The sequence below is a fragment of the Giraffa tippelskirchi genome, chromosome 2 (genome assembly GCF_054371585.1).
Source record: "Giraffa tippelskirchi isolate mGirTip1 chromosome 2, T2T-mGirTip1v1.2.pri, whole genome shotgun sequence".
Taxonomy (NCBI): domain Eukaryota; kingdom Metazoa; phylum Chordata; class Mammalia; order Artiodactyla; family Giraffidae; genus Giraffa; species Giraffa tippelskirchi.
This window is the reverse complement of record NC_137276.1, coordinates 108,410,467-108,534,568: the sequence shown is the minus strand read 5'-3', so window position 1 is coordinate 108,534,568 and position 124,102 is coordinate 108,410,467. Positions and strand designations below refer to the sequence as shown.

Here is a 124,102-nt window from a genome sequence, read left to right as displayed (position 1 = left end):
AGAGATTTGTTCTCTCATAGTCTGGGGGCTGGATGTCCAGGTTCAAGGTGAGGGCAGGGCTGGTTCCTTCCGAGGACTCAGGGAGAATTTGCTCCAGGCTTCTGGTGTAGTGCTGGCAATATTCAGGAGTTCTTTGGCTTCTAGAAGCATCACTTTGATCGCTGCCTTAATTTTTATGTGCTGTCGCCCCATGTGCCTTGTCTGGGCTCAAATGTCCCCTCTTTATAAGGACATAGCCATGATGGAGTAGGGGCCATTCTAACGACTTCATCTTACCTTGATTGTTGGCAAAGACCTTGTTTCCACATCAGGTCACATACATGGGTGCTGGGGTCAGGAATTCAGCCTCATTTTGGGGACACAATTCAATGTTTAACATAGGGTTAATAATACAGGGGATGAAACGGAAGATCTGAGTGCCGGACACAGGCCCAGGTTAACTCCACGGGCTCTCTGGGCTCACAGATGTCTTCTGAGCTGCATCTATCTGAACAGTTCACAGGATGCTCAGCTGGGAGGTGCCCAGATGCATTCCCATGTGGTCCTGGGATTCTGAACTGGCCGGGAAGAGCGGGAAGGCTTTCTAGCCAAGGGATCCCCATGAACCAGGTGGGTACAGAGCAGAGCATGTTTGAGGAACAGAAGGGAACTGTGTGGTTAGAATAGGGTAGGTGGGGCTGTGAGGGAAGGTGGGGAGGTCAACAGCTCTGAAGACAAAGAAGGGGAGTCTGTCCAGCACCTTGGGAAAAACTCGGGCACAACACCCGAGTCCTGTCGGGTCTCACCCCCAATCTCTGCCATGATTTTATTAGCAGATTTCAGCACGTCTTTACTTACCCATCATTTAAGCTACAGCTGCCAGCTCTACTGTGTTAAAAATAAACTGCATCTCCAGAATTGCTCCAGTGTCTCCTCTCATGAACAGGAAGTCAATTACTGGAGTAAGTCTGAGCTAGAATCTACTGCCTTTTCAACATCACGGTCAGGGTGAGCCCCGATGCAGGACTTGGGTGCTGTACCACCACCAGTGGCGCAGAAGGAAGGTGCCAGTAAAACAGGCCTGCAGTCCAGGAGCTGCCGTTTCAACATTTCTTCTTAAAACTGAGGTCAGGAAGTACTGATAGGAATTCAAGATGGATGGTCTGAAGCCTTAGTCAGCAGGCTGTGACTAAAGCCAGGACCAATTGCAGAGGCCACGAGTCCTGGGAACGAACGGCTGTTCCGGCGTCTGACAAACACGAGGCTGAACTGAGTCATAACGCAGGCCCCTGTTTCACTCACATCCACGGGCTGAGCTCGGGCCTCAGCGAGAGCTGCTTCCTGAAAGGGACAAGGTAGTCAGAACCGCAGAGGGGGAATGGCTGAATCACCTAGAGTCCACCCCCACCACGGTCCCCCACCCGGAGCAAGCCCCTCCTCCACTTCCCTGCAAGGCCCTGGTCCCCACCAGCCCCCATGCAGCCAGGCCAATCCGAGTGGGCAGTGTGGGGATATCCCTCTCTGGGTGGCTGTTCCCAGAGGGGGTCAGAGGGCACCATGGTGCATAAACTTGTGTTCCTGAAGGGGATCCCACTCTGGAGGCCCCTTGCCTGTCACTTCTCCTCTAGCCTGTCAACGAAAAATCAATCAGCTGATCTGAGAAAGAAATGGGAAATTTTATTCGAGCCAGGTGTGAGGGTTGTAACCTGGGAAGAGCATCTCAGTGTCAACTACAAATTGCACTTGCCATCTACAAGGATTAAACCACGTGGTGCTGCAGCTGCCGACTCTCAATATCACCTGAGAGGAGTTCAGGGTGGGGAGTAGAAGTGAGGCCCTCTGTGCTCTGGCAGGACAGGTCTCAGATAGATATTTTTAGGAGCCAATTTTATAAGCCCAATTCTTTTATCTCCTCATATCTAGGAGAGCACTAAAATCCTTCATGGTGATGACTCTTTCTCGTGACTAGCAGAAACCTTCTGGAAAAATGTGTGCTAGGTTGCATGTATTCCCTCTTCACCAGAATCACATATATACTGACCTCCCCCAGCCCCCAGCCGCCGCCCCCCCCCCCCCCCGCCTCTTTGGAGCAGTCTCTCAGAGTTATCTGAGGCGCTGTCTCCCAGGCTGCAGTCCTTCTTCTGTCCCAAATAAAACTGAACTCACAACTCTCACATTGTGCATCTTTTTAAGTCAACATCAGAAATCTCCAAGGACCACTGCATCAGCCAGAAGTCAAGGCATAGTTAGATACGGTTTTTGAGACAGAGGCTGCACATCAAGTGATGTATCATTGACAGATTAAAAATCCAGGTCTGAGCGGCATCGCAGTGGGTCCTATGACCCCTGACCAGACCCAGAAGGGATGTGATCTTTAAGGACTGTTCTGTGGATGCCGGGAGAATGTTGCTCTTCCTGGCTGAGCAGGTGTTCCTGCCGATGAGGAGATTAGGTCGATGCCTAAAACCGGATGCACAGTGTGGGGGAGAGAGGAGGCCAGAGGGCAGAGAAGAACTTTTATGTTTAAATTTTTCTTGTCTTGCCATAAAATATGGATTTTTATCCCACAAAAGCTCCCAGGGTGATCTTGGGTCGGCTCCTCGGCCAGACTGGGAGCCAATGGTGCCCGGTTCAAAGGCCAATCCATATTGTAAGTCATGTGAGGACAGGACTGCCTGCCACCTGGCTCCCAGTCCTCTGGGAAGGAAGGGAAAGGTGGTCCCAGTGGAGACAGAGGGTCCACCCCCTTTGCCATCTTCTGCGGGTCCCTTTCTTCAGTGAAAGAGCACTGGTTGGGGGAGTGGTGGCCTTCTCTCACCTGCCTGACCCCCTAGCAGGGTCACTACAGAAGGCTCTTACCACGGTGTGGAGACCAAGCTCTGAAGGTCCAGAAAACACAGCTAAGTCTCATCACTTCTCTGCATTCGTATTGTGTTTCTGTCTCTTTTTTTCTCTTTTTTGGCCATGCTGTGTGGCTTATAGGATCTTAGTTCCCTGACCAGGGATTGAACCAGGACCCTCAGCAGTGAAAGCGTGGAGTCCTAACCACTAGACAAATGGAATTCCCCCACTGTGTCTTTAAACAAAAATTTGACTTGGCTTATGTTTCATTTACAGAAAAGTGATATTGTCGGCGTGTTGGTAAAATAATCAAGTTTATTCCAGGATTCTGTCGACTCCTTACACAACTGTCGACTCCCAGCCATGGCCAGGACTGTTGCCGTCTGTGCTAAACCAGAATTCATGGACCTCTGAGGTCCTAGGTATATCCACAGCTTAGAGATGGAATTCAGATGATAATTTGCGTGTGAGAGGGCATGACCTCTTGTGGAGATAACGCCCTGTTGATGTCTGCCATGCCCCCTGGGTGCCTGCTCAGCACCTGGCCAGGTGAGAATCAGACTCCTTGGGTTATTTCCCCAGACATGCAGGACTGGGCCAGACTGTGTGCCTGTACTGGGCTGCCCTGGGGCCCAGCTCTCAGGGAAAATAAGTCCATGCTCTGGGCACAGGTCTAATGCTGGGCCAGGGGGACTCACTCTTTCCTGGAGTTGAAAATAAGGCACCTCTCTGTATCAGCTGGCTTCCCAGGTGACCCAGTAGTAGAGAACCAGCCTGCCAATGCAGGAGACGTAAGAGACATGGGTTCAATCCCTGGGTCGGGAAGCTCCCCTGGAGGAGGGCATGGCAACCCACTTCAGTATTCTTGCCTGGAGAATCCCATGGACAGAGGAGCCTAGTGGGCTGCAGTCCACAGTGTCACAGAGTTGGACACAACTGAGTGACTTAGCACTGTATCAGCTGGAAGACAACGATGGAGGTCATAGCAGCTAGCCCATCGATTCGAGGCTTCATCTGGCCAGTGATGCCAGGGGTGTCAGACTGCTGATCTTCCCACCTTGGGGTCCTGAGACCTAGCAGAAAGGTCACAACCCCTGCAGGCCATCCCCAGTGTAATCACAGTCACCCCAGGGCTGCAGATCAAGGTTAGGCACTCTTCCCAAATGCAATGTCATGAGAAAAAAGGGAGGAGATGCTTCAGTGTAAGAACCTTTATGACAAAAAAGAAAAGGCCATGTGTGGTCATTGATTTCCTGGTTAGAAACAGCATGTGTGGGGGGCAATTAGAGGGAGTCTGATCCTGGATTTGTGTGAGAGAATGCTGGAGATCTCCTTCAGTCTGGGGACCGCAGCGATGTACTTGCAGACAGTGTCAGTTTCTGGCAGAGAAGGCTGGAGTGATTGGCTAAAATGTCACGTTGTCCATCACTTGAGAGGGTTCTGTCCAAAGGAACATAAACCTGCAGCCAATGTCATTGTCAGTTCAGTCCAGACAGTGGCTCTCGGGATGTCTGTAGGGCTGTTCATTCTGCTCTAGTATAACTCCCAGGTGGCACTAGTGGTAAAGAGCCCACCTGCCAATGCAGGAGACGTAAGAGATGTGGCTTCCATCCCTGGGTCAGGAAGATCCTCGTGAGGAGGGCATGGGAACCTCCTCCAGTACTTTTGCCTGGAGAATTCCATGGACAGAGGAGCCTGGTAGGCTGCAGCTCATGGTTTTACAAAGAGTTGGACACAACTAAAGTTACTTAGTGCTTCAGTGCCTGACTTAGGCAGGCAAAGTCAAAGGACTTTTATCTCATGTAGCTCAGAAACTTAAAGGCTGAAAGAAAGGCCGAGGGCGCTGGTGGGATTTCTCCAGCCTGGGCCTGGTGGACGCAGAGCTGAGGAAAACTGCTTTGCTTTTGTGGGTGTGCAGCCAGGGTTGACTCAGGTCAGTGTGTGTATTGATTTTCTGCTTTGAGGGCCTGGGGCTGATGCTGCTCTTTGCACCGGTGCCTCCCCACTGTGAGCTCGAACCCACTGGTGCTAACTCAGTGGGGCTGGGGTCCATGCTGTGGGGGCTCGGCAGCGTGGGGGACTGGATGGAACCACGGCTCTGCAGATGCGTGAACTGGGAGGAGACCCCTGCTCTGCACGTGCGTCTCCAGGTCCCGCTTCCTTGTCTCTGACAGGGACTCATCATGGTGGAGCTGCCAGGAAGCTGAGGACCAGAGCCTGGTAGGAGAGAGAGCCTCCAGGGAGTAGCTCCTACACCTCCTGGCGCTGGAAGGAGACCAAGGCTTTTACACCAAGTGGCAGAGCCCCTTCTGTCTGAGTTTTAGAAGGTGTGACCTCCCAGAGCACCTATACCAGCCTTGGGCCTCCCCCTGCTCCTGGAGCTGTTGAAGCAGGAAGGTTAACGTTACTGCAGAGTCTAGGAGGAAAAGCTCCTCCACTCCCAGCCAGCGGGGTGTGTGTGCTCAGTTGTGTCCAACTCTTTGCGACCCCATTGACTGCAACCCGCCAGGCTCCTCTGTCCATGGGATTACCCAGGCAAGAATATTGGACTGGGTTGTTATTTCCTTCTCCAGGGGATCTTCTTGATCTAGGGATCAAATCTGTGTCTCCTGCATCTCCTGCATTAGCAGGCAGATTATTTACCTGTAAGCCACATGGGCTACAACTGGGACATGCATGGCGACTGCTCACCTAATGAAGCCAGCCCTCGAGGCATGGGTGGGACCCCAGCTCTAACACTGTGGCCTCTGTGTATGTATCATCGAACAAACACTTCTCAGTTGGTCCGGAGCCCTTTGCTCAATATCCAGGGACTCTGCATAGCTCTTGGCTGATTGTGACCAGCTTATCAGGTCTGTCCTGAGAGTGGCTTTCCTGAGCTCCTAGCTCTTTGAATTCAGAGTCTGGCCAACTTTGGAAGATTGCTCTCTGAATTCACAAATGTGTTACCATTTGGGCTTCCCTGGTAGTTTAGATGGTAAAGTAAAGACTGTCTGCAATACAGGAAACCTGGGTTCGATCCCTGGGTTGTGAAGATCCCCTGCAGGAGGGGGGATTCAGAGCTCTCTCTGAATTCAGAAAGCTAGGAGCTCAGGGAAACTGGGGCTTTTGTACCTGCTGTTCCTTCTGTTGGTCACACTTTCTTCACCAACCATGGTTTCACATGCTCATCTCTTTTGTCCCTGTTCAAATGTTATCTTCTTGCTAGCACAGTCAGGTAAATGAAGAAAAACATTAAAAATTAAAACTCGATTTCAACTTAACCTTCACAACAGGTAATAAAATTATCAACTGCTTGTAGATTGTCTTTTCATTTCTTTGCGTTTCAAGTTCAGTAGACACTTAAAAGGTCTACTTTTTGAGGCCTTTTGAGAATTTGGAGAGCAATCTTCTAAAGTTGCTCAGTCGTGTCGGACTCTTTGTGACCCCATGGGCTGTAGCCCACCAGGCTCCTCTGTCCACAGAGATTCTCCAGGCAAGAATAATGGAGTAGATTGCTATGCCCTCCTCCAGGGATCTTCCCAATCCATGCACTCCTGGCTTTCTTTTTCCCATGTGGAGCTCTTGTGCTCAGCTCACAGGCATGCATCTTACCTGTCTGTTCACTCCCTGCTGCTGCAGCAGAGCAGGGCCTGGCCTGGAGCGGGTACTTGGCATCTGCTGAACCAGTGATTGCTATGGAGAACACAGTCAGTATTGGAGGGAAAAATACCCATTTCGCAGTCTTGGTTGTTTTTTTTTTTGCTGCACCATATGGCAGCTTGCAGGATCTTGGTTCCCCGACCAGCTATGGAATCCTACCACTGGGCCACCAGGGAACTCCTGGTCTGTCTTCTAAGGAGGGTGGTCCCTGCAGGCCTGTTGTCTGCCACACAGGAGAGGGGACAGGGGGTGCTGAGCACCCAGTGGACTGGAAGGAGCTAAACAGATAAATCTTTGAGTGGGGGTACTGGCATGGGCTGGCAGCTCCAAGCTCAGAGCTATAGGCGAAGACATGCTAAGAACCTCAGAAATCCCGCTCTGAGAACTGCTGTTTTAAGCATGACTTTAGGCTGTGGTGGCCAAGTGACAGAACCCTGCACCTTCAGAAACGGGTCTGCTCCCTGAAGCCTGCAGCCTCTTGGGGGTGTGTGGGCCAAGGCCAGGCCCTGTGCCCCACACTTGGGTGAAGGGATGGGAACAAAATGTGGGCACAGGTGGCAGCCGGGCGCGGGTGTCCTGAGGACACAGACCTTGCATTCACCTCGGGAGTGGAGGGTAGGAGCCCCGACTGTATCATCAAGTGTAGCCTGGAAACCTCAGCCGATGTCTGAGCTCCACTACAACAGCAAGAGCCTGACTCCAAACCCCGGTCGCTGGAGGAATGAACAGACACAGGCATCTTGTGACAGAGCTCCATGAGGTCCGGCTGCTGAGACAGGTCAGGAGCATGCGTGAGGGGCAGGGGGCCTCACTGCTGTTTCAGGTGTTATTTTACGGGTTGAGTGACCCTCTGTGGACATGTCTGGGCTACAAACCACAAGCGAGAAGTCTGTTCGGGGAAACTGTGTTCTGCCTGACCAGGGCGGGCCATGCTGATCCCCAGCAGAAGAGGGCCCTCGTGGGGAAAACAGACAGTGGCAGGCACTCCTCTGGGTGGAGCTGGGTGGGGGTACCCCAGCCATCCTCATGGGTCGGGCCTGAGGAGCAGACGCTTCAGGCCTGGCACCAAGGGCATCTGTGAGCAGCTGCAGGGTGAGAGGACTCGCCATGCACCCCCCCTCACTGGCCCTGGGCAGTGGGTGCACAAAAGGAAGGAAGGACAGGTGCCCGAAGACACTTGTTTTCAAAGGCCTACCCCTCACCCCATCAGCTAACCCCGGTCGCGTTATAATAGTCCCCAAAGAGGTGTATTTGTACATAGGCTGACAGTCAAGATCAAGTATAAATTTGAGGGCAAAGACCACAGTTTTTTTCTTTTTATTGGATTTGGCTTTGATGAGTACTGACAAACCCTGCAGATACGAATACAAAATGATTGTAAACAAACAGGCCTTGCCAGCGGAGTCAGGAAAAGTCCGAGAAAACACACACAAGCTGAGAGACAGTCAGGTTCATGTTCTTTCCCACACTAGTGATGGCTTTCCGATTTTCTTATGCTTTTCTTTGTGCTTTCACTTTAGTAAAAGTTAGAAAGGATAACACATTTGCAAAGTGAGATACCAAACTGTACAAAATTGATCAATCTGTGGGGTTCAAGGGAAGATGATCATTTTACAAAATACTGAAAGATCACCAGCACTGATTTAAGTAATTTCCTTTTCTGGATGTTCAAGTCTCCCTGGCAATTTACCTAGGAAAATAACATGCACCCAATAGAAAACTGGCATTCAGAAGACATTTTCATTATGGATACATTCTTGTTAAATGTATGGAATGAAAACTTCTAAAAACTGTAGCCCAAAGTTATGCATTAAATATAAGCTGCAGTAAACCTACTGAGTTTACCCACAAAATGGAGTAAGTCAGAACAGGTTCAGAGAAAGACAGATGGAACCCGAGACACACTGTCACTCCTGGGCCCCGTCCCCAGGACACTCTGCGGGGCCTCAGGACAGACAGCTGACACACCGCAATGAAGAAGAAAAGTTCTTGCCCTCGACTGGAGGACAAACCAGCCATTTTCGCCACTGGATGCCTCGTTAAGACAAGAGTCTTAACATCGCAGGATCAGATGGCCCATTTGGCTACGTGACCCATCTTTAACGCTGAAATAAGAACTGTTAGAAAAATAATTTGACCAAGGATAATGAGACATTTTTTTAAAATAAAAAGTTAAAAATATCTGAGTGTTCAAATCTAACCTTTTCATACTATCAGTTTTGGTTTCGATAGATTATATCAAAGGCAGCACACTAAAAACCATGCAACCACAAGGTGACCTGGTGTGTGAGACCTGGCATTACAGCAACTATTTAACAGCACAGCAGTAATGATTTCTTCCTCATGGCCTGACGTGACACAGCTCTATTAGACAGCAGGCTGAGCACAAAGTCCACATGTCCTTCTCCTCACCAGGGCCCCCTGACCAGATCGGAGTCTTGGCAGAGGCCCCATACTGATCGCGTGATCAAGGAGACTGAAGTCACACCAGCCCTGCAGCCCCAGTGGGTCCCTGTCACCCCACGTCGCGGCTGGGACCACTGAGGTTCTCTGCTGGGGAGGCCTGAGATGCCCCGAGCTGAGACCTGAAACCACGTCTTCCCCAGATTCTGCCCCCTCCTCTAAGAGCTGTCGGCTCATGACGGGACAGGGAAGGGGGTGCCCAGGGGTTTTCTGAAGGTTTCAGATCAGCGTCCCATCCATCGCCCAGGCTCAAGGGGCAGACGCCATTTCCCAGGGCTTGAGCAACCACCTGGCCAGCACTGCTCTAAGCTGTGTTTCTGTTTTCCAACTGAATTCTGAGTGTCTTCCACCCAGACTGCTATAATTAACTAAAATTAGAACTTTATAAAAATCTGTAAGTGCAAGCTTCAACACCTGAAAAAAGGTAACTACAAATAAATAAGCACAGACAATTCTTAAAGGCTGCTTTTTTGGCCTTCCGGCAGGAAGCCACACTTCAGCCACGGCGGCTGCACCTCTGAAGGAAGGAGCCGGGACTCAGGACGGGGATGCTGCTGAGGGCTGCCATCCGTGGGAATCAAGGATGGGACTGCTGCCGGGGGCTGCCAGCCATGGGGGGTCAAGGCGCACAGGTGGCACAAGGACCTGGACGCGGGTGGGTGTGCGGTGCTGGGGAGGACCCCCTAGGCTGGCTTAGAGGTAGGAAACCAGGGAGGTGACCAGGCCAAGGCAGAGGCAGGGAGGAAACGGCTGACCCCGAGGGCAGAGGCTCTCCTCTCCCGCCCCCATGCCCTACTCGCAGGGCCACCCCGCTGAGTGCGTGGAGGGGAAGCACAGTGCTGCTGATGCAGCTGTGTCCTCTGCCCAGCACAGCACGCGGGACCCGTGCTTCGAAAAACAACAGACTCTTAAGACCACAAACCGTCAGAAAACCAGCCTCGCTCGCAGCTGCACACACAGGGGCAGGGGGCAACCTGAGCCCCGGATGCCACTGGGCACAGCAGCAGTGCTGGGCGCTGGCAGCGAGCTCCCAGCCGCAAGGCCTCGGGCCCGCAGCCGGGACGGTGGAGACTGCACGGCTCATGTGTGAACACTGCCCACAGCCCTGCTGACAGGGCTGGGGAGCAGAGCCCCAGACGCACAATTCATGGGAATTTATAAAAACAATACAAAGGCCCCTGCCTTTTAAATGGTATAATTTATAGAATATTCTGTACAAAAGCAGTCTTTAAAAGGACTCTGACTCTCCTAGAAGAAGTCCATGGCCGTTGGCCTTCTCCTTGGCGTGGCAGTCAGCAGCTTCTGGGGGCCCAGAGGGGTGCTGGCTGGTGAGATGGTGGGAGTCTTCAGCACCCCATGGAGGGGCCTCTGCTCAGGGTTGAAGGCCACTCGGGAGGGGCCCGTGGGGCTGACCAAGATGCTCTTGTCTGTCTTCTTGAACTCTGCCTCGGATGAAAGCCAGGCCACAGTTAACAGGGCACAACTCCTCCTGTCTGCCCACTGGCCCCACTGGTGCTGCCCCACCCTCCTGCAGGCTCCCACAGGCCCTCAGCCCGGGAGGAGAGGCTGCCAGCGAGGCACCTGCCCTCAGACGCCTCTCCTCCTCCATGGAAAATGCCCCGAGGCCACCTGGACGGGGCACTGGTGGGCCAAGGGGTAGTTATGGAACACGGATGCTTGGTGAACCCCAAGTTCGGTCTGGAATGAACCCCAGGTTTAAAGAGTCTCAGGAGGAGCCTTTCCTTCCTGGCAGATTTATTCCTCCTGTTTTGTCTAGCTCTAACAACCAGAGTTTCTCAGGTCCTTTCCAGATAGTCCCTCCCCTCTGCGCACACATACCCTTACTTGTGGTCCCTAAACACAGAAAGGACCACACATACATACACGTTTACTGGGGTTCCTAAACATAGCCAGGACCTAATACACATGCACACACGCTTACTTGTGGTCCCTAACACAGCCTTATTGTGGTTCCTAAACAAAGCCAGGACTTAATTCAGAGACACACACACACGTACACGTGTGTGTGCGCATGCGCTTACTTGTGGTCCCTAACACAGCCAGGACCTAAACTCATTATGTACTCCTAAAAAGCTTGGTTTCCTTCTTTGAAGAAACAAAACTAATCACACCTGTACTAAAAGCAGTCAAACAATCCCCCCCAACCCTGGACTGGGCGCCTGGACCAAGGCAGGCACAGCGACAGACAGACCTAACCCTAACCCATGCTCACCTGCTGTCATGTTCCTGTTCAACCCAAAGGTCACCTTCTTGGAGCTGGACGGGGTTCTGTGTGGCTACAGGAAAAGACAGCAGGGCAAGGAGTAAAGATGGTGGCTAAGCCGTCCCTAGAACCCATGGTGCCTCTGCAGGAACCGCCCGTCACTGGGTCCCGGGGAGGAGAGAGAGCAGGGTGAGGCTAGTTGAGACCTCCGGGGAACACCTTGGTTCAGGCCCCACAGTTCACCTCGTGAGTGGAGCACTGGGTGCCCTGTAAGAGAACTTAGCTTCTGTGGGCAACAGACATGCGCGTCCCAACGTCCTGTGACAAGGACTCCGGAAGTGGACCCATTCTGCACTCTGAAGCATCCTGACAGGCTCCTTCTTATAACTCCATAGTTCTATCTATCATTTTTGCTTTAACATCACCAACATTGTAGGACAGAAACTTGGCTTGCACAAGTCTTGAGTCACTAAACAAACATCCCCAAAACACCTTAAAAGAACATACAAATATTAACACAGACAGCAGTCATTCTGCTGGTTCAAGTGGGTGCTTGCTATCTTAATTTTTTGGCTGTACCGTGGGGCATGCAGGATCTTAGTTCCCTCTCCAGGGATCAACCCTGTGCCCCATGCATTGAGAGAGAGACTCTTAACCACCGGGTCACCAGGGAAGTCTCTGAGTGGGTGCCATTTAAATGTCCACTTGCTGTGGGTGCCCTGGCAGGGCCAGCCAAGCACGCACACCCCCCTCAACAGCTCCACCAGGACCCGTGTCTTCTGGAGGCAGACTGGACGCAGCCCAGCAGCCTGGCCTGGACTTGCTCACTCCGAGGAGCACTCGGCAGAGCTGGCCCTGCTTTCCTGACCCGAGAACAGCCCTACCCCCTCCCACCACTGGGACCCCTCCCAACCTCCTCTCATGTCCTGGGCAGACCTACAGACCCAGGCTCTGCAGTTTCTACCCTCCCCCCTCACTGTCTGTTCCCGTGAATTCGAGGGTGACCCCATGTCCTGCTGATGTACAACAGCGTCACTGACCGCACCCCAAGTTCCCTGGCTGAGCCCCGGTCTGCCTCAGGCCAGCCCGACTCCCTCAATGGGGGCCTGCACGCCGTGGACAGCAGCAGAGGCTAGAGGTGGTATGCAGGTGGGTGTTGTCAGGGTGCAGCAGGAGTCTGGGCTGAGACTGTGTGGGGGATAGCAGTGTGGGGCAAGTACCTGCAGGGTGGGGCCTGGTGAGGCAGCAGTGCTGCCCTTGGCCTTCCTGAAGAACAGGGACTTCGGGGAGGACGCAGTGTCAAACTTCACAAAGTCCTTCTCTGTCCTCAGCTTCTTCTTCAAAGGGCCATGCACCCCACCACTGCCCTGTGTGAGCAGGATGAGATGCGGTCATTCCCACTCATGCACGTGGGAAGGCAGCAGACAAAACAGAGGACCCACCTATAGGCTCACCCCAGGCCCCTGACCCGATCCCTGTTGATGGTCTGTCAACAGCTCACTTCTGGAGCAGACGTTGCAGAAACCCTGCCTCCCTGCACTGGCTCTGTGTCCAGAACCAGGGCTCTCCTGTCTTCTCGGCCACAAGAACCCACTTTCATCCATGTCTGAGGGCTTCTGACTTTCAGAGACCATGTACTAAGTTGTAGCTCACTGTCTCACTTCTGACCAGACCCCACCGGCCACAGAGAGTCTGCACGCAGGGTGGGTGTGAAGCTGTCAGGTTCTATGGGCCTGGAACGGGCAGGCACAGAACCTTCCCTGGGACTTTACACTGACACCCACCCACAGCAGAGCTTGCTCCTGTTTCAGGGCCTCAGGGGTCAGGGAAACCCAAGGTGGCCCCCGCCACACAGTGGTTTGGTGTTCCTGGCTCAGAAGTTTGCCACTCTCCCCTGCAGGGAACCTGGAGTTGCAGACCTGGGCCAGAACGCTGCCCCTTGTGGAGGAAGACACCCCCAGACCCTCCAATCGTTTCTGAGAGGGGCTGCCAGGGAAAGAAGAAAACTTCTCAGACATTCTCAATTAAGGAGAACGAGCAGCAATGACCAGTGGGTGATGGGCAGAGACTGCAGAGCCCCAGGGAGGTGACACAGGTGTTCCAGTGTCAGGGAAGGTCTGAGGTGAGAGCAGATGTCCTGGATTCCAGCTGAATGCCTGGTTTCCTGCCCTCAGACCTCCCACTGACCCCTCAGGGGTCCTGCACCATGAGGCCTGGCACAAGCTGTGCCCACATCCTTGAAGGCTCCCTAAACAAGGCCCTGGGGTCAGAAGTGCTGTAAAGCAGAAACCGTGGGCACACACACTAGGCAGGGCAGCGAGCTGGCGCTGGGAGGCCAAGGGGGTCACGCATCCAGCCCCGCAGGCCGTGAGGACCGCCTTATGCCCTCCACGGGCATGGCACACCCAGAGCCTGGTCCCTGCTTCTATCTGATCTAGAGATCCAAGGGGAGAAAAACTTCTAGAAAAAAAACAGGGGTTAGAGTCTGGGGCTCCTTCTCCTGCCAGTGGGCCAGGAGCTGGAGGAGGAACATGAGCTCTGCACGTGATGGGGGCACCCTGCCTGTTCACCCCGTGGAGGTGGAGTGCCCTCTGGGCCGATCCCCCAGCCTGACACTGGCCCCCTCACACCTCTGATCACTGAGGGGGGCGGGGTGTGTGTGTGTGTGGAGGCACTGGAAGCCTCCACACACACAGGGCACTGTTTACTCCTTGGTAGAGGGTGTTGGAAGCCATGACGGCTCCTGGTCCAGGGTCTGACTGCCCCCTGCCCTGGGGCCGAGGAGGCAGGGCCCTGACACTCCTGCCTGGGAGCCCCCCTCTGCCTTACCAGGGCTGGGATGAGCTTCACCCCTCTGGGCTCCACCGAGTTTGACATCTCCTTCATTTTCTTTCTCTTTTTCAAAATGGCAGCTTTCTGAGCACACGAGTCATAGAGGTCAAGGCTGCTGGGCTCCCCACTCTTTTTCTTCAGTTTCCTGCCCAGGGGCAGGGTGGCTGGGCAGTTCCCTCTGTCTGCTGGGCTGGCTGGGGGGCCTTCCCTTGGGGGTGGGGGCCAGGCCAGCACAGGTGAGCCACTGCCGTTGACCAGCAGGGCTCCCAGCTCCCGCCTCCTCTTCAGTACCGGGGCACCACTGGCCAGGGCTGCTCGAGGGGCCACTCCCTCCAGAGGTGACACTGTTGACTCCAGGCCCTCCACCTGGATCTTTGGGCTCCTCTTCCTGGGCCGCTTCCTCCTGCTGTGCAAGGAGGGGTGCTCCGAGCTGCTCTGCTCCTGGGGGCCGAGCATGGCCACAACTCCCAGCTCAGCCCCACTCGCCTCTGGGGCTCTTTTGGGACTGGCCTCCAGCTCCTGGCTCCCATTCTGTTCTGGGCTCGTGGCTTCCCCACTCGGCCCTGTGCATTCAGCCTGGAGTTGGTTCTTCTTCTTCTTTTTCCTCTTTTTCTTTGGAATGCCACCTTCGCTCTCCTCTTCCTTGGCAGGGGAGAACTTGGTTCCTACAGACACAAGTTAGTCAAGAAGTGCCCGGTGCCCAGGGGACCTGCCAGGGTTGGGGGTACCCACAACATGTCGCCAGTCCCCACCAGGTCCTTCTCTGTGCCCTCGAGCCCCACAAGCTTTCTCACTTGCCCATCTCTTCCCCTCCCCAACCATGCCTGGAAACCTTCCTGAGGCCTACTTTGATGTAAATGGATCTGAAACAGTATTCAGATTCCTACTAATTTTCAGGCCCGTATCTAGTAATAAAACAAGTGCCCAGAAGGGCAACGTCCACCTAGGACATCCACATCCCCACCCTCTTCCTGCATCAGGAGTCTACTATGCTTCCAGTTCAGCAAGGCTGGAGCACGGTCCCCTCGAAAACAGCACAACACCCGGAGAGATGCTCCCTATACGTCTCGGCCCTTCAGAGTGATGGCTTTCACTCTGCGATGACCCGTGTGAACGTCAAAGGTGCTCCCTGGGCCACTGGGAGTGTGTGCTGACCGTGTGCTGACCGAGAGCTCTGCAGCTCACCTTTCCCTCCTGCCATGTCTGTCTTCTCCAAAAGTTTATTCCCTTTCTTCTTATGTGTTCCTTGACGGAGGGTCTGGTCATCTTCGTCAGCAGTGGTATCCTCAGCAAAACTGAGGTGAGAGAGACTGCCTGCTGGACGCCAAAGACACATCTGGTCAGCTTTCTGAGACAAGCACGGCCCTGCCCCCATGCGGGTAATTTTAACCCTGATTCCTGCCGAGTCCCTTGTTGCTTCTCCAACCCCAACCTGAAAAGTTGCTGATGCAGGAATTATAGACTACGCTTTGTGGGTTTCTCAGTTGAGGCGAGGTCAGGGACTATAGACCCAGGGTGACAGCCTCTAGAGTTCACCCCCAGGGGTTTGGCTGTGCCGCCTCCACATCTCAACAAGGTCTGTGGGGCCCCCCAATTCGAAGCACCCCAAGCGCACAAGAGGCAGGAGCAGCAGACACACCCACCTGCTCAAATGTAACCCAGCTCCCAAGCAGCAGTTACCGTCCCCGACCCCAGGGAGACTGGAGGCCGACTGATCCCAGTGAGAGGGACTCTGAGATCGAACTTTCTTCTTCAGGAAGGCTCAAGCTCGAATCCTCCTGTTAATCCCCCCCACCCCCACCCCCACCCTGACAGGAAGAATGGTGCCCGGCTTGAGGGTGCCCATGTTCATTGAGAACATCACCAATTACAATCTTCTGATTTTCCTCACCTTCAGAGAGATCTTGGAATCTGAAAAAGAAAACAACAAAGGTTCCTAAACAAACCGTGTCTTCCTGCCTCCCATAAACACATGCGCTAACCTTTTACGATATAAACATATCTGTTTTTCCTTAAAATCTTTATTGAAATAAATAATTCACACACCAAACAATTCACCCATTTAAAGTGTACAACTGAATGCTCTATTATCAATATATACGTTTTTTCTTTTCCAATTTTCAATATATTTTTTATTGAAGTATAGGTGATTTATAATGCTAATTTCTGTTGTATGGCCAAGTGATTCAATTATACACATATAAGTTATTTCTCAGATTCTCCTCCATTATGGTGTATGGCAGGATATTGAACACAGTCCTCTGGGCTACATGTAAGTAACATCTGGAGTCTGTGAAGTCACTTTCCTTCTCCTCCAGAAAGTGCAGTGGAGAAGGAAGGAGATGTGAAGCAAAGGCCAGAAACCAAGGACAAAACTGCCCGCAAGTATCACACCCATGACATGAAGATCTAAGGCTTTGTCCTGGCACATCCCAGTGAGACCGGAGGTGGAAAAGCTTCCACCTCTACTTACATGCCAGTCCCTCTTTGTTACCAAGTGGAGACAGCCAGCAGTGTTTTGTTCTACATGACTGTGCTGAGTTAGAACAAAAGGAAGCGTGGAGGTGTGTGCAGGGTGCGGGCAGTGCCGGGGAGCAGAAAGGCCAAGTCCAGCACCAGGTCCTGCAGCTGCAACCCCAGGTGATGGGTTGCCTCCTTGTAACCCCACTACCTCATCTGTCAAATGGGGCAATCCCAGAAGCTGCCTTGTTGGCTCTCCTGAATGTGAAATAATCTGTGTAAGTGCTCGGGACAGGGAGGCTCACAGAGCACACTTGGGCTCAGCTGTTACCTGTCATCAGTTGCAAAGAGCCGCGGGGCTTTGTGGTCACACAGGTGACAGAACCACACTTCCGGCACACTCACGGGGAGGGGGGGGAGGAGGTGGCTGAGCTGCTCTTGACCCTTGCTGCCATGTCTTGACCTATAGACCTCCTCCTCCATCTCTACCACATAGCTAGGGGGTGAGTGCAGCTGCATGGGCAGAGTGGAACTGGAGAGGCGAAAGCAGCTGTCTCCATGGAACCTTCCAGTGAACGTGTATGCAAGGTGAAGGGCAGAAACATTCAAGGTGAGTGGTTGATAGCTCCTGCCCGGAGTGAAACAGAAGGGCGGGGCTTGAACTTGGAGGACAGTCAGGTGAAAGCTTCCTCCCCAGTCACTTACTTCTTGATGAGCTTGGAGAGACATTTCCTGTTGAAGGGAGGGACGTTTTTCCTGTTGGTCATTTCCAGGAGTCGGTCAGCAACCGCCTTGTAGTCAAACTAGGTGAGAAGAGACACTACAGGTCTGCAGGAAGTGCAGCCCCGCCTGACCTGGAATCAGGCCAACTGGAGACAGCCCAGAGCACTCCCGGAAGGACGTCCACACAGTGTGCCTAAGGCTTGCCCACCAGAGCCTAACAGCCACTGCCTTCGAAAACTTTCTTCTACTTATTCTTGGGGGAAGTTATTCTTTGTTTTGTTTCTTCTTCATGAAAATTTAGGGGGCTGTGTTGTTCTCTAAATTTAATCTAGATGTTCAATTTGTACTTGGTAACATAGTAAACTCCCTTTATTGAAAAAGTACCATTGGGCCAGCTTAATTGTATAGAATACAACAAATCTGTTATTCAAGCCAAAACAAAGACTGGTATCTTTCAAAATGCCGTCATATTTAAACCTGTCTCGAATAAGCTCATTATAAGAAAAGTGACACCAGTGACCCAGAGATTAAAAAGAACCTTATGCATTAGGCCTGTGGTTTAATTATCTCTGACCCTAATTCCCCTTTAGCTAGGCAGCTCTCTACAAAAAGAAACAACTGCTACCAACCTGGAGAAGTGGCCCGGCGTCCTCCACACTCTCGCCGCCATCCTGTCCTCCTTCCTGGCTGATCTCCTCTTTTCCGGAGTGACATTTGCCCAGTGCTATCAAGAGGCACATCCACAGACACAATTCAGATACATGGCCACGGATGCCCCCAAAGGAGCCACTGTCTAATTAGGTGTCTTTTGGTATTTCAACCTCCAGACACTAAAAAAAAAAACAAAAAACAAAAAACACCTCATACATTTTGCCTTTTAATTACCTCACAGACAAAACTCCCACCATGAACTGCAGTGGAGGTAGACAGCAAACTTGCGGGCCAGGGGCTTGAACCAGTGGGAGGAGTGATAGAGTCTGTCTCGTTTCAGGAAAGCTGGGGCAGTGGGGAACGCTCCACAGTAGGACACTGACCCCCAGGGGCCACCTCAGGAAACACAATGACCTAATGCTAGCACGACTTTTTAAAACTTTTTATTTTATATTGGAATATAGCCAATTGACAATGTTGTGATGGTTTCAGGGGGACAGCAAAGGGACTCAGCCATACATACACATATATCCACGCTTCCCCAAACTCCCCTCCCATCCAGGTGGCCACGGAACATTGAGCAGAGTTCCTGGTGCTGTATAGTAAGTCCTTCCTTCCTTCTATTGTTCCTCCCTAAGTGTTCATCAAAGGAGGAATTGATAAAGAAGATGGTATACATACACAGTGGAATATTACTCAGCCATTAAAAAAAGAAACAATACCAATTGTAGCAACATGGACAGACTTAGAGATTGTCATACAGAGTGAAGTCAGTCAGACAGAGAAGGAGAAATATCATATAACATCCCTTCTATGTAGAATCTAAAAAGAAATGACACAAATAAACCTACAAATCAGAAACAGACTCACAGGCTTGGAGAACTCATGACTGCCAGGGAGAAGAACAGGGGGGAAGGGATAGTTAGGAGTTTGGGATCAACATGTACACACTGCTTCATTTAAAATGGATAGGGCTTCCCTGGCGGTTCAGTGGTAAAGAATCTGCCTGCCAATGCAGGAGACACAGGTTTGATCCCTGGCCCGGGAAGACTCCACATACCAGGGAGCAACTAAGCCTGTGCACTACAGCTACTGATACTGAGCCTGCGCTCTAAAGCCTGGAAGCCTCAACTAAGTCCACATGCCACAGCTGCTGAAGCCTGCATGCCCTAGAGCCTATGCTCCGCACCAAGAGAAGCCACAGCAACGAGAAGCCTGTCACCAGAACTAGAGAGAAGCCGCCAGTTGCCGCACCTACAGAAAAGCCTGAGCAGCAGTGAAGACCCAGCACAGCCAAAAAATAAATTATTAAAAAACAAAACAAAACAAAATGGATAACCAAGGATAACCAGCAAGTACCGCTAACGTGACTTTTGACATGTACTAACACAGAGCATCACAGCCATGGAGGAGCAGACGCATGTTGCTACTGAGATCTCACAAGCCTTCACAGGTGTCCTGTCTCTGGCACACTCTCAGCTCGTGAGTGGTGTGGCCTCAGGCAAAAGATTGCGCAGGTCCCCCAAGCATCTGACGGAGAACCTGGGAGGAAATCTTGGAAGGCGCTCAGGGAAGGGGGCATTTTGGTTCAAACCGAAACGTGGCAGCAGTAGAGGTTCAGAGACAACACAAAACATGCTTGAGGCTGTTCAGTTAATGCTGTTGCCCATGGTGAATTTAAAATGACAATATCTTTTCTTTCTTAAAGACTTCTTTCTTGACTAAAAAATAAAATAACATCATTGTAGAGGACTTAGAAAAACAGACAAAAGCACAAAGGAAAATAAGAGATCATGCACAATTTTGCCGTGCAGGCTAGCTCCTACCAACTTACCTACTCTTCCAGATACATACATACGTGTTTATATACGTCTGTGTCTAAACATAAAAACCAGGCACTTCCCACAGAGGGTTCTTGTTATTGTTCAATCACTAAGCTGTGTCCAACTCTTGGCGACCCTGTGGACTGCAGCCCTCCAGGCCTCCCTATCCTTCACTATCTCCGGGGGTTTGCTCAAATTCATGTCCATTGAGTCGGTGATGCCACCCAATCATCTCATCTGCTGCTGCTCTCTGCTTCTCCTCGTACATTCAATCATTCCCAGCATCAGGGTCTTTTCCAATGAGGCAGCTCTTTCTATTAGGTGGCCAAAGTATTGGTTATTCAACATCAGTCCTTCCAATGAATATTCAGGGTTGATTTCCTTTAGGATTGACTGGTTTGATCTCCTTGCCAGTACAAGGGACTTTTAAGAGTCTTCTCCAGCACAACTTGAAAGCAACAATTCTTCGGTGCTTAGCCTTCTTTATGGTTCTACTCTCACATCCGTACATGGCTACTGGAAAAACCGTAGCTTTGACTATACGGACTTCTGTAAGCAAAGTGATACCTCTGCTTTTTAAAAATGTTGCCTAGGTTTTTATGTCTTGCTATAAAAAAATTTTCTCTGGCCGTTAATTTTTGAAAACTTTCCTTTTTAACAACTCCAGGACATTTCAAAAGGCATGGGTACACCCTGAACTAGCCCTTCGCCTACCGCCAAGCAACTGAGATGCTATAAACCACAGGAAATTCTGATGAAGCTGCAATTTAAATGCTCCATGTGAGTCCCATGGACATTAAACAGTGCTGAGAGAGAGGTGCGTCCATGGCGGGTGTTTACAGACCCTAAGGAAAAGAACCCTGGAGTAAGGCGGAGACAGAGAGGAGAGCTATGGACAGAAGATTGCATTCCCAACACATCTGTAAACCAGGTCTTCGACCAGGGACCCTTCAACAGGCATGAGGCCACATTAGGATTTTTTTTTTTTAAAGCTGCAACATCAAAAAACACACAGAACCCAAAACAACAGCAATGGAAATGATGAAACCCTGGAAGAAAGCTCGTGGCCTGGGAGACGCAGAAAAGTGTGTATGTGTATGCCCAGGGTGACCAGGCTCTGGGCCGCGCAAGCGTCTTCACATAGCCCTGCTTCCCTCCGTGGGTGGTGCTCAAGGCAGAGGCCCCTCTGATGAACTCCAGGTGGTAGTCAGTGAGCTGCCAACAAATGCACTGAAAACTGTTCCTTAGATGTGAATTTTACCTAAGAAAGACCCTTCAAATTAATTTTCTCACCTGCTTTCTTTTTCCTGACTGCTTTTCTCCACGTCATCTCGTTTTCAGACGTCTCTTCCTCGGAGAGGTCATTGCCACCCACTTGTGTTTTCTGTTCCTCGACTGTCTCTTCAGGTACAAAAGGAGACTGATCTACAATGACTTCAAAAACACCCCTAGCTATAGTCTGTACCAAAGTCTGGCTGAGGGCGGAAGCACAGCAGAGAGAGTGTGGTTAATGGATGGCCTGGACTCTGTTCCCTCAAGGAGTGCAGCGGGGAGAGAGGCAGAGAGCGCCACTGCTCGCCCAGTCCAGCCCACCAGGGACCCGTGGACTAGCACTGCATTTCTAGCCACACCCTGTGCTAGACCCACTGCAGCCACGATGGGACATTAATGCTAAGCGTTGTGTGATGGAGTGGTGGGAGCCGGGACAGAAGGAACCCGGGTGCAGGAGGCGTGCGGGGAGGGGGAGATTCGTGGAGCCCTGGGGAATGCAGCTGGGAGCGCCCAGCTGGACTCAGAGCTGACGGGAGTTAGAACTTGGTGCTTCTGAGCGCTGGTTGACCCATGCATCATATTCCACCTACAATTTTACCACCAGCTCCCATAAAGAAGTACCAACTTAAGTGGTAAAAGAAACACATGAATCACTTACTCCCTAGTCTTGGCAGCGATCTTGCAGAATGGATCAATAAACTTGAGATTTTGATCTGCCAAAAGCTGTAACAAAGGAAAAAATATGAGAGGGAAAAAAAAGAGCCTTTCAGGTGTGTCCTTGAAAAAGGAACCACTGGTGTTTTTCAGACAGGTTGAATCAGACCAACACATCTCTCAGTGCCCAAAACGCACTCTGCTAAAGGTCATGGCCGCTGTCCAGTCATCCAAGCATGTCAGCACAGTGGCCAGAGAGGAATGCCCACACCAACCGGCACTGTTCCGTCCTACATTCCCAACAGAGACTCCCTCCTCCACGGAGACAGGACACTCCCAGACATCGAGGGGAAGGAATTAAAAAACAACAACATACACTTTCTTTTAATTATGAAACAAACAAAAAACAAACACATTTTCACTGCAGACACTTGTGAAAGAAAAAAGTAAATCACTGCTCCTCATCCCCAATCCAGATAATGACTGGCTTGCTAAAAATTGTATTTCCTTTCTAGCCTTGTGTCTTAAACAAGCCATACCATTTGTGCAGCTTTGTCTACCTCCTTTTTCCCCTACTTTTTTTTTGGATGTGCCACATGGCATGCGGGATCTTAGTCCCCTGAGCAGGGATTAAACCCATGTTCCCTGAGGTGGAAGCAAGGAGTCCTAACCACTGGACAGTCCTCCATACTGCTATCTATCTATCCATCCATCCCACACAATGCAGCTTTTGGGAATTTAGTTATCCAACCAGGAAGTGAACTAGTGCCCACTGCAGTGGAACTTCTAACCACTGGACCGCCAGGAAAGTCCCTTGACCTTTTAAAAACTCAACCTCATGAATATCTTCTCGTGTTACAGAATTCTTCAATGGACTGTATAAGTTGTTTTTGATTCTAGGTATCAGACTTCCATGCACACTGTTAGTGCACAAATCTTTGTCCACATGACCCACTACTTGCTTAGGACACATTTCTAGATGAGGAAGAACTATGTCAAAGGACAGGCTGACTCATCCATGCTGCTCTGGCCGATGTAACCCTGGGCTCTGCCAACAGCATTTCACCTCCAGTCCACAGAGCACTCAGAGCAGGGCCCAGGCCCTGCCAGTTCAGGGGCGCCTTGGCCCCGTGCACTGTGGCAGGGTGCCTGCCCTTCTTACCTCCTTCCCGCCCACCTTGGACAGCTCGTCCAGGTAAATGTCGATGAAGTGGAACTTCACTCCATTTGGAGACCGACTCTCAGGATGCAGGACCTCCTTCATCAAGACGTCGAGGAAAAGCTTGATGCGGCTAAAGGAAAAACACACACAGCTCTACAACCCCCGCTGCCAACATCCTCTCCGTCCCCAGAGAGAACGTGACATTCTTGTGCCCAACTGCTAAACGAGCAACGCACGATGGAGAAAGTTCAACAATCACTGAAATGAGTATAAAGTGCTGTTGTGTGTGCTCAGCTCTACGGGATTTGAAGTTCTTCATGCATGAGGATGCCTGGCTCTTGGTACTCGGAGCGGAAGGCATGGATCAGGTGACTCAGACTTGTTAATTGAAACACTTAGAAAACCATGCCATGGCCTGAAAAGTTTTAAGGCCCCCAAATGCTAACCCAGTGGGTCCACCAACCTTTCTTCCCAGCCGTTTCGCTTCAGAACTTCGAAGGACTGCCTCAGGACCAGACGGATCAGCTAGAGACAGATAACTTTTGTTACAAAAGGGAAAGTGACAAACACCCATCAGCTTAGCAGAAGACAGCTATAGCCTGGATCCTCAAGTGGAAAATTCCCATGATAACAGTTAGCTTCTAGATCAAACGCTGTTAACTAAGGAGCCCCAGACTCACTCTGACAGCTGGAAGAGACAAAACCGATGCCTCTGCACACCTCCTCTAGTGCCCCCTACCAGTCACCATACCGCGCACCGTACAGCAACCCCCCCCCCCAGCTCCAGGGAAGGGGCTGTGGCCCCACCCTCACCATGTGGTATTTGTCCAGATGGAGCCCATCGATGCCCGGCCACTCGCGATTCACGGTCTGCCAGAAGGTTTGGATGAACAGGTGCTCTGCAGGGAACGAGAGGCTCTGAGCGCTCCATTTGCAGGGTGCCGTGTCACCACAGAGCAAGAAAGTTCACAGAGGGAAACAGACTGGGATTTCTCAAGGATTCTTGGGCATCTAGAAAACCTGGGTGGTAACTAAGTATGCTTGATAATTTTTCATATTTAAATAAAAGCTTATTTTAACAAGAAGTCCGGTACTATCTTAATGTTTGACTAGAAAGCTCTCCAGAGCGTGTTTCGTTATCCATTGTAAAGCCGTGATTCTGTTAAAAATCAAAATACATCCTGAGCCACAGATACTGGCCCTTCTTGCCCAAATACACTTAGCAATCAGTCCTAAGCCATCCATCTGATGAACACCTGGGGGACCCATGCAGAGAGTCAGCCTTTCTGTTTTCATGTTCAGTGTCAGCTAAGTGAACTTTAACAAAACACTATTTTTCTCTTCTGAGCCATGAAACCAGCACTTTTTATCCCAAAATAGTTTGTTTTTTGCTTTACTTCCTTTTGCACAATTCTCTCTTGACATATGAAAAGCTACAGTATATTCCATGTACAGAATTTTGATCCTTATGAGTCAGCTGGGAGCCTGCTAAAATCCAGAGAATCACTGGGAATTAACAAGGCCATTGGATGGTTCTGTTCTGAGGAGGGCTGGGCAAAAGCAGCGAATTCTGCCTTCTCTGCTTCTGTAAGTAATCAAAGCTGAATGTCTCAGAAATATTAATAATTAATTTCTCCCTTTGTTTATTCGTTTTGGTCAAGAGGGGTTACTTTACAGTTTGTTACCAGTGATGACCTGAAATGGCTCTTGTCCCAAGGAGGACAAAGAGCATCCAGAGGTAACTTCGGTCACCAGCACAGTCACATGCACCTTCTGAGAGTATTAAAGTAACTCAGAATGTGGAAGCTCTGGAGGACTGCTATTTTTTAAAAGACTCTTCTGAAACCTCTGAGATGCTGAATGTGATGTCCCCCAGGACACCGCCTTCGTTCACCCTCTCACTGTGTCAGTATCTAAGCCTGATACAGGTTCCCCACGGGACGGTTTGTCACCTGACATTTACACTCCAGCTGCCCAGGCTCATGTGACGCTAGCCCCCCGGAAAACTTTGAAGGAAGGAGAGGAAACGACATTGAGTAGCTTTCTTAGGCAAGTTACCAAATCTGATGAGCAAGTTTTGAAAGTCACGAAAATATCAGGACTTACGAGCCTCTGAGTTGTTAACAACATGGATGAGTTGGGAAATAGTGTTCGCTAGCTCCTCCTGCAAAGTGGGGTTGGGGAAAAACAGTGGGGTTATTAGGTGGAACCATGAGAGGACAGCATCACGGCCTGTGGGAGGGGGTCATCCCCTCCATTCTCACTGTCACCTCCACTAAGAAGAGTGTATCTGAACACTTGGACTGCATCACACGTCAAATTCCCAGTTTCAGTGGACTATTGTGCCAACTCAACATGCCTTCAGAACTAGGCTGTGTGCTCACACACATTGTCCCTAGGGTGAGTTCAACTGACCCACACAAGAAACACTGGCTCTCAACTCCTGGCTTTCAACATATAACTTGGGTTGAGATTCCATCCGAATCCCCCCAAATAATGGAAACACAGATGCCAACTGTGACGAGGGGGCGTCGCTGGCAGTGATACCAGGACTGTCACTCCATGTGGCTCCTGTTGGCTTGCTGGCAGACAGGCTGCAGGGGCAAGGCGGCAGAAAGCAAAGGAGCCATCCTGCTGAGGTGCACGAGCTTGTCTGGGGGAGAACTGGGGCTCTGGGTCTACGAAGAAACCTGCCTCCGGGAGTGTCCACAGAAGAATAATAATCCTCACTGCTATCATGGGGCCTTCACCTGGACTCAAGTCTTTCTCACCCATGTTAAATGAACCCCGGACTTGAAAGTGATGTTCCCATTCATCTGTTTCCTTCCTCCACTAAAGCTGTTGGTTGTCACTTTGAATGTAACTTAAAAATATTTTGCTCTGCTGTCCTACTCAAAACATGTTGAGCGGAGTAAAGGCAGGAAATCAAGTGAGTCACTACAGGGCTCAGGGGAAGCGGCATAGCTGCAGGTAAAAGCCAGACAAGTAAAAACCTACCCTGGCATTTTGTACATCAGGGGGCTTCAAACAGTGCCCCCAAAGCTGACCCTTTCCTGCTACAAAGACAGGCCTGTTTTCACATGCCAGAAAAAAGCTCTTCAAGAGCCTAAACCACTTTCTTTGATGGTTCTGGCGGCAGGGTTTGGTGTGCTCAGCAGACAGGGGTCCAGGTGAGTGCACACACCTGAGCAGGTCTCCACTGCCTTTGTGACGAGACCATCAGCTCCAGGACCACTGCTCATTCTGCAAAGACTCTGCCCCCAGAACCCACTTAACTGTGGCAGACCTGGGCCCAGAGTCGGGTAGCTCACAGGATCTTAGACTAGCATCATGCTATTTTTGACCACAAATAATAAAGGATGAAACAGAAACTTTATAATGTAAAACCTACCATGGAACCTATGAAACTGTGACAGAGAAATACTAAATCTAATTTATGTGTCTTCGTTCATCTTTGAAAAGATTTCACCTCAATGCTTGTATCCCTTTCTCTATGGACAACTGGTGGGAAAGTGAACACTTGAAGCAATGGTTTTCCCTCTGTTTCCGTACATCAGGGATGGATACAGCATAAAGCGGGCAGGTCTCTCATTCATTGGTGCCCTGAGTCCAGCAACATGACACAGGGGAACTGTAGGTTACCTGCAGAAGTGGTTCATCCTGCACCCACATGCAATAGAACAGCCCTTTCCAGATTTTTAGAAGTTCTTCTTGGCTGAAACCTCCTAGAAGGCAAAAGACCAGAAAAGTCTTATTTCAGAGTCTGCATGTTTCTTCCTTAAATTTAGAGCTGCCACAGAAGCAGTGAGAATAATACTGTGCACATTTTCACTCTTTTACTTGCTAATGTCTTTTTTATTTGAAGCGTACATTTTCTTGCTGTTACAAAACAAACACATAAATGTTTTAGTTTCGTCAGCTATGGGGCAGGGCGGCGGCAGTAGCGTGTTCTCATGATCTGAGTAGCATAGGAAAGCAAACGTCATCTAAACACAAAATTAACTAACTTAGTTCACGAGTCATTTAGGAGTTCCCCCAAATGGTCCTCTGCCCGAAATTAGCACCCCCCCTCCCCTTCTCACTGGTCTGGCCAAGTTAAACCAAAAATCCTGCAGATGGTCTGCCCAAGTCCCTACAACTGGCCCAGGGGAACAGGCCAGGCTTTGGGATCTTTCTGCAAAGATGACTTTTTTGGGATCTTGGTTGGGCTAGACCTTGACACCTTCTTTCCTGGTTACAGTTTTCACCTGCCAGGTATGTGCAGTTTTAAGTGGCATCATCCAGGTCAGCCTTGTTCTCATTATTCCAGCCCTCCTTTTTGCCTGAACCCCCTACGGCCAAGCCACAAGTTGTACACAGACTCCCTCCTCCTGGGTTGACCCTAGGTGTCACCAAACGACTGCGGAGTAACCTAAGGACTCAGGAGATCAGGCAAGTGCACATCCCTGCAGTCTCTAAGCCTGCGGAGGACAGACAGAACCCTCAAGCCTGATGCCTGTTACAGCGGTCTTTATAATCCTTCACTAGAAGAAGGTCCTGGGAAAAACCTTGTGGCGCAGCAAAGGACAGATGCGGTGAATGTAAACAAGTATGTATTCAGAATCAATGTGATCTCAGGACTCCACAGGATTAGTTCAGAGTGATGAAGAGATCCCTTCTGACAGAATGAGCTTTACTTATTTTATTCAGAGGAAGGTGAAGCGCTGTATAAGGTACTGATTTCCAAGTTACTAAAGACCTTTCCCACGCCAACAATTTCATCACGATGCATTTTGATTCTTTGTGATAGGCTCTCATTTGCCAGAAACTATAGTGAAATTGGCTTATTAAAGTGCCTTTCCTTTAGGGGTCAAGCAAACTGGTTTTCCTTCACCCTCCTGTTACAAATAAGACACACCTGGGGCTCTTCCCACTGAGGACACAGCTACATGTGAGTAGTGGGTTCCACCAGAGCACACTGACTTAGTCACGACTGCAGTACCTCTGGCATGGTCTCCTGTGTTTACACCCAACCATGTTCAGACTAATGAATCATGGATCTATCTGGGCAGGGTCATCAATGGCGTTGAAACAGCAGACGAAAGGCTAGTGACGGGCTTCACAGTGCATGCGTCAGACCAACACCACCAAGCCCATTGGATGCCCCTCGTGATGCAGCAGGAAGAACACAGAACTGCTTGGTAAGTATTCTCACAAAAACAACAAACCAAACCTACACTGCTTCAAATGTTAACTTTTAATACCAGTTTGCAAGAACTACAGGAGACAGAAAAACAAATTAAATGAGACCATGGGATGCAGTCAGCAAAACCCCAAATGTGGGGGTCTCCATAGGACAAATGACCCAGTTCTTCCAACAAATAAATGCAAGGAAAAGAAAAGCCAGATAAGAACCGTTAGAATTGAAGAGTCGCTGTAGACATGACAACCAAATGCTATGGGTGGGTCTCATGTGGATTCTGATTTGTCATAGTGTATGAAATGATGGGAATGCAAAAGATTGATATTTCATATGAAGGAAAAATTTCCTAAAGGTGTGACAATGTGGTTACATTACCAGGGTCCTTATCTCAGAGGTACACACTCAGGTATCAGGAGGTGCAACGAGACACCAGGTGTTTGCTTCCCAAGAATCTCGTGGGAAGGAGGAAGTGGGCCGATTAGATGATGGGGCCAGGTAATTAATAAATACTGAAGCAAAGTACTTGTATTTGAAATGATGTTTGAAATATTCCTTAAAGAAAAGAAGGGGAAAAAAGAACGGCATGGGAGTATCAAAATGAAAATGTTATCATGGGCTGTTTTCTTTCTTTTTTTTTTTTTACTGTTTAGAAAACTCAGCATAATGAAACTTGAAAGGCATGAACACTGATGAAATAGGACTTAAACGACACCAGTTCCTGCACGAAGCTTGGGACTGGGCATCCTTGTTTCCCCTCAGCAGCTTCACTGTCTCCCCCTCCAGAGCTGCCCCCTTTCAAGGTGGGGCCTGGGAGGAAGGCAGGAGTCCTGAGGGCAGGGTGCTGGTGTAAGAATGGACAGAAGATCCCCTCTCGCGGGTCTCAGGAAGCACTCTCTTCTCTCCCAGGAGACCTGAAGAGAAGACAAAGTTTGGAGCTGGCCACATGCCCAAGAGCCTGTCTAGGATGGGAGAACCTGGGGGCACAGAGCTGTCTGGGGAGGAGCAGGACTCTGGCGACTCCAGCGGAGCCCCAGTACGAAGCCGAGATTTGGTTTCTTCCCTGAAAACCAGTGGGGCCTGGACATTCTGTCAGGTTTCTACTGAAAAAGAATCCTAAGCAGTAAGAACACATTTCTGCTGCAAGAAAAATCAGACACTCTATATCAAAGCACATGCTGGAGAGTCCTTATTCACTGCCTCCTGAACCCAGTCCTCTCCCAGAGGGCCTGCCCCCGGTCTGGTGGCATCTTTCTCATGCACGGTTTTATAACACTCATGTGTGACGCAGAAACACACTGCTGTGTGCGCGAGGCTCAGAAGCCCTTTCACTTAGAAAGGGCACAGTGCGTGTTCCTCTCCGGGTGCTTTCTCCAGGAGAGCAGCATGTCAACCACTACTCAGAGATCATGGGGGCAGCTAGCACCTCCGGGTAACCCACCTGTGCTAGCGAGGAAGCGCTAGAGACCTTAGCAAGAGAAAACAAGAGATCTCCACAGAGTGACTGGGGAGAGCAGATCCTGGAGCGTGGGCAGGAAAGGGAGCTGGGAGTGAAAACAGGTTCTGACTTTCATCCTGCGTGAAGTGACCAAGGGCAGGGAGATAAAGCATTGGTCAGGCCCTGGGCCGCTCCTTACCGGGTGGGCCCTTCTGGAAAGGCCTGTGACACACGTGAGGCTCACACTCAGGGTCAAGACTGAGTGCACAAGTGAGAGGCACGTGGCAATCACACGCTGCTGTCCCACATTCTCCACCACAGCCTAGTAGGTGCAGCTCCCTTTAAACACACCTGTTCTCAGTACAGGTATAGAAATCCCTTGTCTTCACTCAGGAACTTGACTGGGAAAAACAAGGCACCCATCTTTGAGGTACTTAAAGCCAAACAGAATGCTCACCATCTGACGTGTCTCAGTGCTCTGCAGGTGAAGGACAACATACCCTTGTCACATGAGATGTGACGTTTGTACGTCACCCACACACAAACTGTCACAATGTTGATTTTAAAAGCAGACTCTGGAAGGGGAAAACATGTACACCCATGGTGGATTCATGTCAATGTATGGCAAAACAAATACAATATTGTAAAGTTAAAAAAATTTAAAAAAATAGAAAATAAACTAATTTAAAAAATAAAAAAATAAAATAAATAAATAAAAGCAGACTCATCCCACAGCTGCTTCTGGATTGGTCTCTTCTTCTTGGGGTTGAGCTTCTTAAACTTAATGCATCTATGTTTCTAACAACAATACAGGTTTAGTTACTTCAAAATGAAGGAGATGAACATCAAAGTGAGGCTTGGACACAGAAAATCCAACCACTCAGCCCAGGAGCCTGCTGAGCCCCTAACACTGACCCACATCTGTATGGGAACAGCCTCAGCTCCAGTCAATAATGCTCAACCCCACATCTGTGTGGAATAACCTCAGCTCCAGTCATTCTATTAAGTTCTGGGTCGAGAGACCCCAACCCTGCCAGTGTGAAGATGTACTCATTCCCTCATCAATGCCACTGACTCTAAGACACTAGGAACCACAAGATGCACTGTTATTTTACGTGCCACCAAAAGAGAGAGCAGGAATGCAACCAAACTATCACATGTTGACTTTAAAATGTATCCCACTCTTAAAGGTTAAATGCTGAGTGAAAGTGAAAGTTCTCAGTCGAGTCCGACTCTTTGTGACCCTGTGGACTATACAGTCCATGGAATTCTCCAGGCCAGAATATTGGAGTAAGTAGTCTTTCCCTTCTCCAGGGGATCTTTTCAACACAGGGATCGAACCCAGGTCTCCTGCATTGTAGGTGGATTCTTCACCAGCTGAGCCACAATGGAAGCGCTAAAGGCTGAGAGTTGCAGATAAAAAGAGGTAGAGGTATTTATTCTGTTCACAGCTGCATTCCCAGCGCCAAAAGCCGTGCCCAAAACAGCAACAACACACCTACAGTGGGCATCCCATGGGTGTGCGGAACACACGAGTGAGTGAACAGGGACAAGTGAGCCCTTGTGAACAAAACTGCAGTTATTCCATGGCTGTGAATGATCAATACTCAAAGCAGTACAGCAACACTTAGTTGCTTTAAGCTCTACAAAGATTTTCAATTTGTTTTCAAACTAAGTTGCTAATGGACAGTAGAGTGACATCTCAGACTTTCTTTTCTACGCCTGAGATGAGGCACAATTGACCAGATCAGTGAGGTTCCACCATCAGGCCATGTTATTTCCAAAAGTTTGCTTCTATTCCAACAGGCACAGCTGTGGCAGAGGCCATGTCCATTCTGTCCCAACACCCCTGTCTAGACGTGCACTTTACTGTCACTTTTCTGAAGGCCTGCTATACTCCCTGCACTGTGAGGACCACAGGACAAGTAACTCAGACCACACTCTGGGCACTGCATGCTCCCTGGGCATCCTGCCCTGGGACCAACCCAGCGTTTCAGACCCCCAGCCTGTTCACCAAAGGGGTTTGAACACCAGGCTCTGTCTGGTTGCCTCAGCCTGCAGGCGCTGCATCTGGTCCTTCTTCTGTTCTGTACACAGGCCGGCCCTCGCGTGTCTGGATGCGCACCCACTTCCAGCTAGGAAAACAGATGGAAGTTTACAGTGTTTTGGGGAGATAGTGACACAATGACTGATAATTAAGAAGCAGGGCAGCTAAGTGCCACAACAGAGACACACAGGGTATCCCGGGATCCTTGCGGGGCAGGGTGAGGTGAGACAGAAGGCATTTTGGAGTGAGTGATGCTGAACGGAGTGCTGGGAGTTGGAGAAGGGTGGGGATCTTTTCAGAGAATGGGAGAAGTAAAGGCAGAGGTGAGAACTGGTGTACTGAACACCAGGAACCAGTGTGGAGCAATCACATGGGGAAGAGGGGCTGAGGTGTGGAGAGAAAAGCAGGACAGACCGTGGTCCGCAGACCTGGGATTCTGACGTGTCCAGCTGTTTTAAGATGAGCCAGGCTGGTTCCAGAGCAGGGGTTCACCGGGGGCAACTGGAGTTTAGATGAGCAAGGAAGCAAGCAACCACAGAAATCTAAATGAGTCGGAGGGGCCTCCAGGCATGGGAGAGTAGTTCAGGAAGTAAGACAGCTAAGACCAGAGGACACTGGATGTAGGGTGGGGGAGAGGAGGCCAGCTAGAGACTGGGTGGGGAGGTGAACTAGCATCCAAAATGAAAGAGCAGGGGCAGGAGAAGAGGTTTGGTGGGGAGCAGGGGGAAGAAAAATGAATCACTTTTGGACATTCTGGTCTGAGGACACACAGGTGGACATGCCAGGTGAGTAGGGCATATCTGAGCTGAAAGCAGCAAAGGTCTAGGTTAGAAGACCAGGGTTAGAAACCTCCAGCATACATGGGATGAGTAAATTAAATCTGCTGGGGAGACCCCGAACAGAGTCCAAGTCAGGAAGTTTGGCTTCATTCCTCTTTCTAGCAGACTTCCCATGAAATGGTACTTTTTTTCCCGTGGGTAGTCTTTTGTGGTTTCTCATTAAAATAAAATATTAACTAAGGAGGTCAGCACAAGGAGAGATAACATCAATTCTTTGAAAGAGGCTCTATGTACCAGAACTAGCAATAAAGAAATCAGACTTATCTTGTGTGCTCAGTCGCTCAGTCATGTCTGAGACTTTGGGATTCCATGGGCTGTAGCCTGCCAGGCTCCTCTGTCCATGGGATTCTCCAGGCAAGAATACTTGAGTGGGTTGCAACACCCTTCTCCAAGAGGGTCTTCCCGACCCAGGGATCGAACCTAGGTCCCCCACATTGCAGGAGGATTCTTTACCGTCTGAGCCACCAGGGAAACCCAGACTTATCTTAGTGCCATAAAAACCTCCACTGCACATTGTAGCCCATCTTTCAGGAGTTTACAGGTCAGTTAATGAAATCTTTCAACGGCACCCACTGCTGTTTAAACCCAAATCACAAAGCCCGGTGTGACCTGGCCACTGCCTACTTGTTAAACTTCAGCTGGTGATACCATCACCCTCCCTCTCTCACTTACTAACCTTCCGGCACTGCTAGACCGCCTCTCCGACCTGCTGAAAGTCAACGGCCCATCTAGAGTATAGCTTTCTTTCCTTGGTTTTCGTTTCCTTTTCTTTGCTTAAAGGAACCCTGTTTCAGTTATAAATTCCTCCCTAGATTTCCCGGGACAACTCCCTCCAGGGTAGGGATTCTGTCTTCTCTTTTGCAATCCCAGCTCCTACACATGTTGGTCAAGTGAAGGCGTGACTCAAAGAAGAGCGCACCAGAATCTATTAGGTGAGCCCAATGATCCAGCGTCCAGGCTCGTGGTTGGATAGAACGGGTCTATCCTAAGCTTCACCACTCACTGTGACGTTCAGCAGACCACCCGACCTTGTCGGCCGCAGCCCCTCAACCTTACAACCGAACAAGACCCAGCAGAAAGCGGACACAAAAGCACACGCGGGAGTGCGAGTCAGTGCCACACGCTCTTACCGCTCCACCCGCGCGTCTCCCCGGGCTCGTCCCCCGTGACGCACCCCCTGACCGGGCCCCCTTCCCTCACCCCCCAGCCCGGCCCACCCCGGGCTCCCACGCCCGTCCGCCATGTGCGCGGCGGACCGCCGGCGCCCACCTGTCTCCCTCTGCGTCTTCACGCTGATGTACTGGCGCAGCTTCTTCACCGCCCGGTCCCGGATGCCCTTCTCGTGGGACGCCAGCCGCTGAGCGAACTGGATTTCGGCCGGCTGCATGGCGGGGGCCATCGCGTCCGTTGGAGCATCCCCCGCCGCCACCGAACGCCCGCCGCCTTGCCGCCCCGGCCGCGACTGCGCAGAAGGCTGTGGCGCGTGCAGAGGCGCGCGGGCTGATGGCATCACAAAGGCGCCGGCCGCCGCTCGCAGCGCGTTCTGGGAGCTAGCGCCGCTGGGGAGGCAGCCGGCTGAGCGGCGCATCCCTGGTCGGCGGCGCGCCTTTCCGCCTCTGCCGTCTCTCGGTAGCCAAAGCTCGTGGCCGTTGACGGCGAGGTTAGCCGGCGTTGCGTGTTGGCCGGAAAGAGTCCGATAGCCAGTTTTACGTGGTCTAGAATCTTTGCGCCCACTCCACTAAATCCCCGTCCGATCGGCAGCTGTTCCCCGGGAGACGCGGCACCGAGTCTTGAATCGCTTTGAACTCCTCGGCCGTCAGGGCGGGGTGGAGAGGCTGCCCTTGGGAATTTTGGTGGGATGTTATGGGCAGCCCCCTCGAGGGCCGCCCTGGTCTCAGCGACCGGCGACCCCCAGTGCCCGGGTCCCGGCCACGAGGATTGGGAGCGTGAGCTTGAGGTCCGCCCGCGGGCCTGGAGGGCACGCACGCTGGGCACTTGGCCGTGTCAGCTCGCGGCCGGCTTCAGACAGACAAAGTCCTAGTGGTACAGTAACTGGTACCTTTGAACGCACAGGCACTGTGCGAACTCAGTGGACGTGTAGGGGCAGCTGAATGGACTGGGCGATGTGTCCCAGCTTACGGTAACCGTCCCAGTTAAGTACCAGCGGACTGGACTAAGTCTCCCTATCGAGGGCAAGACCTCCCGAGCAGTCTGTTGTCAGAAAGCTTTGGCCTTTGCTCATGGAGCTGGGAGCTGAGTGCGGGAACCAGGCGGCCGGCTGCCGGTTCCTTTGAACCTGTCACCCCTTGGTCTGACATCCCTCACCAAACGGGAAAGGCTCTATTGGATTTATCTCACCGGACACTTACATGAGGGTCTCACTGTCCTTGTACTTTGCAGTTAACAAAGTTTACGTGTCTGGCTAAGCCAGAAGAACCAACGTGGGATCCCGCCGACCCACCCTGGGTGTTTCAGCCAAGAATGCTTCGAAAACTGCGGGGCCTGAGCCTCGGGGCTCTCCGTACCTGAATCTCGGCGTGGACGCATTCCCGCGCTTTCTGGCGTGAGGGTCAGAGGGCGCCCCGCCGCGCAGGCGCAGGAGCGGAGGCCGCGGCAGCCATGGGCGAGGCTGGTGGCGCTGAGGAGGCCTGTCGGGTTAGTGCGGGCGTCCAGGTCTCGGCCTGTGGGCCCTAGCTGTCGCCCTCCGCTCCCCCACACCGCTCCTTGCTGCCGTCCTGTGTGCTCGGGAGGGCTCTGGGCGTCGTCCGCAGACAGCATGCCCTGGGTAGGGGATGGGGAGCGGCAACCCCTGCCTTGGAAAATCGCCCAAATCCTCGGGGTTGCGGGTCCAGGGGGCCGCGCAGGGGGCGGTGGGCGTGCTCCTGTGACCCCTGGGCCGGGCCAGGCCTGGCCGCCCGCGAGGCTCTGGCCGTGGTGGACTTGTCAGCCTCAGGGGTGCCCGGCTGTCGCCTCCGCATCCAAGTTCAGATCCTGGTTGTGTCCCAGGTCCTGGGGTTCCTGAGAGTCACCTGGCTTCCCTGTTACCCAGCCGGACAGCCGTGAGGGTTGTGGTCGGTATGAAACAGGACGGCCCGCAGAGGGCCTGGCGCACCCAGTACACATCCACTCCGATGCCTTTTTCGCCTGATTAGCTTGATACCGGAGCGTTAAGAAAAAGTTGCCGGCGTTTTCTTTTGGCGTTCTGGAATAGGGCCTTGTTTGCACTTTAAAAAAACTGGCTCACAGTGTAAAGGCTGGGGCTTGAGCTCTCTGGATGTAATATACATAGAAAACAGCACATTAGGTAAAGACGTGCTTTGAAACTATTTTGAGCACACGAGGCCTTAAAGAAAAGGAAGCAAGCTGAGTTGGGCTGCTGGTTTTAGTCATCTGAGGAGAACTGTAATCTTGAGATCTGCTTGTTTTCTAGCATATGGGAACTAAAGAAGAATTTGTTAAAGTCAGAAAGAAGGACCTGGAACGACTGACAACTGAAGTGATGCAAATACGGGACTTCTTACCCAGAATACTAAATGGGGAAGTACTGGAAACCTTTCAGAAATTAAAGATTGTAGAAAAAAGTGAGTCATACTTCATCTTAAGCAGTCACTGATGGTGACAGCAGTGTGTTTCAGCAGGTTTACCTTATGTAAATAACTGGGAAGTGATTGTAAATAAACTTTAAGATACTGTTACAGTTTTTGTAATTACCTCTGGGAGAGTCAGATAAGACATAAGAAGAGGAGGGGCCCACGAATGAGTAACTTGGCCTTGTGTAAGTTCGTGTTGGAGGAAGGGTTGCCAACTTTCTGAGTATCTGTTCCCAGATCTTCACCTTTTATCTTTGGCAGAAGGGTTTTATACTTTTATTATTTAAAAGCTATGTTCTAAAAATTAAGTCCTTTCTTGTATAAATACATACAATCTTATGCAAGATCCTATTATGCAAAGGATCCTTTCTTGTAAAAGGATCTTGCCATTTAACAACCTTGCATGGATTCAGGTGTGTCTGTAGAGATAAGGTCTCAGTGGAGGAACTGCTCAGTTCTAGCACTGATTTAAGTTGCTAGAACTTGTCAGTTCAGGTTCTGAGATTTCAGCTCAGCCATTGTGTCAGGTATTGGTCTAGAAGCCTCTGTTGGAGTTCTTGGGGCTTTTGGATTGATTTGGTTGCTTGCCTGATGGAGGCTGAGTTACTGTTAAATCAGCCGTCAGTGGTTAAGGCTAACTTACTGTTACAATGACTGTTTGCCATCACTGCCTAGCCTCTAGAAGAAATGTGTCTAGGGGGCCAGGTCATATCGTTAGCTCTAGTCCAGGCAAGAAGCTGTCTGGACTCAGCAGTACATGTCTCTGGTTTGTGGAAGAACATCTGGTCAAAGAGCTGGCATCCAGTTAGAAGCGAGAGTGCTGTGTTCCCATGGCACCCTGCCTGTTTATTCTCCCTTAGGAGTCCTCAGATGCACCCTCCCTGACCTGTGGTGTGCTCTGCGAGGCGGGCTCCTGCAGATTGCGTGCCTCTTGCTTCCTTGCTGGTTGCCAGTGAGGACTCACCGAGGGAGGGAAGCCATGGGCAGGAGGAGTTGGGGGTGTTTCCTCTTGCTCCCTCCACAGCTGTGACTCGTGCCCAGGGGCATCCTCCACATTCCCAGCGCTCACTGGGCTGTAGGAACAGCCCCCTCTCCTCCTTTCAGCTGGAGGGCTGCTGCTAGTCCCAGGTGCCTTACCATCCTTGTCAGGTCTCTGGCCTCTGCTCTTCCCTTTGTAAGTAGTCCTTTCCATAAAGTCCACAGCAGGGCTTCTTTGTTTCCCCCTGGGACGTTGCCAGGTATGCCCCCCATCACTGGTTACCATAGCTCCAGGTCACTGTCGACCTCACGTGCATTTAGCAGCCTCAGGAGAGCGGTCAGTCATCTTGTGTGCCTGTGTTTTTAGGGAAGGAGAGTGCTGATGAGCAGCTGAGGATGTTAGCCTGCTGGGTAGGTATACTTCTCACTGCAGATTAACACACTGGCATTCTGAAAAACACATCAGGGACTTCTCATGAGCTGATTAGCACAAGTCAGTTTTTGGAGATTAATCCTCTGTCAGAATCAAACTTGTGGTTACAAAAGCGAGGTCCGTAACTGCATCCATGGTGACGTGATCACAGGCAGACTTTAGGAGATCTTGCCTCACAGCCCTTGGCCTTCCCAGCCATGTCATCACCTCCTTTCCCATCGACCTTCTCAGTCTGCTTTGCGGCTTCTTCCTTCTCTGCAGCAGCCATTCAGCTAGTGGAGGAGCTCAGGCTCTTCTGCCCTCACTCTGTGGCCTCTCTGAGGGCAGTCTGCACACTGGTAGTAGCTTCAGTTGCCATCTTGATGCCAGTGGCTTCTAGGCTTTCCTTTAGCCTCACCTCTTCTCCAGGGTTGGGATCCTGTTTCTAACTCTACTTGGCATTGCTTCTTACTTGTTTCACATTCACTTCAGATTCTAAGTGTTTATCTTGGTGTGATCGGCCTGCAGCCCTCAAGAAAGACCTGTGTTCTGACGAGGTCAGATTACTGGCTGGTTGCAGTGAGGGGAACCACGCAGCAGAGGAACCGTGGGCATCCTGCCACCAGAGGAAGAGACAAGTGTTGCTCTAGGATTTGGGACGGGGCAGAGTGTAGATGGCATGCGGGCAAGGCTGTGTTCTCATGAGCTCCATGTGGAGTAGGGCTGTGTGTGGAGGGGTCAGCACCAGGTCTCACCACAGTGGCCCCAGGTCCTGTTTCCTTGGAAACTACAAAATGTAGATAGAGGAACATGAGGTCCAGGAACCTTTTATTTGAAGCCCTGCGCCCAGCTGGCTGTTCAGGCTGGGCTCCCTGTCATGCAGCTGCCATCCCACAGGCGAGTGTGTGCTTCTTCCTCCTCACCAGTCTCAGTCCAAACAGCAGAAGCTCTGGTAGTCTGGGGTTTTACAGAATAAAACAAGCCAGCAGCCACTGAGGGAGGGGTCATCATGACAGTTTCCTCTTGCAGTGTGTCCTTGGTAGAAATATTGTTTCCTGTTAACTTGGCATCCAGCTTTGTGTGGCTGTTCTTCAAGCCCAGCAGATCGCAGGACAGATTGTCACTTTCTCAGAGTGAGCCAGTGTCATTTTCTCACATCTGACTCATGCTATTCCTCCCCCACCCCCCGGACACTGGACTTCCCCAGCCTCCCCAGGGCGCTGCCATTGAGACAGAGACCTAGGATCTTCCTTGTTGCCCTCTCTCTTCTCACTCTTCACTCCCCTTCTACCCCCTACCCGTCTCCCGGTGAATCTTGTACCTTTTTCCTCATGGATGCATCAAGAATGCCTCAGCTGTCTGCATTGTCACTGCCACCACCCATGGCCAGGCCCCTGTCATTTTGCCTGAATCCCTGCTTCCCGATAGCAGTCACTCATTGCCACTCGCCAGTCCATTCTGAATACTGTAGCCTGATTGGTTTTTAGCAATTCAGTTCAATTTTGTCATTCCCCTGCTGACATCAGTTATCAGTGGCTGCTCCTTGCTCTTTGGATAAAGACCAAAAAAATCAAAGCCCCACCCAAACTCCCTCCCACCTTAAACCTTAACACTGTACCACAGCTTGAAAGGCTTTGTGTTATTGGACTTAACCTCTTACCCAGACTCATTTCTTATCTAACCACCTGTTATCTGTCTTCCTGTTAGATGCTGTCATAATATCCTGTACTTTTCCTTCAGACAGTATGGTTTTAGCCCCCTCTTACAGTGTAAGTTGGTATATTCTCTGAGCCTGGCTGATTCCTTGAGGAATCACATGAGCTGGAGCTCTGAGAACAGGTCCCTCTGAGCCTGTCCAAGGATTGCAGGACAACAGCAGGAGCTGTGTAGCATGAGTTTACCCCCCCTCTCCTGGCCTGTGGTCCAGGGGAACTCCTGGCTTTGTGTGCCTCCCATCTTAACCAGTGACAAGGGCAATGTGAAGATAAGAGTGGGTGCCGGCGGGGAAGAAGGAGAAGGAAGCCACACACCTGACTTCAGGGCAGGTTTCTTCAGAGAACAGGTGTGGGTTTTGGATTCTTTGGATGGGATCAGGCTGCCCAGGCCAGCCAGGGAACTTAGGATGGCGTGATGGGTGTCAGGTCTGCCTTTCACAGAGGAACTTAGTTTCCTTTGGGAAACTGGGCAGGTAGGTGGTAGAGACTGGAATAATCCTGCAAGGGTATTGCCTGAGAATCTTTAGAGAACAGATGTGCATCGAGGGCAGAGGCAAGATTAGAAGGAAAGGGGAAGACTTTTTAGGCTAGGATGCGGCATGTATGAAAGTCACAAAGGGAGTGAGCAGGGTTGGCTTTGGGTTAAGCTCATTTTCCTACTTGACAGGTGGAATAGAGATTGCGGTAATGAAGATGTCAGAAAATGTGAGCAGTTTGCTACTGCTGCTAAGTCGCTTCAGTTGTGTCCGACTCTGCGCGACCCCATAGACGACAGCCCACTGGGCTCCCCGGTCCCTGGGATTCTCCAGGCAAGAACAGTGGAGTGGGTTGCCATTTCCTTCTCCAATGCATGAAAGTGAAAGTGAAGTCTCTCAGTTGTGTCCGACTCTTAGCGACCCCATGGACTGCAGCCTACCAGGCTCCGCCGTCCACTGGATTTTCCAGGCAAGAGTACTGGAGTGGGGTGTGAGCAGTTTATAGAAGACAAAATAATGATGTATTATTTTAAATTTCAAAGGAGAGGCAGTTGGAAATGAGCACATGGAAATAACATCTAAATAGTGATCAAAAGGACATTTTCAGAGGAATGATTTTGTATCTGAGTGTAGGACATGTTGAGGACTTGGTTGGCAGATGGAGAATTAATGTAGGGTGCTTGTCAAGGAAGGTCTCAACTTCACGTGAGGGTGTGGACTCTGCCTTGTGACAGGATGTGAGGGGAAGTGGTTGGTCCAAGAGTAACTGGGTCCAAGCGCAGCAGGAGGAATCCGAGGACGGAGCCATCTGCAAGCTGCTACTCATGAACGTCTACAACGAGGGTGGTGGCGCTCACCTCGCTGCAGGTGTCGGGTTTAAAATGCTGTCCTTTTTGGCACATGCTTGGCCTAGGTGTGACTGGGGTGCCCTCCCTCTGGTGGAGGGGCCCTGGCCATCCACACAGTAACTGCAGGGCTGCACAGTCCTCAGCCTGGGCGTTGCACTGGCTGCAGAGTTGCGCTGCGAGTGGGGAGGGGTCAGCCCTTCTGACTCCCGTGTTGTTCAGGATCACCTGTGCACAGTGGAACTGAGCTCACCCCTCCTCTCTCATCCCTCCTGGGCATATTCTTCCAGCAGTGAAGGAGTTACTACCACTTCAGTGTGTGTCAACAATTTGTTTTAAACTGGGAGAGTCCTGCCTTTTTTTATTTAAATAAAAGTTTATGTAGTATGTAGTTGTTCAACCTATGCATAATTATTTCAAAAATTCAGTTTTGTAACACTTACTTTTAACATCAGTGGGTAGAATGAAGGTGTTTTGATGAAAACAAAAGTGTACTATTAGAGATTTTGGAAGACAGTTGTAGTACCATCCTCAATATCCTATTTCTATTTTCATGCTACTATTGTTTGTTTTTTTTTTTTTTGATCACGTTGTGCAGCTTGTGGGATTGAGGTTCCTGGTGAGTGAAACCTCAGAGTCCTTGCCACTGGACTGCCAGGAAATTCTCTCCAGTTTCACTTTTAATTTTGGTGGTTAAGTAGCAAGAAAAAGACAAATCCCAGAGATGAGTTGCAAATGAGAAAGCTTTTAAACAGCTCACCTTGCAACATCAGGATGGTTTTCAGTTAAACTGATCTTGAAGCTTGAAATCAGTGGCGTCAGATATTATGTTTCTCAATTAAGTCGCCAAGTCTAATTTCTTGTCTTTCCTAGTTGACTGGTGTTCATTTTGGAGAGAGATGATAGAAAGGCCACTCAGCCTGTTTAAACTTTCATTGTCTTATAGAAAACACTCTCCAAATGCATTATGTTGCATTCGAGATACTAAATGATACACTCTGAGGACAACTTGCCACCTTAGTGGTGGTCTGTCAGAGTCATCCGAATTATTTAATTTTACATGTTGACACCAGACATAAACTGCAGTCTCACTGCTGACATTTTAAAATTTGCAGCATTAGTTTTAACTTTAAAAACTTCCTTGTTTAAATAAGTATGTTTAAATGTTAGCACTGTGAACCAACTTAATTTGTACATTGACTCAGCAGTGAATGCAAAGTAGTGCAGCCATGATATACTGAAAAGTTATTTGACTAGTTTTTTAGCAGTGGAAAAAATTATTTTATATAGTTTAAAATCTGTATAGCAGCACCTTGCCCCTCTGAGCACAGTACAGTAGGATTTGCTGTGATGGTGATGGTGTTATATAATCTATGCTGTGTATGCCTGTGTTACAAATAGCCACCAGCCATCTGTGCCAAACTGACCCAGTGCCGTTTATCGGAAAGACAGTTTTTCCCTCCTGTGCTAGTGTGTTTTGCCATAGTGGCTATTTATGTGTGGATCTGAGTCTCAGTTCTTTATTAGCTTTATGATTTATTTTAAAATTATTTTTAGATATTAGTATTTATTAGTTTTTGTATTGATTTTCTACTTGGTGATTTTTTACTCCAGCTCCCTGATGAAACTCTCTTGTTGCTTGTTTCTGGAACATACTGATCACAGTTTAATTCAGAGTTTGAGTCTGATAAATCTACTCTCTGGATCACCTGTTGATCTGCTTGTATTGTCTATTTTTCCCCTTGGTGGTCCTGGTAAATTTTTTTTGTTATTATTATTGGTTAATGTATTTTAAAAAATGGAGTGTGTCGAGGCTCTGGAAAGTGGTATTTTTCTCCAGCAAGGATTTTCCCCGCTAGCTTCTCTCAGGATGGAGTCTGAGTAGATTACTGTAACCCGGTTGGGTTGAGCTGGTTCACGGCTGGTTTCGGTCTTGGTTTGAGCTGGCCTGTTTCTAGTTCTTTCTCCCTCTTAGAGTTTTGGTTCTTCTAGGGGATCTAACTGAGAGCTTGAGTCGTTTCTCAGAGTCCTTCTGTCCAGGAGGCCCTGACCTTCAGTTCTGATCTCTCCAGTGCCGTGAGACTGCTGATAGCTCTGCGTGGCCTCCTGGGCTCTCTCCACCCCCCACCCCCCTCCTTGCATGCTTCTGAGGGCCTGTGGGGTCTCAGCTGTCTCGTAGCTCTGTGCTTGATTCCTTCTGCCCGGCGGGCTGCTCTTCCTGGCCTTGCTGCTCTTGAGTGTGCAGGTGCCTGGGGAAGAGCGGTGGAGGCTGGGCTTGCTCCTTCAGTGCACTCCCTCTCCTCTGGAGGGTCCTGGCTCTCAAGGCCAGTGTGGTGTGGTGACTCAGATACTTGAAAACAGCTTTTTGTGGTTTGTTCAGATTCTACTTCCTACTTGTTCTTGGAGGAAGATTCATTTGTTCAGTCACTGTGCTACCTGGAAATGGAAGTTCTTCCATGTATGTTGTTATGATTTTTAAATTGTTACAAATATATTGGGATGTCATACAGAAAATACAGGCTATGGAGACATTCTGAAGATTCATGACAATTAAATGCAATACCTGAAGCTAGACTCGATGCTATACCTTGAAGGAAAAAAATACTACAGAGGGCAATTTTAGGTCAAATGACAAAATTCTAATGTCCATGGTAGATTAGAGAAAGGGATTAATTTGTCTGAAGTTGACAACTGTGTATACTGGGTATCTAAGGCAGTGTCCCTATTCTTGGAAAATATTCCCTGAAGTATTCAGAAGTAAAGAATCGTGCTAATGCAACTTACCCTAAACTGGGGCCGAAAAATATAGTATGTATGTGCTTGTGTATGGTCCAAATGATGAGCAAATGTGGTGAAATGTTAACTATAGGTAAGTCTGTGTAATGAGTACATGGATATTCCTTGTATTATTTTAATCCATGTAACATTTTGTAAGTTTGAAATTATTTGCAAGTAAAACATTGAAAAAACATAAAATGGAAATACTAATTAAATGTTTACCTAACCATAAGCATCCCTGAGGTGCTTGAGTTCTTAGCAGTGGGTTTTGGAAAGCACTGCACTCCATGATTTCTAAAGCATTTGTGGGGTTGTTTTGAGATTAATTTCCCAGGAGTTTGATATTAATGAGAAGGGGGACCTCTGTTTCTGCTCAGAGTAGAATTATTCTGGCCCAAAAAAATATAAACCAGAGAGAGAATCATTAGTGTAGGATAATCATTAAAGAGTGAGTGTCAAGAAGAGATGTCTCTTTAAAGGCATGATGATTTATCACTATTTTCTATTTTGGCTGTGCTGGGTCTTCACTGTGGCACGTGGGCTTCTCCAATTGCAGTGCGCTGGCTTCTCTCGTTGTGTCCTGGGGGCTCCAGTGCAAGGCTTAGTAGTTCCCCACAGCATGTGGGATCCTCGTTCCCTGACCTGAGATCAAACCCAAGTCTGTTGCATAGGAAGGCAGATTCTTAACCACTGGACCACTAGGGCAATCCCCCCAAAAGCTGTTTAATTTGACCAGAAGTTTATTATTAGCTTCCCTGATGGCTCAGATGGTAAAGAATCTGCCTGCAATGTGGGAGTCCTGGGTTCAGACCTTGGGTTGGGAAGATCCCCTGGAGAAGGGAATGGCAACCCACTCCAGTATTCTTGCCTGGAGAACCACATAGACAGAGGAACATGGTGAGCTATAGTCCACGGGATCGTAAAGAGTCGGACACGACTGAATGACCAACGCTTTCCTTTATTGTGGTCCAGATGAAGTATTAGCAGAATGTATCAAGTCCAAGTCCTTGCAGCAAACAGAAGGCATAAACAGAGTATTGTGAGGACAAACCAAGGTGGCCAGGTTTGGGGCACCAGCAGTTGGGAAGCAAAGGCCCAGGACCTGCAGGAGTGGGGTGCTGTGGCCTCCCAGAGAGCGAGCAGGCTGGCAGGATGGTGGGTGCTCGGCACAGCCACAGCCTCAGCTGCTTGAACCTGGCAGGGGCCATGTGGTGGGGAAGCAGATGTCCCGACTTGCCTCCTGTTCTCGTTTCCTGGGGGAGGCCCACTTTCCAAATTCAACAGGAAGCCATAAGCAAGGGAGCCTGGTTGCTACAGACGTTGACTTCAAGCTTCTTACCTGTTGGGCCAGAGCAGGTTGGAGAGATCTGAAGGGCACATGGAGACTGTCCAGAATACATGGGATGGGAAAGGAGAAAATTGACTGGGGCTTACGGGCTGAGGAGCAGACAGCTAGCCAAGGTGGAGGCGGTAGAGATATGTTGTTGTTCAGTTGCGCAGTTGTGTCTGACTCTGCAACCCCATGGACGGCAGCATGCTAGGCTCCCTTGTCCCCCACTATCTCCCAGAGCTTGCTCAGATTCTTGTCCATTGAGTTGGTGATGCCATCCAACCATCTCATCCTTTGTTGCCCCCTTTCTCCTCCTGCCCTCAGTCTTTCCCAGCATCAGGATCTTTTCCAATGAGTCAGCTCTTCTCATCAGGTGGCCAAAGTATTGGAGCCTCTGCATCAGTCCTTCCCATGAATATGCAGGGTTGATTTCCTTTAGGGTTAACTAGTTTGATCTCCTTGCAGTCCAAGGGACTCTCAAGAGTCTTCTCCAGCACCACAATTTGAATGCATTAATTCTTCAGCGATCAGCCTTATTTATGGTCCAGCTGTCACATCTGTATGTGACTATTGGAGAAACCATACCTTTGGCTATACAGACCTTTGTTGGCAAAATGATATCTCTGCTTTTTAATATGCTGTCTAGGTTTGTCATATGTTTTCTTCCAAGGAGCAAGCATCTTTTAATTTCATGGCTGCAGTTACTGTCTGCAGTGATTTTGGAGCCCAAGAAAATAAAATCTGTCACTGTTTCAACTTTTCCCCCATCTATTTGCCATGAAGTGATGGGACTTGGTGCCATGGTCTTAGTTTTTTGAATGTTGAGTTTTAAGCTGGCTTTTTTTTACTCTCCTCTTTCACCTTCATCAAGAGGCTCTTTAGTTCCTCTCTGCTTTCAGATCACTCCTGACTACCCAGTTGTTAATGTACTTTATGCTAATAAATGAAAAGCAAAAGTCCCTAACTCTTTGCTTTGGGAAACACTTTATCAGAATTCATTTGAGTTCAACAAGATTGATCTTAGTTTTTTTGTGATAGAATTAAGTTGATATTCAATCAGGTAGGTATTCATTGTATGCTGGGTATTTGTTAAGCTCTGCTAGGTGACCTGGGGATATACACAGGATAAAGTCAGATCCTGTTCATTGGTAATTCACAGGTAGACTGAGGAGCTCCTATGTGGAGACGTGAAAAGATAGTGCCAAGTACAGTGGCGGCACCAGCCCAGGAGAGATTTGTATTAGTCACGTGTTCTTCCTCTTAGGAAACAGTACTCCAGTGGCCTTTATGTTAGAAAAAGCAGCAGATTTTTGGCAGTGCAGGAAGAAAAAAAATGCTACTTCCATATTCTTATTCCAGCTCTCCTCCCTTACTCCTTTTGGTTTGTTTAAAAAATTGGACAGCTAATTAAAGTGTTGTTTGGCTAGAAATGCATTTAAACTCTTTAACTGGGTTTTTTTTTTTTTAATTAATCCTAGAATATTCTCATTTTTTCACTTTTTCAACTTAAATATTTTGGCAGTCTGATTAGGTTAATATGAGGTCTTTAGAGTAAGTCCTAGTCCAGTGTGATGGTATCCTTATTAAAAGAGGAAAGCTGGATACTGAGGCCGGCATACACGGAGGGAAGGTGATGTGAAGAGACGAGGAGGCCAGGCAAAGGGGAGGCGGGTGGGATTCCGCTGCCACAACCCAGGGACACCTGGGCCACCAGCAGGTGGGAGAGGCGGGGAAGGATCCTATCTCCACAGGTTTCAGAGCAAGTGTGTCTCTGCTGACACCTCAATTCTGAGCTGCAGCCTCCAGAACAGCATGAGGATGAATTTCTGGTCTAAGCCACCCAGTCTATGGCTTTGTTAGGGCAGGTCTAGGGAACTAATACATCATCCAGATCTCGGCTCGTGGTAAGGATGGACTCTTACTATGAGACGAGGTGGTGTCTGACTCTTTGCGACCCCCATGCACTGTCACCTCTCTGTATCCTTCCTGTGAATAAGCTGATAGTCGTTCTCTTGTTATTAAAGCTATCAAAGAAGAATTCTGAGTTTCCGAAGATAAATAGATGTTGAAATGGCCTGTGAGTTAGATTGTTTCTGTATGTCAGTTGTCTTGGCCATCCTTTTACTCAGTTAAAGGTTAACAGATTTTTCTTCCTTCATTTTGAATGCTAAAGCTTAGCAATTGAAATCCAGTCTAAGCTGGGTGGCAGCCTCTTTCGTGTTCTAATACTGAGACTGGGTAAGGTAATGTCTTGACCATAATGTACTGTTTAGTCTCTAAGTCGTGTCCAACTCTTTGTGACCCCATGGACTGTAGCCTGCCAGGCTCCTCTGTCCATGGGGTTTCCCAGGCAAGAATACTGGAGCAGGTTTCCATTTCCTTCTCCAGTGGATCTTCCTGACCCGGGGTTTGAACCCTTGTCTCCTGCATTGGCAGGCAAATTCTTCACCACTGAGCCAGCAGGGAAGACCATGTAATGCACTGCATGTATTAGTGTATTATTTCTGTCTCTGATTTAAAAAAAAAAAAACAACTGTAGAAGAATCAGACATAAAATAGCCAAGCTTTTTCTCTATTCACGGATTAGCAGAAGACTATATAAAGAAGTGAAGTTCGTTTATGTGACAAATATTTATAAAGTGCCACTAGATGCCATATCCTAGGTATGTTGCACATGTTCTAAGTATGTGGGGTTATCAGCACACAGGAGGATGCCTGCCCGCATGCTTTAGGGGCCAAGCTGAGCAAGCCAGTTTTGTCAGGAGGTGGCGGCAGTGCTCCAGTCTGGCCACCAGGTGGCGGCCTCCTCCTGAGAGCTGGGAGTGGGTGGGTGGCAACCCTGCCACAGCCTTTGAATACTGTGGGGGTTGAGTGGGACAGTTTAACCTCATCCTTTTGTTGTGTTAACCTACAGTAAGGTCATTAGCAGTTATGTAGAGTAAGAGATTATGACATTACTGTAAAGAGTCTTCTGGGTGGTCTTAATTCCTCCCTTTTACACGCTAAGACTTGTAGGAGTGTGATTTCGTATCTTCTTTACCATGTTTGAGGAATATACATTTTAGTAATAGAAGAAAACATTAAAAGTTAACTGCAAAGAAAAAGTTTTATGCCATTAATAATTTTATCTTAGTTTTTTTTTTCATTTATTTTTGTCTGACCATTTGCAGTTCACATTTCATTCATAATTATCTATGTTTTCATTTAACATTGTTACAAAATGCAGATATGTAGTTTTCAAAGCATAGCACTTGATCAGTATAGTTGGTTTCTTGGGTGGCCGGGACTAGTGGGACAAAATAAAGATTTCCAGTGCAAGTCATATTGTGCATGATACATCCTAAAAGGGCAGAAAAGAGAACTGATGTGAAGGAGAAGAAGTGGTCTCATGCTGCTTCACCCGTTGCTAAGAAACTCATTTTAAGAGAAACTTTGCCACCGGCTTCACAGTCATTAGCTGAATATCTAGCTTTAGGTTTTAATCTCCTGCTCTGGCAAAGGATCTCTGGAAAATGTAATGAAAGTGTCAGTTGCTCAGCCGTGTCTGACTCTGTGACCCCATGACTCTGTGGCTGGAAATGGCAGTCAACTCCAGTATTCTTACCTGGAGAATTCCATGGACAGAGGAGCCTGGTGGGCTACAGTCCAAGGGGTCGCAAAAAGTCAGACACAACTGAGCGATTTCCACTTCCAGGGGATTCTGATGTGCTATAAAGTCTGAGAATCAATCCTGAAGTGTTTCACTTCAGTGAAGTTACACCAGTAGCTCTGAGCACACGTCCACTCAGGTCTTGGTATATGTTAGCTTTGAAACGTGTTATCTTAGTCTTTGGGATCAAGGCACTTAAAGCTTTTTTGTTTTTTAAATGGTAAACACTTTAATAATAGACTGTGTTTTTATAGGCAACCAATTAGCAGACTAATGAGCCATTTAAATTTCTTTACTTAAAACCATTATTCAAGAAAGGTGAACCCCAGAGGCAGCCTCGTACTGACTGCTGCGACTATGTACAGATGTCAGTGTGCGTGCCCTCAGCATGCTGTGTTGTGTGTCAGTGAAGCGAGACCCCCCCACCCTGAGCCCTGGGCCCCTGGCAAACAGAGATCAATGATTGTTCACCAGAGGCACTTGAAACTTTGAGTTACCTTTTTTCTCGTCTTTCTTAATGTCAGTATTTCTGTAGCATACTATTTTTTATTTAAAGTTGATTATATGGTTGACTTCAGATTCATGAACACGAATGTCTTTGGGGATTTTGTTGGCCATGTGACTCGTCTGGGCGAGCACGGTGGCTAGGAAGCGTGCCCTCCTCCCCGCCTCTCGCTGTGGCCTTTTCTTGTCTCTGTGGCTGTTGCCTCTCTGCTCCATTGACAACGGCGGCAGCTGTTGTGGAGCCAGTCTGCCAGCGGGTGAGACGAGCGTGTGAATCAGCCTGGCTGGCACCGTCTCCTTGCTGAACTGCCTTCTGCTTTTTCTGGAGCACATACAAGTGTGTGCCACGAGACAGTCGGGCTGCCCAACCCTGCCTGCACTCCTTTAAACAACACACTTTCCTAAAACCTTGAGTGCAAGTCTGGTGGTGAAATGAAGTCTTAAAAACATAAAACAGAAAACAAAGAAGGTGCTTTCTGCTATGGGCAAAAAGGTGACAAAAACTTAAAAAGCAGGACGTTAGAATGTTGGTTATCTCAGCACTGGTTATGTGAGTAATCCTACCTAAGAAATCGGGCTTTCCTAAGAGAAAATGAAGCAAAATGCATGGTCAGGAGAGATCAGTGACTTGCAATACTGAGTATTCTTGTGTCTCTTGTAGACCTGGAGAGGAAGGAGCAGGAGTTAGAGCAACTGAGGATGGACTGTGAGCACTTCAGAGCCCGCCTGGAGTCCGTGCAAGCGGACAGCGTGAGGGAGAAGAAGGTACGATGCTCACCAGGCCACGCGAAGTACCCGCGCCATGCTTGTGGCCACAGTCTAGCCCTTACGCCTCAAGACACTGTATTTTTAAATGTATTTATTCTGAATGGGTTGGAAAACAGTTGATCATTTGGATTTGACAACCATTTAACATGGAGGCTGTTTACTTGGTGCCTTTTAATAGTCACTTACTGTTAATTTCTGTGTTAAAAGACCAATCCATGTCATTAAAATTCATAATATAATAATCCTAAAAAAATCATGCATGTAATGATTTGTAATCAGAGTTAGATGTATAAATAGAATTATCTGTAATTAAGAGGTCACCTCTGATATTTTAGAAATAACCAATTGCATTTCATTTTAATATTTGAGGAGACTAATAATATTTCTTAAAAACTATACATTTTCTTTTCATGGGATAAATTATTTCCTCTTCTATAAAGCTAGAGTTGTTTGGCCACTTCTGCTGAAATTTGGAGCTTGATTGTATTTTTATTTTTGAACAGTACAATAGAAACTGGTGACAGCATTGAGGACGTGTTGTTACCTGTGTTACCTGTGTGCTGGGAGGTGTTCGCGACTGTCCGTGCTGCTCACTGGTTTCTGCAGCACAGCTGGGTCAGCAAGTGCTGTGAACCTGGAGAGTTGTTTGGAGCCTGGCTAGGTCCCACCGCCTGTGTGCTCAGCTCTGCCTCACACCTCCTCCTTGTGTGGACGAGTTCTGAGTGTTTGTGGCTAAAGTGGAGAGTTCCCCAAACTGGTGGATTTTGTATAGGCTTCATTTTTTTCCCACAGCGCTTAATTGTTTATTTATCAAGAATAACTGTTCCTTAGCCCAGATATTCATAATTTCATAGTTCAGGAATACAGGTAGGTAAGTGACAAACTTGCGTGGCACTCAACCGAGACATTCTTTACATTCCAGAATCACATTGCACTCTGAAAGATATCAGCCTTCCTTGTTGCTGCAAAGTCTTTTATGGAATGTCTGTAGAAATTTCTGCATATGCCTTCTCTGGTGGTTCAGCCAAAGCAAGCTTACAGAAAGCTGCAACTCCCAGGGGTACAGTGAGTGTTCCAACAATGTGAGATCACAGACGCTTGGCCAGAGGACCATGTGTCTGAAGTTTCATCAAAGAACTGGAAGCCCTGGTAGTTTTTCTCCTTGACTGCTCAATAATGACGTCCTTCCAGACTGATAGACTTTAATATCAAGTAAGTAGGGAAGATCAGGGAAAGAGTTTCAGTCTCAAAACTGTTAGGTTGTGTGTCACTTATCGAAAGCTGACATTGTAGCTCAGTCATACTCGATTATGTCATGATAGACTAAGGTGGATGCATAATTTGGACCTAAAAGTTTCATTGTCTAAAAGAAGGAGGCAAGAAGGAATTGGATAAATATGAACAATACAATCCACTGGTTCAGTGCTCCTTAAAATGCCGGGACATCTTTGCTAAGGCTGAAGCTTAAATTGGGAAGAATCTTAGATTCCTTATTTCTTAAATTGATAAGCATAGGAAAAAATGCATATTTTGCTGGCATCTTAGATGTTATGGTAAAAATAAGCCACCCTGGGAAAGTGCCAGAATAAAGGACAAGTGGCTGCAGTGAAGTAGTGTCAGATCACAGCATGGTACTGCCCAGACACTTTGACCTTAGTTAAAGTGTGGGCGTATTTTAGGTTAGGCTATTTCCAGTTGAGTTTCCTGTTTAATAGCCCCTCCTGTTTAACATGGGTGGGAGGCCCTGCGAGTGTGCTGTGACAGGGCTTGTCTCTTCCTGCTGTAGGGAGCTGGCCGCTGCCTTTTCTGCCCAGGGCTGAACAGATCGTGCGGCTAGACTCTGCAGGCTTATTTTAGAGTTGAGGAACCAGGAAAGAATGCAGGACAGGATCCTGAATTAGAGCATTGCTGGTAAGACTTCAGTCTGGGGAAAAGTCATGGGGAGAATGCAGATGTCACTCAAACCAGCATGTAAAGAAAGACCGAAGTCAGAGTGTGGACTCAGAATTCTAAAGATGTGCGCTGACCCCCAGAGCTTAGTCCCAGGGACCAACAAAGCTTGGCTTGTGCCCCCCGTTGAGATGTTTCCTTGGTGGGGTCAATGGAGAAGCCTTGATGGGCCTTGATGTGATCTAGGAGGCGGGCTGGGAGAGTTCTGGCAGTGGCAGCCTTTGAACTTGAGAAAAGAAAGAGCCAGTGAATTGTTGGGGGATATCTCTCTGAATGACTTTGGAAGGCTTGTGCTGTTGTTATAAAGCCAGCTGTGGCTTCCCACCACATCTCTGCTGGCTGAGATTTTCGTGCCTGACCCTGCTTCCCCGTGTGGACCGGTCACAGACAATGGGCAGAGTCCTCGTGTTCCCTCCATGGAGCTGCGTGTCTGGGGCTTACTTATGTCTTCATCCTTGGTGTGTTTTCTTAGGGTGGCATCTTTCATAGTAAACCAACTTAAATTCAGACTGCTAGTTTTGCTTTATTGTTGTTGTTCAGTAGCTCAGTCGTGTCTGACTCTTTGTGACCCCATGGACTGCAGCACGCCAGCCTTCCCTGTCTATCACCAACTCCCAGAGCCTACTCAAACTCGTGTTCATCGAGTTGGTGTTGACATCCAACCATCCCATCCTCTGTTGTCCCCTTCTCCTTCTGCCTTCAATCTTTCCCAGCATCAGGGTCTTTTCCATTGAGTCAGTTCTTTGCATCAGGTGGCCAAAGTATTAGAGTTTCAGCCTCAGCATTGGTCTTTCCAATGAATAATAAGGGCTGACTTCCTTTAGGATTGACTGGTTAGATCTCCTTGCAGTCCAAGGTACTCTCAAGAGTCTTCTCCAACACCACAGTTTGAAGGCATCAATTCTTTGATGCTCAGCCTTTTTTATTGTCCAACTCTCACACCCATACGTGACTGCTGGTAAAACCATAGCTTTGACTATATGGATCTTTGTAGACAAAGTAATATCTCTGCTTTGTAATATGCTATCTAGGCTTGTCATAGCTTTTCTTCTAAGGAGCAAGCGTCTTTCATGGCTGCAGTCATGAAATATAGTTTTGGTTATCTATATTTAGTTTTTAACCTGTTAGGAAAGAGTCACTACTTTTCTGATAATAAACGGGAAGTTGTTGCAAACATTGTATATTATTTCAGAAAAATTTTTAAATAAAAATTAACTGATAATATAGTTCTGTTAAAATCAGAAATGAACCTCACAAATATCACAGTTTAACTATTCTCCCATTTAAGGACATTTGGGTTATTTCCATTTTTTGTTTTTTGGCATTATGAATAAAGGTATTATGAACATCTATATGTAGGTTTTTGTGTGAATGTATGTTTCCATTTCTCTGGGCTCAATGCCCAAGGGTGCAATTACTGGGTTGCATGGTAGGTGCATGTTCAATTTTGTAAGAAATTACCCAGTTGTTTTTCAGAGTGGTCATACCATTTCATATCATCACCAGCAGTGCTGAGTGATTCATTTCCTCCACATCCTGATTAGCATTTGGTGTTCTCACTGTTTTTTATTCTAGCTGTTCTGATAGATGTGTTGTAGTTTTAATTTGCATTTCCCTGTTGGCTGATAATGCTGAACATCTTTTCATGTGCTTATTTGTTGTCTATATATTCTCTCCTATACAATATCTGTTTGTGTCTTTTGCCCATTTTCTAGTTGGATTTTTTTTAACTGTTAAATTTGAAGAGTTCTTGATATATACTAAGATCCTCTATGACCCACCTCCTAGAATAGTGGAAATAAAAACAGAAATAAACAAATGAGACCTAATTAAACTTTAAGCTTTTGCATGGCAAAGGAAACTATAAACAAGGTGAAAAGACAACCCTCAGAGTGGAAGAAAATAATAGCAAATGAAACAACTGACAAGATTAATCTCCAAAATATATAAGCAGCTCATGGCGCTCAATACCAGAAAAACAAACAACCCAATCAAAAATTGGGCAGAAGACCTAAAAAGATTTCTCCAAAGAAGATATCCAGATGGCTAATAAGCACATGAAAAGATGTGTTTTCATCTCAACATTGTTCATTATTAGAGAAATGCAAACCAAAACTACAATGAGATATCACCTCATGCTGATCAGAATGGCCATCATCAAAAAATGTACAAACAGTAAATGCTGGAGAGAGGGTATGGAGAAAAGGGAACCCTCTTGCATTGTTGGTGGGAATATAAACTGATACAGCCATTATGGAGAGCAGTATGGAGATTCCTTAAAAAAATAGGAATAAAACTACCATATGACCCAACAATTCCAGTACTGGGCATATATCCTGAAGAAACCATAACTGAAAAAAGCACAAGTACCCCAGTGTTCATTGCAGCACTATTTGCAGTAGTTAGGTCATGGAAGTGATCTAGATGTCCATCGACAGATGAACGGGTACAGAAATTATGGTGCGTATATACAGTGGAATATTACTCAGCTATAAAAAAGAACACATTTGAGTTAGTCCTAATGAGGTGGAGGAACGTAGAGCTTATTATACAGAGAAAAGTAATTCAGAAAGAGAAATATATTGTATATTAACACATATATATGGAATCTAGAAAGATGATACTGATGAGCCTATTTTCAGGGAAGCAGTGGAGATACAGACATAGAGAACAGACTTTCGGACACAGTTGGGGAAGGAGAGGGTGGGACAAATGGAGAGAGTAGGGTAGAAACATATACATCACTACATGTAAAATAGATAGCCAGTGGGAATTTACTGTATGACTCAGGAAGCTCAGCCTGGTGCTGTGTGACAACCTAGAGGTGTGGGATAGAGTGGGAGGTGGGAAGGAGGTTCAGGAGGAAGGGGACATATGTATACCTATGGCTAATTCATGTTGATGTATGGCAGAAACCAACACAATGTTGTAAAGCAACTATCCTTCAATTAAAAATAATTAAAAGATAAAGTGTTCTTGATATATTCTAGATGAAAGGTGAGTGTTATTGTGAATGGAATTATTTTGAGTTCTTCTTGATATCACTGTGCAGTTTGTACAGCCCTGTGTCAAGGCATATCTGCCTGCAACCGCCAGATGTGACCACAGAAGACAGTTCTGATGGTCATTCCCAACAGTTCTTGTTGATCTTACAGAAGAGCCAAGATAACCAGACTAATCACAGTGCATCCTGCTTCAGTTGTGAGAAAAGCTAGAATTCTGAAGGAAAGGCTATGAATCAGTGTTTGCATATGTCACCACAGCTTGAGTGGCTGAAGTGCACATTTAGGAACTAGGCTTCTGTCCTGATGAAGGCAGATATTAAAGACCCAGAGTTAATAAATCACATAAAGCAGTTTTAGCAAGTGTCCTAGGCTCAGGGACCGTTTTTTCTCAAGTAAATATGACTGTGTGGTGGCTCAGATGGTAAAGAATCTACCTGCAATATGGAAGACCTGGATTCGATCCCTGGGTTGGGAAGATCCCCTGGAAAGAGGGCATGGCAACCCACTCCAGCATTCTTGCTTGGAGAATCCTAGGACAGAGGAGCCTGGCGGGCTACAGTCCATGGGGTCTCAAAGAATTGGACACAACTGAAAGACTAACACTTGTTAAGTCAGGAAACCTCAGGAAACATGGAAGAGTGACATGGGCACTGATGGCTGGGGAGGGCGGGAAGGCCCGCACCAGCCCAGATTCACCTGAAGGTGAACCTTTAGGAATGCTTGTGTGGACAGAGGCGATGTCAGGGGGACGGCTGCCTTGGTAAGAACCCTGGCTGACTTGTTAGCTGTTCCTTTGGGGGCTGTGGGAGACTGAGAAATCTGGTCTCCATCTTCCTGTGACCCTGGGCTTAGCTTGCTGGGTCAGGGCACGCCCTGGAGGCCCTTCCTCCTCACTCCTCTCCTCTTCCTGCTCCCATCTTTCCTGCCTGGTCTTGACTGTGTCACCTGGCGTTTTTACATTAGAAATACTTCTCTAAAAAAAAAAAAAAAGAAATACTTCTCTATGAGAGAACTTCTGTGTTGGCTTGTTACTTTTTTCAGGTGTCCTGGTCGGTGCTATCCTGGGTATAGCCACTGGGACCTGAGATCCCAAGTTTCCCATCTGACTTAGAAGTTGAATTCATGTCTTTGGCAGTATTTATAAACTCTAATGCAGTGGCGTGTTCTTTGAGTGTTGTTTTTGCCCCTGCAATAAAAAAATATGGGTTATGCCTCACCCTGGGCTAGTTTTCATTCACCAGCTGTTTACTATATTCCGTGTTCATTTCATTTCTTTAAGAATGTCTTCAAAAGGGGAAACACAGTAGAGGTGCTTTGAGGCTGAATGCTGTCCATTTCTCTGATTTTATCCTGTTTTGGTTTCAGGAGAAACTGGCTCTTCGACAGCAGCTGAACGAGGCAAAGCAGCAGCTGCTGCAGCAGGCCGAGTACTGCACGGAGATGGGCGCCGCGGCCTGCACCATCCTGTGGGGTGTCTCCAGCAGCGAGGAGGTGGTCAAGGCCATCCTGGGAGGGGTGAGCACACCACGGGCCGGCTGGACACTTGATTCATGCCTGTGTAACGCAGAAGGCACGGTGCCTCTGTTGGGGCGCCTACAGGCTAGACCCATTTGTTTTGCTTGTCAGGTAGTTTTGGAATCTCAGCTGTGTAGGGCCTGTGGTAACCTGGACCCAGGGGTATGTCAGATGAAGAGAGTGAGCCCCATTCTGTCCCAGAGTCTGTATGGTGTTGTGGAGGTAGCTCTACTTCAGGATCGTTACTTGACATCTGTGTACATGTAACAGACTTTAAAGTGCTTTTACATACCTTGTTTCCGGGGGTAATATAATATTTCATTGCCTGAATGTTATATATTATTTTGTTGTTGTTGTTGTTTAGTTGCTGAGTGGTGTCCAACTCTTCTGCAATGCCATGGACTTTAGCCCACCAGGCTCCCCTGTCCATGGGATTTCCCAGGCAAGAATACTGGCGTGGGTTGTTATTTCCTTCTTTAGGGGATCTTCCTGACCCAGGGATCAAACCCGCGTCTCTTGCATTGGCAGGCGGATTCTTTACCATTGCACCACCTGGGAAGCCCATATGTTATTTATCATATATGTATATATAAAATGGATGTTAAGAGCATGTGCACACACATGTCAAGGAACTTCACAGAGGAAGAGAGATTTGAAATGAACCTTGATTCACTTGTACAGCAGCAGTAACAGGAAGTGAGGAGGGTGGCTCAGGAGGAGGGAAGGGTACTCAGGCCTGGAGTGAGATGCAGGGATGGTGCGTGAGTCTCCTGACACAGGGTAGGGGTTAGTGTGTTGATGGAGCAGTCCAGGACAGATTCCTTAAGGCCTCTGGGACAGGATTCCTTAAGGGGTTTTGAATGAAAAAGTGACAAGAGGAAAATCTGGGCAGCTTAACCTGACAGTGAACGAGGATGGAGGGAGGGTGAGGCTGTGGATGTGGAGACTGGCCCAGAAGACAACATCGGAGCTGCCCTGCCCCCTCCCCCCAAGTGATAGAATGAGGGATGGGAAGTGGGGAGCTGTGTGGTTGAAGCAGGACTGGTGACAGGATGGCCTCCCCAGGCAAGAGGATGACAGCCCAGGAAGACTGTGCTCTGACTCTGGGGGATCGTGTGGTCCTGAATGGAAATAAACACCCAGGGTGGATAGTTGGTGGGAGGGCCGGTATAGTACTTACTCGTCACTTGTAGAGATAGAAACAGGGGAGGGACTAAGTGTATTTTAAAGTTTATTGAGCATTCTTAAGGTATAACTTATGTATCATAAAATCCATTTATTGTAAGTGTACAACTTAATGTTCTTTAGCTAATTTTTGGAGGTGTGTAATATCTCCACAATCCAGTAAGGATATTTATATCACCTCTTGTAGTTCCCTTGTGCCATTGTACAGGCTCTGGTTTTCAGACCATTTCTTAGAACGCTGCCTCCTCCTCCTCATTCCCCTGATGAAGTGCTTTCAAGGCTCTGTGAACTTGGAAACTCTCTTTGCTGAGGAATGGAGACTTAAATGGGCTTCCATGCAGAAGACCTGGATTTGATCGCTGGGTCGGGAAGATCCCCTGGAAAGGGAGTGGCAACCAATTCCTGTCTTCTGACCTGGGAAATCCCATGGACAGAAGAGCTTGGTGGGCTACAGTCCATGGGGTCACAAAGAGTCTTAAATGCCAGATGAGCCTGTTTGCTGTCTTTTATGTGTTGCTGCTGCTAAGTTGCTTCAGTTTGTCTGGCTCCCCCGTCCCTGGGATTCTCCAGACAAGAGCACTGGAGTGGGTTGCCATTTCCTTCTCCAATGCATAAAAGTGAAAAGTGAAAGTGAAGTCGCTCAGTCGTGTCCGACTCTTAGCAACCCCATGGACTGCAGCCTACCAGGCTCCTCCGTCCATGGGATTTACCAGGCAAGAGTACTGGAGTGGGGTGCCATTGCCTTCTCCATTTATGTGTTGAGGTTTCATTTAAGATTTTATTTGAAAAATAATTTCTGCCAAAGATTTGAAAACCTCTGGTTTCATGCCTAGAATAGATAACCTATTTTTCTGGTATATTTCTAGTATATTTTTGGGTGAATTTGTCCAAGTACTTCTGTCAGTGTATAAATTTGAACTGTTTCCCATATGTATTTTTATTTTACTATGTCAGTCTTCAAGGTAATTTTTCTACATGCCCCAAACTTCTTTTTTTCTTGATCTTTTCAATAGGAAGTTTTAATGAGGGAACAGATTTTAAAATACTGCTTCTGTAATTAAAACTGTAATCTTTCTTCTGTGTCCTACACTTTGAAAGTGTTTTCCTGCTGGTAGCCATGAAAGGTTGTGACGTTCTTATTTCTAAACTTTCAGGATAAAGCTTTGAAGTTTTTCAACATCACTGGTCAAACAATGGAGAGTTTTGTGAAGTCACTGGATGGGGATGTTAAAGAGCTGGATTCTGATGAAAATCAATTTGTTTTTGCTTTGGCCGGAATCGTAACAAGTGAGTAATTCCCTGTGAACGTAGTGACTTTCCGGAATGTATTCCAGAGCAGTGATCACAGTCGGGGTGTGTGCGCATGAACACCTCTGGTTCAGATAGGCTCCTGCCCTGGAGACGCTGACTCAGTGCTCGGGGTAGGGACCAGGTGTGTGTTGTGGAGCATCACCCGGGTGATTCTCATAAGTAAGCATCAGTGAGTATGAGCAGCTCACCTTCGGAAACAGGATGGCGCTGCATGTTCTGTTCAGTTCTGTATATTGACAGAAGTCAAAACTGTATGTTTAGCTACTTGTTGTTTGGCGTCATCATCATTTTCTTATATCTAACTAAAAGCCTTAAGCAGAGCTTCAGTTAAGCTCTTGCTCTTGTTTTGATGTTGTAATTAAAGAAGTCCAAAAATCTAAATTGTCTCTTTAGTGAATTTTCCCCAAAGATTATAGTTATGATGAGATAAAATTCTGATGGCAAAACTGCTGTAAAGGATATAGCCACATGACTAAATAATTAATGCTAATATAGTGGAACATAGTATATACTAGTGAGTATTAAGGCTCTTTGTTCTGAAGTCAGTGAAATAGTTATAGTGCTATGACTTACTTTTTTACTTTGTTCTTTCATCTGCTGTATGCTATGCTCCTCTTAGGGTGAGTCTCTGCTTTTAAATAGAGGGGAAATGTTATTTTTCTTCATCTACTGAAATCCTAATGCAGTAGATCTCATGTAGACAATTTCTTCATAAGCCCTTAAGAGCTGGTGATGTTCTTCATGGGCAGATGTTGAGACCTGGGTGTTGTCCATTCCTGATTTGGCCTGGCACTTTGTCTGCTGGAGGACAGCCTCACGCACTTTCATCATAGCCTCTTCAGCTGGTTGAGGCTTGCACTGCTCCACCTTCTAAAATTGCTATAAGGTCTCTTTTCTTCTTTTCTTATTTAAATAAATACTTATGTATTTGGCTGCCCTGGGTCTTAGTTTATTTATTTGGCGGCACATGGGATCTTTAGTTGCAGTGTGCGGGATTTAGTTCCCTGACCATGAGTGGAACTCGGATCATCCGCATTGAGAGTGCAGAGTCTTAGCCATTGGACCACCAGGGAAGTCCCTGGGGTCTCTTTTTTTGCAGAATGTTTAATACTTGCAAATTTGATGATTATATTTTCCGCTATTTGCTAGTGACTCCAAAAGTCTGTGATGCATGTGACTTTCCATTCTACTGAGTTGTGATTTTGAATTGCTTCAATTGCCAGCTGGTGTGCAGTGGTGAGGTCATGGGCCAGTGGGCAAGGCCAGCCTGTTGCTCAGCAGACAAGCTCAACTTGGCTTTGTTTTTCCCTGCCTGGAGTGGCTTACTTAGGAGCACTCATGAAGAGTCAGAATTGGGTATGTGTGCATTCCACTTACAGGCTGATGAACATGATGAAATGTTTACGTACTTGTGTTGGTGTTTACTGCTGCTCTCCTGAGGCTTCGGGGCCTTCCGTGTCTCAGATACCAAGACTGTTGCATGGGGAGTAGGCAGTGCAGCAGATGCCTTGGTTAGCTGTCAGATAGATCCTCTGCCTTCTAAACTGACCTGCGGGAAACTTGCCCATTACAGCTTTTTTTTTTTTCACCTTGTTGCAGTCCTGCAAGTTTTGACAAATGCATGCAGTCATGTTACCACCACAGTGAAGATGTGGAAAAGTTCCATTGCCTCCCTCTTGTCTCCCCCCTCCCTCCCCCTTTCTTTGCAGCCAGCCCCTCCACCCACCATCAGCACCAGGCAGCTGCTCGTCTGGCAGTTTGCTGCACCTTTTAGCTGAATTTTCCTGGCTGGCCTGTCTGGTATCCAGTGTCCACCCTAGGGGAGCAGATGCTGGCCTCCCGTTTCTCCTTGAAGCCCCTGCCTTTTCCTATTTTTCCTGTCAGTTGGTTGATTCTGCAACCTCAACTCTGATGTGTTTAGGATAAGTTGTGATTTTTCAAATGATCTACCCGCCTCTTTTTAAAGAATGGAGGTGTCGCTCTTTTCAGTTTACTGTATCCTAAGTAAGAGCAAAAGATTGGTTTAAACTGTGAAATTAGTGAATTTTTCTTATCCACAGTCACTGTTATTAATAATAGATTAACAGTAATACAAAGTATGGATTTTTAGGCCCAGCTAGTCCGCTTCCTGGGATATCAATTCTCTGGACTTTATTTTCCTCATTATTTTTATAATGCCTGCTCAGTACCTTACACATTGTTATGCATGTTACTGAACTGTGGGTAGGTGGTAACATATTGTAACCCAGGGTCCTGTTTAACATAGAATGTGCAGTTGTTTTCTACAACTTTTATAAGTGGACAAATACAGAACTTAAAAGAAGATGGCAAATTGTTATCGCAGCACTGTGAAGGTTAACTTGCTTAGCTTACAAATGGAAAACTTATTTTTCTGACTACTTTCTTTGCTTTTTGACTATTTGAAAGTCATAATTGCACTGCTTGTCTCCAAATTCTGGGTTTATTCATTCAAACAGTGTTAGGTAATGATTGTTGTTGTTTAGTCTCAAAGTTGTGTTCAACTCTTTTGTGACCCTATGGACTATAGCCCACCAAGCTCCTCTGTCCATGGGGTTTCCCAGGCAAGAATACTAGAATGGGTTGCCAGTTTCTTTTCCAGGGGATCTTCCCTACCCAGGGATCGAAATCATGTCTCCTGTACTGGCAGGTGGATTCTTTACCACTGAGCCACTAGGGAAGCCCTTAGGTAATGATTAAAGAATCAAAATTTCTTTTTTTTTGCCATGCCTCACAGCTTGTGGTATCTTAGTTCCCCGACAAGGGAGGACCCAGGCCCAGCAGTGAGAATGCCGAATCCTAACTACTAGACTGCCAGAGAACTCCCCCAAATTACTTTTTTGACTGTTAATAATTTGTGGCAGGGCTGGATCCAGCTTATCTGTCATGGATGTAATAGTCGCACAGAGCTTACAGCAGCGCTCCCTTATGTCAGTGACCAGTGCTGCTCCTGGCCCCTCTGTGCTGCCTCTGGATCCCCGCCCTCACGCGCTTGTACTGACACAGGGGAGCAGAGTCCAGTTCCACTTCCACCACTGACCAGCCTTGTGCTCCTTACACTGTGACCCCCAGCTTTGTCTTCTGGAAAGAGAGGCTTAGGCTCCCAGATGAAGATTAAGGTCTGCCTCAGCCCTGGACTACAGGGGCTTTGAGAAAGGAGGCTGTGAGCCTTGCCTCTTGGATCAGGTGAGGGTCTCTGAGGGGCACTTGGCCTTCACTGTGTGCCATATCCTTGAGTAACTGTCCCTAGAGCAGTGTTTCTCAGCCTCAGCAGTGAATTCTCTGTTTGAGGGCGTTCTTTGCACTGTAGGGTTTAGGAATATCCCTGCACTCGGCCCTGAGAGTCCAGGAGCAGCCCCAGGGGTGACAGCCGAGGGTGTCTCCAGCGGTTGCCAGGTGTTTCTTGGCGCCAAAATTGTGCTCCCTTGCCACTTAGAGAACCACTGCCCTGTATCATGGCCTTAACCTGTCTTGAACACAGAAAGTTTATGATAATCTGGGATGTTAGAGGTAATTGCAGAGAGCTATTTTGAGATGCTGAAGACTATTTTGGTTTCTGTGTCCCCTGGGCGTGGTTCTGACATGTTTAATGTTGTCTGTCTATGTAGAGGTCTTGCTAATTCAGGAGAATTTGATACCTGTTATCTACAATATCCAGTTAATCACAGACATTGTCTTAGTCATCTTTCAGTGGTTTGTCTTGGATAATTGGGGATACTTTGTAATCTCTCCTTAGATAATGCCCTTCCTTCGGTTGACAGAGCGTGACCAAGATAAGGAGCTGTTGTTTTGTGGAATTGGGGTGTTTCCTTGAAACTTGTGTCCCTTTTGTAGCTGGCTCAGTTAAAAGAGAAGCACAGTCAGTTCAGTCACTAAGTCGTGTCCGACTCTTTGCGACCCCATGAACCGCAGCACGCCAGGCCCCCCTGTCCATCACCAACTGCCGGGGTCCACCCAAACCCATGTCCATTGAGTTGGTGATGCCATCCAACCATCTCATCCTCTGTCGTCCCCTTCTCCTCCTGCCCTCAATCTTTCCCAGCATCAGGGTCTTTTCAAATGAGTCAGCTCTTCGCATAAGGTGGCCAAAGTATTGGAGTCTCAGCTTCAACATCAGTCCTTCCAATGAATATTCAAGACTGATCTCCTTTAGAGTGGACTGGTTGCATCTCCTTGCAGTCCAAGGGACTCTCAAGAGTCTTCTCCAACACCACAGTTCAAAAGCACCCATTCTTCAGTGCTCAGCTTTCTTTATAGTCCAACTCTCATATCCATGCATGACTACTCATAGCCTTGACAAGACGGACCTTGGTTGGCAAAGTGTTGTCTCCGCTTTTTAATATACAACATATATTGTTGGTCATAACTTTCCTTCCAAGGAGTAAGCGTCTTTTAATTTCATGGCTGCAGTCACCATCTGCAGTGATTTCGGAGCCCAAAAAAATGAAGTCAGCCACTGTTTCCACTGTTTCCCCATCTATTTGCCATGAAGTGATGAGACCGAATGCCATGATCTTAGTTTTCTGAATGTGGAGCTTTAAGCCAGCTTTTTCACTCTCCTCTTTCACTTAAGCACAGTCAATCTTAGAATTTTCCAGATTTATGGAACGTAAGAGGAGGACTGTGAGATTGAGGACAGGAGGAGAAGGGGGCAACAGAGCATGAGATGGTTGGATGGCGGCATCAACTCAATGGACATGAGTTTGAGCAAACCCGAGAGATGGTAAAGGACGGGGAAGCCCAGCATGCTGCAAAGAGTTGGACATGACAGTAGAACCTTTCACTGATAGGGGTTCTGGGATTATAGTTAATTTTGTGGTTGTTTCTTGAATCATGCATAGTATGGGCAAATAATATTCAGATTGGTTGTAATTTGTGTGTAGGAGAGTTTTCTAGGACTCTAAAAATTATCCTTCTGTAGTGCCTTTTCTTTATCCATTTCATTTACAAAATAAATGCCTATCCGTTAAACTTTGAAGGAGCTGTGTCCCAGGGAGCGGGGCTGATGATGGTCTCAGAATGACAGTCAGAGATTGGGAGAAATGGAAGGCACTGGGAGTCTGTCTTTCCTGAGAGTGCCGTTGAGTGTTAAGGGAAGGAATCTGAACAGATTGAAAGAAAGGAATTACACTTGTAGATGGGCTGTTGGAAAGTTGGGGGTTCTGCTTGGAGCTCTTTAATTCATGGTGGGTCAACAGGTGATAGCACCTGGCTGGCAGTGGAGCTCTGCCAGCATAGGCCTGGCCCTTGATTTTTCTGTGACTGGGTGCCCTAACAGTCTGAACACACACTCTTCCATGGTGGAAATTTATCTAGCCCAGTGAAGTAGTTTGAGCATCTTTTCGTGTATTCATTGGCCATTTGTATCTCTTCTTTGGTGAAATGTCTATTTAAGTCCTCTGCACATTTCAAAATTAAGTCATTTGTCTTTTTATTGTTGAGTTGTTAGAGTTCTTTGTATATTCTAGATACCAGTCCCTTATCAGGTATATTATCTGCAAAACTTTTCTGTCATTCTGAGTTGTCTTTTCGCTTTCTTGGTAGTGTCCTTTGAAGCACAAAAGTGGTACTTTTTGATGATATCCAGTGTATTTTTTCCTTTAGTTACTTGCTTTTTTGTTGTCATATATAAGAAGTCATTGGCTTAATTCAAGAACATGAAGATTTACCCCTGTACTTTCTTGTAAGAGTTTTATAGCTTTGCTCATGCGTTCGGCTCTGACCCATTTGGGTTAACTGTTGTGTCTGGTGTAAGGCAGGGGCTCAGTCTTTTCTCTTTGCATGTGGCTATCCAGTTGTCCCAGCACTGTTTGTTGAAAAGATTATTCTTTTATCCTTTCTCCATTCATTTGTCTTGATCCTATTCTTGAAAATCAGTTGATCATGAATTTGTGTTTATTTCTGGACTCTCACTTCTACCATTGACCTGTGTTACTATTGTTATGTCAGTACCTTATTATGATTCCTATTGTAAAAAATAAGACAAAATAATTACAAGGTAAAGCAAAAGTATCAGACATAATACACCTCAACTTTTTATATTTTTTATCAGCATATGTAATTCATACTAGTTTCATTTCTTAAATTATATAATTACTATGGTAACTTCTAGAAATACCTATAAACTTTGAAGAAAAATGAACCTAGAGGAGAAAAAAATGTACAGTTTAACAGAAAATTAAACCAGCAATCCTTCACAGTCCTAGGGCTAACTCAAGTATCCCAGATAGACTGATAATTACCGGAGCTGTCAGTGTATGAATTTGTTGACATTTATTTTACTTCACAGTTGCTCTTTCATCGATGCTTAGTGAAAGAGAGGGTTGGCCTTCACCCTTACAATACTGGATATGTGGGAAGGGACCTCACTCACCAGTAAAGTTGCTGTGTCTTGTTGGGTGGTGTTGCTTGCTCTGGTACAATGTACATTTTGCTCTGTAACTTTTTTCTTCAGTAACATATTCATGATGTTTCTGTTATCTGATGCTGTGTAACAGACTGCCCCCAAGCCTTGTCATTAAACAACAGCAGTCATTTATTTCTCTTGCGAACTTGCAGTTTGCTCTGGACTTGGCAGGGAGGATCTGCTGCTGCTCTGCTCTGTCTGGGATCGCAGCTGAGCTGACTCACATTGCTGTGGGTAGAACAGCTGGGGGTGAGCAGGACTCCTCCTCTCCTTGTGGAGTCTTGGGCCTCTCCATGGTATACTTGAATATAGTTGCATCTCAGCAAGAGTTAGGTGTCTTTTCTAGTAACCAGGGCTCTTAGAGCAACTGGCAAGGGACAGAGGTGGAAGCTGCCAGGTTCTTTCTATCTTGCCTTGAAAGTCGTGCAGCAGGTGGGTTGCGTTCTGCTGCTCATACACAAGTCAGGAACAACACAAGGTTTGCAGACCAGAGGCATGGTTTGTTGGCAAGTCATCCCTGGAAACTACTAAAGTATGTAGCTATAATGTGTGCTTTCCTGTGAAGTTCCAGTATGTAGCCTTAATATGAAGAATGTCATCTCCAAAAACCTCCTTAATATGACTTTGAGTTTATGATGCCCAATGCTTCATTTCCCCCCAGGTATTTCTTTCGTAAAACTAGAGTGTTTCCTGTGACAGAAAATATAGTCATCAGGTTCAAATTCATTGAACAAATAAGATTACATTTGTATCAGTGAAGGGTCCTGTCTTCAGTAAAGTTATCGCTGTCATGAAATTATATCCCAAGTAAAATAGCATGAGGCAATTATGAGGCAAAAATTGCAGGAATACCAAGCAAAAATGGGAACAAATCTGTTAGGTTTAGGAGACTTTAATATTCCTGTTTGATCAGGAATGTTCAGTATCTGGTTCCATAGAGTTGGCCTGGTAGCATAGATGAAATTTATATTCTGCTATTAGATTACAGATTGGGAAAGACTAGAGATCTCTTCAAGAAAATTAGAGATACCAAAGGAACATTTCATGCAAAGATAGACTCGATAAAGGACAGAAATGGTATGGACCTAACAGAAGCAGAAGATATTAAGAAGAGGTGGCAAGAATACACAGAAGAACTGTACAAAAAAGATCTTCACGACCCAGATGATCACAATGGTGTGATCACTGACCTAGAGCCAGACATCCTGGAATGTGAAGTCAAGTGGGCCTTAGAAAGCATCACTACGAACAAAGCTAATGGAGGTGATGGAATTCCAGTTGAGCTATTTCAAATCCTCAAAGGTGATGCTGTGAAAGTGCTGCACTCGATATGCCAGCAAATATGGAAAACTCAGCAGTGGCCACAGGACTGGAAAAGGTCAGTTTTCATTCCAATCCCAAAGAAAGGCAATGCCAAAGAATGCTCAAACTACTGCACAATTGCACTCATCTCACATGCTAGTAAAGTAATGCTCAAAATTCTCCAAGCCAGGCTTCAGCAATACGTGAACCGTGACCTTCCAGATGTTCAAGCTGGTTTTAGAAAAGGCAGAAGAACCAGAGATCAAATTGCCAATATCCACTGGATCATCGAAAAAGCAAGAGAGTTCCAGAAAAACATCTATTTCTGCTTTATTGACTATGCCAAAGCCTTTGACTGTGTGGATCACAATAAACTGTGGAAAATTCTGAAAGAGATGGGAATACCAGACCATCTGACCTGTCTCTTGAGAAACCTGTATGCAGGTCAGGAAGCAACAGTTAGAACTGGACATGGAACAACAGACTGGTTCCAAATAGGAAAAGGAGTACGTCAAGGCTGTATATTGTCACCCTGCTTATTTAACTTATATGCAGAGTACATCATGAGAAACACTGGGCTGGAAGAAACACAAGCTGGAATCAAGATTGCCGGGAGAAATATCAATAACCTCAGATATGCAGATGACACCACCCTTATGGCAGAAAGTGAAGAAGAACTAAAGAGCCTCCTGATGAAGGTGAAAGAGGAGAGTGAAAAAGTCGGCTTAAAGCTCAACGTTCAGAAAACTAAGATCATGGCATCTGGTCCCATCACTTCATGGGAAATAGATGGGGAAACAGTGGAAACAGTGGCTGACTTTATTTTTTTGGGCTCCAGAATCACTGCTGATGGTGACTGCAGCCATGAAATTAAAAGACGCTTACTCCTTGGAAGGAAGGTTATGGCCAACCTAGATAGCATATTTAAAAGCAGAGACATTACTTTGCCAACAAAGGTCCGTCTGGTCAAGGCTATGGTTTTTCCAGTGGTCATGTATGGATGTGAGAGTTGGGCGGTGAAGACGGCTGAGCGCCGAAGAATTGATGCTTTTGAACTGTGGTGTTGGAGAAGACTCTTGATAGTCCCTTGGACTGCAAGGAGATCCAATCAATCCATCCTAGAAGAGATCAGTCCTGGGTGTTCATTGGAAGGTCTGATGTTGAAGCTGAAACTCCAATACTTTGGCCACCTCATGCGAAGGGTTGACTCATTGGAAAAGACCTTGATGCTGGGTAAGATTGGGGGCGGGAGGAGAAGGGGACGACAGAGGATGAGATGGTTGGATGGCGTCACCAACTCGATGGACATGGGTTTGGGTAGACTCCGGGAGTTGGTGATGGACAGAGAGGCCTGGCGTGCTGCAATTCATGGGGTCGCAAAGAGTCGGACACGACTGAGCGACTGAACTGAACTGATTAGATTACAGTTAATCAAAGACAGAGCAAGTCAGTGATGAAATTTATCCTCCATTCTTGATAGTTATTAGCAAACGAAAAATAGAAGAGCACTTCCTTAAACTTGTAGAGGGTCTTGCCAGAACCATCCAGTGAAGACCACACTTAACTGGAAGTGCATCTGGTGAGGTCAGAAGAAGCTTGGGGGTGCTGCTGCCCTGTGTCTTCTCCAGCCAGACTAGCTCATGTGGGTTAGGAATTTCAGTCACTCTGAATCATGCTTTATTGTTAGACCTGGCTAAGGAAAAACCATACCGGCACATACATAAGTATTCTGGATTACTGACGTGTCCTTGTAGGTATCTGGGAGTGTGACGGAGCCAGTGTTAGCTGCACAGTGTCCCTGGGGAGGCAGGGTGATGATTGGTCTGGTTTCCTTGTTGGTTCTGTGGGACCTCAAGCATGAAGAAAGATGACACTTGCTGACCCACAGTGGTGTGTACAATTTATAAAAAAAAATTTTCTCTGTAATCAGTTTTTGTCCTGGTCTCTTTTGACCTCTTGATTTCAGTTTGGTATTCTAGTTTAAAGTCATCAGAATTTCACTCCTAGGGTTGAAAGTGTATTTTAGTGTCCTTGGTCCCAGATAAAGTCATCAGCCCCTACCTTCTGTTTGGACCCTGACTGCTCATAGCTGGTTCTCCAGTATTCTGGAGCCTAGTGTCCCCTCGCTGTGCTGTGGCCAGACTGCACCTGTACTTAGACCCACCGCTCTGTTCCACTGCCCAGCCCTTCGCTAATCACAGTGAACATTGCTCCCCTTCTTAGTAACTGCCGTGCTTCTCCGTTACCCTATTCTGGCTGTTGGGTCTGTGGATAACTATTCTGTGTTCATTAGGTATGTTAGGAGAAAGACAGCAACACTCCTCTGTCTGGGACAGACTTCTCTGGGTTTTGAAGTAGCGGTGATTTTGACACTGTGTCTTCTTTCTGTTGCAGATGTAGCTGCCATAGCCAGTGGCCGTGAGTTCCTGGTTAACTCGAGTCGGGTGCTCCTGGACACCATACTGCAGCTTCTGGGGGACCTGAAGCCTGGACAGTGTACCAAACTCAAAGTGTATGGTGGCTAATATTGAAAAGTTCACGTTTATTTACATATGAATCAGAATTTGCTGATTGGGCCTCTTTTTCAAGCAAACGCAGTTAATTTAGCTATAGCTCTAAAAAATAGAAGAAACAAATTTCCTGGAGAATTAAGGGATGCACTCTCTATTTGATACTGTTTTAGAAAAATAATACAAGCAAAAGGAATCTTCCCACCTCAGGGCACTCAGTGAGTCCCAGATGCTGTCATGGGTGAACTTGAGACTAGGTGATGGCTGTGGCAGCACCCCACTTCCAGGGGCCAGAACCCGGACTCACTTTCCACTTGTGTGTAACAAGTTACTACGCACTTAGTGGTTGAAACAACACTTCCTTCAGGGTCTGTAGGTCAGAGGTTTGAGTGGGCTTGCGTGGTATCCCAACAGGGCCTCATGAGGCCCAAATCAAGGATGGTCCAGTTGAGTCTCTTTCCAGAGGTTCTGGGTGGGAGTCTGCTTCCACGTACATTCAGGTTGCTGGAGGAACCCAATTCCTTGTGTTCACAGGAGTCTGGTCCCTATCTTCTTGCTGGCTGTCAGGTGGGGCCGCGTTTAGCTTTCAGGGGTGATTGAATTCCTTATCACCTGACCCCCATCCCATCTTCAGATCACAGCAACTCACCAAATCTTTCTTACACTTTGGAACTTCTTCAATTTCTTCTTCTCCTACCAGCCAGAGAAAACACTGCTTTCAATGGGGTCATGGGTTTACATTTGGCATAACTGAATAAACTCCTTTTTGATTAACTCAGAGCCCTCTGATTAATGACCTCAATTGTATCTTCTGAGTCTCACTGCTTTGACCAGGTAACTTAACACATTGCTGTTGTGGTTTAGTTGCTAAGTCATGTCTGACTCGTTTGGAGTCTGCCAGGCTCCTCTGTCCATGGGATTTCCCAAGTAAGAATACTGGAGTGGGTTGCCATTTCTTTTCCCAGGGAATCTTCCCGACCCAGGGATTGAACCCACGTCTCCTGCATTGCAGGCAGGTTCTTTACTGTTGTGACACAGGGAAGCCCAACTTAACATGACCAGGGTGTTACGTGTTGGCCACAGGGATTAGGATAGGAAACCTTGATCCATTTTCGGATTCTGCTACTGCACCATTTATTTCGGGTGTTTGCTTTTACTTCTCTTGGAGCACTTTATTTAATAGCTTCTTTAAGTCTTTGTCAGATACTTCTCATATCTGTGTCATCTTGGCTTTGGTATGTTTTGATTCTCTTGTTCCACATGAGTTGGGATTTTTCCTGTTTCTTTATAGGCTGAATAATTTTTGGATTGTATCCTGGACATTTGAATATTATGTTTTGAGGTCCTGAGTCTTGCTTAAATCTTATGGGAAATGTTGATGTTTTGTTTCAGCAGGCACTCAGCCTGGTTGGGGTCAGGTCACAAGTTCTGACCAGCCTTCTCTGTTTATGGCTTCCATATCAGTTCCATTTTTTGTTGTTTTGGTTTTAGCCACATTATGTGGCTTGCAGGATCACAGTTCCCTGACCAGGGATTGAACCTGGGCCATGGTAGTGAAAGTTCTGAATCCTGACCACTAGACCACCAAATCCTCACCACTCCCATCAGTTTCACTTTTAAGAAGCCTTGGCAGTGCTGTTGGGTCTGCCCCTCGCATGTGTCCCTGTCCGAGACCTGGATGACTTGATATTTTAGTTCTCAGAGTCTAGGACGTGCTGCTTATGATCAGATCCACACACGCATAGCTGGGGTGAGGTCCAGAGTCTATAGGCAACCTCATGGGGTCACATTCCTGAGCTCCTAACTCTCCATGATGTCTTGGTGCTTGTTTGTTCCCAGGACCCCCTCTTTAGTCCTTCCCCCAAAGTCTGGTTCTCTGTGTCCTGAGGTGTCACGTTCCTGCACTGTGCCCATGCCCAGGGCAAGTGCCGGAGTGCAGAGGATCCCAGTTCCTTTGGGCGGTGAGGACGATTCCCTTCCCACAGAGTCTCCGTTATCCGAGGGCTCCCACCGCCAGCCTGGTCACTGCTCCCCCTCATCTCCTCGAGCCTGAGCCCTGGGCTTCTCCTGGCGTGCTCCATGTGGGTCAGGGCCACCTTGGGCTTGGGGGCTAAGTGGTGAACTGCTGGTTTGGTAGTTCTTACAGTTCTGGTCTTCTTCACAATCCACCTGCTTCTGTTTCCTTTTCCGAGGCCTAACCTAGCTGCTCTGTGTATTCTGTCCAGAGTTTATAGCTGCATCAGAGGGTGGGTGTGTTGACTCGGTCTTCTCTGGAGCAAAGCTCTCCAGTCCATCTAAGTGTGTGTATGTACATGAGCAGTACATGCACTACAGTGTGACATGTAACACCTAGTGGTGTGTGTATTTTTACAAGTTGTATGTGGATCTTACCCTTGTAAGTATTTTACATCAAAGAAAATGTAACATTTGAATTATGTTCTCACTATGGATGGACATTTACGTTATTTTCATGTTTTACTCTACAAATGTAATGTTGAAGTGAAAGTCTTTGGCAAACATGTCCTTGCTAATCTGTGTGAGAGTTCTTTGAAGAGTTTTCCCAGAAGTGCAGTGTTTGAGACGAAGGGCATGCACATTCAGTTTTATGAATCGCTGCACAATGGGTCACCAGAGTGCACACTTGCATGCATATTGCACCGAGCTCTGCCTTCCCAGTCCCTCATCAGTTCTTCATGGTTCTGTTCCCGTAAAGAACACTTGTGTTATCTCTGTTTCTGTCTTTAGGTTTAACTCACCAGTGAGGGTGAGACTCTCTTCACATGTTCAGAGCATGGGTTTTTTGCATGAATGCCTGTTGCCATTTTCTGTTGGGTTGTCTTTTTCTTAATGATTTGTTATCATTCTGTTGTCTCCTGCTTCTGTGTCTGTACACGGTTAGTGTTTGCAGGGCCAGCCAAGCCCCTCCTCCAGTTTCTGTGACGTAGTGTGGGGCCTGGGTCTCTTCTCCCCTCTCTGGCTCTGGTACACGGAGCCCTCTGCCTCTTCGTCCTGATGGGCTCCTGTCCACTGCAGTGGGAGGTGGGAGGACTGCCCACAGAGACGTTTGCTTGCTTACTTGACAGGCCTCCATCTGACTCCTGAGCACAGCTTGAGCAGCTATCAGCCTTGAGCCCTCTTGGGGTCACTGAAGCAGGTCCCCTGCTTGGCTCTCTCTGGCTGCCACCTGATACGCACGCTGTCACCCACGTCCTGCATCGCTGCTGAAGTCCAGCCCCGAGGGCTCTGAATTAGGACCTCTCGTTCCACGAGTGCTTCCTTTGCTTTTTGACCTCTCCTCGACTTGACTGCATCTTGCCTTTTTCTTGGGGATTTTACTTTGCTTGCCACCTTCATGATCAAAGGCTGCTCCTTTTCAGCAGCTTGGGTGCCTCAGAGCCAGAGATGGGGATTTAAAAAAAAATTATTTAGAGCAAGTTTTTAGTTTCACAACAGGATTGAGAGGAATATAGAAAACTTCCCCATAAACCTCTGCCCCTGCTGCCCATGCATGCCTCTGCCAATTATCAACATGACTCACCAGAATTTTTTTACCAAGGCTGAACCTGCTTTGACGCACTGTCATTGCCCAGAGACCTTAGCATACCTGTGTTCGCTCCAGCTCTGGTCCATGTGTGGATTTGGGCAGATATGTCATGACACACATTCATTATTATAACAGCGTGCAGAGGATCCTGGACTTTGCATTGTATGCATTGTCAGCCTCTGAGGTGGGAAGCTCTGTCTTGGTCCTCAGACACGTACTGCTGTCATGCTCAGCTCCTTCCTCCTGTTGCCTCCAAACCTTGCCGAGACTCCCGCTCCACACTGCTTCTCTCTCCTCCACTCATTCTGTTTGCCGCCCAGCTCACTTGGATCCGCTGGCGAGGCGCCTCAGGGTTTCCCGTCCTCTTTCTGTCAGCAGCCCCAGGCCCCTCCCCGCCATCTCCAGAGCGCTGACCTTGGACCAGCCGTCACCTGCTCCCTTCCTGGTTGCCGTAGTGCTGGAGGAGAAGGTTTCCAGATGCACAGTCATGCTGGTTCACCCTCCCCTGGTCCTGAGCCCCCTGCAACCCTCATCTGTCCTTTATTTCTCTGCAGCCTAGGTGTGGGGGTCCCAGCAGGTGATTTCCTGCCTGCTCCCCATGGAGAACTGAGGGGCGTGACCCACGCTTAACCCCCTCCCTGCCTCACTCTTTACACCCCTCACCAGCAGTTCTCTCATGTGGTCTTGTGGGCTTGGGGGGCTTTCACTAGCTGTGCTTTTGCTTAGCTGCCCTCTGGGACTTTGCTCAGTTAGTTGTCGTCTCTTGCTTTGGCATCTCCGAGTTCTCCCTCCCACCTTGCTCCTTTTCAGCCTGCGTTCTCCCAGCTGTGCTCTGACCACCGTCCACAGGACCCTGGGGTTTGTATTGGCCAGCTCTGCTAGGACCTGGGTGGCTTTGAATTTTCCACGACGTGGCGCATCTTCCTGGGATGAAGGGCTGGTTCATGGCACCATGTTCCTTTTGCTTCTCTTGAAGTTCCGATGGGCCCTGGGGGTCGGTGGCCATATAACAGACTTGACTTTCCCCAGGGGCCCCCTCTTTGGTTACAAATGGGACATTGTTGTGACTTGGCCTCCATGAGTTCTTTCAATGTTATGTCCTCTCTGGCTGTTTAATTTCTCACTAGCTGCAGTTTATCTGCCTTTTTTTTGGAAGACCCTTTTTCAGCTCTCCAAGTCTAGAAACTTCCAACGACATCTGGTGGTTGGACACCAGTGGGCCCTGGGGCTTCTCAAGGTGCTTGTGCTGATGGCAGGGTGGCGGGGTTGCTGTTGGCTGTATCATTTAAGCCTCGGCATCTGTACCTCCAAGGGGATGACCTTCTTGCTACATCATCCAGGACTGTGTTCTCTGTTGATAATTTTTACATTCTCATCAGCCTCTTTGGCGTCTGTACCATGTGGCCACTTGATAGGACTGTGGGCAGCCCCAGGCCAGCCCGAGGCCAGTCTCTGTCTGCCGAGGCTGGGGAAGTGAGTTCTGGCAGGTGGTGATGAGCCGCTGGGTCGGGGGTGAATCCTGCCCACCTCTTCCTCTTGCAGCCAGCCCTCAGGGTGTGAAATATCTGGAATTTCCCCATCCTCACCAGCATTAGCCCTTACCCTTCCACCTCCAGCCATGGGGCATCAGCCTGGCACACAGAGTGCCTGGCACAGGCAGAGTCTGGGCTATTGTGTTCAGGGTTGTGCCCTGACCTTGGGATTGCCGAGGGCCCCCAGGTGTCGTGCTGGCCCTGGGTCTGGCACGGTGGACCCTCAGAGACTCCTGGTTGTGTCTTGTTTTCCCACTGGAGTCACGTGACACTGGTGCTGCCATTCTCCTTGACACTCAGTAAGAGCTGGAAAAACTCGTTTTGTGTTTCACATTGGAGATCTGGATTTCAGGAATTAGGGTTACTTCCAGCCTTTTAAACTCTCCCTGGAGTCTTTTACACACAACTTTCTTATTGCCCAAACTTCATTATGATTTTACCAATCCTGTTGACAGAAGCCACAGGAAGCTTTTTGAGCTCTTGTTCTTGTTGCTTCTTAGGGTCAGTGTATCAGCCAGACCTGCTGAGAGTGTCATTGAATGGGTTGGGTAATGTCCCCGCTGGACAGAGGGGTCCACTGGGGGATGAGCAAGAAGATGGAGAGAGGGAAGCCCTGGGGGGTGAGCTGGAGGGCAGTCGCAGGGAGGGGTTCTCCATAATTCCTGAGCCACCGCTTAATTCTCCATAAGGTATGCAACACCACCCCCCAACCAGACTTGGGGTTCAGCTCCATGAAGTAGGTTTACTCTGTAGCAGCATTGGTCACTGACACAGCGTGCCTCACCATGCAGGGGCCCCTGAGAGTACAGCATGTGCAGTCAGGAAGGGCAGCAGTTCTGTAGAGTGGGCTTTAGAGAAATTCCTCTGGGGATGGGGTACTTGTTCCCCCTGCTTGCAGTTACTGTTGGTTTATACCCCCAGCTGTGGGCTATCCAGTTGTTACCAACAGTTTAGTGAGTGAGAAGCCCCGCTTAGGACGTCTGTCAGGTCCTGTGGTGCAGAACCAGCTTGGGAGTGCCGCAGGAAGACCTGTCCCTGCTGTATGACCAGACCAGTCCTACTGCATGTCGAGTAGGGGCAGCTCCAAGTGGCTGTGTCAGCCCCGCAGATCGGAGCCTCAGCGAGTGACGATTCACCATCAGGACCAATGAGCTGACTTTGCCTGTAGATGTCCAGCCTCCAAATGGGAGAGAACTGACCTGGGATAATCAGAATGCAGACTGTACTTCTTGGAAGGTGATTCTGGAGGCCTTTCTGTAAAAGAGTCTCAAAACAGTAGAGGTATTTTAGAACTAAGTTTAGGGCCACGGAGCTTAGAGAGGGAGCTCTGAGCACAAGCGTCAGGGTGTCTTCAGTGCTTTGTCATCTTCTTCAGTTCACTGTAAGTTTCTAGACATCACAGGCGGTGTCCTCAAGGCCTGGTACACAGAGGTGCTCAGTGAATGTTGCTGAATGAGCAGATGAGAGGCAAATACTCACTTTCTGGGTTATGGTCATACTTGTTTGTTGTTAGAAGTTATACGATGTGTTACTGTGCATTTGGCTGGCCTGACACCTCTTCACTTAAGGAGTGGCTTGATGCCAATTGAAAAGAAATCTTCAAACATCAGGTTTCTAAATGGTTTCCAATAAAAACGTTAGTAATATGGGATGGTGGAAAAGTTATCATTAAGGACATTATAAATAATTTATATGATGTTGGTTAACAGTTAAATGTTTTGAAGACGAAAGTACGTTTTGAAGACAAAACTTAAATATATTCGAACTCCTTAATTTGGAGTCATTAGCATTTCCAGATATTAACAAAGGTCAACCAACTTCTGAAATGTTTATCTCCAACATTTCGGGTCTGGAACTCATATATATTATTTTCTAGGCAGCAGAGCTTTCAGCCACAAAATGTTTACCATCTGTTGAGTACTTACTACATTAGAGCTTGGTAACCAATGCTGAGTATAACCTCAGTTCTTTTGAAAGGCATTTTTAGGGTTTTAGCCTATCAAGTTTGATCCTTCTGTGTATATTAAAGAAACAAGCAGGGCTTCCCTGGTGGCTCAGTGGTAAAGAATCTGCTTGCCAGTTCAGCAGACTTGGGTTTGATCCCTGATCCGGGAAGATCCTGCATGCCCCGGAGCAACTGAGCCTGTGAGTGCCCAGGAGCCACACCACTAAGCCCATGAGCTGCAGCCATTGAAGCCTGTGTGCCCGAGAGCCTGTGCCCCGCAACAGGAGAAGCCACCACAGTGAGAAACCTGCGCACTACAACCAGAGAATAGCCTCTAGTCATCGCAGCTAGAGAAAAGTCTGTGCAGTAATGAAGACCCATCAGAGCCAAAAATAAATAAAATAGATACTTACCAAAAAACAAGCCTGTATTTGGGCTTTCTCAGTAAGAAAAAGGTAAGTAACAGTGCACTTTGGGGTAGAGGAGGTGATCAGTCCCTCACAGAAGACATGCTGAACTTCACGAACGTGGAGCAGATCCTTGACCTCAGCCTCAGAGCAAATCATAACCATGATGAGATGCCATTTCATTCCATCTCAGTGAAAACAGTCTGAGTCTGGCAATTCTGGGCTTTGGGGAGGACATGAGTCCTGTCTGCTCTGCGGGTGGGAGGGAGAGGAAACAGCAGGGCTGAATCTGTTAGCTGTACGTGCATGTGCCCGGGACGGGTAATCCACTTCTGCATACGTACTCCAGGGAAAGTGCTGCCCATAAACCCCGTGACAGGTGTGCAGAAATGTCAGAGCACATAGTAGCAAAGTAATGAAACCTCTGTCAGCTGGAAAATAGATAAACAGATTGTGACAGTATACGGGGACACAGCAGTGAAAATGCATTTGAGCCCTACAGACCAACCCAGGCAAACCTCTCATGCTGGTGGGGACAGTGCAGATGCAGAGAGCAGGATTGGCGGGGTCCACACGTATGTTGTCAAGGTCTGTGGAGATGTACACCTCGCTCCCACATCAGGTGAGGATAGTGGTCCCACCTCTCGGAAGCCGGAGTTCAGATGGAGTTCGTTAAGGGGATTTGCTTTTTTAACCAAGGAGGTGGGTGTCCTTTTTGTGTGCCTTTTATGTTACATAGTAGATAAACATTAATCTGAGGTACTTGAGTAAGAATACCTAAAGGAAATCAACACTGAATATTCACTGGAAGGACTGATGCTGAAACTGAAGCTCCAATAGTTTGGCTGCCTGATGGGAGGAGCTGACTCATTGGAAGAGACCCTGATGTTGGGAAAGATTGAGGGCAGGAGGAGAAGGGGGCAACAGAGGAAGAGATGGTTGGATGGCATCATCAACTCAAAGGACATGAGTTTGAGCAAACTCTGGGAGATGGTGAAGGACAGGGAAGCCTAGCGTGCTGCAGTCCATGGGGTCACAGAGTCAGATATGACTGAGCTACTGAACAACAAGATTTTTAGGCTCTAACCTGATTGAAGCGGGGCAGCGTGTCACTAATCAGTCACTGTGTTCCTCTTTAAAAGCTGATGGGCCTCCAACTACGAGTTTCTGTTATTCAGTCTGAAATGTCTGATTGTATTCCTCTGCCAGTTACTTCTTTCTCACATAACATGTGCAGCATTTTCTAAGAAGTTTATTGCTCTTTGATCCTTAGAATTATTTGATGGTGCTAATTTGGCTACAACAGACTGGTTCCGAATAGGAAAAGGAGTACGTCAAGGCTGTATATTGTCACCCTGCTTATTTAACTTATATGCGGAGTACATCATGAGAAACACTGGGCTGGACTGGACTCAAGCTGGACTCAAGATTGCCGGGAGAAATATCAGTATCCTCAGATATGTGGATGACACCACCCTTATGGCAGAAAGTGAAGAAGAACTAAAGAGCCTCTTGATGAAAGTGAAAGAGGAGAGTGAAAAAGTTGGCTTAAAGCTAAAATGTTCAGAAAACTAAGATCATGGCATCTGGTCCCATCACTTCATGGCAAATAGATGGGGAAACAGTGGAAACAGTATCAGACTTTATTTTTTTGGGCTCCAAAATCACTGCTGATGGTGATTGCAGCCATGAAATCAAAAGATGCTTACTCCTTGGAAGGAAGGTTATGACCAACCTGGATAGCATATTTAAAAGCAGAGACATTACTTTGCCAACAAAGGTCTGTCTGGTCAAGGCTATGGTTTTTCCAGTGGTCATGTATGGATGTGAGAGTTGGACAGTGAAGAAAGCTGAGCGCCGAAGAATTGATGCTTTTGAACTGTGGTGTTGGAGAAGACTCTTGAGAGTTCCTTGGACTGCAAGGAGATCCAACCAGTCCATCCTAAAGGAGATCAGTCCTGGGTGTTCATTGGAAGGACTGATGTTGAAGCTGAAACTCCAATACTTTGGCCACCTCATGCGAAGAGTTGACTCATTGGAAAAGACCCTAATGCTGGGAAGGATTGGGGGCAGGAGGAGAAGGGGACGACGAAGGATGAGGTGGTTGGATGGCATCACCGACTTGATGGACATGGGTTTGGGTAAACTCCGGGAGTTGGTGATGGACAGGGAGGCCTGGCGTGCTGCGATTCATGGGGTCGCAAAGAGTCAGACACAACTGAGCGACTGAACTGAACTGAATTTGGCTACTTTAGATTTTGGTCAGTTTTGGATGACTGATGTGTCATGCCTTCTGGTTTGTTTTTATGGCTGGTTTGTTTGGAAATCCTGAGTGTGTTTGTTCTTTGTTGCTTCCAGGTTACAAGTTACCATTTCTTTTACAATGGAGAATAAGGTAGTTCAGTTGCATCACTTTGACTTCTGGTGACTCAGCCTTGGATGGCAGACTGTCTGGAGGGCTCTTGGGCCTCTTACCAGGAGAGCCTGTGTGGCTTACTGGTGCAGTCCTGCTGCTTCAGGTGGAGAGAGGGCCTTTTCATTGGAGAAGAGTTACTTTTGTAGCATGCAGGTTTACTTATCCTTTATCTTAGCCTTGCTTTCAGTCCTTTTGCTATCAATGGAGGATGTGTCTCAATCTCTTGAGACTGCGGGAGACAGGGAGATTTGTAACCTATCTTCTGCTTAGGTTCATGGGAGAAAACAGAATTTGCCTACTTTTTTTGTCATTGGAAGAAAAATGACTCCTAGTATGGCAGTACTTTGGGAAACTACATTTCCTTTTAATACTAAGGAACCAGAAGAGTAAGATCATGGCATCCGGTCCCATCTTTTCATGGCAAATAGATGGGGAAACAGTGGAAACAATGACAGACTTTATTTTCTTGGGCTCCAAAATCACTGTGGATGGCGACTGCAGCCATGAAATTAAAAGACACTTGCTCCTTGGAAGAAAAGCTATGATAAACCTAGACAGTGTATTAAAAAGCAGAGACATCACTTTGCTAACAAAGGTCTGTATAGTCAAAGCTATGGTTTTTCCAGTAGTCATGTATGGATGTGAGGGTTGGACTGTAAAGAATGCTGAGCACCGGAGAACTGATGCTTTTGAACTGTGGTGTTGGAGAAGACTCTTGAGAGTCCCTTGGACTGCAAGGAGATCAAACTAGTCCATCCTAAAGGAAATCAACCCTGAATATTCATTGGAAGGACTGAAGCTGAAGCTCCAATACTTTGGCCACCTGATGTGAAGAGCTGACTCATTGGAAAAGACCCTGATGCTGGGAAAGATTGAGGGCAGGAAGAGAAGTGGGTGACAGAGGACGAGATGGTTGGATGGTATCATTGACTCAGTGGACGTGAGTTTGAGCAAATTCCAGGAGGTAGTGAAGGACAGGGAGGCTTGGTGTCCATGGGGTTGCAAAGAGTCAGACACAACTGAGTGACTGAACAGCACCAACCAGAGGAGTGAATTGAACAGGAAGTCTCTTTTGACCTGATGGTTGGAAATTTGATACATTATTTACAGTACTTTTGGTTGAAGTAGAAATGTTGAAACAGAAAGCATTTACATGAGAACCAGTGAGTGGTTCAGGGTTTGTTGTTTACTAAGTGATGCTGTGACCTGGGAGCAGTCTCTGGTCTTCAGTGAGGTGGCCTGACAGTAGCAGGAGGTCAGATGGTACTGTGGCGGTTACGTTTGCTCCATTCTAGCTTCTTTGGGATGGAGCTGATGATGACCAAGTGTGAAATTTTAGAGATAGTTGTCAGTTTGTGTTTTTGTCACTTTAAAGTTAAACGCAGTCAGTGGAAGAATTTCAACTAGACATATTATCTGGGGTTTGCCCCACACTTCAGTCACTACCCAGATATTAACTTAGCCTTTTAAAATCTAGAGAAGAAAGACTGGCTTGTTTTCTTTTTAGGCACTAAAGCAGGGCTTGGCAAGCTTTCCTCAAAGGGCCAGATAGAAAAGTTTTAGGCCCTGTGGGCCATGCGATCTCCATTGCAGTGACTCAGCCTGCTGCTGTAGCTGGAAAGCAATGTAGGAAACACTTTGGAGTCAGGAATTCCAGCCATCTGTGCTGATGACCTGAACGTTTCTCTTCTTGAGATTCTGGATTAGAGAGCTCAGAAAATTCTAGATACTGTGTTGAATCTTCCTCATGAATACAGTATTTGAACATCCCTTAATAACTCATTAAATGAGTTACCAGTGTATAGATTTTGGATATGTGTAAAAGTTGTCAGGAAAACTTGCAAAGATTTGTAATTTTGGCTCATTGTGTGGCCTGCGAGGTGGCAGAAGATGGTAATTTGAGAACTGGGCGTTGCTACTCTGAAGGAGAAGAGGACAGACTGTCTTGCATGCTGCCCTGCTGAGGCTCTCGATCGCGCGGAGCTTGTTCAGTTTCCATATGGAACTTTCTGAGTGCTTGTCATGTCCCAGGAGCCGTACCAGCCTGTGTATCTATAAAGACCCATCAGCCATGAAGTTTGCTTTCGACAAGCCAAGTTGAGTGGGGAAGCCAGCTATTTTAACAGGAAACTGTAATACACATTTCCATGGCATGCATGTATGCATATGCCATAATTTATGTAATTAATCCCTTCTTAATGGGCCAGTGGCAATCCCTGATTGTCCTTTTGCCTCAGGCTCCATTAGGTCTTGGCACAGTACTGTCACTGATCTTATCTTGATTTTAAATTTGGATATATTGCTTATTATGGAATTTTTGCAATAGTTTTGACTTTAAAAAGTTGCATTACAATATATTTTAAAAACTTTGATTAGTAAGCTTTTTTGTCACCCCATAAATTTGCATCCAAAACACATGCCTCGCTTTCTTCGCCCGCTGGTCTGTGGGTTAAATGTTCAGTTGTACACACTCGAGACACTTCGGGAGGCAGGCTGTGGGCTCTGATGCCTTTTTCTGAGGAGAACTGATGGGGTGGTAGTTAACTACCTAGTTAACTCCACCTGACTTCTCAACTCCGGCTCCCCATAGGCAGTCAGCAGCCAGATCTGTGCCTCCATCTGTTTTCTTCTTATTCTCCACTGGGCTCCTTACCGTCTGCCTTGTGCAGTGGACGATTCAGAGCTGGCCACAGCCTGGGCAAAATCTGCACTTGAGCCTTAGTGCTCCCTTTGTCCTGGAACCTGCCTTTCTGGGCTTCTTCCTTCCAAGCTTCGTTCTGTTTGCTGTAATTTCTTTAGCTTTCTTTTCTGTTTAGTATTTCTCCTTTCCCAGACGTGACACCTTGAGTTTTACAGTTTGATTATTAAAGTTTTCTTTCTTCTGTGTTCTTGGTTCTCTTTTGAGCTGCCTTTGTTGTTTATAATACCCAGTAACTCCTTGATCTCGTTTTAAATTTCTTTTTGAATTATTTAAACCTATTAAACACAGCTATTTTCTATTTGGCAATTGATACTTGTAGTATCTGAGAATTTTTTTTTTTTTTTAATTCTGGCTGTCATTGGTTCTTTGTGCTGTTACTTTAAGGACTTATTGTTCACGTGTTTTGTGACTTTTATTAGGAACTTATAGTTGTTAGCACTGTGTTTGTGGGAATTCTTTGGCGACCCAGTTGAGGACCCTTTGCTTTAACAGGCTGGAACAGCTCCTGTCCCAGGTCTACTTTCTTATTAACTTGTGGATTTTCAGGCCATATAGAAAGTATGTATTCATGCCAAACTTGGCAGTTCACAATTCTTCTAGCTTCATGAAGGGGCCTATGCTCTGAAGTCCTGTCTCGTGTTGGTCAGAGGCTCTTCTTTCTGTCCCTCTGCACAAAGGCACTGACACTGACGCTCCATGTCTCTGGAATCCGCCATCTTTAGGTCTTACCTTCCTGAATTTGAGCTCTCACTCAGGTCCTGGTAAGAGATGCTTTCCCATCATTTCTTGCAAGCCCATTCATTTTCAAGAGTTTGCAAAATATTTGTATAGCCTTTTCTGTTACTTTGCCATATGAAGTTTTGAGGTTCTCTCTATTCTGCAATATTGTCAGAAGTCGATCCTATAGCTTTCCAGTTTTTATTTGACTCTGTATTACTAGTTGTGGTCAGTTCCCAAGACCACTTGTAAAACCCTGTTTAACTCCAGGTCAGTAGGATTGCCGGTTGTTAGCGATGGTTGAATTGTGGCTTTCTCCATCCCGGTATGGTGGATTAAATAGGGTGGAATGGCCTGACCCAGCCACCCAGGCTTCATGGGTAACATTCATTGAATGAAAGGTAGGATTAACTTTTAAACAGTGAATTGAACCTTTAGAGTACAGTATACTTATGAATTGAGGGTTGCCCGTATGTAAATGCAGGATTGGTAATAAAAGGTTACTCAGTAAATACGGCTTTGAGGTTTCCTGCGCCCTCATTTGTGTCTCTTGATTATGTAAGTTCATAAAAGGTGGGATTATGTGGCACTATTGTTTCCCACTTTCATGAAGCTTCACAGAGACAAGTATTATTTCGCATACCTTCTACTTATTATGCCTATCTTCCAGATTGTAGAATTGGATATCTCAAGTGTAAGGGCTCCCCTAAATGTGTTAGGGTCCTGTGAACCAGGAGATACATTTAAGGTGAAACTTCATGGAGGGGCCAGCATTTCAACACCATTCTCTTTTACATTTCAGGTTAATGCTGATGTCCCTGTACAACGTGAGCATCAATCTGAAGGGCTTGAAGTACATTAGTGAGAGCCCAGGATTCATCCCTTTGCTGTGGTGGCTTCTCAGTGGTAAGGAGGGGTCTACCTGTAGGTCCTTGGGCAGCTGGTGTACCTGTTCCTCTGTGGCTGGAGGGAGTGGTAAAGTATTAGAAGTGAGAGTGGATTATCCCAAGATGTTACCAGTTTTTTAAAAAACAGACTTTAGATTACAGAAAACTCCCTGGTGTGCTCAGTTATTTCTAGTTCTGTTTCTGAAGTATTGCTTTCAATTTAGTTGTGATTCTGTGACACAGAGAAAAATTACCTAATAAAACAGCTAGTAAGTGGCAGTAACCTGTTCCTTTCTCTGTGAATGATACAGCACCATGTGTGTTGTCTGTGGCTCTGAACACCAGGTATAGAGAAATCCCATCATTAAGCAGTGGTGGGGGGAAAAGAAGTCTGAGAGACTGCAGCGCTGGAGTTCCATGTATACACACACACACATATACATACCTCTGTATATACGTGTATGTATATACACATACATATCAATATATATATGTGTATATATACACACATACATATACATACATATCAATATATATGTATATATATATAATGTTTTTTATTTTCTTTGGAATAAAAATTTCTTTACTCTTTCTCCTCTTCTCCCTTACCTCCAATTTAACCTAAAATTTTGCCCCCATCCGTTCATCCTAATTTAATATGTTTTTAGTAGAAACATATTTCATTCAAGTGTGCAAAATAGTTAACTTCCCTTTTTTTTGTAATTCAGATCAGTCTCTATTTTTGAGCTTCAGTTGGTAGTAAATGCTTATTTTTTGGTAACATTTTTTGAGGTATAATTGACATGCAATAAACTATACACATTTAAGGCAAACAGTTGGTAAGTTTTGACTGGAGTGGGTTGCCATTTCCTTCTCCAGTGCATGAAAGGGAAAAGTGAAAGTGAAGTCGACTGAGCGACTGAGCGACTTCACTTTCACTTTTCCCTTTCATGCACTGGAGAAGGAAATGGCAACCCACTCCAGTATTCTTGCCTGGAGAATCCCAGGGACGGGGGAGCCTGGTGGGCTGCCGTCTATGGGGTTGCACAGAGTCGGACACGACTGATGCGACTTAGCAACATACATAGTGAAAGCATCATCACAGTCAAGATAACAAGCATCACTGTCACTCCTGAAAGGTACCCTTGCTCCTTGGAGCTCTCTTTCCCACCGCTGTGTTCCTCTTCCTAGAAAATCACTCACCTTCTCTCTGTTACAGGTTAGTTTTCATTTCTCCAGTTTTATATAAATGGAACCATGCATTTTGCATTCTTTTTTGCCTCTTTTTCACTCAGCATAATTATTTTGAGAAATCCATCTGTGTTTTGTATATTAGTAGTTGATTCCTTTTTATTGCTAAATAGTAAGTATTCTGTTATGTGGATAAACTGCAGTTGCTTTATTTATTCAACTGTGGGTTGTCTACAGGTTGAGCTTATTATAAGTAAAGCTGCTGTGAGCACTCTTATATGTCTTTGCATGGACATAGGCTTTCATTTCTCCCGGGTAAATACCTAGGAGTACAATGTCTAGCTTGTGTAGTAGGTGCAAGCTCATTTTGATGAAATTGCCAAGCTTTTACACACTGCACAGTGGTGGCGCTGTTCTGTACATGCTCCTCCCACCCCTCTCCCCTGCCCCAGCAGAGGGTTAGCGCTTGCTGTGTCTTTGTCAATGCTCCGTGTGCTCATTCTGCTTAATTGTAGATATTCTGGGGGTGGGGAGGTGGTGGGTGACAGACCTCACTTAGTCTCAGTTCAGTCACTCAGTCGTGTCCGACTCTTTGTGACACCATGGACTACAGCATGCCAGGCTTCCCTGTCCATCACCAACTCTCGGAGCTTGCTCAACTCATGTCCATCGAGTCAGTGATACCATCTAACCATCTTATCCTCTTTTGTCCCCTTCTCCTCCTGCCTTAAGTCTTCCCCAGCATCAGGGTCTTTTCCAAGGAGTTAGTTCTTCGCATCAGGTGGCCAAAATATTGGAGTTTCAGCTTCAGCATCAGTCCTTCCAATGAATATTCAGGACTGATTTTCTTTAGGATGGACTGGTTGGATCTCCTTGCAGTCCAAGGGACTCTCAAGAGTCTTCTTCAACACCACAGTTCAAAAGCATCAATTCTTCAGCACTCAGTCTTCTTTATGGTTCACCTCTCACATCCATATGTGACTACGGAAAAAACCATACCTTTGACTATCCAGACCTTTGTCGGCAAAGTAATGTCTCTTGCTTTTTAATATGCTGACTAGGTTGGTCATAGCTTTTCTTCCAAGGAGCAAGGGTCTTTTAATTTCATGACTGTAGATCACTACATTTATGTTATTTTAATTTGCGTTTAGTTATTACTAATTTGCATTTATGTTATGACTAATGATGTTGAGCATCTGTTCCTATGTTTATTGCCCATCCTGATATCTTTTCTGATTAAATGTCTGTTCACACTTTTTGCCCGTTAAAAGAATATCGGGTTGTTTCAATTGAACATTGAGATTCTTTGTGTATTCTGCATACAAATCCTTTGTCACATATCTAATTTGCAACTAGTTTTTCCCAGTCTGTTGCTTGCCTTTTCATTCTCTTAATAGCATCTTTAAAGAACAGAAGTTACTAATTTTGGTGATGTTTAATTTATTGCTCTTTTTCTTCTATGAATCATGCTCTTGGTATAGAAATTTTTGCCTAACTGAAGGTCACATGGATTTTTAAAATGTGTTTTCTTCTATCTTATAGTTTTGCATTTCTACATTTCACATTTAGGTCTGTGATAAATTTGAGTTAATATTAATACGTGTTGAGAGCTAGGACTCCAAGTTGTGTGATGGTGTGTTCTATTTTGCATGAAGCCACCACCTAGCTGATCCATCTCCATTTGTCTGGAAGATTTTCCTTGCTCAGCAGGGCTGTGTTTGGACCTTTGCTGAAAATCTGATGACCTTCTATGAGAGGGTGTAGTTTCAGGCTCTATTATTCTGTTTTGTGGACCCATTTTTGTATCATGATGCCAATACCACACTTTAGAAGAAATCTCTAAGTCAGGTGGTGTAAATCCTCCAACTTTCTTCTTATTTCTCAAAGTTGTCTTCACTGTTTCTAAAGTCCTTTGCATTTCCTTACGTCACTTTTGCATTTCCAATGCATTTCCATTGTCACTTTCTAAAAAAACAAATCTTGTTGGTATTTTTGTTAGGATTGTGTTGAATCGACAGTTCATCTTGGGAGACTTGACATTTCAACAATAGCGAGTCTTGCAATCAGTGGAATAGTATATACACGTCCATCTGTTTAGATATCGCTGGGAGAGGAGAGGATCTGACCTCCTTTCTTCTGGCTGCATGTGCAGTAAGCACCATGAGGACAGAAGGAAGGGTGGGCTTGTTGACGCTCATGTGGGATGGGTCATGCTTCCCTCTAGGCGAGAGCTCTGGCAGGGCTTCTACCCCTGTGAAGGATGTGGCTTCCCTGAGCGCGCAGCTCATGGTGTGTGGCTGGCCCTGTGGAGCTAGATCTCCCTGGACTGTGCCGACCCCCTGGATGTGGCTGTTGCTGTGGAGGAACACTGTTCTTGGTCTTGGACACTGGTGTCTGTGTCTCTGACCAGCGTCCGGTAGATTGCAGTGTGCTGGCTCATGAACTTGCCAGTCAGGTGAAGCCCCACACCTTCCAGAGCTGGAAGGAGGTGGCTGGGGGAGGGGGCCGTGTTTATAGTGCAGGATGACTCCTGCCCACGAGGGCTGGAAACCTGACCAAACAGCTTTTTTTCTCTTGAGAATGTGAACGAAGGAACCCATAGACTCAGAAGTCGGCCTTGGACTTGGTGGGGAAGGGGTGTCACTATCGAGGCTGGTTGGTGTGGGCCACATGCAGGCAGAGGGTCCCAGCTGGAGGTGGGGTGGGAAAAGGGAGAGAATAATTAGATGAGTTCTTTGTACGCTTTGAGTGCCAGTTACTGCTTAAGTTCTTTACGTGTGTTTACAGATCTAGTTCTCTAAGTACTCTTATTAGGTAAATATGGTCATTTATGTTTTGTATATAGGGAAAGTGAAGCATGCAGAGGTGAAGTGACTTCCTCAAGGTCATACCTGGGTGGGAGTCTGGGCAGCTGAGCTCCAGGTCCCGTCTCTTAGCCACTCTGCTGACCTCTGCCCTGCAGGAAGTGCCTCTAAGATGGACGCTTAGTTCCGAGTGACCTGTCACCTTCCCTTGTCTCCAGATCTGGCATGGCTCGGCCTTAGAGATGATGTCCCGAAACCACACGCCCTCTCTGTTTAAGCTTGCTTACAGCCAGTGATCTTCCAGCACCTTCTGCCAGTTGTTCTATAAAAAGGTCTTTTCTACCTGTGGTACTCCAGAAATGTTCCAGGGCCAAGTGAAAGTCCTTCTGAGTTTTGTTTTCATTTAGGCTGCTCTAGGTAGCCAACAACCCAACAGTGTCTGTCAGTTCCAGACACTCACCAGAGGTGGCATTCTTTGACCAGGGTGGTTTGTTCCTGCTTGAACTGTGGGTCCCATGCAGTGGGGGTTGGGGCGAAGACGCCTAATGCGTCTCTTGTCTCCGCTGGCAGGCTTCCTTGTTCATGATGACAGTGATGGTTCTCTTGACACAGTGAGTACAGCCTAAGCCTAATCAGTCTTCTGAAGGGTCATCTTCTTGATGTCCTTAGAGTTATTTGTTACCGCAGGTAGATTAAAAACAAGGTCTATCAAGCCCAGGATGTTTGTCCCCTGAATTACGTTTAAAATTGCTTTAACTTAAAAATTGAAATTTGTTACAGAATTTGGTGTGTATTTTAGGAAGATGAATATGTATTTTATTACAGAATGAGAAAACAGAAATATTCTCTGAGAAGCAGTATGTCTTTCTCGGTGTCTGGTGGTGGTGGTGTGATTATTTTCGTAACTCTAGACTGTCATAAGTGCTCACAACTAAGAATTTTAAAACTGGTTTTTTTCTGCCCCGTTGCTTTTAGGTAGATCTGCTGTATGATATTGTACTAGAAAATAAGAATCTCTCCTAATTTGTAAAATAAAAAGATTTAATTACTTCTTCCAGTAATTAGTTTCTACATTTATCAGTTTTCATGTTAGGCAATTTGATATGTTTTAAAGAACATGGATTTTGGATTCCTTAGACCTGGGGAGATGACAGATTTTCTACTTGGGAACTTACCTTTTAGGATCTCCCTTTTCTGATCTGCAAAATGGGGATTTCTACCTCAAGGGTCTCAGTGTATATTAAAACACAGTAGTGCCTGGGCCAACACCTGATATGGTAGGTGTTAAATAGGTGTTTCCCTTTTTACTTATAATCTAAATCTTTTATGCCATGGTGAAAGCACACTTCCTTTCAGTTTCTTTGACCTAAAGATGGCAAGTTGCTTTCAAGTTTCCGGACTTCTTTGATCCAGGGTACAGGACAGTTGCTATTTATTATCCCTGACTAAATAATCTCATTTCCTTTAACCTTTGCTTGGTTGCACTTTCCTTCCCTTTATTCAACTATGTAGTTGGCTTTTTCCCAGGCTTTCTGCAGATTCTTCACATTCCTCTTAAGCCGCAAAGATGGCTTGGACTCTAGCACTTAGCTGATGGGACAGAGCAAGTGGGCGTATGTTCTGTAATTGTCAATGTGCACTGGCGTGAATGCCTCACCATTAGCTTTCTGTGCTGCTTTTCCTGCTCTTGTTGACAGTGTTGAATAGGCATGTAGGACTCCTGTCCTGCACATACTTGGTTTATCTAAGTGATAGTGAACATTGATAGTTCTGCCCAGTTTGTATCTCTGGTCCAGACTTTCTCCCCATCGCCAGACTCACTTATCCAACTGTCTACTTGACATCTCCATGGGGATGTCTAATGTGCATTCACACTCAGCTCACTAAGTTCCCAACCTTTCCCCACCAACCTCTACCATGGCCTTCCCGGCTTTGGTTGATGGCTCTTTCCAGTTTCTCTAGCCTGTAAAGACATGGAGTGGCTTTTGTCTCCTTTTTCTCTGACACCCACATGCAGTCTGTTAGGAAATCCTGATGGCCCTACTTTCAGAATACATCCATAGTCTGACCACAGTCCACCACTTCCACATGGTTTTGAGCCTCCACTGTCTTTTGTTTAGAGGCCTTCAGTCACCTCCCGCAGATCTCCCCACAGTCCATCCTCGCAGGCCATGGATTAGGAGGCTGGGGGATGACGGAATAGGTCCTGGACAACTCTTCTCACTGAAAACAGTCAAAATGTCAGGTGAGGTGTTAAAACAAAACAAAAACATTTTAAACTCCTCCTCTGAGCTAGAAAAATAGTAATTATACCCAGAGCACAAAAGCTGAGTGAAAGCTGATGGTGGAGAGGCTACTGGGGACCGAGCTAACTCTGAGGGCATCTATCCAGATGACCTTTAGTTCCTGTGTCCTCCCGGGGCCTGGGGACAGGAAGCAGAGCCCATTCCCACCGTCAGTGAGGAGCCTGGCGGGGCTCCCAGAGGTACTCATGAGAAGGGATTCACAAACCCACGGTCAGGGGTGTTTTATCCTACTCCGCTCCATGCTTGGTAACTAGAAAAGCACAAACACCCAGTAAGGATGTGAATGGTTTGAAAACCACAGTCAGTCTGCCCCCTTCCCCGCCCCAAATGCATAGAAGACTCCAGCTGTTGGCTTGTTTCAGACACATGTGGGAAATTTATGAAAGTGATCATTTTCTGGGTTTTGAAGCAGGTCTCAATTTCATATGATCAGAACTGAGTGGGATATCTTCTTGGACCACAGTACAGTGAAGCTTGTGGCGTGTTTGGGCTACGAGCGCTAGCCTTGACTCAGTTTCTGTGGGGCTGTTGCTTGGGTCTGCTCAGTGTGGTCTTCCTGCTTTCTTCCCTGGGGTGGGCCTTTTACCTGGACCCCTGGTTAGTGTCAATTGGTAAAGAATCTGCCTGCAATGCAGGAGACCCTGGTTCAATTCCTGGGTTGGGAAGATCTGCTGGAGAAGGGATAGGCTACCCACTCCAGTATTCTTGGACTTCCCTTGTGGCTCAGCTGGTAAAGAATCTGCCTGTAATGCGGGAGATCTGGGTTTGATCTCTGGGTTGGGAAGATCCCCTGGAGAAGGGAAAGGCTACCCACTCCAGTATTCTGGCCTGGAGAATTCCATGGACTGTATAGTCCATGGGGATAAAGAGTTGGACCTGACTGGGTGACTTTTACTTTCACTTTCTGGTTAGTGTGGGGCCTAGCAGTGCCTCAGTGATGATAGTAGTGATGGGCATGCGACCTGAACCAGACCAGAGTTGTCTTCTAGGTGTGGTCTAGCTGGAGCTGCTGAAGAAGAGTATTTTTCCCAGTCTGGGCCCTAGAACTATTAGGTGACCCAGGGCTGCCCTGTGGCTACCTGCCTGGCCACCTGGGGCAGTGTATCTGTGCTGTTGGTCATGGCAGCCAGCTCAAAGTGCTGACACAGGGATGCAGAAAGGAGTCCTCCAGTTTGCAGTTGGCTTCACTCTGCCCTTCCCAAGGCTTGGCTCTTTAGCTTGTTCTCAAATTTTGAGTTACTCCAACGTCTTCTGTGAGGAGCACGTCTTGTTTTTCTGGAGTTAGCTTAAACATTGTTTTCCCTTCAGTGAGGGCAGTGTACCTTCGTTCTGCCTATCTCCTCACTGTGGTTTCATGTTCTCCTTTTCTGAGGCACCAGCCACCTTCTGATATTCTGTGTAGTCCCCTGGTTGGTCTGCTTATTGTTGACTGTCTTTCTGCCACACGGGAATGAGAGCTCCAAGAGGGCAGCAATCCTGTTTGGCTCACTGATAACCCCAGGCACCTGTAACCCACAGGACATGCTCAAAGATATATCTCCAGCCAATGAAGGAAGCCCTTCAGCTAGTGTGCAGCGGTCCATCATCTCACAGAGATGCAAAGCTTTGTCTGTAATTTGGTTATATCACACAGAATACTTGGCATTTGGGAATATATATTTGGGTTATATACACAGAGAAAGGCTGAGAGGTTTGGGTGCTGGTGAAAGTTAAGTTACATATTTTTAACATTCTTATCAGCCCAATAGATGGCCTTGCGAAAGTCATGATTCTAGGAAGCTACATCTTTATTACATGAACTGTGATGATAACCATGTGATCAAGAAGCAAAATATTTAAGGTCTTTATTTACAAAGATTTTCTATATAAATGTCTTATTATGTTGGTTAAATATTTCTCCTAATGCTTTGCATTAACACAGTGTTTAAACTGTTAGTGCAATGGATGTGGTATTTATCTTTTTTAAAAAAAAAATCAATAAAAATCTCTCAAACATTATTGACTTGACACTTGGCCTTCAGAAGGTCCAATAGGACAAATAAGTCAACCTTTCCACAGGAGATCAGGGAGTCCGTTTTCTTTGATTAATCAGACCTTACACAATGATTTTAATAGGAAACATAGTTTAAATGTTTGATTTTTAGTTGTTGATGGAATTGAGTGGTCAGATGACTACTTTATATCTTGAATGATGTCAGAAAACATTTGGCTTACCTGGGTCAAATCCAACAAGCTAAGAACAGTTGAAAATTACTGTAGTCTGTGATCAAAGTGTAAGTATAATTAATTCATGGTCACAATTTAGAAGGGGGAGATAGTTGATATAGAAAGATTAGTTTTGGGGACTTTCCTGGTGGCTCAGTGGTAAAGAATCCACCTGCCAATGCAGGAGACATAGATTCGATCCCTGATCTGGGAAGACACCACATGCTGCGAAACAACTAATCTCATGCACTGCAGTTATTGAGCTTGTGCCCTAACAGTCCAGGAGCTGCATCTACTGAAGCCTGCGTGCCCTAGAGCCCGTGTGGTGCAAGAAGAGAAGCCACTGCAATGAGAAGCCTGCACAGCGCAAAAGAGAATAGCCCTCTGCTTACCGAAATTAGAGACAGCCTGTGCAGCAACAAAGACCAGCACAGCCAAAAATAAATAAATAAAATTATATATATATATATATATATATATATATATATATGAGTTTGGTGTGGAGTATACTCAGTTTGAAGTAACAGTAAAAGTACAGTCTGAAGGAACCTATTCAAGAGGTCATTGGAGATGAGAAACTTGGGGTTCACGTAATGGGCCAGAGGCATGGGTGTGGGAGTCATTCTTAGAGGAGTGATGAAGCAGAGGCCTGGGGTGTGGAGCACGTCATGTAGCAGAGCTGGCTTTCAGTGCTGGGGGAAAGGCCTGAGTACCAGGAGCCACACATGACTTTAACTCAGGGATAGCATGGAAGGCACGGCTCCTCAACTGGTTAGCCTGGGAAGGTGCCCTTAGAGTTCTGCTTCTGTTCCGTGAGGGATACAGGATTCTTCAGAGTCATGGCATCCAGTTGGGTCATATCACAGCCCTCAAAGATTGTCACCCCGGTTTTATAGGACATGCAACTGTGCTCCACACAGTACTGAGGCAACACAGTTCCTGAGCAGCAGCCGCTGGGTTAGGAGCCACCTGCCTCTCTCTTGTGATGTATCTGGTCATATCTGTGCATTCTGGACACTGTGCGTGACTTACGCAGCACCCTAGGTTGTGTCCCTTCTGTGGACCATATGACATCGGGAAAGAGATCCTAAACTCCAGCAGGGGCTTTTGTGGGGGAAGAAAAGAACTCCAGATGTTCAAGCTGGATTTAGAAAAGGCAGAGAAACCAGAGATCAAATTGCCAGCATCCGTTGGATCATAGAAAAAGCAAGAGAATTTCAGAAAAAACATCTACTTTTGCTTTATTGACTACGCCAAAGCCTTTGACTGTGTGGATCACAGCAAACTGGAAAATGCTTCAAGAGATGGTAATACCAGACCACCTTACCTGCCTCTTGAGAAATCTGTATGCAGGTCAAGAAGTAACAAAACTGGACATGGAACAACAGACTGGTTCCAAATCGGGAAAGGAGTACGTCAGGCTGTATATTATCACCTTGCTTATTTAACTTATATATAGAATATAGCATGTGAAATGCCAGGATGGATGAAGCACAAGCTGGAATCAAGATTGCCAGGAAAAATATCAATAACCTCATGGCAGAAAGCGAAGAAGAACTAAAGAGCCTCTTGACGAATGTGAAAGAGGAGAGTGAAGAAGTTGGCTTAAAACTCAACATTCAGAAAACTAAGATCATGTCATCTGGTCCCAGCACTTCATGGCAAATACATGGGGAAACAATGGAAACAGTGACAGACTTTATTTTCTTGGGCTCCAAAATCACCGCCGATAGTGACTGCAGCCATGAAATTAAAATACTTGCTCCTTGGAAAAATAGCTATCACCAACCTAGACAGCATATTAAAAAGCAGGGACATTACTTTGCCAACAAAGGTCCATCTAGTCAAAGCTGTGGTTTTTCCAGTAGTCATGTATGAATGTGAGAGTTGGACTATAAAGAAAGCTAAATGCTGAAGAATTGATGCTTTTGAACTGTGGTGTTGGAGAAGACTCTTGAGAGTCCCTTGGACTGCAAGGAGATCAAACCAATCAATCATAAAGGAATCAGTCCTGAATATTCATTGGAAGGACTGATACTGAATTTGAAACTCTAATACTTTGGCCACCTGATACAAAGAACTGACTCAGAAGAGACCCTGATGCTGGGAAAGATTGAAGGCAGGAGGAGGAGGGGATGACAGAGAATGAGATGGTTGGATGGCATCACTGACTCGATGGACATGAGTTTGAGCAAGCTCTGGGAGTTGGTGATAGACAGGGAAACCTGGCGTGCTGCAGTCTGTGGGGTCGCAAAGAGTCGGACACAACTGAGCGACTGAACTAACTAAAGAGAACACACACACACATCCAACGCTCACATCCATACATGACTACTGGAAGAACCACAGCTTTGACTAGATGGACATTTGTTGGCAAGGTAATGTCTCTGCTTTTTAATATGCTGTCGTTTGGTCATAGCTATTCTTCCAAGGAGCAAACATCTTTTGATTTCAGTGCACCCCACCTGTCACTGATAGTCATCTTTGGGTCCCTATCTGTGGAAACTGTGATGAAATTGGTTGGGAGTGGGCCCAGGTGTCGAGGTTTCACACCTTCCAGGTGACTGTACTGTGTAGGACAGGGTTGGGATTAGTGATCTGAGGCAGTCATGGCAGTCCTGACCTTGTGTCATTGATGGGTTTTGGATTCAGGGCTTAGTCCACTCAGTGTGTGACCCTCAGTCACTGGTTCGGAAGTGGACGCATGAGCTAATGAGGCCGGGCCAGACCCATGGAGGGTGGAGAGGCTTTCCCCTTGATGGATGTGAGCAAGGAAGCATGGAGCCTTGATTGCTGGTTGCCCCTCCCTGTGAGTGAGTGCATTTGCCTTACAGTGAGGCAATGGAGGGCAGGGCGGGGGGAAGAGCGGACCAAAGGCTTTGACAATGTACCTGAGCCAGTGAATCCAGCTCTATTCTGGACCTGATAAGATGTCATAAGTGTGATTAGTTGCTTAAGCCAGTTTGAGTAGTAGTATTATATTTTTAGCTGAAGTGTTCTGACTCACCGTTTCTGTAGTGAATACAATAACATTTCCTAAATCAGTTCCAAGTTTCTGGACGTGCAAAATGAAGGCATATAAAGAAGGTGTGATAGTGGGAGGTGACATCTGCACTGGCTTGAAAGTGTATTCTGCCAGCATCAATGTGCCTGCTTTTCTCTTCTTTATAAAATGTGAAGATTTAGCAGAGCCCCCTGTGTATGGTGAAGAAGTTCAGGTCGTGGATTAGGGGTGCAAATCCTACCTGTTAGCTGTTGACCCCAAGTGAGTTTGTTGACCAGCCTCTGTGTCCACTCTTGGTCTGTAAAATGGTGACACTGATACCTGCTTCAAAGTGACGACAAGACTTCAGTTAGTCCATCCGTGGACACAGGGCACCCACCACAGTGCCTAGGCCTGGGGGTGGGCTGGGTCACATAACATTGCTGAAACCTGTCCATTTTGGACGTATAAAAATGGCAATTTCATATGGTTCTGCTGAACACATTTTTCATAATGGTCAGTCAGTTCAGTTCACTAGCTCAGTCGTGTCCGACTCTTTGCAGCCCCATGGACTACAGTACACTAGGCTTCCCTGTCCATCACCAACTCCTGGAGCCTGCTCAAACTCATTTAATAATGGTAACTGTTATTATCAAGAATAAGTGAAAACTGGGAACTGAACATGTCATCAGAATGGTTAAAAGCATTATTTTGGCTTCAAATAGTGTTCAGGGAAAGTTGTGTGTATGTTTCATGGCATTAGCTGTGTTTTACTTCACATGATTTCAAACTTCGGCCAAAGAAGTAACTTACATGTTTAATTTTCAAGGCCATACAGAGTGCTTAAATCTCAGGAAGACAGACTTTAATGATTTCATTCTTTAAAGGTTCAGCATCGCCAAGGCAGGGTTTTCATCTGTGAGACATGATGGTGGAGGATTGCCTTCTGTGTGCTATTTTGTCGAATATATGTGACTGGCTTATTTGTAATCTGGTAGCCCACACTCATGGTGCTTCCATGGGGAACAGAGTGGAGAGCACACATGAGTACAGCTCATTCTCCGCACACTGACTGCGTGACAGCCCCTTGACTGAAGCCTGTGCTGACTGTGCCGTGTGTATTCTTCACAGAGGGACATTTTATACACAAAGGTGCTGAGGCTCGTGGAAGCCTGGGATGCTCTGAGGCTGCACAGCTAGGGCTGTGGTGTTTTGGCAGAATTGATTCCATGCGAGTTAGTGCTGGGGACAGTCACAGAGGTGTAGAAAAGCTTCCCTGCTTCTCCACTTAGAAATTTAAGCTGCTGAACTCTGGGCCCAGGGGGATGGGGGCTCTTTCTGAGGTTGGTCTCCTCACACGATTTCATGTGGGACTCTGGAGGGGGCTTTTGAGTTAGGATTTGAACACCCTCTCACTTTCACTAGGACTGGCCCCTGTCTTCAGATGGCCCTCATCTCGGCCACTCTTCTCCCTCCAGGAGGAGGAAAGCTCCTTGAGGAGTTCTCTTCCTCTGCAGCGGGATCCTTACAGTCCACTCCTCCTCTGAGCTGGGGAAGAAGCACCCCTTCCCTCTTCAGGTTGTGTGTGCGTGCTCGTGTACTCACTCAGTCGTGTCCAACTCTTTGTGACCCCATGGACTGTAGCCCGCCAGGGTCCTCTGTCCATGAGATTCTCCAGACAAGAATACTGGAGCAGGTTGCCATTTCCTCCTCCAGGGGATCTTCCCTATCCAGGGATGGAACCCAAGTCTCCTGCATTGGCAGGTGGATTCTTTACCTCTGAGTCACCAGGTTGCTTGACAGTAGAGTGTTGGTTTCCTTTTGGCCTAAGGAGATTTTCCCTAAAGTAAAAAAGGCAGTAACGTGTGTCAAGACCCTTTGTATGTGGTGAATTGCTCGTCAGATGTGAGTTATTTTTATAATGATCCCTTCTGGAAAAAGTCAGACCTGCACTAGGTGGCCGGTTCCACACGTAGTCCTATGGCAGCTGGATTTCTGTTCCTCCCATCTCACGACTGGAGAGATCAACGTTTTCTTGACTCCTGAAGCTGGTCTGAGAGCCCATGTGAAAGATGGCATTCTCGCAGCAGGTCATGGCTTCTCTATGGAAATGCAGACTCTGAAAGAAGCTGCTCTGATTCTCAGTGTACAGGGAGGGTTCCGCAGCCCTGAATGATGAGGTTCTCGTGGGTCTGAGGAAGCATTGTGTTTTCATATGCTCTGACCTCTGTCAGTAGCTGACCACCTACTACCAGGACTGTGATATAAACACTGTAGCATTTAAAAACTGCGTTAAAGCATTTAAACCCCAGAGCTCCAAACATTTTGAGTCTGATTCTTAAGTCAGAAAGAAAATAACAGGCTGTTTTAAAAGCACAGTGAGAACTTCACTAGAAGTGAGGAAGGGGCCGGAAGCCCTCTTGTGGCTCCTGAGCTTGGACCACCCGGTGCATGGGGCTCCTCAGTCCTGGAGGAGTGGCGGAGTGGGATGCCCAGATCCTGTATGTCTCTGGCTGGTCCTGCCAGCCCCTTATTCTGTTCTTCAGTTGCTCAGTCATGTCCGACTCTTTGTGACCCCATGGACTGCAGCACACCAGGCTTTCCTGTCCTTCATCCTTTACCATCCCCTGGAGTTTGCTCAAACTCATGTTCATTGACTCAGTGACGCCATCCAACCATCTCATCCTCTGTCGTCCCCTTCTCCTCCTGCCCTCAGTCTTTCCCAGAATCAGGGTCTTTTCTAATGAGTCAGCTCTTCTCATCAGGTGGCCAAAGTATTGGCACTTCAGCTTCAGCATTAGTCCTTCCAGTGAATATTCAGGATTGATTTCCTTTAGGATTGATTGGTTTGATCTCCTTGCAATCCAAGGGACTCTCAAGAGTCTTCTCCAACACAACAGTTCAAAAGCATCAATTCATTGGTGTTCAGCCTTTTTTATGATCCAACTCTCACATCCATACATAACTACTAGGAAAACCATAGCTTTGACTATAAGGGCCTTTGTCGTCAAAGTAATGTCTCTGCTTTTTAATATGCTGTCTAGGTTTGTCATAGCTTTTCTTCCAAGGAGCAAGTGTCTTTTAATTTCATGGCTGCAGTCACCGTCTGCAGTGATTTTGGAGCCCAAGAAAATGAAATCTGACACTGTTTCCACATTTTCCCCATCTGTTTGCCATGAAGTTATGGGACCAGATGCCATAATCTTAGTTTTTTGAATGTTGAGTTTTAAGCCAGCTTTTTCACACTCCTCTTTCACCTTCATCAAGAGGCTCTTTAGTTCCTCTTCGCTTTCTGCCATAAAGGTGGTGTCATCTGCATATCTGAGGTTATTGATATTTCTCCTGGCAATCTTGATTCCAGCTTGTGCTTCATCCATCCCGGCATTTCACATGATGTACTCTGCATATACATTAAATAAGCAGGGTGACAATATATAGCCTTGATGTAGTCCTTTCCCAGTTTGGAACCAGTCTGTTGTTCCATGTCCGGTTATGACTGTTGCTTCTTGATCTGCATACTGATTTCTCAGGAGGCATGTAAGGTGGTCTGTTATTTCCATCTCTTGAAGAATTTTCCATAGTTTGTTGTGATCCACACAGTCAAAGGCTCTAGCGTAGTCAGTGAAGCAGAAGTAGATGTTTTTCTGGAATTCTCTTGCTTTTTCTGTGATCCAGCGGGTGTTGGCAATTTGATCTCTGGTTTCTTTACCTTTTCTAAATCCAACTTGTACATCTGGAAGTTCTTGGTTCATGTACCGATAAAGCCTAGCTTGAAGGATTTTGAGCATTACCTTGCTAACATGTGAAATGAGTGCAACTGTGCAGTAGTTTGAGCATTCTTTGGCATTGCCCTTCTTTGGGATTGGAATAAAAACAGATCTTTTCCAGTCCTGTGACCACTGCTTAGTTTTCCAAATTTTCTTGTATATGGAGTGCAGCACTTTAATGGCATCATTTTTTAAGATTTGAAATAGCTCCACTGGAATTCCATCACCTCCACTAGCTTTGTTTGTAGTGATGCTTCTCTAAGGCCCACTTGACTTCACATTCCAGGATGTCTGGCTATAGGTGACCCATCTGGATCATTAAGATCTTTTTTGTATAGTTCTTCTGTGTATTCTTGCCACCTCTTCTTAATATCTTCTGCTTCTGTTAGGTCCATACTGTTTCTGTCCTTTATCATACCCATCTCTGCATGGAATGTTCCCTTGATGTCTCTAATTTTCTTGAAGAGATCTTTAGTCTTTCCCATTCTATTGTTTTCCTCTAGTTCTTTTTAGGAAGGCTTTCCTGTCTCTCCTTGCTATTCTGTGGAACTCTGGATTCAGATGGGTATATCTTTCCTTATCTCCCTTGCCTTTAGCCTCTCTTCTTTTCTCAGCTATTTGTAAGGCCTCCTTGAGACAACCATTTTGCCTCTTTGCATTTCTTTTACTTGGGGATGGTTTTCATCACTGCGTCCTGTAGAATGTTATGAATTTCCATCCATAGTTCTTTAGGCACTCTGTAATCAGATCTAATCCCTTGACTCTATTTGTCACTTCCACTGTATAATTGTAAGGTATTTGATTTAGATCATACCTGAATGGGCTTCCCTGGTGGCTCAGACTATAAAGCATTTGTCTGCAATGCAGGAAGCCCAGGTTCAATCCCTGAGTCGAGAAGATCCCCTGGAGAAGAAAATTGCAACCTACTCTAGTATTCTTGCCTGGAGAATTTCATAGACAGAGGAGCTTGGCAGGTTACAGTCCCTGGGGTCATAAAGAGTTGGACACAACTGAGCAACTAACACACACACACACACACATACTTGAATGGCCTAGTGGTTTTCCCTACTTTCTTCAATTTAAGTATGAATTTTGCAATAAGGAGTTCATGATCTGAGCCATAGTCAGCTTCCAGTCTTGTTTTTGCTGACTGTATAGAGCGTCTCCATCTTTGGCTGCAAAGAATATAATCAGTCTGATTTTGGTATTGACTGTCTAATGATGTCCATATGTAGAGTCATCTCTTGTGTTGTTGGAAGAGGTTGTTTGCTATGACCAATGTGCATTCTCTTGGCAAAACTTGGTTTGCCTTTGCCCTGCTTCATTTTGTACTCCAAGGCCAAACTTGCCTGTTACTCCAGATATCTCTTGACTTCCTACTTTGCATTACAGACTCCTATAATGAAAAGGACATCTTTTTTGGGTGTTAGTTCTAGAAGGTCTTGTAGGTATTCATAGAACTGTTCAACTTCAGCTTCTTCAGCATTAGTGGTCGGGGCATAGACTTGGATTACTGTGATATTGAATTGTTTGCCTTGGAAATGAACAGAGATCATTCTGTCATTTTTGAGATTGTACCCAAATACTGCATTTTGGACTCTTCTGTTGACTATAAGAGCTACTCCATTTCTTCTAAGGGATTCTTGCCCACAGTAGTAGATATAATGATCATCTGAATTAAATTCTCCCATTCATTTTAGTGAACTAAAATTTCATTCATTTTAGTTCAGTTCAATTCAGTCGCTCAGTCGTGTCCGACTCTTTGTGACCCCACGAACTGCAACACACCAGGCCTCCCTGTCCATCACCAACTCCCAGAGTCCACCCAAACCCATGTCCATCAAGTCAGTGATGCCATCTAACCATCTCATCCTCTGTTGGCCCTTTCTCCTCCTGCCCTCAATCTTTCCCAGCATCAGGGTCTTTTCAAATGAGTCAACTCTTTGCATGAGGTGGCCAAAGTATTTGAGTTTCAGCTTCAACATCAGTCCTTCCAATGAACACCCAGGACTGATCTCCTTTAGGATGGACTGGTTGGATCTCCTTGCAGTCCAAGGGACTCTCATTTTAGTTCACTGATCACTAAAATGTTGATGTTCACTCTTGCCATCTCTTGCTTGACCACGTCCGATTTACCTTGATTCATGGACCTAACATTCCAGGTTCTTATGCAGTATTGTTCTTTACAGCATTGGACCTTACTTTCACCACCAGACACATCCCCAGCTGGGTGTTGATTCCGCTTTGGCTCAGCTGCTTCATTCTTTCTGGAGTTATTTCTCCACCCTTCTCCAGTAGCAAATTGGGTACCTACTGACCTGGGGGGGTTCATCTTTCAGTGTCATATCTTTTTGCCTTTTCATACTGTTCATGGGGTTCTGAAGGCAAGAATGCTGAAGTGGTTTGCCATTCCCTTCTCCAGTGGACCACATTTTTTCAGAACTCTCCACCATGACCCGTCTGTCTTGGGTGGCCCTGCACAGCATGGCTCATAGTTTCATTGAGTTAGACAAGATATGGTCCAAGTGAACAGTTTGGTTAGTTTTCTGTGATTGTGGTTTTCATTCTGTTTGCCCTCTGGTGGATGAGGATAAGAGGTTTGTGGAAAAGGCTAGCCCCTTAGCCGCTCCCTGAGAGGAGGGAGTCCAGGCAGCTCTGGTGTGGCCTGGTCCTGGTATTCCCAAGGGGGCCTCTATCTCCTAGTAGGGAAACCAGGATCTGTCCAGCAGATTGCCAGCTTCATCCTGGAGGCAGAGGAGAGCCTCCCACTCTGGGGTCTTCAAGGGTGTGTGTGTGTGGGGGGGTGTGTGTGGGGTGTGTGTGTGTGGGGTGTGTGTGTGGGATGTGTGTGTGGGGGTGTGTGTGGGGGGGGGTTGGAGAGGATTAATTCACAGTTTCTATCAGAATTTGAAGAAGGTTTTTTTTAATTTTGAAAAAGATGATAAGAACTGTTGCTTCCAAGATAAACACCCAACTTGTCGATTTGCTGGTGTCTTGAGAAGAGTCGGGAGGTATGGGCAGCCAACTGACTGATAAGAAGATACGTTAGTCGCTCAGTTGTGTCTGACTCTTTGTGACCCCATGGACTGTAGCCCGCCAGGCTCCTCTGTTCATGGAATTCTCCAGGCAAGAACACCGGAGTGGGTTGCCATTTCCTTCTCCCGATAAGAGGATGGTGGACTGGTTTTTATCGAATTAAAGTGCTACATAGATTTGTTGGCTAAAGGGGCACAGTGAGGTGACTGTGATGTTTACAAGAGCAGGCTGGCTAGAGGCATCTGCTCAGAGACCAGCTAGGCCCAAGGGGATTCCAGAGCAGGGGCTCAGGGAGTACTTGACCTCAGGGCGGCCATTGTGGGATGCCTTTGTCCGAGTCCAGAGCACCTTCTTCCTAATTGCTGAGTCCCTCGCAAGCCCAGCTTCCCACCTCAGAGCTGCCCTGAAACTGTGGGCATGAGAGCAGGGGAAGGATGTGTGGAGCATAGAGGCAGATGAGCTAGGAAGCCTGGGGTCACCTGTCCCTCAGCGGCACTTGGCTCCCGTGTGGGTCCCGCGTCCTGTGTAAGGACCCTCCTTACCCTGCCTGTTTGCTGGAACCTGGCCAGCTCCTCTTTTCCCCCATCGGTCTGCCAGGGTGCCTGCCATTAACAGTCACACGGTCTGTGCCCCACATGGTGCTTAGCCGTCACCTGCAGTCTGACCCGAGCTCCGTCAGCTCTTGTCAGGCGCAGGAAGGAACTTGGGTCTGGTCTCTCGAGGTTACTGCAAGGTCCCTGGCTCTCTGTTCATGTTTTTACTGAGGTTCCTAGTCTGTTTGTTTTTAGTGTGTGGGTTTCCCTCATTTCACTCGGAGAGGGGAGCATTATAGACCAGTCCTTGGGGAACCCGTGTCCTCTTGGCTGTGCACCACATAGCCAGTTTACAGAGCCACGAGCCCACCGCACACAGGACTGACTCTCACAGCCATGTGTAGAGCGGGTTGTGTTTGCCCCATCTGGTACCTCGGGCACAAATGTGTCACCAGAAAGAGTTTTTTCTGGAGTCACTACTTGCAAGTAAGGGAACCCCGGTCAGAACCTGCTCTGCTCCCGCATGTGGGGTGTGTCAGGTGCCTGCTTGGAGAGCACATTCACCCCCATAATCTCACTTGCAGATTCACTCATCCATTCTCTAGATGCTGTTGAGCACCTGCTGATTACCAGGCACGTTGCCGGCCCAGGAAGTGAGGTGCGGAGGGCTGAGCCCTGACCCATGCTTTCTCTGCTGGGAAGTAGCCAGGAGAGCAGGGCTGGTGATGGATGCAGAGTTGCCCTAGGGAGGGAGGAGAGCTGCACCAGGGGTCTTTCCAGCCTCTGAGTGGGGCCGTTAGACCAGCGTCCAGAGGTCCTGGACTGCTCGGGAAGGCAGACTTGGGGAGCTGTGGGACGAAGCTGTGCGGGAGGACTGGGGTGGAGGTGGAGGGTGCACCCCGGGAGCTGTGGGGCGGGGTGGGGGGGGTGAGCCTGTGGGAGGGAGAGGCAGTGAAGGGAAAGGGTGTGGCCCACGGGACCTCCTGGGCCTTCTGGGGTCTGCAGTGGTGTTTGGTGGCCTCTTGAGGACCCCTGGGTAGTCTGCAGTGAAGAGAATGCTAAGGCACCTGTAGTTTTGAATATACACAGAAGTCTGTTGGGCCTGACTGATAGAGCGCAGGATGAGGTATAGCAGGTCAGGTGTGTCTGACTCTGGGGGTTGTGATGCCACACGACTGACTCTTCAGTATGTTTGCTGTATGGTGCGTGTTCTAAGCTAAGCTGACATTTCCAAATATTTGGAGATTTTCTAGATGTGTTTCTGGTGGAGATTTGCAATTTAATTCTGTGGTAAGAGAACATACATGTCTGATTCCAGTCCTTTTTTATTTATTGAGACTTGTCTTTTAGTGCCAGATGTGGTCTATCTTGTGAATGTTCCACCACACTTGAAAAAGATTGCGTATATTATTGTTTTGGGTGGTGTGTTCTATAAATGTTAGTAATAACAACAGCAACTTTCAGGTTGGTTGATATGTTGTTAGTCTTCTATATCCTTACTGATTTTTTATTTTTTTATCAGTTATCAAGAGAAGAATATTGAAATCTTTGGCCATCACTGGGGATTTATTTCCCTTTCAGTTCTGTCAGTTTTCGCTTCATGTGTTTTGAAGCTCTCTTATTCGGTACATAAATGTTTATGATGGTTATGTCCTGTTAATAGATTGAGTTTTCTTTTAATCATTTCAAAATATCCTTCCTTATCCCTGGTAATAGTCCTTCCTCTGAATGCTACTTTACTTGAGGTTAGTATAGCCCCGGCATCTTTCTTTTGATTAGTATTGACTGACTGGGAGTCGTTCAGTCGTATCCAACTCTTTGCAAACCCATGGTCTGTCCATGGAATTCTCCAAGCAAGAATACTGGAGTGGATTGCCATGCCCTTCTCCAGGGACTCTTCCCAACTCAGGGATCAAACCCGGGTCTCCTGCACTGCAGATGGGTTCTTTACCGTCTGAGCCACCAGGGATTAGTATTAGTATATTTTAATACATATGTAAAACTTGTATAAAATATACTTGTATATATATAAGATGTTAAAAAATGTATTTCCATTCTTTTTACCTACCTGTTTCTTTATATTTAATGTGAATTTCTTGTAAACAGCATATAGTTGGGCCTTGAATTTTTAAAATTAATTAGAAAAATCTGCTTTTTAATTGTAATGTTTAGATAATTTATATTTGATGTGATTATTAATTTCTTTGGGTCTAAGTGTCATTTTGCTATTTGTTTTCTACTTGTCATATCTGTTCTTTGTTCTTTTTCACCCTTCTTTTTTTGGATGAATTTAGTAGTTTTGTTTGATTCCATTCTATGTCCATGACTGGTTTATTAGCTACTTCCCTTTTTAAAAAGTATTTCTTTTAGTGGTTACTCTGGTGCATAAGATATACATACTTAACTTATCATAGTCCACCTTTCAACCACTCATGTGTAGTGTTAACAGTATACTTCTTTTCCCCCTTCCATTCTCTTAAAATTGTCATATGTGTGTTGAAAACCTAGAAATAACATATTTACTATTTTTGCTTTAATCAGCTCCGTTTTAAAGAGATTGAAAAGATAGGAAGAAAAGCGTGCGTGATTTCCCACTCCTGGTGCTCCCATTCCTTTGTGTGGATCTCAGTTTCCACCTGTAGCAGTCTCCTGCCTAAAGGACTTTTACCATTTCTTGGGACGCAGGCCTGCCTGGGGTAGAATTCTTTCCATTTCTGTTTGTCTTAACGAAGTGTTTATTTGCCATGATTTTCAGAGGATACCTTGTTGGGTGTGGGCTTCCAAGTCTCATTACTTTAAAGACATTGCCCCTGCCCTCTGGCCCTCGTGTGTTCTCACCAGGAGTCTGCTGTCCTCCTTACCTTTCCTCCACCTCATGTGGTCTTTCCTCTTTTCGCTTCTGTGAGTCTCTCTTTGTCACTGGTGTTCAGACATCTTGGTGCATCAGACAAGACAAGCCTTGGTGCAGCTCTCCAGCTTTGTGGTGTACCTCACGTTTGGGTATTTGGGGCCATTGTATCTTCACAGTGTGTTTATGTCTTCCAACCCCTCTTCTTCCAGGACTCTAACAAGTTTGGTGTTATCCTACGGGTCACTGCTGCCTTTTGCTTTTTTTTCCTCTTTCAGTATTTTTTCTTCTTTGTGTGAGGGCAAAATTTCAACAAAGAAAATGAAAGCAGGAGTGAATTTGGTAGCTTTCTATTTCCCTTGGGTGTGTGGTGTGGCTGTGCTTCTCCTCAGGAAGCACTTGGGAGCAGGCCATCTGTGCGTCCAGCCCCCAGCCTCGTCTTCTCATCCCTGCCACTGCTTCCCCTCACGCTGCATCATCTCCAGAAACAGAAACCGCAGCTGGCACAAACCCTCTTGCTTCAGATGGACTATCCATAAGCTAAACTTTCCAGAAAAATAGCCCGAAAGGTAACCCTTGGAAGCTCTTTCAGGTAAGATGCCTGAGTTCTGACAGGCCACAGTTGTGTGATAATCGTCACAGCTGGAGGCAGCACGGCAGCCAGTCAGAGTCTAGCAGCCATGTTTACGGGGCTCCTGCTCCACCCAGCATGGGCTTATATGTGTTATTTCACATGCCTCTCAAACCCTCTGAGATGGGCGTTTTTGTGTCCTGGGGCCGAGACTCAGAGAGTGAGAAGTCCTTCCTGGCCGAGGCCGGGCAGCTAGGGAGGTACCCTGTGTGCTGGTCATATCCTGGCCCTCTGATTCCACACTCCCCGCCTGAGCCTGTGCATTCTTTCCTGGGCCATGCTGTTGTTATCGTTTAAACCTACATTTAATTTGAGATGTGAAAATTCTCTGTTACCTCCGTTTAAGAGATGATGCACTATTCTGAGAATCCTGTGTTTTCTGGCCTTACTTCTGTTATGGTTACTGACATCTGCTTATTTTAATGTGTTTTGACGTGTGTTGAAGTGGGACTAATTTGGGTGTGAGTCAGGCTCTGCATGTGTATCAGTCTCTGTGTGTGTATCAAAGCTGACGCATCTGCTGTGCAAGTGTGTTTTAGAAAAGGAGCAGGTTCCTAGCTGGGCCAGGTGACCTTTTCCCACTTCCCTCTGTGTGTGATCTGTTGTCTGAAGTATTGGATTAAGAATATGGAGAAAGTTGACAAGTGATTTGGAAAGAGGGCAGTGCGGAGTCTGTGCTGGAGGGTAATCCAGAAACAGATGAGCTGATGGAAGGAGCCGAGATGCTCACATTTTGTAATTGGTAAAGGTTGACATTATAACATCTTTTTGGATTTTGGAAAGAAAAAATGAGAAATAGGATAAATGATTAGATGCTTTATGTTCCCAGATCTTCAAAATCCAACTTGAAGGCACTCTCTAGGGAACCTTTCCAGATGTCCCACCCCCAAGACTGATCATTCCTTCCTTAGAGTATCATGACGAATATTACCAACAGACTTGTATTTGCACTTTCTCATCTGTTACTTGTTAATGGCCTGCAACTACTTTACTGAAAAAAAATCCCTAACTAGGTAAGAGAGTAGAGACTAGAGGCTGTATTTCTTTTGTCTCCCATGCAGTACACTGCTGTGCTTGGCATCTCCTCTGCAGACTTCATTGCTGAGTTGGGAGGGGCTTCCTCTGCCCCTAGGGTGGCGGGCACCATGGGCAGGTGTGCTATGGCCAGGAGCGCTCGAGCAGCACCTTCTTACAGGTGTCCCTGAGTGCCAATCCTGCCCTGGGAACTGGAAGTTCAGAAGTGACCAGGCTTCCCTCAAGGAGCTTACTTTCAGGTGGGGAGACCTGACGACCAGCAGAGTGGTGGAAATCTTCTAGTACAGTAAAGACAGGGTAGTGTGAGGGCTCCAGGGACCAAGTGGGACTGCTCTGGGCAGTGGAGACCTGAGTGAGGTGAAGGGAAAGCCATCAGAGCTCTGTGATGAGGGGTGGCGCGGGAAGGCTGTGCAGTGGCCATGGGCTGCGAGAACGTGGGGTGAAGCAGCCAGTGTGGTAGAGAGGTGTAGGGGAGTGTCAGGAGAGGAAGTCAGGGAACCTGTTGGGCTGGAATGGCCTGTGAAGGCAGAGCAGGGGTGGCCCTGGGCTGAAGGGCGTCTCCAGGCTCCATCTGGCTGCTGCGAAGGGAACGGGGGGCAGGTGCGGGGTATGGGTGAGAAGGTTGTGGTAGTCTGGGGCCAGCAGGAGTGGTAACAGTGATTGATGTGACTGGATTCAAGATCCATTTTGAAGGGAGGGGAGGTGAGGTTGATGCTTAGATTTGGGGCTGATTAGTTGGTCCTTGGGCTTCCCTGGTGGCTCAGTGGTAAAGAATCCACCTGCAATGCAGGAGATATAGGTTTGATCCCTGGGTCAGGAAGATTCCCTGGAGAAGGACATGGCAACCCATTCCAGTATTCTTGCCTGGCAAATCCCCTGGACAGAGGAGTCTGGTGAGCGACAGTCCATAGGGTTGCAAAAAGTCAGACACAACAGTCCATGGGGTCGCAAAGAGTCAGACATGACTGAGTGACCAAACAACAAACTTGTCCCTGGTGGTACTGTTGGGAGGACTTGGGAGAAACAGTAATTCTTCTCATGTTAAATTGAGGAGGCCTGTTTCATGTTCAAAGGGAGAGATGAAGGGCACAGTTGGATTTGTGAGCCGAGTCATGCAGAGGCTGGGGCTGGAGGCCACTCTGTGAGCTGTCATGGTGGAGGACGCCTGTGCGGCTGCAGCAGTGGACATCATCCAGGGAGTGGGAGGGTCTGAGGCTGGGCCTGGGCTGCACCAGCGTTTTCAGTGCAGGAGGAAAAGGAAGAGGAGGAAGCAAGGAGAGAGAGGGACCATGATGAGGCAGGACGAGGGGAAGGAGAACCCGGAGAGCACAGTGTCCTCCAGCTCCTGTGAAGACCATGTAGCCAGACACTGTGAGTAAGCTGAGCAGCAGTAGGAGAACCTGCCAGCCGGGAGGGAAGAGGGCTTGGCTGAGGAGCTTGGAGGGGAGCCTGCGGCTAGGTGGTCAGCAGCCTGACTCGGTACACGCCGGGTGTTAGGATCCTGATGTGTCTCAGGCAGTGACCCTGGTGTTTGGGAATGGTTCCCAGACTGGCTCTGAAGGCAGCTGCAGGAGACGTTCTGGACACTTCTGAACAGTGATGGCATGTCTGGCTGGCGCTGTGGCCCTCACAGATGACCACTCAGTGGGGAGCAGACTCGGAGTGTGAGAGCTCTGGAGCTTGGCAGAACGGCTCCTCTCCTGCTCTGCAGTGCTCTGGAGACGCCCTGGGCTGGCCGTGTGGCCAGGCCTGTCCAGAAGGGAGAGCCGGCAGTTGCACATCTGCTGACCCCTACCCTCTCCTGCTGTGTTCAACCACATTGATGGAGGCACCAGTTTCCTTCTGTTGGTTTTGTTTCATTCAGTAGATTAGAGTCTCATGGAGAGTGATTAAAAATCAAGTTGTATTTTAATTATTCTTGTGATTTAACAGAATTCTGTGGTCAGACCTTTCGTTGCTGCTGCTGCTAAGTCACTTCAGTCATGTCTGACTCTTTGCGACCCCATGAACTGTAGTCCACCAGGCTCCTCATGGAATTCTCCAAGCAGGAATACTGGAGTGGGTAGGCATTCCTTTCTCCAGGGGAATCTTCTCAACCCAGGGGTTGAACCTAGGTCTCCTGCATTGGGGGCATATTCTTTACTGTCTGAGCCACCAGGGAAGCCCATATTCCCTTATTATTTCTTTAATATCTGTAGGTTCTGTAGTGATGTCTCTTTCATTCCCAACGCTTGTAATCTGTGTCTGTCTTTTCTTCTCCCCTCCTTTCCTTGTTTGGCCTGGCTAGAATTTTTTCCATTTTGTAGATTTCTTTTTAGCAGGGTCAGCTTTGGGGTTTATTTTTTTTTCCCTAGTTTTTTGTTTGTCCTCATTTGTCTTGATTTCTGCTTTTCATTTTTACTTTCCTTTGGCTGGTTTTTGGTTTGATTTTTTACTTTTCTATTTAAAAATTTATTTATTTTTGGCTGCTCTGGGTCTTTGTTGGTGCACATGGGCTTTCTCTAGTTGCAATGAGCAGGGGCTGCTCTTTCTTGCAATTCATGGGCTTCCCTGTGGTGGCTTCTCTTGTTGGGGAGCATGGGCTCTAGAGTTCGGGCTTTGTTAGTTGCAGCCTGTGGGCTTAGTAGTTGCAATGCATAGGCTTAGTTGCCCCGTGGCATATGGATTCTTCCCAGAGCAGAGACTGAACCTGTCTATGTTCCCTGCACTGGCAGGCAGACTCTTAACCACTGGACCACCAGGGAAGTCCCTTTTTTTTTTTTTTTCTAGGTGAAAGGTAAGGAAATTAATTTGAGACCTTTGTTCTTTTCCAACACAAGCATTCAGTGCTATAATTTCCCCTGATAAGCAGTGATTTAACTATGTCTACAAATTATGATAATGTGTTTTATTTTCATTTCAATCACAGTAATTCCTAGTTTTCCTTATGACTTCTTCTTGTTCCACAGATTATTTAGAAAAAATTCTAAATAATATTTGGAGATTTTTTTCACATATTTTCTGCTATTTATTATGTATTTCTGTATTTCTAACTTAATTCTGTGTGATCATGGAACGTATTTTGAATTCTTTTGAATGTGTATTTGGTCAAATTAGTTGATAGTGTTGTTCAGGGATTCTGTATCTTCACTGATTTTCTTTCTTGCTTTTTTAAAATCAGTAATGGAAATAAAAGTACTAAAGTTTCCAACTCTAATTGTGAATTTATTTATAATTAGTTATCTATCGTATCTAATATGCTACTTTAATGGCAGAAAGGGAAGAGGAACTAAAGAGATGAAGGTGAAAGAGAGTGAAAAAAACTGGCTTAAAACTCAGCATTCAGAAAGCAAACATCATGGCATCTCATCCCATCACTTCATGGCAAATAGATGGGGAAACAGTGAGAGACTTTCTTTTCTTGGGCTCCAAAATCACTGCAGATGGTGATTACAGCCATGAAATTAAAAGGCACTTGCTGCTTGGAAGAAAAGCTATGACAAACCTAGACAGAGTATTCAAAAACAGAGATATCACTTTGCCGACAAAGGTCCATCTAGTCCAAGCTATGGTTTTTCCGGTAGTCATGTATGGATGTGAGAGTTGGATCATAAAGAAGGCTTAGCACCAAAGAATTGATGCTTTCAGACTATGGTGCTGCAGAAGACTCTTGAGAGTCCCTTGGGCTGCAAGGAGATCAAACCAGTCAATCCTAAAGGAAATCAGTCCTGAATATTCACTGGAAGGACTGATGCTGAAGCTCCAGTACTTTGGCCACCTGATGTGAAGAGCTGACTTATTAGAAAAGATCCTGATGCTGGGAAAGACTGAGGACAGGAGGAGAAGGGGACAACAGAGGATGAGATGGTTGGATGGCATCACCAACTCAATGGACATGAGTTTGAGCAAGCTCCAGGAGTTGGTGATAGACAGGGAAGCCTGGCATGCTGCAGTCCATGGCGTTCCAAAGAGTCAGACATGACTGAGTGACTGAACTAAATTGAACTGAATTATTATTAATTGTATTAATCAGAGTTGATTTTAAATTAAAATATTAAAAATCTTTAATATTATACTGCTTCAAGTATATTGCAAGAACCCCAAAATAGTGTCTTCCCATCTATTGATCATACTTATTTCAAGTTCCTTTTTTAATTGTTTCTACATCTAGGTCATCTCTGAGTCTGGTTCTGTTGATTACTTTATTACTTCAATGGAGTTTTATTCCCCTTGCTTTGTCACTGTAATTTCTGATTGAATGGTGGGCCTTGTGTATAGGGCAGTAGAGTGGAGGTCAGCAGGCTTTTCCTGTAATGAGCTAGCTGGTAACTATTTTGAACTTTGAGAATCACGTGTGGTTTCTGTTGTGTATTAGTCTTCTGTTTGTTTTCTTTTAAAATAACACTTTAAAAAGGTAACAGCCACCCTTAGCTCACAGCCTGTGTGGAAACATGGGCTGACTTTGGCCTGCATGCCAGCCTCTGCAGGAGAGAACAAGGTAAAGTGTTTACAGGTCGTATTCTGCTGGGATGATGGTGTTGGGGCTGGGCTGGGCTTGGGGTTTGTTGCTGTGGTTACCTCTGCACTGCTGCTTTCAGAACATCTCCTTCCTGTGCTGACGGTGAGGACTGAGTGGCCAGAGCAATCTCCACCCTCAGCTGAGGGCCTTCCCTTTGGTCTGTGTCTCAGAGGTATCTCCTTCCATGGTTTTGCTCCCTGCCGTAGACTGTTCTCCTTGGCTGCTGGGTGTTTGCTGGGCCACTATGGGTCGTGGGGTGAGTAGGGGGAGCTCTCTCTTGCGCCTCCATCAGAGTGACCTTCACAGAGATCCTGTCCTCCTTCCCGTGTCAGCCACTCTGCTTGTGTCTTTGGTTGTTTTTGTGCCAGAGAGTTTCCTTTCCGTCCCCCGAGACAGGAGGATTTCATGGTCTGGACCGAGGGGGGTTTCTGCCCCCAGCCCAGCAGTCTTCATGTGTCTCGGTGCTTTTGTTCTATACAAAAGGGCTCAGGGCAGGGTGTGTGTGTGTGTGTGCGCGCACCATGGAAGTACCCAGGGTGTGTGTGTGTGTGTGTGTGTGCGTGCCATGGAAGTACCCAGGGTGTGTGTGTGTGTGTGTGCTCCATGGAAGTACCCAGGGGGAGTGTGTGTGTGTGTGTGTGCGCCATGGAAGTACCCAGGGTGTGTGTGTGTGTGTGTGTGCGTGCCATGGAAGTACCCAGGGTGTGTGTGTGTGTGTGTGTGCGTGCCATGGAAGTACCCAGGGTGTGTGTGTGTGTGTGTGTGTGTGCCATGGAAGTACCCAGTGAGCGCTTGTTTAGTCTACTCTCTTCAATCCACTTACAGCTTAAAGGTTTTTAAAGTGTAGTGCTAGGAAAGAGGTACAGATTTTGAGTCTGGTTCCTATTACAGAGTCTAATGAAGAAATGACTCCGTGGCATGTTTAACGTTCCCAGTGGAGAGCCATGTTGAGAAGGGGATCCGTGGTGGTCAGGGTTACAGCTTGCTTGGGGCTCTTGGTTCAGTCCAGCTGCTTCTACATGCTTGCTGTGGTCCGTGGCTGCCAGCTCTGTAACTCCAGGGAGCCTCTCGTGGAAAACGGAAGGCAACTTGAGTGTTGCAGCTGTGGCTTTGTGGAACTCAGTGGCCTGAGGGATGCCTCGTCAGTATGTGGTCTCTCGGGTTTGCTGAACTTGGAGTGAAAGTGAAGTAATACCTTTAAAACACTCGTATAAGTGGACAGAATTACAGCAGACTACATGAAAAGCCCTCATATTTTCAGTTCAGCGTTTTAAAATTACATGATTGTGAGTAATAGTTGAAGGTGGAACATTACTAAGTAGAAGATGTTTTCATGCGCCTTTCATGAGCTCAGCTTTTACGTCAAGAAGTGACACAGTTTTGGGTCAGTTCATAGTTCAGTAAATGTCCAATCCATCGTTCCAAAAGACCAGGAAGCCCTGAGGGTGGCTTCTGCCTAGGGTCCCCGTGGAAGGTTTTATTCTAACTGGAGCATTGCCTCTTCCCCAGATCCCGACGCAGAGGTGTGTCTCCACGTGCTGCGCCTTGTCCAGTCTGTGGTGCTGGAGCCAGAAGTCTTCTCCAGGTCAGCCTCTGAGTTCCGGAGCTCCTTGCCCCTGCAGCGCATCCTGGCTATGGCCAAGAGCCGCAACCCTCACCTGCAGACTGTGGCCCAGGAGCTCCTGGAGGACCTGCGTGCTCTGGAGCATGATGTGTAGGGGTGCTCGCGCACCATCTTCTCCCCGGGTCCCCACTTTGTCTTCCAAAGTCATCAGCCGTGTGCCATGTTACACATGCAGATGTGATGGCTAGCGATGGGTGTGAATTGATATGTATCTACAGGACTTCCTCTTGGAAGTAAAAATTCTTGTGGGTGGTTGGTTAACCTTGCCAAAGGGGAGCCTGAGGAAAGATCTGTCCTTCCAGAAAGGCCCATGTCAGCTGCAGCCGCAAGAGGGCCTTCTCAGAGAGGCTCCTGCTGCCCAGGAGACTCTGAGAGCTGTTGGCTCCCCCTAAAAGCGGGAGGTTAAATAACCACCTACCCCATTGGTCAGCATTTTCCTGAGATACATTTTTTGAAAAACAATTCATTCTCTCTAATGATTACAATTAATCCCCCCAGTTCACGTTTACCTTTCAACCTTTTGGTGAACCTGTTATTTCAGATGACATTGGACATTTTAGTTCTGTGTTTTTTTTGCCTCTTGTTTTTGAATAAATAAAGCCAGCAGAGTCATTGATGTGCTACAACCGTTGTTTTCTAAAGTATTATAAACTTGGTATTAGGCAGTTGCATATTACAGTGCATATACGTGGCTGTAGAAAACTCTCCTTGCATTGTTCTGGGCCCTTTGGCTATAAACTCAGGGATCCAGTTTTTCATATAACATTATCATGGAACAGGCCTTCACACAGTTGCTTGAAGTTCTTTAAATGATGTGCACAGGTGTATGTCCTTCTCAATTGCATCTGGGCCTCTGGCAGAGAACAGAGGAGGGTGCTATCTGTTTCCCATGGGTGCTGCAATGTGTGAGCAGAGTCCCCCTCTGTCACCCCTTAGAGTCATGGCAGCATGTGCTGTGTCCGTCAGGATGATGCTGCAGGCCCGTGGGCTCTGGGAGTTCTGCAGGAGCAAAAACACAGGCAGGCATCCTTTCCCGCGGCAGCCCCAAGCACATGTGTATGCTGTTTCCGTGTGCGTGGCAGTTTGGAATAACTTCATTTTTCTTTTAAGCAGATTTTACAGGCTTTGTGCAGTTTATGGCTGAGTCTGAATGAAGGAGCTTATATATATACACAGTTGCTTGAATTTCACAAGCTGACATATTGTGGAACCTGGCTCATCAAAAGCAGAGAAAAGTTGTAAAAGGCAATTTAAAATTCATGGAGGCAGACATTGGTCCATCTGTGCTGTGTGGTGCTGTGGGCCCTGATGACTGGCAAATAAAATTGAGGACGTTGTGTTTTTGTTCTTTTTCTAGCATAGTATCATTTTCATTTTGGTTATTTGCTTGATAAGGTAATGGGAGATAAACTAGTTGTAATTAGTTGTGCTGTCTCTAGAAATGCAGGGTCTTTTTCCTGCCAAAAATGGGATTGGTGGCATATAGAGAAAAATGGAACTGGGCCAAGCCCGTGACTGTCATGTGGTTTAGCTAATTAGTAGATGAATGTGATTAAGAAGGATACTTTTTTTTTCTCCTAATTTTAAAGTGCTAAAGATAGCAAGGGTTCTTACGAAAACTCCTTCAGAAAGAAACATGTCAAATACATATTTTGAATGTATATCACAGGGAAAGTACTTAAGGCCAATTTTCAGGAGTGACTAGCCTTTCTAATATTTCTACTTTTCTTATGAAGGTCAAGGCGAAAACATGGAATCTTCATTTTTTTTACATCTAAAGATCTAAAGAAAGCTCATTTTAAAAAGTATTCATTGAAGTATATATGTGGCAGTGTCTGAGGTCGCTTGTGAATTTTAAAATCAGAAACAACAGTAGTAAAATGGTATCTGTTTTTTAAATTTAAGCTTTAAATAATTCCTTTCCTATTTATTACATTAAGGAACTTCTTCTCCTTGGTGCTGTCAGTTTGTTTGTAAAGGCGTGAGACTTGCCAGGCCCACAGGCAGACCTCACTCCCTCTCTAGTCTCTCCCCCACCCCACCAGCCAGTGATCAGGGAAGGCCTCTGAGGTTTGAAAGGAGCCCATCCTGTTAGGATGCAGGTCAGTGTGTCTGTGTGTGGCATGAATTGGGATGAGCATATGGTGTAAGGAGTTCATCTCATCCCAGATCTGTTTATAGCCCCGTATCTTTCACTTATTCCAGAGCCCTTTAAAATTAATTACAGTATTAAGCATAGCATCACAAGTCTGGGGCTTGAAGGAAATGGAAATCAGCCAAGGCCTGTAGTCAGACCACAAGCAAGGAGGGTTTTTAATGAAAGTTGTAAATGTGGCCATTACACTGTAGCTGTACTGCCATGATATTAATACAAGTGGAAAGGATGATCAGTACTTTTGTAGGCATACTGATTTTCTGAGAAGTTCTGAAGTTGAAGTTTGCACTGTTTTGCTCTTCTTCCAAGAGGTAGATGCTTAGACAGCTTCCCAAGGGCCTCTAACCAACGTAGGGTCTCTGACCTAGACCCTGGTACAGTGTATGACATGGGATAGGATGCAGCATTCTGTGGGGACAGGGCAGCCTCAGAAGGTGCAGCGAATGACCCACTGAAAAGTCTCTGGATACTTAAGTCCAGGCTCAGGTGAGGAAGGAGAGGTCCACCCTTATGGCCCACAGCTATCTGTCTGCTCTGAGAATGTGCACATTGAAATTTGTCTCCAGATGTAGAACGAATGTGCTAGTGCATGTTGCACAGTGAAGACTGTTACTATCTTTTTTGTTGTTATTTATAGTCCTTCAAGTTTTTTTGAATTGTTGTAAAATTCACCACAGAAATGTAGATGGTGAACATAAAATTTACCATTTAACCCATTTCTAAGTGTAGAATTCAGTGGTATTAAATATATTCATGGTGTTATGTAACCGTCTCCACTGTCTATTGCCAGAACTTTTTATTGACCCAGACAGGAACTCTGTACCCATTGAATAGTAACTCCTCATCTTCCATCTCCCCTCCTCCCAGCCCCAATATCTATCCTCTGTTCTACTTCTGTCTCTCTGAGTTTGGCTTCTCAAGTACCTCGTATAAATGGAATCAAATATTTGTCCTTCTGGGTCTGGCTTATTTCACTTAGCAATGCAGTGTTCATCCATGTTCTAGCCTGTGTCAGGACTGCATTCCTTTCCATCATGCCTAATATTCCATTGTGTCATTGTCACACATTTTGTTTACCCATTCGTCTGTTGATGGACACTTGTTTTAACCTTTGGCTGTAGTGAATGATGCAGTGAATGTTGGTGTACGTGTATCTGAGTTCCTGCTTTCAAATCTTTTGGGTATGTACTTAAATTGAAATGGTTGTATCATATGCTCTAGGGTTTTCTCTATATATAATATCATGTTGTGTGCAAATAGTGATAGTTTTATTTTTTCCTTTCCAATTTGGATGCCTTTTATTTCTTTTTCCACCTGATTGCTCTGGCTAGGACTTTCAATACTCTGTTGAATAAGAGTGGCAAGAGTGGGAGCCTTCTTCCTAATATTAAGGGGAAAGGTTTTAATTTTTTTGCTGTCAAGTATGGTGGTAACTCTGGGCTTGTCATATATGGCTTAATAGTGTTGAAATACCCTGTGGCTCAGAGGTGAAGAAGCCACCTTCAATGTAGGAGATATGGGTTTGATCCCTGGGTCGGGAAGATCTCTAGAGAAAGAAAAGGTAACCTATTTCAGTATTCTTGCCTGTGAAATCCCATGGACAGAGGAGAGAAGCTCGGCAGGCTATAGTTCACAGGGTTGCAAAATAGTCAGACATGACTTAAGGACTAAACAACAACAAAGTTCCGTCCATGTCCACTTTGTTGAGAGTTTTTATGATAAATGTTGGATTTTTTTCAGATACTTTTTATGCACCTATTGAGATGATCATATGATTTGTATTCTTCCATTTGATAATGTGATATATCACATTGATTGATTCGTGGATTTTGAACTGTCCCTGGCATATTAGAATAAATCCCACTTGATCATGGTGCATGATCTTTTTATTCTTGTTGGATTTGGTTTGCTGATGTTTTGTTGAGGGTTTTTGCATCTGTGTTCAGGGATTGTTGTTGTTGTTCAGTTGCTAAGTTGCGTCTGGCTCTTTGCGACCCCATGGACTGTAGCACTCCAGGCTCCTCTGTCTTCCACTATCTCCCAGAGTTTGCTCAAATTCATGTCCATTGAGGTGATGCTATCTAATCATCTCATCCTCTGCCACCCTGCCTTCAATCTTTCCCAGCATCAGGATCTTCTTTTCCAATGACTCAGCTTTTAGCAGCAAGTGCCCAAAGTATTGGAGCCTCAGCTTTAGCATCAGTCCTTCCAATGAATATTCAGGGTTGATTTCCTTTGGGATTGACTGGTTTGATTTCCTTGCTGTCCAAGGAACTCGCAAGAATCTTCTCCAGCACCACAGTTCAGAAGCTTCAGTTGTTTGGCCCTCGGCCTTCTTTATGGTCCAACTCTCACATCTGTACATGACTACTGGAAAACCATAGCTTTGACTATGTGGATCTTTGTTGGCAGAGTGATGTCTCTGCATTTTAATACACTCTCTAGGTTTGTCATAGCTTTCCTTCCAAGGAGCAAGTGTCTTTTAATTTCATGGCTGCTGGATGTTGTTGCTCAGTCGCTAAGTCAAATCTGACTCTTTGCGTCCCCATGGACTGCAGCATGCCAAGCTTCCCTGGCCTCTACTCTCTTCTGGAGTTTGCTCAAATTCACATTCATTGAGCTGGTGATGCCATCTAACCATCTCAGTATATCAGCCTGAAATTTCTTTTTGTTGTTGTTGTTGTTCCCTCATCTGGTTTTGACATCAGGGTAATACTGACCTTGTAAAATAAGTTTGAGAGCATTCCCTGATTTTCAGTTTTTTGGAAGAGTAATTCACCAGTGAAGCTGTCTGGTACCAGACTTTTGTTCATTAGGAGTTTTTTTGATTACTGTTCAGCGTCCGTACTAGTAATCAGTCTATTCAGGTTTTCTATTTATAATTCGGCCGCCGCCCCTGGCCCCCGGCCCAGCCTAGCCCGTCTGGGCTGCTGCCCCCGGCCCAGCCTAGCTCCTCTCGGCCACGCTTCTGCGCCGAGCCGTCGCAGCCGCCTCGCTTCTGCACTGAGCCGTCGCAGCCGCCTCGCTTCCGGGAGCCGGGGGCGGCGGCCGACAGGGCCTAGGCCGGGCCGGGCCGGGGCCGGGGGCAGCGGCCGACAAGGGCTAGGCCGGGCCGGGGGCCGGGGGCGGCGGCCGACAGGGGCTAGGCCGGGCCGGGGGCCGGGGCTGGGGCTGGGGCTGGCGGCGGCGGCAGCGGCGAGAGAATTACCCAAGGCCCAAGGTAAGAGAAACCCAAATAAGACGGTAAGTGTTGCGAGAAGGCATCAGAGGGCAGACACACTAAAACTAAAATTACAGAAAACTAGCTAATCTGATCACACGGACCACAGCCTTGTCTATCTCAATGAAACTAAGCCATGCCGTGTGGGGCCACCCAAGATGGATGGGTCATGGTGGAGAGGTCTGACAGATTGTGGTCCACTGGAGAAGGGCGTGGCAAACCACTTCAGTATTCTTGCCTTGAGAACCCCATGAACAGTATGAAAAGGCAAAAGGATAGGACACTGAAAGATGAACTCCCCAGGTCAGTAGGTGCCCAATATGCTAATGGAGATCAGTGGAGAAATAACTCCAGAAAGAATGATGGGATGGAGCCAAAGCAAAAATGATACCCAACTGTGGATGTGACAGGTGATAGACGCAAAGTCCGATGCTGTAAAGAGCAATATTGCATAGGAACCTGGAATGTTAGGTCCATGAATCAAGGCAAACTGGAAGTGGTCAAACAGGAGATGGCAAGAGTGAACGTCGACATTCTAGGAATCAGCGAACTAAGATGGACTGGAGTGGGTGAATTTAACTCAGATGACCATTATATCGACTACTGTGGGCAAGAATCCCTTAGAAGAAATGGAGTAGCCATCATGGTAAACAAAAGAGTCCAAAATGCAGTACTTGGATGCAATCTCAAAAACGACAGAATGATCTCTGTTCGTTTCCAAGGCAAACCATTCAATATCACGGTAATCCATGTCTATGCCCTGACCAGTAACGCCGAAGAAGCTGAAGTTGAACGGTTCTATGAAGACCTACAAGACCTTCTAGAACTAACACCCCAAAAAGATGTCCTTTTCATTATAGGAGACTGGAATGCAAAAGTAGGAAGTCAAGAAACACCTGGCGTAACAGGCAAGTTTGGCCTTGGAGTACAGAATGAAGCAGGGCAAAGGCTAATAGAGTTTTGCCACGAGAATGCACTCATAATAGCAAACACTCCATTCCAACAACACAAGAGAAGACTCTACACATGGACATCACCAGATGGTCAACACCGAAATCAGATTGATTATATTCTTTGCAGCCAAAGATGGAGAAGCTCTATACAGTCAGCAAAAACAAGACCAGGAGCAGACTGTGGCTCAGATCATGAACTCATTGTTGCCAAATTCAGACTTAAATTGAAGAAAGTAGGGAAAACCACTAGACCATTCAGGTATGACCTAGATCAAATGACTATACAGTGGAAGTGACAAATATATTTAAGGGATTAGACCTGATAGACAGAGTGCCTGATGAACTATGGACAGAGGTTCGTGACATTGTACAGGAGACAGGGATCAAGAAAATCCCCATGGAAAAGAAATGCAAAAAAGCAAAATGGCTGTCTGAGGAGGCCTTACAGATAGCTGGGAAGAGAAGAGAAGCGAAAAGCAAAGGAGAAAAGGAAAGATATTCCCATCTGAATGCAGAGTTCCAAAGAATAGCAAGGAGAGATAAGAAAGCCTTCCTCAGCGATCAGTGCAAAGAAATAGAGGAAAACAACAGATTGGGAAAGACTAGAGATCTCTTCAAGAAAATTAGAGATACCAAAGGAACATTTCATGCAAAGATAGGCTCGATAAAGGACAGAAATGGTATGGACCTAACAGAAGCAGAAGATACTAAGAAGAGGTGGCAAGAATACACAGAAGAACTGTACAAAAAAGATCTTCATGACCCAGATAATCACGATGATGTGATCACTCACCTAGAGCCAGACATCCTGGAATGTGAAGTCAAGTGGGCCTTAGAAAGCATCACTATGAACAAAGCTAGTGGAGGTGATGGAATTCCAGTTGAGCTATTTCAAATCCTCAAAGGTGATGCTGTGAAAGTGCTGCACTCGATATGCCAGCAAATTTGGAAAACTCAACAGTGGCCACAGGACTGGAAAAGTCAGTTTTCGTTCCAATCCCAACGAAAGGCAATGCCAAAGAATGCTCAAACTACCGCACAATTGCACTCATCTCACATGCTAGTAAAGTAATGCTCAAAATTCTCCAAGCCAGGCTTCAGCAATACGTGAACCGTGACCTTCCAGATGTTCAAGCTGGTTTTAGAAAGGGCAGAGGAACCAGAGATCATATTGCCAATATCTGCTGGATCATCGAAAAAGCAAGAGAGTTCCAGAAAAACATCTATTTCTGCTTTATTGACTATGCCAAAGCCTTTGACTGTGTGGATCACAATAAACTGTGGAAAATTCTGAAAGAGATGGGAATACCAGACCATCTGACCTGTCTCTTGAGAAACCTGTATGCAGGTCAGGAAGCAACAGTTAGAACTGGACATGGAACAACAGACTGGTTCCAAATAGGAAAAGGAGTACGTCAAGGCTGTATATTGTCACCCTACTTATTTAACTTATATGCAGAGTACATCATGAGAAACACTGGGCTGGAAGAAACACAAGCTGGAATCAAGATTGCTGGGAGAAATATCAATAACCTCATATATGCGGATGACACCACCCTTATGGCAGAGAGTGAAGAAGAACTAAAGAGCCTCTTGATGAAGGTGAAGGAGGAGAGTGAAAAAGTTGGCTTAAGGCTCAACGTTCAGAAAACTAAGATCATGGCATCTGGTCCCATCACTCCATGGGAAATAGTTGGGGAAACAGTGGAAACAGTGTCAGACTTTATTTTTTTGGGCTCCAGAATCACTGCTGATGGTGACTGCGGCCATGAAATTAAAAGACGCTTACTCCTTGGAAGGAAGGTTATGGCCAACCTAGATAGCATATTTAAAAGCAGAGACATTACTTTGCCAACAAAAGTCCGTCTAGTCAAGGCTATGGTTTTTCCAGTGGTCATGTATGGATGTGAGAGTTGGATGGTGAAGAAGGCTGAGTGCCGCAGAATTGATGCTTTTGAACTGTGGTGTTGGAGAAGACTCTTGAGAGTCCCTTGGACTGCAAGGAGATCCAATCAATCCATCCTAAAAGAGATCAATCCTGGGTGTTCATTGGAAGGTCTGATGTTGAAGCTGAAACTCCAATACTTTGTTTGGCCACCTCATGCGAAGTGTTGACTCATTGGAAAAGACCCTAATGCTGGGTAGGATTGGGGGCGGGAGGAGAAGGGGACGACAGAGGATGAGATGGTTGGATGGCATCACCGACTCGATGAACATGGGTTTGGGTGGACTCTAGGAGTTGGTGATGGACAGAGAGGCCTGGCATGCTGCAATTCATGGGTCGCAAAGAGTCAGACATGACTGAGCGACTGAACTGAACTGATTTATAATTCTGTCTTGGAAGATTGTATGTTTCTGGAATCTATCCATTTCTTTTATTTATTTATTTTATTTCACATATGATAATTTACATGCTTCAATGCCATTCTCCCATATCATCCCGCCCTCACCCTCTCCCGTAGAGTCCAAAAGACTGTTCTATACATCTGTGTCCATTTCTTTTAAATTGGGCCAATCCTAAGGTCCAGTCTGTTGGCATAAGATCATCAATAGTCTTATGATCCTTTATATTTCTTTGGTATCAGTTGTAATTTCTCTTTTTTCATATCTGAATTTACTTGGGCCTTCTCTCTTTTTTTCTTAGTGAGCTCATCTAAAGGTTTGTCAATTTTATCTTTGCACAGAACCAGCTCTTAGTTTCTCTGTTGTAGTCTATATTTCATTTATTTCCACTATGATCTTTACAGTTTCCTTCCATTAACTCTGGGTTTTGTTTGTTCTTGTTCTGGTTCCTTCAGGTGTGAAGTTAGATTGTTTGAAGTCTTTATTGTCTCTTGAGGTTGGGCTGTATCACTATAAACTTCCTTCTTAGAACTACTTTTAGCATATTCCAGAGATTTTGGTAGGCTGTCTTTCCATTTTCATTTGTCTCAAGGTATTTTTTAAATTTCTCCTTTGATTTATTTGTTGACTCATTGGTTGTCCAGGAGCATGTTGCTTAATCACCACATATTTGTAATTTTTCCAGTTTTCTTCATGTAATTGATTTCTAGCTTCATACCATTGTGGTCAGAAAAGATGCTTGATGTGTCTTCAGTCTCCTTAAATTTATCAAGGCTTTTTGGTGGCCTAGCATGTGATATATCCTGCAGAATGTTCCCTGTGTGCTTGAGAAAAATGTGCTGCTGCTTTTGAATGGAAAGTTCTATATATATTAAGTCCATATGGTATAATGTGTCATTTTTAAGGCCAAAGTTTGCTTATAAAATTTCTTTCTGGGTGACCAGTCTACTGATGTAATTGAGATGTTAAAGTTCTACTATTTTTGTATTGCTATCATTTTCACCCTTTGAGTCTGTTAAGTACCTATGTTGAGTGCATAAATGTTTACAAATGTTATGTCTTCTTGGTTAGATCAACCTATTTATCATTATTTAATGCTCATTTATTGTCTTTTATTAGTCTTTGCTTTAAAGACCATTTTGTCTGATGGAGTATAGCTATCCCAATTTTCTTTTGGTTTCCATTTGCATGAAAAATCTTTTTCCATCCCTTCACTTTCAGTCTTGTGTGTGTTTTATGTCTGACGTGAGTCTCTTCTATGCAGCATATAGATGCAAGTGGTTTTTTATCCAATCAGCCACTCTGTCTTATGATTGAAGCATCTAGTCCATTTACATTTAATGTAATTATTCATAGATATGTACTTATTGCCATTGTGTTCATTGTTTTCAACTGTCTTGCAGTTCCTCTGCATTTCTTTCTTCTTCACTTGCTTTCTTCCCTTATGATTTAAAGACTTTCTGTAGTGTTATGCTTAGGTTTCTTTCTCATTGATTTTGGTGTGTCTACTATAAGACCAGGAGCTGACTGTGGTTCAGATCATGAACTCCTTATTGCCAAATTCAGTCTTAAAATTGAAAAAAGTGGGGAAAACCACTAGACCATTCAGGTATGACCTAAATCAAATCCCTTATGATTATACACTGGAATGGAGAAATAGATTTAAGGGACTAGATCTGATAGAGTGCCTGATGAACTATGGACAGAGGTTCATGACATTGTACAGGAGACAGGGAGCAAGACCATCCCCAAGAAAAAGAAATGCAAAAAAGCAAAATGGCTGTCTGAGGAGGCCTTACAAATAGTAGTGAAAAGAAGAGAAGCAAAAAGCAAAGGAGAAAAGGAAAGATATACCCATTTGAATGCAGAGTTCCAAAGAATAGCAAGGAGAGATAAGAAAGCCTTCCTCAATGATCAATGCAAAGAAATAGAGGAAAACATTAGAATGGGAAAGACTAGAGATCTCTTTAAGAAAATTAGAGATACCAAGGGAACATTTCATGCAAAGATGGGCTCAATAAAGGACAGAAATGGTATGGACCTAACAGAAGCAGAAGATATTAAGAAGAGGTGGCAAGAATACACAGAAGAACTGTACAAAAAAGATCTTCATGACCCAGATAATCACAATGGTGTGATCCCTCACCTAGAGCCAGACATCCTGGAATGTGAAGTCAAGTGGGCTTTAGGAAGCATCACTACGAACAAAGCTAGTGGAGGTGATGGAATTCCAGTTGAGCTATTTCAAATCCTGAAAGATGATGCTGTGAAAGTGCTGCACTCGATATGCCAGCAAATTTTGAAAACTCAGCAGTGGCCACAGGACTGGAAAAGGTCCGTTTTCATTACAATCCAAAAGAAAGGCAATGCCAAGGAATGCTCAAACTACCACACAATAGCACTCATCTCACATGCTAGTAAAGTAATGCTCAAAATTCTCCAAGCCAGGCTTCAGCAATACATGAACTGTGAAATTCCAGATGTTCAAGCTGGTTTTAGAAAAGGCAGAGAAACCAGAGATCAAATTGCCAACATCTGCTGGATCATTGAAAAAGCAAGAGAGTTCCAGAAAAACATCTATTTCTGCTTTGTTGACTAGGCCAAAGCCTTTAACTGTATGGATCACAATAAACTGTGGAAAATTCTGAAAGAGATTGGAATACCAGACCAGCTGACCTGCCTCTTGAGAAATCTGTATGCAGGTCAGGAAGCAACAGTTAGAACTGGACATGGAACAACAGACTGGTTCCAAATAGGAAAAGGAGTCCGTCAAGGCTGTATATTGTCACCCTGCTTATTTAACTTATATGCAGAGTACATCATGAGAAATGCTGGGCTAAATGAAGCACAAGCTGGAATCAGGATTGCTGGGAGAAATATCAATAACCAGATAGGCAGATGACACCACCCTTATGGCAGAAAGTGAAGAACTAAAGAGCCTCTTGATGAAAGTGAAAGAGGAGAGTGAAAAAGTTGGCTTAAAGCTCAACATTCAGAAAACTAAGATCATGGCATCCGGTCCCATCACTTCATGGGAAATAGATGGGGAAACAGTGGAAGCAGTGGCTGACTTTATTTTTGGGGGCTCCAAAATCACTGCAAATGGTGACTGCAGCCATGAAATTAAAAAAAGCTTACTCCTTGGAAGGACAGTTATGACCAACCTAGACAGCATATTAAAAAGCAGAGACATTACTTTGCCAACAAAGGTCCGTTTGGTCAAGGCTGTGGTTTTTCCAGTAGTCATGTATGGATGTGAGAGTTGGACTCTAAAGAAAGCTTAGCGCTGAAGAATTGATGCTTTTGAACTGTGGTGTTGGAGAAGACTCTTGAGAGTCCCTTGGA

General features: G+C 46.6%; 2 protein-coding genes across 12 annotated transcripts; one reads left to right on the top strand and one right to left on the bottom strand.

Annotated features, from left to right (window-relative positions):
• Nucleotides 1-10,104: 10,104 nt before the first annotated feature.
• Nucleotides 10,105-33,693, bottom strand: RRP1B (ribosomal RNA processing 1B). Of its 8 annotated transcripts, none has more exons than XR_014076748.1 (16): nt 33,499-33,693; nt 26,369-26,451; nt 24,833-24,890; nt 23,540-23,625; nt 23,190-23,251; nt 22,727-22,856; nt 21,569-21,633; nt 20,932-21,113; nt 17,794-17,888; nt 17,147-17,244; nt 15,873-15,892; nt 15,167-15,295; nt 13,979-14,646; nt 12,370-12,516; nt 11,159-11,641; nt 10,105-10,367 (listed from the first exon to the last, which is right to left on the bottom strand). XR_014076748.1 is itself a non-coding variant. In XM_081570018.1 (16 exons), the coding sequence occupies exons 1-16, from the start codon at nt 33,626-33,628 to the stop codon at nt 10,174-10,176; spliced, it is 2,214 nt and encodes a 737-aa protein (XP_081426144.1). In that variant the 5' UTR covers nt 33,629-33,693; the 3' UTR covers nt 10,105-10,173. The 8 variants fall into 8 exon arrangements, 6 of the variants coding, with proteins under 6 accessions (XP_081426144.1, XP_081426145.1, XP_081426146.1 ...); XR_014076749.1 differs by having other exon boundaries at nt 22,742-22,856; XM_081570018.1 differs by having other exon boundaries at nt 11,159-11,222; nt 15,167-15,298.
• Nucleotides 33,694-33,765: 72 nt separating this feature from the next.
• On the top strand, nt 33,766-112,698 carry HSF2BP (heat shock transcription factor 2 binding protein). Of its 4 annotated transcripts, none has more exons than XM_081570024.1 (9): nt 33,766-33,889; nt 34,630-34,884; nt 35,660-35,810; nt 49,168-49,271; nt 55,595-55,744; nt 58,084-58,216; nt 68,361-68,478; nt 82,541-82,644; nt 111,972-112,698. In XM_081570024.1, the coding sequence occupies exons 2-9, from the start codon at nt 34,849-34,851 to the stop codon at nt 112,178-112,180; spliced, it is 1,005 nt and encodes a 334-aa protein (XP_081426150.1). In that variant the 5' UTR covers nt 33,766-33,889; nt 34,630-34,848; the 3' UTR covers nt 112,181-112,698. The 4 variants fall into 4 exon arrangements, with proteins under 4 accessions (XP_081426150.1, XP_081426153.1, XP_081426151.1 ...); XM_081570027.1 differs by having other exon boundaries at nt 34,630-34,888; XM_081570025.1 differs by having other exon boundaries at nt 34,630-35,014.
• The last annotated feature ends 11,404 nt before the right edge of the window (nt 112,699-124,102 follow it).

Excerpts from the sequence above, each read along its gene's own strand:
- HSF2BP (XM_081570024.1), top strand. The coding sequence starts at position 34,849 with ATGGGCGAGGCTGGTGGCGCTGAGGAGGCCTGTCGG. Across the intron at positions 34,885-35,659 it reads GCGCTGAGGAGGCCTGTCGG|CATATGGGAACTAAAGAAGA; the intron begins GTTAGTGCGGGC and ends CTTGTTTTCTAG. Across the intron at positions 35,811-49,167 it reads ATTAAAGATTGTAGAAAAAA|ACCTGGAGAGGAAGGAGCAG; the intron begins GTGAGTCATACT and ends TGTCTCTTGTAG.
- RRP1B (XM_081570018.1), bottom strand. The coding sequence starts at position 33,628 with ATGGCCCCCGCCATGCAGCCGGCCGAAATCCAGTTCGCTCAGCGGCTG. Across the intron at positions 21,634-22,726 it reads CCAAGGTGGGCGGGAAGGAG|CTTTTGGCAGATCAAAATCT; the intron begins GTAAGAAGGGCA and ends CCTTTGTTACAG. Across the intron at positions 12,517-13,978 it reads TGAAGCTCATCCCAGCCCTG|GGCAGTGGTGGGGTGCATGG; the intron begins GTAAGGCAGAGG and ends CTGCTCACACAG.